A 144,179-nucleotide genomic window follows, 5' to 3' on the forward strand; every position below is an offset into this window, starting at 1 on the left:
ATAGTAACTTAGCTGTTACGCATGTGTCTTCATCCATCCATGTCCTATTGGCCTCTTGGATAATGTTAATTTTAATTATTAATTTGGTCGTGGCCATAGGTAGCCCAATGGTACTTCTATCACTGACTACCTCATGGGCTTTACAATTTCCTTTAATATATCTGTGCCCTGGAGCCCAAATAAGGCTGACCTTGAATATGGCACTAATATCATTTAGGGATGCCCGGCATTCCTGTGAAACCTTCGATCTTAGTATAGCCGCATTCATTGATTAATTGGCCACCTGGCTATTCGCCAGGTATCCGGAGCATTCCGTTCGCGATTGGGATATTTTTAATCTGGGACCCCACCCAGATTGAATCTCGGCACGAATCGTATTACACCTTGTTCCAACCCAAAGTAGAGAGAGCTTGGTCATCGTTCAAAGAACATCCCTAACCAAACGAATGGAATGCGCTCGCTTAATACTGGAATGAGCCACACATCACCATCCACTGATAAGGTCTGATTAATGATTCGACTAAGCCTCCGCACCACGAAATGGTGTCTGCCTCTGCGGTATCCTCCGCATTAATTAACTTATTGATATAATTTTTGTGTTTGTTTTAAACAAAAGTCTTCTGTAAAAACGCTACGAACTTATTGTCCAACCCAATATTTAGTGCTTACATCCTTTTTTCGGTGTTTGGCCGAGCTCCTGCTCCTATTTGCGGCGAGTGTATTGATATTGCCCCTCAAATGGAGGGACCTACAATTTTAAGCCGACTCTGTATGGCAAAGGGTTTTTTATTGGGAGTTTTTTCATGGAGGAAATACAATCAGAGGCTTACCATTGTCTGGTGAGGCACGACCGCTATTAGAAACAACTTTTTCTATCATTTGGTGTTTCATGTACGGAGATCCATACTTCTGTTATTATTTCATATTTAATATCTGGTTGGCCATTTAGGGAATACAATTTTATTGGTTTTTGTAACTTTGTTTTTGTTTTCGCTACTTATTAGAGTGTCTGTTGAACCGCACCAACCAAACACTTTATTTATTTCTACCTGCTAACAATTCTACCATCATTAAATTTCCTTGGAGGTGGTTAATTGAAAATGTATCTCTTCTAGCAATTCTTCTTGTTCTTGGATGTGTTCAATTTCCATTGGTGCGCTGGTATTTTGTCTTGCTTGCCCTGAGGTATATTGTCTGAATTGTGTTGTGTTATTCTGTCGATATTGTACCGATTTTTTTGTCCGCCTTCTATGCGTTGGCTGCTTTTGCTTTGTGAGCTTACTACCTGAGTTTCTCTTTTCTTTCATATGTTTTTTTGGTCAAAGCTATTTTTTGTTTTCAAAATTCTCGTTTTACTAACCCGGTTTACTTTAACATAATGATAAGTTTCTCTAATACTAGCAAGATGAGCGGGTATACTACTCAAAAATATTTTTAAAATCATGGCCGAGATTATTTTTGCAGAAAATTCCAATGGTTTAGTCTTATCCTGTTCATATTTTGTATTTTCTTAAGGCTATCTAATATGTACTTTAAATTATCATAGTATTCACTTATATTTTTTATTTTTTGTGTTAAAAATCTTAAAATAAAGTTGGTGATGCGTTTCTCGGAGTATAGATTCGTGAGTAGAAGCCCACGCAAGTCCGGAAAGTCCCTGATTGTCATTCACTTGGGTGTGGCCAAGACGAATATTCTGCATATGGTCCAAACAGCTCACAACTTCAAGTATCCTCTGAGTTGCTTCCGAACATCCGTTGGACCCAACGTGAGAAGGTGAAGCAACCCACGACATCTGGTTATGTATTGGGTTTGGGACCCGACACGTAAAAAGCAAACCCAACGAAAAACAAAACAAAGTCTCGAAAGAAATGCATGCAAGGTCCCAACATCAACTCGGCTCATTATCTCATTGCAGCCAAAATACACACACAATTCTGTGCAGCAAAAAGCGTACATCTAACAAGGAAAAGCTGCAATCATAACAAGCAGCCAGAAGATTCGCCACTCGATTCTCACTCTTGCTCCCAGAGAGTACTGCCTAACAATTCGGTATGCACAATTAGTACGACGAGGAGTGTCATGCTGCTGAGCAGAAAAGGATGCTGCCTATAGGGTCACGATGCGGCCGAGAGCAACGCGAGCCATGTGGGATCACTACCGGGAGCTAAGAAAAAAAAACACGTATTATCAAAATGAAAAAATGAGAGGCCAAAATGCGTGAGAGCGGGGGGTTTTAGATGTTGGCCAAAAGGGAAAACGACCGAAAATTGTACCCGAAAGTTCGGCGGTTTACAGAATTTAAGACCGAGGCGTTTTTCTCTGGTGACTGACATCTAGAGCGTGCTTAGAGAACTCTTCTCGAACTTGTTAAATAGTGATAGCTGTATATGTCAGAGAATACGAAGATCCCGATACCTCAATCGTTGATGACGGGACTATCGTTCCGCTACCCAACTATGATGAGTTGAGATAAGCAATGGCACGGCTAAAGAACAACAAAGCCGCGGGAGCAGACGGACTGCCTGCTGCCTTATTCATACACGACGGCGAGGAGTTGCTAAGGGGGATGCACCTGCTCCTATGCAAAATATGGTTGGATGAAAGCTCCTCCCGATTGGGATTCAATCGTGCTCTGATCTATCCACAAAAAGAGTGATACTGCAATCTGTGCTTACTGCAGGATTAGTCATCCTAATATCGCGTATAAGGTTCTAGCGAACGTATTGTTTGAAAAGCTGAAGCCCACCATCAACCAACAGATTGAACTACAATAAACTTTAGACCCGGAAAATATACAATTCATCAGATACTGATTGACTTAATCGACTTATTGCAGAACTTAATCGCTCAGGCACAATTTCTTATAAGAGCGTACATTTAGTTCTGCCCTCTTTAAACTGGATAAAGGAGCAAACCGAATGGGTTTGGTAGTGAACGAGGACATAACGAAGTACCCACTGTCTTCAAACAAACAGTCGGCGCACTCGCATATCGGCACCCACGTCACTGTTGACAGTTATGATTTCGAGGTTGTAAAAGACTTCGTTTATTTAGGATTAACACCGATAACAATGTGAGCTTTGAAATCGTAAAATCTCTCTTGCCAACAAGTGATACTTTCTACTAAGTAGAAAAGTCATCTCTTGACGAACAAATCTAACACTCTACAAGGCTCTCATCATGCTCGTCGTAGCGAATGGCGCAGCAGTTGGGCGATGTTAATATCCGATGAGGCCTCCCTTGGAGGCGCCGCCGGCCATGAAAGAATGAGTTCTATGAGCTTTACGACAGCGAATAAGCATCTATATTGGTTGGATCATGTCGTCCGAATGGATACAAGCGCTCCGGCTCTCAAAGTGTACAATGGTGGTAGCAGAGGAAGAGGAAGCCGCCTGTGCGTTGAAATAATCAGTTGGAGAAGGACTTGGCTTCACTTGGTGTGTCCAAGATACGTTTCCCTGATCCCAATTTTTTTTATAAGCTAGTCCTTGATATCGCTCCATGATGGATTGCCAGCGTTACTGCTTGTATTTTACTTAAAATATATGTATATTTTATAAAAATATGTGGTTCTTTACTATGGTTGATTAGTTGAAGTCGTGTGTATCCAGAATCCATAGCGCGTCCGCACCATTTTGTTGCCCCATTCTCGACACCTACTTGTTTAACGGTTTATTATTGCATGATAATATTCCGTCTGTGCGGTTTAAGAGCCTTATTAATTAATTTACATATGAGCCAGACTCTCGAACAATGGTTTACCCAGGGTTGACATTCTCTCTTTCATAGGGCAAGGCATTCACAGAGGAAATGGAAAATTGTTTAATTTTTCCCTGATGGTTTACAATTGTGGCAGTGTGTGTTGTGAGGGGTGACCCTTGTGGCTGCTTGTTCCCCCACAGACCAAAAGTCGTGAGTCTCCAGGCGTCCGGTCTTTTCATGTTTATCATTGTTGACGTTTGTTTGAGGTTGCAGGTGTTCCATAACGTTCAGCTTATTTTCCATTGGTGTGAATACCGATTCTGCAAGAAGGTTATTCATGGCAGACCCCCTCTTGCCAGTTCGTCTGATTTTGCGTTTCCTTCAATGTTCCGATGTCCCGGGACTCAGATTAAGATAACGTTATGGTTCTCACTCTTCCACCAGTTTAGAGGTTGTTGTAGCCGAATCCAGTGGCTGAATCGCAGCTTAGCTATCTGAAAGAATAACAATATTGCCCTTACAAGCTTCCCTAACGACTAGTACTTCTACCTGGAAGACACTCCAGGCATTAGAAAGATGTAAAGGATTTCCAATTCTAAGTGTATGAGCTCGAGCACCACAATGCATTTTAGAGCCATGTGTACAGACTGTAGTGTAGAAGTTGTTTAGTGAGAATACCTTATTTCATTCCTCCAGAGATGGGAAGAGGGTGGCGAAATTCCTCTTGAATGTTAAGGTCGGGATGATGTAGTCAGTCCTCTCTGAGGTGTACTGAGTTTGTCGCAATAATAGACTGGCACGACCATACGTTTTTTCGTTCCAGCGAGCCGCTTAATTTAACCAAAATTCACTCATGATTTCCATCTTCTTGATATCTAGATCTATCGGAATAATTTTCATTGAAAGTCTCCCCATGACATGATTTGATTTCACCGACCGTTATTGCTTAGGCTGGTCTTTGTATTCTGCCAAGTAATTTGATATTGTAATCTCTCCATAGAGCTTTCCACCGATTCATACGATAAAATTGGTCGTATAGCCACCTTGTACAATCATAATATATACTAAGGTTGAAGACCCCATCTTATTCCTAGCATACGTTTACAGTTATATATTCGATATTTCTTTTTTTTATCTGAGTAAAATAAAAATAAAAAGTCAATACTTCTACTAGATCCAGTGATACGAGTCGCGTTAAAACCGCTTAAAATCCAGTTAAATACATTAATACCTTATTTTAATCCTGCGAAGGCCTGATCTATCTGAGCGCTACTGCAGAGAGGAAGGTCCGTGCAGATACCGCGGATGAAAGAAATATTCCTGTACTGTCTGAGGCTAAATTAGAATAGAAGCTGGAGATTAGCAAAGGTTGTTTTTATACCTAAGCCAGCAAAAAGCGGTAACTTGTATCCCAAGAACTATAAGCCATTAGTCTCACATCATTCGTATTGAAAACGTTCGAAAGACTGCTTGATTTGTACATAAAGGAGAGAACTGAACTTAGCCTACTGTGACCAAATCAGCATGCGTACACGAAGAGGAAGTCCACTGAAAAAGCTCTTCTCAGAGTGGTGCTAGGTAAAGAGAAAGCGCTGCACTATGGAGAATATGCGATGGGAGTCTTCCTTGGCATATCATTATAGAGCAAAATATAAGTAGATGGCAAAAAGGTATAGAATCTACTTACCATTTCTACATTTTTTTTACAAATGGGTCCAAAATGGCTGAAGGAATACGAGCGATTGTCTTTTGTCAGCTATTTGATCTCTAAAATTATGTAATTGGCACTTACACCCTTTTTGGGTGTTTGGCCGAACTCCTCCTCCTAATTGTCGCCTACGTCTTGATGTTGACTCCGAACGGCAGATATTTTATGAGGAGCTTTTTCATGGCATAAATACATTCGGAGGCTTGTTATTATTTAGTGAGGCACGACCGCTATTAGACCAAACTCTTCCTTAATTCTGGTGTACCCCTAGTACTGGGTTTTTCATCCTTGAAGGATATTGCTCACAAAAGGCGGAATGACTAGCTAAAACTCGCGAAAACGTGAATCACGAATTACATAAAATAATAATTCGATTCCAGTATATAGCACTGTTAACACAATGCACCCTAAAGGGCCTTAAAGATAACGGAAATTATAATATGTTCACTTGTTCCTATTCATAAATCAGGCGATCGTAATAATATATGCAATTACAGATCCCTCGAGAAACAAAGTACTTTTTTGAAGCTGTTTGATTTCGTGCGTAAAACACAACTTTTTGATCAGGTATATTCCTTAATTTCGAAATGCCATCATGGTTTTATACCACTAGAATCTTATGTTAATTTCCAATAAAATTATCAATGCATTTGAAGATGAAGGCCAGGCTGATGTTTTTTATAAAGATTTTTCAAAAGCCTTCGCGAAATTAGATCATACTATTTTTATGAATAAACTCTCTACCCTCGGAATGAAAGGAATGATTTCAGAATTTTTTAATAGTTTTTTTTAACTGGGAAGAAGCTTTTTGTAGAAATGGGTACCGTGAAATCGTCTGTAATAGTAAACGCATAGTCTGGCATACATCAGGGGACACTCGGCGGTCCACTGTTGTTTCACATTTTTTTAATGATTTACCAATTCATTTCCTTAGAGAAAAATTTTTAATGCTCGGGGATGATGTGAAGTGGTTTTTGAGAATCCGAAACGTGACTGACTGCCGTTATCTTCAAATTGAATTTACATCTAAATGTTCAAAAATTTTGCGGGTGTACATAAGAATATGTATATATTTTAGTAAGACTAGTCCTTATATTTTCATTTATAATCTGGATGGCAAGCATATGGACCATATTGTGTCTAAAGCATAATCATTTGTAGGAACTCAAAAGATTTTTCTGATCCAATGACTTTAAAAGCATTGTATGTTTCATTGATGCGCAGTCTCCTAGATTATTATTGTATAATTTGGAAATATATCACGAAACTCATTTAAATAAAATAAAAAAGTGGAATGAATTTTTACATCCAAATGGTTGTCCCGATTATTTGGGTAGCCGTAAACTCTTATTTATTTTATTTTTATTTATTTATTAATCAAATACAATAAGTTATTTTACAGTGTTCGAGCTTAATGTAAAATATTAAAAATAACATTAAAAATAGAGGTGTTTTAGGGGAAACGATTAGAGAAGCGGAAATAGTAGGGTGTAAAAAGTGGATGTAAAAAGAGAAGAACAAGGAAACATTAGAAGAATCTATATACTATATGTACGTGCATATTAGCAATTTAGTGAGCAAAATAATGTGTAAGTTAATTTTTAAAGTACAACGTACTTCGAATGTGTTGGTTTTTGTGGTAGAGCGTTCCAAAGACGAACAACAAAAACGAAGAACTGACGTTCAGATACCAGACAAGTGTATTTCTTACTAAATAGGTTAAATGATCGGAACGATCTAGTGAATTGAATTCGTTCGGCGAGGTATTTGGGCTCACTAGAGTTAATGACCTCGTGAAGCAGCATTAATAAATCATCAAATTTTATACTAAATATTTTTAAAGCAAAAACTGATATGTGATCACGATATCTGGCGATGTTGTTATAGAGATCATTAAGCTTACTACGAAACAGACTATCACAGCAGGCTTACAATTCACATCCATATAATAAGGTTGGTAACAGATATGTTTTAGCTAAAAGCAGTCGTATTTTCATTGGAGAAAAGTGCTGAATAGCCTACAATGAACGGACCTTGCCTGTTGCACTGTAAATGTGGTTATTCCATGATAGAGTTCTATAGAAAATTATTCCTAGATGTTTAGCAGTGTCAACAAATTTTATAACAGAATTGTTCAGCTTCACTTCATTGCAGTCGTCAAGTTTAAATGTATTTTTGTAAATAACGATCCACTGTGATTTGTTTGGATTTAAGAGCAACCCATTGTCACAGGCCCACTTGCTGAAGTGATCTAAGTCAGTATTGAGATTATTTATACAATTATTGACGGATGCAAAAGGGCAGCTGACATATAATTAGACGTCATCTACGTATATATGTATGAATGTCATAATATTTTAACACACTTTGTAGATCATTTATATATAATACAAACAATAGAGGGCCGAGAATCGAGCCTTGGGGAACACCTTTAATTAAGGGTAAATAGTTAGATATATTATGACCGGCACAAACAGCTTGTGAGCGATAACTGAGGTATGATTTTATTAAATGTAATGCTGTCGATGAGAAGTTAAACAAGCTGCTAAGTTTCAAAGCTAGAAGCTCGTGATTGACAGTGTCGAAAGCTTTAGAATGATCCAGAAGCGTTAATAAAGTTACGCGACCATTGTCAATGTTGTGTCTGATGTCATCCGATACCCTAATTAGCGCCGTTATACTGCTTCCTTTGGATCTAAAACCAGATTGGTACCGATTAACCAACAGATTTCGACCCATAAACAAATTCATCTGATACTTTATGCGCTCAAGTACATTGAACAAAAAAGGTAGTATTGCGATGGGTCTAAATTCCCCATTAGATTTCCTAATTGGAATGATTTTAGCCGACATCCAACAGTGAGGAAAAACAAACGTGGTTAAAATGATGTTTAAGAATGGTAAAATTTAGGCAATAAGCATTTAAATAATTTGGGATGAATGCCATCTAGACTAATCGCTTTAGATTTCACACTGAGGACGGACTCGACACGTACACAATCATCAATATTAGAGAAGGTAAAACCATGCATTGTTCTATTCATACGTTCACTATACGAGGTCTGTTAAAAAAATAAGGTGAATTTCCAAATTTCGCGGGCTACGTACATCAAGTTTCAATTATTATTCAGGTCTTTTTCAGAAAATATGACATCCTCTGAAAATAAGCCCTATCGTCATTTTCGGAACTTTTTGTAAAATAAGACATCCTCCAAAAACTAAGCCCTATCGTGATTTTTAGAACTTTTTGTAAAATAAGACATCCCCCGAAAATGATCCCTAGTTAAAATGATTGACAAAAAGAATTCGTTGAAAACTAAACAAAATATTCGGAGAAATTAATTGTTTACCTCTATAGTTGGTTTCAAATTCTTCGAATTAACACAAAAATACAACATACGGCAGCAGTCTACGTTGAGGGGCAGTGCAGGTATAGAACGTTCATTCATTTCAGTCTTGTAAGTCTGATTATCTCCTCATCCGTAATTTTATTTATTATTATTATTATTATTATTAGAAGGCCATTACGCACTGCGACCAGAGCTGATTTATTGTGAAAGGCCTATTTTTGTAGCCCTAGAGTTTTAGGCTTTTTAAAAATTTTAGCACAATTTTGGGTTTGTTGTTTCAAAGATTGCATGGAAATACTACGATACCTGCCCAACGCAGGACATTCACAAAGCACATGTTCTGAGCTTTCTATGTCCATTTCGTAAAAGCGGCAGACATTGGTCTCAGATAGACCTATATTATTTAGATGATACCTCAGGCTGCAGTGGCCTGTAAGATATCCTATTAAAAGACGCAGATCTACTCTGCTTAATGAGAGAAGTTTGTCAGATATTCTTTTGTTGGGACTTAGGAATAATTTGGCTTGACGCTGACCGGCACAGTTTAGCCAGTGTGCAGCAAATTTTCTTTCTTCCCATTTCCTAAGGATTTCATTAATGTGGCCTTTTGTGAGTCCACAGAAAGGCTCAGGACCAGTAAGTTGCATATTTGCTCCTTGTTTTGCAAGGTCATCAGCCATTTCATTTCCCTCATGTCCTTCATGTCCCGGAATCCAGCCTAGTGTTATTATGTTGAGGTTCCCTAACGTGTTAAGAAGGTTTAGGCAATCATTTACCAATTTAGAGGTGATAGTTGTTGATAGAAGGGCTTTTAGAGCCGCTTGGCTATCTGACGTGAGTACCTCTCATTTTGCTGCTAAGGAATTCCCTCACACATATTTCAATGGCATGTATTTCTGCCTGGATTATCGTTGGGTAGAATCCCATTGGAATCGATTTTTTGAATTTAGGCCCATTGATTCCTGCCCCTGTTCTACCATTTTCCTATTTGAACCCATCAGTAAACCATAGCTGGAAGCCAGGTTTGAAAGTGATAGAGTTAGTTCTTCAGTCAGTGCGTTCATTAATTATAACTTGGAAGTTCCTGAAGAGTATTGGTTTGGGTGATAGTATATCATCCCTATGAAGAATGGGAATATGTAGGAAGTCTTCTAAGATCCTTAAATGTCCTTTCATATCCCCACTTTTCAGTTCAGATATACCTTTTAATCTTAAAGCACTCGAGCGAGCTTCCCTTTCAATCAAGATTGGAAGCGGTGGTAGGTTCAGGAGCACACCCAATGCATCCGTGGGACATGTTTTCATAGCCCCTGTAATACCAACACATATCAGGCGATGCAGTTTGTTTAATTCGCTTACTGCTTTTCTTTGCTTGACCTTAGGCCACCATGCTAAGGATGCATAAGTGACTATGGGTTTCACAACTGTGGTGAATGTCCAGAAGGTCTCTCTAGGGTTTAGTCCCCATGTCTTACCAAAAAGCCTTGTGCAGGCAAAGAATGCCCTTGTGGCTTTTGAAGTAACTCTCTCAATATGGGAATTCCACGTAAGCGTTTTGTCAAGACTGACGCCAAGATAGTTCGCTTCTGTCGAGAGTTGAAGTGTTGTTCCATTAAGGGTCGGACATTTGAGATTTATGTTTCTTCTCCTAGTAAACGGTACAAGTGCTGTTTTGGATGGGTTAATGGAGAACCCTTTTTCCGTGCACCATTTATTTATTATTGTAAGGGCTTGCTGCATGCGATCCGAAATGGTTTCCTCATGTCAGCCTAAAACATAAACTACTAGGTCATCAGCGTAGCCCTGAGTATGAAATCGTAGGTTATTCAGTTTGTGGAGAAGTTCATCTATGACTAGAGTCCACAAAAGAGGAGAGAGTACGCCTCCTTGAGGGCAACCTCTTGTGGCTTTAATAGATTTGATTGTTCCTCCTAGTTCGGTGCTGATCGTCCTAGATTTCAGCATGAATATTATCCATCTAGTGATGGGTTCAGGTACCTCCTTTAGATAAAGGGTATTATAGATTGCCTCATAGGAAGTGTTATCAAAATGTGATATGTCAACAAATGCACATAGAGCTATCTGTTTGGACTCAATAGCCTTTTCAATAACTGTTACCAGGCTGTGTATTGCAGTCTCAGTGGATTTTCCCTGTTGATAGGCAAATTGAAGTTAATGCAGTGGAATGTTAGCTGGATTGTTTTCCCTAATATACTGATCAACTATCTTTTCCATTGTTTTAAGGAAACAGCTCGTTTTTCCTCATTGGTCTGTATGATTTAGGCAATTGTTCGGGTTTTTCCCCTACCTTTGGAATAAATACCACCTTAACCTCAGCCCATTTTATAGGTAAATATCCTAGCAGTAAGCTTGCTTTGTATAGTCTGGTCAAATTAGGGATAATATGGTGTGCACCCTGCTGTAAAAGACAGGGGAATATCCCATCAGGACCAGGAGATTTGCATGGGCTGAATGTTGATATCGTCATTGTACCCGCTTTTCATGGAATACTTGTTAGCTAGTTTTAAGTTCTCAGCACTCGCAGATGTAGTAGTTTCTGCCGGCACAGAGATCTCGTCTAGCACAAGCGATCCAGGGAAGTGAGTGTCCAGCAGAAGTTGACTGGTGTCCTCTGGATTCCTTGTGTAGCTTCCATCTGGCTTTTTCAGGGTACTAATGCCGTTTGAGTGATCTTTTAGTAAGACTTTTTGGATACGAATCGTATTCGGAAGACTACAAATCTTTTCACAATGATTCCGCCAAGTAGCCCTTTTAGATTTCCTCAATTCTTTATTATAGTTGGTTAGGGCTGTTGAGTAGGAGGACCAGTCCCCCGTTGCTTTAGCTCTATTCCATGAGGTTCTTGTTTCTTTACGCAGGTCGGAAAGTGTACTATTCCACCAGGGAACATTTCTTTGTGGCTTTTTCACTTTTACTGGACAACTTGCGTGAAACGCAGATGTTATGTTTGAATATAGTTCGTTAGATTCGAACTCAACCTCAGATATAAGCTGAATATGACGCCTAGAGCAGTTAAAACTTTGTTCTAATCAAAAGTGAAAGTAGTCCCAATTAGTTTTTCTTGGGTTTCTGTAAATTGTCATTTGTGGTTTGGTCGCAGCTATATCAAATCTAATATGTCTGTGATCCGACATATGGCAATTTGAGACTTCGGACAAAGCATTATGACTAGAGAGAGTGATGTCAAGGACTTCTCCCCTGATTGCATTAATAAATGCCGGTTCGTTGCCTCGATTTAGGATAAATATATTATACCTAAGTAGAAATTCAAGAAGGTACTCACCTCTTGGATTTATGTTTGTGCTCAATAGCAGAGGATCCACCGGAGACGTTTTTGCTGACAGTATTCCACCAGGGCTATAACCTCCCTTGTTGGAGCAGTAACCTCATCTCCTGGAAGGTAAGCGGAGGCAAGTACTACCTCATGCTCACCTTTGCTCGTTGGCACTTTTACCCAAATCGCCACCAGGTCTTCTGTAATAAACTGTGAAATTGGGATAAAGGTTAGTTGATTATTTATTATCAACGCCGCTCTGGGACGGTCTTTGTTAGCAGCATATATCAACTTACCGTTTACGCTGTGGAGTCCCAGAATGACTCCTTTACGTACCCATGGTTCTTGAATGAAAGCTACATCCAAGAGTTCTTGGTTAAATCTCCTCGTAAGCACGTCGGAGGCTGCTTTTGCATGATGGAGATTTATTTGAATGCATCCGAGTTGCCTTCCGCTGTTATGAGGATTTTGCTTTGGCCAGGTCATCTGGTGATCCTTCGTTTGGCAATGGCTACCTTTTTCTTACCTCGGTTGCTTTTCAGCAGGACTGCTTCCTCAGCGGACATCTGATCCCCTCTTCGAGCCTTGTTGTGGCTGTGCGCTTTTTTATCAGCCTGCAGCGGGGGTCGCATGCGAATTCCCTCGGCCACGTTATGGCGCCATGTGCCGGTTGTTGTTGGCTTTTCTGCCTCGTGTCTGGAACAACTGGCTTTATCGTCCTGGGCTATTGAAGCCGTTGGAGTCAAAATTCCCGCTTTCTCCGAGCTTTGTTTCACCGAAGGCTCAGAGCCCTTTTCGGTAACCTTGGGCGGATCAATCGGGCCTTTAGATTTTGGCCGAAGTTGGGTTTTACCGAACCCGTAGTTGAGCCAATTATTAAATGTTTTTATGACCTCTGCGGAGATTGGGTCGATACCAACAGTTATTTCTACCACAGTACCCTTGCGCACTCTGTTGAGCACCCGCCAGTCATTCGTGCTGAGGCCCTCGTTTTGGCCGTCAAGGAGGCTAACAATATCCTCAGTTGAGGTGCTGTCCCATTCTGGAAAGTGACCAACAAAGATTTGTGGGCGCGGTGTAAAAATAAGGTGAATCATTTTTAACCCTCGTTAAAATGAGTTCAAAACGAAAGCTATTCCGTCGAGTACAAAAAGGGAATCTTGGAAGACTCCAGGGGTGTAAATCTTGTAGCATTCTGTAAAGAGAAGATGTTAGTTCTTCGTATGGTTCGTAAATGGCGTGCAGACTACGATTACCTGTGCCAACTAATGGAATAAGGAAATGAAAAAAAACGCAGAAATGGATCAGGTCGGCAGCCGTTATTTTATGGATTGCACGTAAGAGCAATGGCTTTGGCTGTGCGCAGGGCTGATATTCAAAAATTTTCCCTTGAAAGAGCAACACTGGTTGGACAACTTCCTTAACCGATATGAACTGTCTCTAAGGAGATCAACAACATTGCTTAAGCTCGAAGACAATGAAGTTGTTAAGCGTGCACTTGCGTTTAAGCTTATTGTTGATGGAATCGATTTTTCAAACTATCAACTCTCCAACATGATTGCCATGGATGAGACCACGGTATTCCAAGGAGCTCAAACCACAGTTCACATCAAGGCTTGTTCGTCAATTTACGTTCCTTCTACCGGTTTTGATAGTGCACGTATTTTGGCAATTCATCTAGATGGCAAGAAAGTATCGCCAATTTTAAACACTAGAGTAGAATGGGGTAAGATAGGTATGGGGGCACAATAGGTAGGTGGGGTTTTCGTCGCACTGTTTTTGCAGAGGTCACTCGTCTTATGTGAATTGAATACGTGGTGGGGAACAACGTTCGCGACTGTCATTTCGGCCGTCACCATTGATTAGTTATCCTAGTTCTGGCGTCGTTTAGTTTTTTGTGAGCTTTTCTCCGACAAAGCATTTTTTTTATTCTACGGAGCAGTGCATTTAATGTATGTAAATATTTGTCAGGTGAGTTTTATTTTACGTAGAAAATAATGCTGAACACGAATAATGTGTTAGTTTTTTGATATTTTTGTTTTTAAAAAAAATATCGACACTAACATAAAACATGTGCTTGGGGGCACTATAGGTCAGCCGTCTGGGGGCATTATAGGTCACTACTTTTAACTGAATAAAATAAATTTTAAATGTTTTTGCAGCAAAATGGTGCGTAATTATGTGCGAAAAACGCCGAAACGAAGTGAAGAGGACGTAAAAAACGCAATCGCGGAAGTCCGAGATGGCGCTAGTATTCGATCAGCCTCTAAACAATTTAAAATTCCGTTCGAAACATTACGTGCTCGCGTGATGAATTAAAGAAAAATTCCTAACTTTTATAACATCTGCAGTGTTCATACTCTATAAATAAAAGTTAAAACGTTACTTTCCAAGCCATGTACATTGTTATTTTCCCCTCACATATAGTGACCTATCGTGCCCCCCGATCTTAAAAATATCGAAAAAAAAGTACCTTTGTCTTATTGAATGCAGCTTCCAAAATATTTAGCCAAACATAGGTCAGTATAACCAAAATGTTAGCAGATAAATAACCTTTCAAAATCTGGCTTATTTTTCAAAATCAATGCAAAAACACCGTAGCAAGAGCTCTCCAAAAAAAATGACCTATCTTACCCCATTCTACTCTACAGGTAAAAAAGACCAGATTCAACATGTTTCAGGAATTTATGTCATTGAAAGTGAAAATGTCTGGTGCCCCAAAGCAGTTATAAGAAAGTGTTGCCACCCCTGTTGAGGGGTCAGAATAGAGGTTTACTAGTTTGGGATTCAGCCAGTACTCACCGCGCTAAAGACATGACAAACTTTCTTGCTGAGAGGAAGATTGATCAAATAATGATTCTGGCAGGAATGACTGGTTACCTCCAGATACTTGACATTGCAATAAACACGTCATTCGAGGATAATTTGCGGATGGAAATCATGAATATATTGAAAACAGAATGGTGAGAAATCATCCAGGTAATTTTGTAAAACCAAGCTTACCAGAAGTTGTGAATTGGGTAAAAAATTCATGCGACAAAATAACTGTTAGTGATGTTTCCAATGCAGTATGAACAGGCTACTTAGTCAAGAAGTATTCATTTAACAATAGCTATATCCCAAGACATGAGACAATGATTCAACAGAAAATGAATTTGGAAGAAAATCAGAATATGATTCAGAATTTTATTTATGACGATGTTCCAGAAGAAGATGGCATGACTGTAATTGAATAAATTTAAACTTCTGTATTCTGTGTAAAATGAATATTAAATACAAATATATAAGTATACTTTTATTTTTACCCACCCCCGAAAATAAACCCTAGCGCGGATTCTGGACCAAAAAAGAAAGTAAGGCAGTGTCTTATTTTCGGAAAACCATGGAATTTTTTATCTTGGTACACTCTTTTCGAAGATATGTTCCAGGTTTTGGCAATATAGTATGTTTAGTTTATTTGTGAGAGGCATATGTAAATAAGACAAGTGTTTTGCGTGTTTGGCGATTTTCTGCTATCGACTCTTGGCTCTCCGGGACACTACCATTGGGGCGATTGGGCTTTGCTTTCGATGTCATAACCATTTATCCATGATTCGCCATCAGTTAGAAGAAAAAGATATAATTTCTAAGACAAATATTGACGGAAGACGGGATAAAACCGAAGCCTAATAATACAAACATTAACGTTTCCAAAACCTGAGAAACAAATTAAATGTTTTTCGGAATTACAGAGCAACAGATATCACTTTGCCATGTTAAAGAAAGTATACACTTGGTACACCCAGAAGAAGAAACTTAAAAATTAAAGTTTATATCCCAAAACTTGTAGTTTAATTCAGATACTAGTTAACCAATGTGAAATTTGCCAGGAAATAAAATATGATAGGAAACTAATTGTAAGGTCATAAATCCAATGACCTATTCAAGTAGTTATCATCCATAATAAAGCGTTTTTCAGTAAGAGCGCTTCAACTTTTTTTTCGAATAAAACACAAACGGTGTGACTTTTTTAACTAATTTTTTTTTATTATCGAGTTTGAACATATACATTTAAGTATGAAATTCGATTTCTTTTGCATGACCACCGCGTGCACGTTTTACGAAGTCCAATCGTTGAACCCAATTTTCGACCACTCTTTTGCATAAATCGGCCGAAATTCCAGCAATTTCGCGTTCAATATTGGCTCTGAGCTCACAAATCGTCGCCGGCTTGTTACTGTAGACCAATGACTTGACATAACCCCAAAGAAAATAGTCTAGAGGCGTCAAATCACACGAGCGCGGCGGCCATTCGACCGGTCCATTTCTGGAAATAATGCGCTCATCGAACTTACTCTTCAACAAATCAATTGTAGCGTGTGCTGTGCGGCTTGTGGCCCCGTCCTGTTGAAACCACATGTCGTCTAAGTCCATACCATTCAATTGCGGCCAAAAATAATCGTTTATCATGTCGCGGTATCGATTTCCATTCACAGTAACGTGGCGATCGTTCTCGTCAACGAAAAAATATGGGCCAATTACGCCGCCGGCATGTAAACCGCACCAAACAGTGATTTTTTCGGGATGCAACGGTGCCTCATGAATCACGTGTGGATTGCTTTCTGCCCAGTAACGCATATTTTGCTTGTTGACAAAGCCATTGAGCCAAAAGTGAGCTTCATCACTGAAGATGATTTTTTGGAATTATTTGGATTTAAAGTAGCAGCAACAGAACGATTATTTTCATAAAACATTTGCACGATTTGCAATCGTTGCTCAAGTATGCAGCGTTCCATGATTAAATGTATACTAATGAAGTTTACAAATGACAAGCGAAAAATAAAAAATATTGCGTCGTTCGCCCTCCCTATCGGAAAAAAGTTGAAGCGCACCTATTGAAAAACGCCTTACATCCCTGCGATGTAGCTAAATTATTATCTTAGTTTATTAGTTACTCTCATTTATCTAAACATGTAAATATCTTTTGAAATGAATTCCTAACTGAAATGTAAATTTGGACAATGATGAATAAAACAGTCACGATTTTGAAAGCCATCCTTACATAATAAAACCCAAATTTAAAATAACAGAAACGCCAACAAAAAATAACAAATTATTCATATTGATACGTTTGTCATTAAAAATTCGTTCTGCCTTGATGGCAGATTCTTTCGTATCAGGCTCGTCAACACCTATCCTTCATTGCATAAAACAAGCATCTCTCAAAGAAGCATTCCAGGTCCTCTCCGATATCTCTCGTATACGCATGATTTACCGATCCACCAGCAACACGTTCGAGAATCAATCGAGGCTACAACGACGAAATTGCAATCAGAGCTAACTTCGGATGCAACATGGGCTAACAAATGACGTATCAAACTAAAGAATTCAAAATCGGTAAACATTGTGTTCAGCCTGAAAAAAACAACTAACAATCTACTCATCGTCGACGGCTCAAGAGTAAAACAGTTTTAAACTGGATGGACATCCGGTATCAGCTGCACCTTATATACTTATACATTCATTTTGACCTTATAAATATTGAGGCATTTTAGCTTTCCTTTCTTCTATTTGTCCAATGAAAATTGCTCGTTAGTATCTTTATGTTGTATTAGTTGTAATATCTAAACGTTTTTCTTTAATCATTAAAGAACAGTTAGAAGATCATTTTGCCAAATTCGCAAAACTGCAAAAGATAGATAACGAATTCATGGTTGAAGGATAAAAGAATACTTATATATAATATTGTATATATTATATAATTTGCTCTTACACCCTTTTTGGGGGATTGCTCGAGCTCCCCCTCCTATTTGTGGCATGCGTCATGTTGTTGTTCCACAAATGGAGGTACATACAATACAATTTTAAGCCGACTCCCAACGACAAATATTTTTTATGAAGAAATGCATTCGGACGTTTGCCATTGCCTGAAGAAGGGCGAAAATATGAAAATGAAATTATCACATCAGTGATCCTAACACTCGTCACTGAAAAATGCATACTTAATATTGTAGTTTCGTTGTGTGACTTATGCGGACGAATGCGGAACGTACTCGTTTGCGCGAACTGTCATTCGAACACCGACAGCCGTCCGTTAACGATCGAATTTTGACCAAAAATGTAAGTAAAGTGTAAAAATATAGTTTCTATAATACATTTATTATACGAAGAATTTTAACAAACTCAACTCTACCCAAAAATATGTCTTGGCGAAGTATACAAGTATATCCAACAATCCTTGCTGGCAGAAAATAAGCTGCCGAATACCACGCAAGGTAGAAAGAGGTACGGCAAATAGAGTTTGGGAAAAGATAGCAACAAAACTGAATACTATTGGGCCCCCAGTTAAAGATGCAAAAATATGGAGGTGTGCATATAAATGATATACAACGTTTTCAAAAATTATTATTATTCTTGTTTTTTTATAGGATTTTGCTGATTTTATTTTATTATTCAACAAAAAAATTCATTATTTCGAAAACAGTGTTGTTAAAACGTTTTGGTATTTTATGCACGGAAATTCGGGCCTATGTACTTCCGAATGATAGTAACGCAACAATCCATTTGACTGCTGTGTTCGCCTAACAATATTGTGGACAAGAAAAATGAAAAGTTCTTGAAGGTGCTGGCAATTGATGTCAGCGCTCTGAAAAGAGCTGTTGTTATTGCTCCTGGCATGCCTGCTGATGCTGCTGCTTTTGTCTCCCCTTCGGCAATTCTACTCGGTTAATCTTGAGTGCTGTTGAATAATAATAACGGTGGATCCGTACACAAAACCAAAAAGAAGAAAACATCACTCTCTAATGTGAAACTGACACCATGATCAATGGGTGTCGCTCCAAATGCTACTGTTACAAAATGTTAATGTCACTGAGCTGTTTTCGTCAAGCTCCTTGATGCTAAATCAGTATGCATTTTTAATAATTATGCGGGTAAAACAGCACAGGGAAAACTAAATGAGCAACGTCGTACCCGAACTTGTATCGTTCGGACTAATGTTTGTGGTGAGATTGTATGATTATGTTATGATTGATGAGTATGTTAACTTTAAGCTTGGTGTTTGTGGTGATGATTATGGGAAACTGTGTTATGGTCAGCTAAGGTTTCCATTTGACCATACCGGTATTTTTCATATAGACATGAACCAACTACAGCAAACTTAATTGGCCCGTCTTGACAGCCCCCATCTAAGAGTATAAAGATATACTATAGTGTCATAGAACGTTTAGACCTAGAGGCAAATCTGACGCTGTTCGTATGCTTAGCTCTCTTTTGGAATACGATGTTTTCGTCACAATTGGGTCTTGGCTCAATACTATTTTTTTCCATCCTGAATTCTTTGATATGAAGCTATTCAATGTAAAGACAGAGATGCTGTGTGGGTTTGCGTGGGGTACAACGGTTCCCTTTTTCACTGCGCCTCTTACATAAGTAAATAAATCTCACATCGAAAATGTGATTACCGTTCGAAGTATCATTGGAAATTACCAATTATTTATTCTTAGAGACTTTAATCTAAACTGGCTTTATTATCCTTCGAATATTAATACTTCTCTTCAATCTTACTTTATCGGTGTAGATTTGGTTCAGGTCAATGGTTTGCATAATTTGTTTGCATTGTTTTTCCTTTTAATATTTGTGAGTAATGGCCGCCGTAGCCGTATGATTTCGTGCGTGACTATCATTCGGAATTCAGAGAGAACGTAGGTTCGAATGTCGGTGAAACACTAAGGTCAGGTTAGGTTAGGTTGAAGCGGTTGTCCTGTGGGGCACACTCAGGCTCATAGCCCACTATTTCTCCTAAAACCAGTGTGTGCTTTTCAAAAAATTTAGAGTATCTCTGATTTCTGCAGAACCAATTTTTTTTTAAATTATCTGCCTAGATTAGTAAATCTCCGTCTGCATAGAGGACAATGGCATAGAAGGTGCAAGATTGTCTCTTGCTCTTCCTCATCAAGACAACTTCTACAGAAGTAATGTGCTTGCACACCCATCCTTTGGACTCGCATCGTGCCAACCTATTAGGCAATGGCCCTTTATGACTGAAATCAGTGTGCTAAGACTATGTTTTTTTTGCTTAGCAGAGATTCTGTGCGTTTAGCATTAAGAGTCAGCCGCAGTTGACGGTGATTTTGCCGGTGGCTTCATTACGGTATCTTTCGTTTGCTTTCCGTGCGATTTCTTCAAAGTTGAGTAGCTTTCAAGCTTGTAAGGGTATGCCTATGTCGTTGTCTATGTACTCATCGGTCAATTTGGTTCCGAGTCTCACTAGTTCATCGTCTCTGCAGTTACCCTCAATGTCGCAATGGCCAGGAACCAATATTATCCTTAAGCAACATGACTCAGCCATTTCGATAAGAGATGTGTGACATTTTATGGCTACCTTGGAGGTTGCCGACTGCTTTGTGAGGGATCTTATCGCCGCCTGGCTGTCAGTGAAAATGTAGATGTCATTTTTAGATATCGCATCACACTCTATCAGTGTCGCGGCTTTCATTATTGCCATCAGTTCAGTCTGAAATACACTACAGTAGTCGGGGAGCCGAAATCTGTAAGAGATCTCCAAATGCTCGGAGTATACACCTCCACCCACCCTGCCCTCGAGCTTTGAGCCATAGGGAGTACATAGTCCACCAATCCGGGAAGCTTCGAAGTGCCAGCCAGGATTTTCCCGTGACCGTAGCTCTTATTTGACTACTTACTTAGAGTGTTCAGCCTTATTACCGCACTACGCGCGATATACTTGTTGCATATAATGCTTTCGATGGTGTGGTTGACATCGCGCCAGTTATAAAAACAGATGCTAGTCCTTGAGTCAAGTTTTTGAAGTTCACACCCTTCACAAGGGCATTCCACCATATTACAATACCATAGTAGAGAATAGCGCTAACCACTGCCACTACCAATCCCCATTTCTTTCCAATTAGCCTTCCGCAGGAGTACAACGCTATTATAGATGTGCGTACTCTATCTGCGACTGTGAGTTCCAAATTTAGCTTCCTATCCAGTACAAGTTCTAGATATTTCACCTTTCCTGTTACTTTAAGTGGTTTCCCCCCTAGGAATACCTATGTATTTAAGAGCAGGTGTTTTATGTTTCCTGCTAAATAGTATCATATCATAATGTTAGAAGGCGTTTTCCCGAGATTGCTATTACAATATCTTCGGCATATGAGATATAAGTACGCTCATATCTCTTGTATGCTGCAGATCAGCGGTGATGATTCCATATGACCCCGGCGATTTTTAAGGTTTGAAACTGCAAAATTTTATGTTATTAAATCTGTTCGGGGGACTCCCGTTGAGAACTATAGGTTGAGTTCTGCTGTCTTCGTTACAGAGAAACACCAAAATTAAGAAACAGTTTTTTCTAATAGCGGTAGCACCTCGGCAGGAAATGGCAAACCTCCGAGTGTATTTCTGCCATGAAAAAGCGCCTAATAAAAAATATCTGCCGTTCCGAGTAGGCTTGAAACTGTAGGTCCCTCCATTTGTGAAACAACGTCAAGACACACGATACAAATAGGAGGAGGAGCTCTGCCAAACACCCAAAAAGGGTGTATGCGCCAATTATAAAAAAATTGCTTATATTTTCTTTTATGCCAACCTATTTCTTCGATCTCGCCACCAAACTTGCACCACTCGCCAGTATTGTTGGTAGTTGAATTCTATGAATTCTTTGATTATTCTACCCCTAAAATTACAATAGATATTTTATTTACGCTCGTTGAGATTTTGATTTTATAGATAAAGCTTTATGCGATTTCGCAGGGAATGTTTTGTTCGGTGATAACTTCTTTCGAATTTTGAAAGCACGGTAGTTGGTGTCTATTCTAAATATATACCAGTCTTAATGCAAAAAAGATATCAGCTGACGTGGCGCTCAAATAAACTCATTCGTCTAAAAAAATTTGAGGATCAAGTTCTTAAAAAAACACTTTTATGACTTGTTTATAACCTATAACAATAAGTTCTCCACTCTAAACAATGGTATATGAAACAAATATGTTCGTAACTTTGAACTAAATATCAACTTTTTGTATTACATTCACTTTGTAAAAAATACGGATAGTATAGAGAATAATGTTTTTTTTATAACGGCGTTACTGCCTCGCCTGTAAATGAAACTTCCAATATATCACTCCTATATTTAAAAGTGGTAATAATAGTGACATTGCGAATTACACTACAATTTCGTAACTATCCTCTGTCTCTTAACTCTTTGAGCTCATCATTAAAAATAAGCTTTATTTTATGGTAAAATATCTCATCACTACGGGTTTGTAGCGGCTCGATTACATTAATTTCTCTAACGCTTTTTATACGATTTCCCACAATATTTTAGTTGCTAAATTGGCAAATTTTGGAATGGATTAAATAGTATTTGGACAACAGTGGTTCTAGTGTTGTTATTTATAGCATCCATTATTTTTATTGTCTTCATAAACGACATTTCCTCGTGTTTCTCTTCAACGAGATTTATTCTTTATGCCGATGACTTCAAAATTTACTCTGAGGTTAATTGTCTTAATGACTCAGTTGTCTTATAGTCAAAACTCAATAAACTTTATAACTGGTGTGTAATGAATCGCCTTTTCAACAACATTAAAAGGTGTCATAAAGTAACCTTTTCTAGGTTGCCAACTAATACCACTCTTCAATCGGTCGACGATATTAAGGACTGGGGACTGTTTTTTGATTCAAAGCTCAATTTTACTTTGCATATAAATTATACTATTACAAAGTCACTTGCTATGTCTGTACCATGATTCAATTTTAGAAGGTTAGGTAAGTAATGACAAGGGCGCCTTGACACTCCCTTATTTTAGGGCTGCATTTACGAAGGATGGAGAAAGAGGGAAAAATGTTTTCCCCTTCTTGCCTAAAGGTAGTAAAAAAGTACGTAAAATAGCTAATTAGTCCTATAATAAGATAAAAAATAAGTATACTTGTTATTTCTTATACATTAAAACAAAACAACAGAAAAATTATTGCTTTTTTTAAAGCAAATACAATATAATATTTATTTAGAATATTTTCGATGTTTATCTAACACAAGAGCACGCAGAAATATGTGATGTTACTTATGTATGTGTTTTAAGTTAGTTCGCAGCTGTAAAACAAATATTAGTTAGACATTGAAATGGAAATGCTGCTAGGAAACAAAAATATTTCGGAAAATTATTTCACTCTTATGCATATAAAGCCATGTTTAGTAACCTTTGCATTACGAGGTGTTGCAAATTTGCTCATTTCAGTATCGTCCTGAAATAAATACTGACTTTTAGCATCCTTCATATGCATTGAGAGAGTAACTTGTTAAACCATTGAATTTGATACAGATTTGGCTCCCATGATATGTTAACGACAGGAATCAGATAAAACAGAAAATTTAATTTCGTATTTCGAGCATAACAATATATGTAAAGGGTTTTTCAGTAAGAGCGCTTCAACTTTTTTTTCGAATAAAACACAAACGGTGTGACTTTTTTAACTAATTTTTTTTTATTATCGAGTTTGAACATATACATTTAAGTATGAAATTCGATTTCTTTTGCATGACCACCGCGTGCACGTTTTACGAAGTCCAATCGTTGAACCCAATTTTCGACCACTCTTTTGCATAAATCGGCCGAAATTCCAGCAATTTCGCGTTCAATATTGGCTCTGAACTCACAAATCGTCGCCGGCTTGTTACTGTAGACCAATGACTTGACATAACCCCAAAGAAAATAGTCTAGAGGCGTCAAATCACACGAGCGCGGCGGCCATTCGACCGGTCCATTTCTGGAAATAATGCGCTCATCGAACTTACTCTTCAACAAATCAATTGTAGCGTGTGCTGTGTGGCTTGTGGCCCCGTCCTGTTGAAACCACATGTCGTCTAAGTCCATACCATTCAATTGCGGCCAAAAATAATCGTTTATCATGTCGCGGTATCGATTTCCATTCACAGTAACGTGGCGATCGTTCTCGTCAACGAAAAAATATGGGCCAATTACGCCGCCGGCATGTAAACCGCACCAAACAGTGATTTTTTCGGGATGCAACGGTGCCTCATGAATCACGTGTGGATTGCTTTCTGCCCAGTAACGCATATTTTGCTTGTTGACAAAGCCATTGAGCCAAAAGTGAGCTTCATCACTGAAGATGATTTTTTGGAAAATTTATAAATTTTCATAAAAAATTTGCACGATTATTTTCATAAAAAATTTGCACGATTTGCAATCGTTGCTCAAGTGTGTAGCGTTCCATGATGAAATGTATACCAATGAAGTTTACAAATGACAAGCGAAAAATAAAAAATATTGCGTCGTTCGCCCTCCCTATCGGAAAAAAGTTGAAGCGCACCTACTGAAAAACGCCTTATATCCATTTGTTACCGTAAAGACATTGCGAAAACAGAAGTTCAGTCGATCATTTCTAAACATAAGAAAAACATTGGAGTTGGAAGAGTTAAAATTGAAAAAATTACAAATTTTTTAGTTTATTGTTTAAAAATTGTCTACCTTAATATACTTGGCGTCCCTAATATTAGTAAGAGTTAGGAAAATGTATTCATATGGTCTAAAGCTAATACATCGAAAAATTTCATATATTGATCGAGCGGAGCGTCTGCCAAGCGATGAACCGAATCGGCTGGTGGGGGAAAATGATCGTTGGACCTTCCCCTTCAACTAGAAACCGGTCCTAGTTCGCTGGCAACAGCGGTGCAGTCAATATCGCTCTGCGCGTGTAAGCTGTTTTAAAAGTGTGTTAGGATTTTGCAGTGGCGAAAATGCAGCGATCGTTGGAGCAACATTACTCGATCAAATTTTGCGTAAAGCTAAACAAAACGAGTACCGAAGCCGTTGGGCTACTCAAGGAGGCTTACGGGGACCAATCTCTGTCTAGTGCCCAGGTAAAACGGTGGCACAAGTCGTTCAAGGAAGGCCGGGAGGACGTCGAAGACGAACAGCGATCTGGATCCTTCATCACGACAATGCGCCGGCGCACACCGCCTTCCTCTGCACCTCTGCATTGGCCAAGATGAGAATTCCGTTGCTTCCCCACCCTCACTACAGCCCAGACCTGTCCCCTCCGGACTTCTTCTTGTTCCCGCGCCTGAAAAGAAAGCTGAAGGGGAGGCGTTTCGACTCCATCGTGCCGATCCAAAAAACTGTAACAGTCGAATTGAACGCGATTCCGGCGGATGAGTTTAAAAAATGTTTCCTGCAGTGGAAGGGCCGCTACCAGCGGTATTGACGCTCAAGGATCCTATTTTGAAGAATATTAGTTGTATAAGCCAAAAGGTTTAATAAAACTGCTTAAAAAATAAGGCTCATTACTTTTTTTAAAAAATGTTAATTTATAAATATATCACTGCAGCTTACGTGTAATTGTAGACGTAAAGCGCGAGGACTTGCTCATGTAGGTGTTGCGCATGCATCTACGTACAGCATATTGTTCTGCACCGGGTAAGGTATCGACGTGTAGAACCAGTTCGGAAGCCAAATTGATTTCAGTGGTAGCAGAACTAGGCACATAATGACCGTCATATGACAAACACTTAACTAGGTATTTCCACCATCATACACAGCACGCTCAATGTCATCTATGGAATTGTCCGTAGCACCACATTGGACGGTGGTAGAAATACGCGCATACTTGCCTTTGTTTCTAAAAACCACAATAGTTGTGCCACCTAGTTCTTCAACACACACCTTCCGCTGCACTTGCTCAGAGAACGTTAAATATAGAGAATTCTCACGAGCTACGAATAGTGTGAATTGTCAAAAATGAAGTCTAACCGCCGCCGCGGTGTGGTGAAACTTTTAACAGAGATGTTTACAGCGATTTCTCCTTTAGCATATTGGCCCTGCACAGTTTTTGGCTTCTGTGGGAAATCAAATTGACGCCTAGCCGACGGCATTTTGCAAGGCATTTGCTTGTGCATTTTTATGTTCCCTTGATAAACGAAAATTTATTCAATTTGTATTTTCAGACAAAGGTGATGAAGAAAAAATGATTTGAATATTTAGTACATGCGCCAACATTTCAAATCAAAGTAACTTTAACATTTTGATTTAATTTAAAAAAATACATTATAAAATGACCTCTCACATTTTGGTATGTGCGTTTTAGTAAATTTAAAACTAAACAAATTTGATGAAAATTTTTACTAATTTTTTGATCCGAAATTAATTCATAGCATACAAGTGTTTTGGTATATCGACATATGTATTTACATTTGAATATGCATTTATTTGTTCCTTTGGCAAACCAAATTTTTTTCAATTTACATTTTATTACAGGGAATAATAAAATACATACATTTGTATGTATGCATTTTCTAGATAGTATAAAACTTTAAAATAAATAAAGGAAAACTTCAAAGAAACGTTTTTGCATATATGGGACAACTAAGTTCAGTTGCATCTTTATTAAATATAGTGTTTACGCATATGTGTGCACTGAAGCAACATGACCTACCTCACGAGCATCGCCTTATATTTCATGTAAATAACCTAATGATCAAATTCCAGCCTCACAACTGCTAAAACAAATTTCTTTTGAATATTCATGTACATATTTGTATTTGTATTATTTGTACACTTGGTGCCCTTCAAACAAATCAAAAAATTCTGTATACAAAACGCTTCATTACCAGGCACACAGGAAGATGACATATGCAAATATAAATATGCGAATTGAATTCAAGCAAAACAATGCTTATTAATATACACATATGCATGTGCATACAACCGCACACACAGGGCACTCACTTTATTCCTCAAAATGCGTATGTCGTTCAAAGCTAAAATTCTATGCTAGCGACTACAAGAACAAAATGCAGTCATATGGCCTCTGGTGACGGTCCAGCATTGCTTGCCAAGCACTTTATATGTGTGCGTGTCGGGTGCTTGTCGTTTGCCCGGTGACGTTCAAAGCAAAAAGCGATCAATCCACAGTTGTATTTAGAAGTAAATATGTCGTCATCGGATGATGAATTTTTATTTATGTAAATTTGTATATACGTAATTATTCTATGGCTGAAAAGCGTAAGTAAGGGAATTAAATTTGAGTTTGGGATATTTTACAAAAATTAAAAGTAATCTGCTTTAACTTATTCTGTTCGTTGTTTGAGAATTTTTTTGTTACCCACTTTCTGTGTTATATTAAAAAATCGCAATAAGTCATGTTTTTAATTATAACTTATGTTTTTCGGGTTCATAACTTTATTATTATTAAATTTCTTATGTATATCAGTTTTAAATAATTTCATTTACATATAAATTTTTAAATTTTTTGCTTATTTATGTACTTATTTCATACGGATTGTGCTTATTTTTAGTATATGTAGGTGTTTACGAGTAATATACTATTGGGCAACCGCACACTAAATACTAACCTCAATGCTAAATACAACCCTGCTGTTTTGTCCATCAGACTCCGACACGATCAAAAAAGTAAGCGTCAAACGAAAATATCAAAAATTTTTGATTTTCATCAAGCATCGTACGTGTAGCCGACAACAAATACGTGTGTGTGTGTGTGTCACGACGCCACCCGACTGCACTAACACATACAAAGCGCAGTCAAGCATGCTGGATCGTCACCAGAGGTCAATAGACGCAGGCGTAGCGGCCATCATTCTAGTTGCCATAGCGCTGAATAGGCGCGTCGGCAGACAGACAGACATAACATACATATGTATATAATTTTGGATGATTTGGAAAAATTCAAATATATAGGTCATATCAAAAAGCTACCTAACATTCTATGCTTCTAATCACCAACAAATTCTTATCGACTGCTGCTAAATTTACATAATTCAGCCCCTTACTGTTAACTTTTGGTGAAAAATGTGGCTGTGGTGTACCACGCGCGCAAAACGAGTACCCCTCGAAATTCCATACGTTCCTATCATTGAGACTTCTCTATACATTAACGTTCTCTGCTTGCTCGTTTGTGAAGTCCGGCAAATAAAATCTTTTAAAAACAATTTATTTGAAAATATTCTAACAGAACGTACTAGCTGCAGTATATTGAAATTGAAATTTGAAAAGGTCGAGCCAAGGAGCACCAGGAGATTTGGTGGCTCCTAAAACACTCAAGCTAAAAAGCCCATTGTATTTAAAGCTCTGGAAAGGGGGTAGATAGTCAAGGAGGGAGGGAGAAAAGTATCAGAGACAGAGAAAGGAAATAATAGAGACAGAGATAGAGATAGTTAGTCCTATGAGAATTTTCCAGATTCTTTGGCGAATCTGTAAATATCCAGAACGAATATTACTCATTCTCATGACATCGGAACCCAATACTCGTAGCCTTGCTCTAGCAAAAGCAGGACACTCACAGAGAAAGTGCTCAGTGCTATCCGCCTCCTCCAAGCATGACAGGCATACCGGGTTCTCGATGATTCCAATGGTGGTCATATGCTGACCCCATAGGTTGTGTCCTGTAATGATGCCGACCATCAACCGAATATCTTTCCTTCTAAGTTTTAGTAGAAAGTTTGACAATTTTCTGTTCGGACAAAACTCAAAACACTTTGCAGTTCTGCAGCGTTCCAGACCGGACCATCGCTCTTTATGTAGATTGCCTATATAATCGCTGATCCAATTCTTGATTCTTGCGGGTATATAGTATTTATGTACGGTGGTCGCTATTAAATTTGCAAAAACGCTGTTGTAAAAACCTATGAATGAAAAAGTTTAATAAGAATTTTTACAAATGTCTGATCTGGACTTACATGTATGAAAATTCACAAGCCGGTGGTTTTCTGCAGCAGAAAGCCGACTCCAAATAATCGACTATTACCATATGTAAGACACAATCGACCTAAATAGTGAAAAACGACATTAATTTACGAAATAATTAGGCTTTATTATTATACTTACTTGAACGATTACAAACAGATAAATAATTTTGAACGAATAATAACAAAGCAAAGCGTCAAAGTGGAAACGGTGTTGCCGACCTTATAGTTTGCACCAAAAGTTTACTTTTTACTACAATTTAAAAGTTTTTTCATAAAACATGTACGTATGTTTGTAAAGAAGCAACACGAGAAAGCTGCTTACTTACCTAACCTTCAATAACACTAGTCTACAAGGAAAAGTATCCGAAATAATTTAAACTAATATCTGCTTCTCTGTCCATGCAAAATTCGGATTGATAACTAAAATTAATTTATTAGTTTGAGTTTTCGAGATATCCTAACCTAAAAGTGCAAAAAACCCCATTTTTGCCCATATTTGAGGTTATGTAGCCTTGCAGATGTATTCTTTCACCAAAATTAAAGGATGGCATCTTTAAATACAATCCTTCTTTTTTCAAATGGCGTTTTGTTTGCTCAAATATCATTTTTTTTCGCAGAGATATCGCATTTTGAAATTTTCATGTTTCGAAATTTTCCTACACCTGAAAATCGATTAAGATAACATAGACATGATATAGTCGCTTACTAATTTTCTTGAATTGAGTCTTATTTTTCTATTTATTTTATAAATAAGTTTATTGATGAACACAAACAAATTGTTTATTTAGAACAATACACAAATATTCAATTTTTTGAAAAGCAAAATTTCACATTTACAAGAAAACATTGTATCAACCAAATATGGAATAATATATCCCAATATATTAACAAGTGATGAAGTAATAAGGTTTAGGAATCAGAAATGCAAAGCAAATTGCGGGATTACATTTAACATGGCAAATGTCACAATCGAAATTGTCACTTTCTCGTTTCTAGTTGACACACTGCCTCCACGCGGCGTCTCCTGGATAAGCTACGGATAATCGACTAATGTGTGCAGCGAGGCTCTAAGCTTTAAGGGTTTTGCGTTGGGATTGGGAGCCACTACTTAAAAAATCACTCCAATGAACACTCGGTCAAGGAATTCCTCTTTTAATGACAACCCCCGCTCACGCTATAAGGACAACGATTTGAGGATGTGCACCTGATATGCCAGAACCCTCAACAAATACAAGGTTGACATCTACGCACTCCAGGAAATGCTATGGACTGGGTAGAGATGCTCTAAAAGCATTCCTGTGATATCTACTACAGCTGCCATAAAACGAAGCACGAATTCGAAGTAGGCTTCACAGTAGGCCGGAGAATTCGCCACTTTGCTTCCCAGTACAAGCCAGTGAACGAGATACTTGCCATACTGCGGGTAAAAGTTAGACTACACATCCTGAGCCTAATTTGCGTGCACGCCCCGACGGACGAGAAGGACGACGAGATCAAAAAACGCTTCTACGAAGGTCTGGAAGAAGCCTACGACCACTTCCCCTGCCACAATGTCAAAATCGTACTTGGCGTTTTTAATGCCAGAGTGGACAAAGAAGATGTCTTTGGCTCAACCGTCGACTCAACAATCGACGCGATCGCAGATTGACCACATTGTGATAGACGGACGGCAGTGCTCCAGTGTGTTAAACGTGCGCCCAATTCACAATTTTTTTTTTTTTTTTTTTTATCCGAAGGGTAAATCTTTCATAGATAACGTCGGCATAGCGGGCATGCACGATTCATACTGATCGCTACAGGTGCACCTCATTCCACGCACAGTCAATATTACTACATACTAAACTGGACTTGCGAAACAGTACACCTACGTACAAAACCCTAATTCCGACCTCTGTAGCTGTAGTTTGCCCTGCGGTACCGCCGTTTAAGCATTGCATCGCGGGCCAAGCTAGCCAGTATGCCTCTTCATATATGTTTCCTTCTCTGTCTATCCTTCATTACTCACTTTTCTTCTTTGTTTACTGCGTTCCCATTCCTTTTTCCGCTGTCCCTATAGCGCCTTTGCGGACCATTCTCTCATCTTGGCCCACACCAACTTCGATTGCAGCATGTGTTTTACAATGTTGCCTGGGGTTACTCTTCCCTCTATCATTTCTTCAATGGACATTCGTTCAGTTGCGTATCTCGGGCAGGAGAAGAAGACATGTTCCGCGTTCTCATTACCGTTGTCGCAGAACGAGCAGTCTGCTACGTCCTCGTGGGCGAGTCTTTGTAGATACTCTCTATAGCATCCATGTCCCGTCAAGAACTGTAACAGGTAGTAATTTGTATGACCATGTCCTCCCTCAACCAAAACCTGTACGCCTCCGATAAGCCCAATTGACTCAGCCGTAATATTATTATAGGTGCACTCTATGTCTATAAAGGCCGCCAAAGTGAATTGTTTTCCATCCAGAGATTTCTCAACAGTCCCTATTCCCTCATGTACGGCTCTCTCGGTAGATTTCCCTCTCAGGTAAGCGTGTTGGGATGGAGAAAGTCTGGTTTCCAGTGCTCTCGAATGTGGTAGTCGATCACTCTTTCGAACACCTTGAGAATAAAGGAGGTAAGACTTATTGGTCAAGACGTGGCCCCTCCTTCCTACTTTAGGAATGAAGGCCACCTTGGTTTTCTTCCAGCTTGCAGGGACGTGGTTTAGTGAGATACACGCCAGAAAGATCTTATGAAGAGCGGGAACCACCAAGGTTTTAGTCTTCTGCAGCATTACTGGCATGATACCTTCGATACCTGGAGATTTGAAAGGGGAAAAGCTATCGATTGCCCAGTTTATTCTGTTGACGGACAGGACAGATGTCAGGGACATCGCAGGTGACCCCTCCTGCCGATTTGCCATTTTTAGAGATTCGCCTCCAGACTCAGCCCACTCCCCATTCTCTCTTTTGACATGAGTTTTACAGGAGTGATCCTTGGAGAAAACCCTGCTGAGTCTGACCGAGTCTTTTACGAATTCAATGGATTCGCAGTACTCTTTCCAAGAGTTGCGCTTCGCATCTCTGATGGCTTTCTTATACTCTTTCAGAATTACTCGGTAATCTTGGAAGTTCCTTATTTGATAACATTTATTGAAGACTTTCGTTACCTTCTCTTTCAAGTCGGTCAGCGTCTGACTCCACCAGGGAGGAAAGTCTTTCTTGCTAAATGAAACTGAACAGGCCAGTTTAAAGGCAGTCTGATAGGATCCCTCTAAGTGTATAACTTGCAAGTCCAGTTGTTCCCTAGTGGTAGTCAAAAACTTACTCTTGTTCAGCTTCTTGCAGAAAACCCTGTGGAAAAGAGACCAATCTATTCCCGAACGAAATCGATTTCGAAGAGGACCAGCCTATGGTCCGAAAAAAAGTTCTTCCCGGAGACCGTCCAATTTTCAACCCTAACAGCAGAAGAGTTTGTCGAAAGAGAAATATCAAGAACTTCTTCCCATCCTTCCAACCTGATGGTGTGTCTGTTCTCTCTCTTGGGCTGGAGAGTATCCACCAAATGCTGCATCTCTTCTGAAGGCGCCGGTCTGTCACTGGCCATGTAGGCAGACACCAAATAGAAGCAACTGCCACTGGATGGTTCCACCCTGACCACCGTCACATCCGGGGAACTGAAATTTGATAACAAAAATGCATTAATTATGTTCCTAACCAGGATACAGGCCCTAAGCTTACCATCAGTTTGCACGTAAAATATGTCATAGGATCTGTCCCTCAGTCCCATGATCTTTTGCAGCCAGATCCAAGGCTCCTGTATCAGGCAGACAGCGATGTCTGTCGGAGGGTGACCCGTAGGTTGTCGGTGGCTAGTTTAGAGTGACGAAGGTTAATTTTTTTAATTTTTTAATACTTTTAACAAACTGATCAAAAGAGTTGCTTACCTTTTACGACTGCTCCTTCTCATCAGAATCTGCGTCCGTCCCACACAACCGCAGATCGTCGAGCAGTTTCTTTGTGTCGTCCCCCAATTTCTCCAATTCGTCATCCAGGGCAACAGAGGCGGGGAAGACGTTCACTTTGGCTGACCTGAGGGCAAAGCGAAGTTTAAACTGCTGTTTTCCGAGTGCCTCCAGGAACTCGTTGCTTATCAGCAGTAATACGGCGGATCTGTGTTGCTGAGGCTCTTCCACCTTGATGACAGACCAGTCATCCTTCGGTACCTCTGGATTTTGCATCTTGAGACACTGGACAATTTTCCAACTGTCCAGCTTCATTTTTGGCAACCAAATTTGGGTTCGTGGTCGCCTTGGAATTTCTGAGGCAGGGATGAGCTTTAGCGAAAGCCCTTCCCAGGTGTTGCTAACGGTAGCAAGGCTCCTCTCCAGAAAATCCTTTGAAAACTTGTTGGCACATTTTACTACCCGACAACCTCGACAGATTTCTCCCGAGTCGAAGAGAGGTGCTGGTCCTTTGTTATCTATGAGTGGTCTGACGACCATACTCGATAACCGTCCCTCAATAGCATCAGAAAGGGACAACACCACCCTTCCACTTTTGGTTTTTGCGTCCACAAGGGCAACTTGAAGATGATCTCTGGCCACCTCACCGTAAGCTGCCCTCGCAACCGCTGCAGCCGCACTGGTTGAAGGGCCCTCAACCCCCTGGGCTGAGGAGTATTTGCTCTTTTTGGCTTCGCGTCCACTCACATCCTGTGAGCTCCGTGCCGATTTAGGCTGTTGATGTGGTTGTTGTTGTGGCTGATTAAGCCTCGCTGCGGTCGCGGATTTATACTCTTTGATCGCGGCTTCACACTTAGCAAGGTTCTCGATGTCTCGCTCGTGCGCTTTACCGGCTTGTGCATTCTTGGCAATCTTTGCTAGAATGAATCTCGCCCTCATTAACGCGCCTTGAGCAAGGCACCGGATGATTTTTTGTTTTTCCTTTTGGTGACCTTCACAGTGGTCACGGGGGCATCATTGCCAGGGGTCACCTTGGCAGCCTTACCAGAGGCCTCCATGGAAACCTTTCCAGAGGCCGCCTTGACTACCCCACCAGGGGTCATCTTGGAGACGGACTGAAGTAGGCTTAGCTTGAGAAGCGGGATGCTGCGACCTGCACCCGTCGCCGTACTTTGCTCGACAATATTGTCCTGGCTGGAGGCCAGTAGATCGTCCTCGGAGAGCGTGCCCAGCACACTCTCAGTTGTATTTACTCTTTCTTTTCCTTTATGTCAGTTAGAATCCATTTGCTTTTTGGTCCCCCGAGTAGGCACGGAAGGGGTGGTCCGCCACGGCAAAACGGGCATGCCGCGATAAGGCACTTGATACAACCGACCTTGCCTAGGCATCGGAGGGGACCGTGTTGTGACGTTAAACCCATCAATGTTTAGTGTGGCCGTTTCTACCTATTTTTCTACTCGTAATGAGAACTGCTTCTGTTTTGGTTCCTGCTAGCTGAAGTTTAACCGCCGTTAGCCATTGTTTGACTTCTGTTGTTGCCTCGCTGCAGATGCTCTGAATCTGAGGGATTGTTTAAGCGACTATGGTCAACGCAATTTCGTCAATGCTACATTCCATAGGATTGGGCCTAGTGCAGATCCCTGCGGTACTCCGCCCGTCACTGCATATCTCTTAGAACCTTCACAGCGTGCGCCCCGCTACTTAAACGGCGGTTTGATTACACCAACAGCAGAGTAACACCTGGTACGACGCCGAGTGCCGCCACACCACTGCAGTAAAAGACGCAGCATACAAAGCCACACTGCGGTCCGGCGCAACGCGTGCCACGATGGAGCGATATCGCGAGCTGAGGAGAGAAGAGGGGCGTATTTCAGGCGCAAGAAACGGAATGTGGAAAGACGTGAGTTAGAAGAGCTTGAGATGCTAGGCGACAGGAACATGGCCCGAAAATGTTTGCAAAATGCCAAGCGCCAGACCAAAGATGTTAAGACCGGGGCCAGCTTCTGCAAAGACGGAACCAACGACCTGGTTGCGGATGACCCAGGCACTCTTAGGTTATGGAGAAATCACTTCTCCCAGTTGCTTAATAGTAGATGTATCAGCGTAGATGGCGATGTAAATACCGATACCCCAGTCGCTGATGATGAAATCATCGTGCCTTCACCCGACCTAGATTAAGTGCGAACATTCATTATATATATATATATAATTTGTGCATACACTCTTTTTGGGTGTTTGGCCGAGCTCCTCCTCCTATTTGTGGTGTGCGTCTTGATGTTGTTCGACAAAAGGAGGGACCTACAGATTCAAGCCCACTCCGAGCGGCAGATATTTTTATGAGGAGCTTTTTCATGGCAGAAATACACTCGGAGGCTTGCCATTGCCTACCGAGGGGCGACCGCTATTAAAAAAAAATGTCTGAATTTTGGTCTTTCTCCGAAATTGGAACCTACGTTCTCTCTGTGAATTCCGAATGGTAGTCACGCACCAACCCATTCGGCTACGGCGGCCGCCATTCATTAGGCGACTCAAAAACAACAAAGCCGCTAGAGCAGACGGGCTTCCCGCCGACTTGCAGGATATGGTCGGGTGAGAGGATGCCAAGCGAACGGAACCTGAGTGTGCTGTGTCCACTACATAAGAAGGGTGATCCTGCAATCTGTGCTAATTACCGCGGGATAAGCCTGCTTAACATCGCATACAAGGTCCTGTCGAGCGTATTGTGTGAGAGAATGAAGCCCATGGCCAACAAACGGATTGGACCCCATCAGTGCGGCTTTACACCTGGAAAGTTCATCATAGACCAAATCTTCACAATACGCCAAATTTTGGAGGAAACCCATGAAAAACCTCTTCGTCGATTTCAAGGCTTTTGATTGCACGGATAGGAATCACCTCTGTGTCTGAGTTATGTATCCCCGCAAAACTAATACTGGTGTGCAAGATGACGTTGCGCGCTACCACAAGCGCCGTCAGAACTTGAAGTAACCTCTCCGAGCCGTTCGATACCAAGCGAGGTTTCAGACAAGGCGATTCTCTATCTTGTGACTTTTTCAACCTCTTACTGGAAAACTCTTTCGCGCTGCCGAGCTGATCCGCACTGGTATTACCTTTCATGAGAGTACCATGCTACTAGCACATGCTGACGACATCGACATTATCGGCGAAACCAACCGCGCTTTATGCTCGGCATACTCTAGTTTAAAGAGAGAGCCGAGAAATGTGGGTCTTGCGGTGAATGAGGGTAAAACAAAGTACCTGCTGTCAACACTCAGGAAGTCTTCGCGTTTTGGACAATATGTCAGTGTTGATAACCAACAATTCGTAATTGAGAAGGACTTGTCTACCTTGGGACCAGTATTAATAACAGAAATACCGTCAGCCTGGAGAACAAACGGAGAATAACTCTTGCCAACAGGTATTTTTTTGGACTCAGCAGGCAACTTAGAAGTAGAGCTCTCTGGAAGGAATAAGCTGGTACTCTACAAAACGCTCATCATTCCCGTCCTAATACATGGCGCAGAAGCATGGACGATGTCAACAGCGGACGAAAAAGTTGTGGGAGCCTTCGAGAGAAAAATTTTACGTAAGATCTTTAGCCCCCTCCCCGTTAGTGAGGAGTACCGCGACCGGTGAAACAGCGATTTGTATGAGCTATATAGAGACATGTCCATAATTAATCGTGTAAAAATACAGCGGCTACCCTAGCTTGGTCATTGACGAAAAAGGTCTAAAATATGAAGACATGCAAAAGTTAATAAAAAAAATTACGCTCGATCCAATAATAGAAGAGAATAAATCAAATGTAAGAAATTTCATAGTAAATTATCAGATGGAGACAATGTCATAAATACTTATATATTTGTAGTAACAACAATTGCTATTATTGATGTGTTCATGTGATGGCGACGCAGTATGAAGGAATCCTGTAATGAAGAATCCTCCACGGTCGCTCCGATGATATTTTGATTTCATTTTGACAAAGGGAAAGAAAAAAGTGTATCAGTATGTTGTTATCAACACTTTATTTTGCATTGCGATACACATAAGATACATACAATAATACACATACTACTGTGGGCAAAAAGTATGGTGAATTTGGTTGTAAAATGAAAAATCTTTATTTATTCTTGTAAATTAATTTCATCCCCTTCAAAATAACCCCTCTCGATGAAATACACTTATGCAAACGATTTTTCCAATCCCCGAAACATGCCAAATAGTCCATTTCCGATATAACCATCAGCACCTTCTCCGATTCAGCATTTATCTTCTCAATCGACTCGAACGTCGTTCTCCGGAGTGGTCTCTTGAGTTTTGGGAATAGCCAAATCAGGCGAATACGGTGGTTGCGGAACGATATGCGTAGAATTTTTGGCGAAATGGTCACGAAGAACGAGTGCAGTGTGAGACGGTGCATTATCATGATGCAAAAACCAAGAGTTGTTGGCCCATAATTCTGGTCTTTTTAGACGAATTGCTTCATGTAAACGACGCATAACGCTCAAATAATATTCCTTATTAACAGTTTGGCCAGGTGGCAGGAGCTCATAGTGCACCTCACCATGAAAATCGAAAAAAACTGTCATCATGACCTTCATTTTTGAACGACTTTGACGTGCTCTTTTCGGTCTGGCCTCGCCTTTAGCACGATATTCGCTTGATTGGTCGGTTGTTTCAGGGTCGTAAGCATAAATCCAAGTCTCATATCCCGTAATGATGCATTTGAGCTTGTCCTGATAGTCTGAAAGCATTGTTTCACACACATCAACGCGACTACTTTTTTCCAAGAAATTGAGAGTTTTCGGTAACAAACGAGATATGACTTTTCTAAGGTCCAAATGGTCTTTCAAAATGGTTTTCACAGATCCTTCTCTTTGAAGTCTTTGCACCACTTATAAACATTTTTCTGCGACATGGTCGAATCACTAAATGCCTTCTGCAACATTCTAAACGTTTCCGCAGCCGAAATTTCATTCCGCATAATATATACTGATATTACTGATAATGACATTCACATGAAAGTTGGCCCAGATGTTATTAACAGTGCTGCCAACTCATGAAAAATATAATATAACTAGAGCGAAATTTTAATCCCGCGAAGTTTGATAAATAAATTCACCTTACTTTTTGCCCACAGAGTTATATGTTAAAATATACTCACCTTTCGATGGCTGAAACGTCCTTATCTTCTAGTCTTCTATTTGGAAGTGATACTAATTTTAAATTTTACAACGAAAGTAATCACGCCGAGGAGTGTTTAACACAGTTAACGTTTTAACTGTTCAGCGACTGGAAACGGTTGTTTGCAACAGTTGGTAGGTGTTAAGCCAGATTCTGGCAAAATATTCTAATAGAATAATGTAATGTAAATTAGAATAGAATAAATTAATTAATATTGAATTTAAATAATGAAATTGTATTAAAGCTTAATATTAAGCTATTTTATATTTTTTATTTATAAGTATATAGTACACTTTACTGTTTTTCGCTGTCGCTATTTCTTTACCTGTTTCTATTTACTTCCGAGCATTGACTCTATTCCTACAGCTATACTTTCCGTTCTTCCTATTTCTATTTACTTAACTGCATACTCTCTCTAACTCTCCACATACTGTTCTTCCATTTCCGCTATTTCTTGTATCTTAGTTTTAGGCCTAATATAAACAATTTAAATATCTTCACAAAACAGTGAAGAATTTTCATGGCGCCCGAGCAGGGACAGTAGTGCGAAAGTGGTAAAAAACAAAGTGATAGTGTCAAAAGACCACATGTTGGCAATTTGTGCATAACTAATAATTAAATAATTTGTAATAACTAATAATTAAATTAAATAACCAACCAAATAACTAAAAGAATATTGCCTGCGCGGTCCGTTTACAAGAAAAACCAAAAGTCGTCTCGCAAAAAAAAAAATAAAAAATAACAAAACAGACAAACAGACAACCAAACTAATATACACATATATATATGCATATATAAAAACTAGTACAGTGACTTGGAAAGTGCAGTAACGGAAAAAGTGCAGTGACAGTGAGCCCCCAAAAACCAAAACAAAAAAAAAAAAAAAGTAAAAATTGTTTGAAAGTGCAATAAAATAATTATACACATTTAATATAAATAAAATAAAATATTTATATTCGACAGTTCACCAACTGTTCACTACCAATATCCACCGTTACATAGGACATGACCTGCAACTGTTGGGCCTGCCAAAGGGAAGTTGAAGCTGGAAACAAACCAGTCCACGATAAACAGGTATTGAGTGCGAAAAATTGAAGCTAGAAATTGGCTTTGTGATTGACCGAGATTATTACAGTTGCAAATAATCGTCTCACAGTACAAGGGCTTCAATTGGCATCTCGTGTATCCATTTCTTATATGCAAATAAACTTATATACTTATATATATACATATCTATATACATATACATATACTGCCTATGAAGTGAAGGATACAGTGGGACCCGAGGTAGAGGAACTTATTTGTCGCCAAATAATTTGCGAGTACTCTTTTTCGGTTTATTTTCGGGATTTTTTCAAAAAATCAAACGAAATTGCGGTTTCTTAATCAGCCGCAATATTTTCAAAAAAAAATTTTTTTTTTTTTTCGATAATACAAATTTTGTTTGAGCAAATTTTGAGTTCGCTGCTTATTTTCGTTGGGTCTGGTCAAGTTTCAGCTATTATATACCTATTTCAGTATTTATCGCTTTCGTTTTCGTTTTCGTGCTGACAAACTTCCAGAACCGTTTTCATTTTACAAAAGCCACATGCTAAAGCAGCGAACTTTAATCTCAAAACATGAGTAAACCAAAGTCGGCTATTTCAAGTCTCTCTCCAAGTAAGGAGATGATGGACTTAAAGTCTTTAAAGCGCCAGAGAACTGTTGCAAAAACCAGCATAGTGCGCATAAAAACGGGTCTCCTTGAAAAGACCATGTCGCTAGATCCAATCGAATTGGAGTGCCGACTCGACATATTGAACTCCCATAGCGAAAAACTCATGAAATGTCTGTCGAAAATTGAGGAAATCGACGAAGAAGACATTGCCTGTGGAGAGTTAGAGGACTAAATTGTAGAAACAAAGTCCATTCTAGCGAGAAATAAATCGTCAATTGCCGAAACATCTTTTCCTGCACCTCACAGCTCGCGACTACCAAAAATGTCGTTACCTACGTTCAAAGGAGAATATTCCGAGTTTCAAAACTTTATGAGTCGGTTTGAGAGTTTCGTGCACAATGATCCCACAATCCCGGATATTGAAAAATTTAATCATTTAGTATCATGTCTATCCGGTGAAGCCTTAGGCACAGTGAAGTCCTTCCAAATGTCGGAAGAAAATTATCCAAAGGCGTTGGCAAGTTTGAGAAAGGTGTATGACAATAAGTGCCTGATATTCTTTAATACAGTGTCTAAACTTTTTGAATTGTCAAAAATCCAAAGGCCTTCTGCGTCGTCTTTGCGATCAATGATTGATACAGTGTCTGCAGTATATGACTCCCTCTTATCGCTGAGTGGCGATAAACTTATTTCAAATGCGAAGTTGGTTCACATAGTCATGTCGAAGGTTGATCCCACTACTCGGTCAAAGTGGGAGGACAACTTGACTAAAGCTGCCGCTTTGGGCTGAGTGTGAAGCTATGCTAAACAAGAGATACCAGCATTTATCAGCTGAAGAAGCTTCCTCATCCCAACAAAGGCCAAATAATGAAGATACGCGGCAGAAAACAAAAAATCAACAACTGCGACACTCAAAGACAACATTTATCGCGACGAATTCCAAACTGCCGACTTGCCTTCACTGTGGTTCTAAGGATCATTATTTGACAGCTTGTCCAAAATTCCAAGCGCTTACTGCACTTAAAAGATTTGAATTAGCAAAATCTATTTCCCTGTGCATAAATTGCTTGCGCAAGGAACATACGGTCTCAAAGTGCAAAGCAGATCGCTGTGGTGTATGCAACCGTTCGCATCACACCATGTTGCACCAATATCCGATCTCCTTTGAGACCGAGCCGCAACCTTCGACGTTACAGGCCATGCATATTAGCAGCCTGTCTGACCGAGTCATGTTAGCTACAGCCGTTGTTAATGTAAAGGCCAGCTCCGGTGTTTACGTGTAAGCGCGAGCTCTACTTGACTCCGGTTCTAAAGTCAACTTTATAACCGAAGAGCTTATGCAGAAATTGCGAATCCGAAAAGAAAAATTCGCTCTAAATATAGTTGGAATTGGCAATCCAAATAAAAGGGTCCAAGGTAAACTAAAAACCTATATAAAATCGAGGATCAACAATTTTGAGTTTTCGGCGGACTTTTGGGTAATGCGTTCGATATCAGTCAATCATCCAGATCGGACTGTAAACACAAATGGCTGGAAAATCCCACATAATATTGAACCAGCTGACACAAGTTTCTACAAGTGTCATAAAATAGACATACTTTTAGGAGCTGAAATATTCTTTGATCTGTTATCGGTGGGTCAGATCAGAACCAGCCCAAGGCAGCCAACGCTGCAAAAAACTGTGTTAGGCTGGATAATTTCAGGCAAGTATGCCACAAATAATAGCTCCAGTGCCCAAGTAAGTAGCACATTATGTCAATTTGAAGAAAGCGTTGCTAGCATTGATACTACAATCCGAAAATTCTGGGAATTGGAAGAAATACCTGCACAAGTAAATTTCACACGACTGACTCCAGAGCAGGCAAAATGTGAGGAATTTTTTTCGAAAACCCCACAGGTTTTACCATGTGGAAGGCTTCAAGTCAGACTGCCTTTCAAAACCGACCGTAAATTACTCGGACATTCGTATGAAACCGCAGCTCGGCGGATTCCTAGGATTCGATTCGATATTCGAGTCGAATATCGAATAGTTCGAAATATTCGAATAATTCGAAATATTCGAATAGTTCAAAATACTCGAATAATTCGAAATATTCGAATAGTTCGGAATTTCCGAATAGTTTGAAATATTCGAATAATTCGAGCGATTTGAATTATCCGAAGAAATAAAATCCTAAACAGGTTATTCTATTATAGTAATTCTACATAATAAAAATAAAATAAATTTTCTATCATTTAATTATCGTTGAATATAACATTTATCAATAACATTTTGAACAATATAAATAATTATAAGCTAATAAACTTTTCTAATTAAAAATTTCTTTCTAAGAATACGTTTGCTCGCGTGTCTAAATAGAATAGCGTTATTTTATTTAAAATTTCGATATAATATTCAATCAAACATAACGAGTTATATTTTTATTTAAAAATAACAACCGAGCAACATTATCAGGTGATAATGAATTGCGCTTTTCAGTCACAATGTCTCCAGCAGTAGAAAACAGCCTCTCACTCTCAACAGACGTAGATGGAATTGGCAAATAACGTCGAGCCAGCATTGATAAGAGAGGATATTTAACTGATTCTTTTTTCCACCAATGAATAGGATCATCCGAAGGATCAATATCTGCTGAATACAAATATTGAATAAGTTCTTGATCAATGTCTTTCTCAAGGCGCAAGGTTACTGTTTCTTCTCTATTAGCTCGTCGCTGTTTCATGAAGTCCCAAAACTTGGTGGGTTTGATTACAGGAGGTTCAGCAACAGTTTCATGTTCGTTTTCAAAAACATTGTTCGAATATTTATAGGCAATAATCTCTTCTTTTATATCTTTCTTTATGTCATCTTTCACCTTATCATCGGTTAAAAAGTAATCCTGATAACGAGGATCGAGAAATGTACATTTACGATACAACTTATCTTCCTTAATCTCACAAAACCTAATTTTTAAATTCCGGATTATATTTTTTGAAAAGTTATAACCCATATGCATCTGAGACTCGTTATCAATCGTTGGAAGTCCCATCTGAACATCATCACTATTATCATCGTCATCACTATCTTCGCTATCAATATTATTCAGACCAACGCTTGTCTCGTCATCGAAATCAAGATTTTCGAAAGCTTCCTCCACCCCTCGAAGTATTGGCTCAATCATGGAGATCGTAGGGTATTTTGACCCACAAGCAATTTTAGTGGCCTCGTTCAATGGTTCTAAGACCTTGATAATATCACTAAGTTTCTTCCAGTCGGTGCCAGACAATCCAGTTACACTAATAGTTCGCAAAAGCACATCTGACAATGGTTGCTGTAATCTCTTCATGCGCTCGAGCATGTCATACTCCGAGTTCCAGCGAGTTGGTACTGATTGAATTAATTTTAAGGAAGATCGATGACTAGACGCTTTTTGAGCATTTTCAAAGTCTCGCCGAGCCGGGTCAGTGTGGTGGAAGTGTGTGGCTATAGGTCGTGCCTAAAAATAAATAGAATTGTGTTAAAAAATTTATTATTTTGAATAATTTGATTGAAATAGATTAAAAAATACAAAAAATTGAGCTTCATAATTATTTCTAAGTTTAAAACCATTCTAATTGAAAATTAAATGTACAAATTCCAATAAAAACAACTATAGAGCTTTAAAAAAGCAATAGTACGAGAATCTTTACTTTTTTTCAATAAATTAATGATTCCTTTGGTGTATTTTTGGCAATCTTTTATAACCAACTGGAGTGTGTGTGCAAAGCAATAGATGTGATTCCAACCACCTTGACGGATAGCATTGCAGATATTAGCACCATTGTCAGTGGTAAAATAAATGGGAACATTAGGAACATCTAATAAATTCCATTCCAATAACATTTTTTCAAGTTTCATTTTGATATAACTCCCAGTGTGACGATCTTCAAGTTGGGTTAGGCCAATCATAATATTTTTCAGTTCAAAATTACTTGTCATATAATGTACAGTTAATGATAAGTAATGATGTCCAGTTCTCGACTTCCAGCCATCAGTAGTGAAAGATAAACTCATTAAGCATGATGCTATATCGTTTTGCAATTCGTCCATTACTTTTTGTTTTATTTCTTCATATAATTTGGGACAGAGACTGCGCGAGCAAGTAGTACGTGATGGCGGATCATACGTAGTATCGAGTCTTTTTAATAATCTTCGAAAACCTTTATCTTCAACACTTGAGAAAGGTTTCATATCGATTGCGATCATCTCGATACACAGTTGATCTATCTCGGCTTTAGTTGGTGGCCCGAGTTTCTGGCGTTTTAGCGACTCTTCATTATTTTTATTTTCATCCGCGGCCATACGCTTTTTTCCGATTTCAACACAATGCTGGTATGAAATAGGATGTTTCGACATTAAATACTTTAACATAGGTGATGTAGTAGCTATAAAAAACATAATAATTAACATATATTTTAATATATATCCCTGATTTAAAAACCGAATTAAAAACAATGGAAACAGAATTAAAAAATGAATTCTGTTTCCATTGTTTTTAATTTGGTTCTTAAATCCGGGATATATATATATATATATATATCAGTGGCGGATCCAGGATGTCATAAAGGGGGGGGTCCGGGGTATGTTAGAAGGGTGTTTTTATTAAAAATCAATTTCGTGAATAAAATATGGCATTATTCGCGCTGCATGTCGTGACTAGCCGATGAAAAAACTAATAGCTCTAGATATCTTGTAAAAAAAATTCTAAAAATAGTAAAGGACTTTGATTCAAAATTACAAGAATAATTGGCGGTTTTTACACATCGTGGGACACCTTCATAAATAATTACGCCTATTTAAGATACAATATATTATAACATGTGTTGGAGCCAACTTGCAATTCAACCATGTATAGTTTAAGTACGAAAAAAATATCAACCCTGTTTGTAACTTCTTTACTTCTTCTTCTTGTATTAATGCTTACTGTGACTCAATTCACTCCAATAAAGTTCTTCAAACGAAACGGTCGTGTTTATATATAATATTATATATTTAATTGCGCTTTTCTCTAACAACATGTGTTGCTATATAACGGCAAGAAAGTTACCATGAAAGAGCCGTTGCAGCTTTTCCTTATCGTAACGGCGACACCCTGTGTACTGTTAACTCGAAATTTTAAATAGCGCGCCAACGAAATCGCGATGACGGCGCCGAGTGATTTTTCCCTAAGTTTTTTTGGTGAATAACTAGGCTATCTTTAAACATGCATGAACATGCTTCTATTCTTTTGTTTCTTTCAACGAGCAGAATACATTGTGTCGAGCATTTGTTGACAAGTAGTTAATGTGATTGTTAATACGCCTCCTAACATGAAGAGAACATTATTTTCTTATTTCGAGCGCCTTGATCCAGAATCAGAACCAAAAATAAAAAAGAAGGAAAAACAGGTAAAGTTAAAAATTTGTATCCAAGAACAGTCAGTGTACAGTTGGTGCTCAAATTAATAGAATCACTATGAAAAATTCAAGTTTCAGCCATTTAACTGATAATAATCAAAGAATAGTCTATTTTGAATATGTTGTTTATTAAATTTCTACAATATAATACGACAAAAACAATATTCAAACCAGTCTTTTATTAAAAAAATATCAAAAAAAAAATCAAAAAATCAATATTTTGCGTGAGCACCTCATGCAGCAATTAAAACAGGAATCCTTTTGGGTATGCTTTCAACGCATTTTAAGCAGTTTGTTTTTATTTGGTCGTCATTTTTCCAAATATTTTGCAGTCTTTCGCTCAGTTGTTCTTTATTTGTAATATTATCTTTCGATATTTCTGTCTTTGTTGACTCTTAAAGGTTCTCAATTGGATTGAGGTCTGGTGAGTTTCCTGGCCAATTAAGAACCTGAATTTTTTGCTCTTCCAAAAAGCTGCTCACAAAAAGCCAAATATATCGAACGGTAATTTCGACAAAGCAATAACAAGTTTCAAGCGAATTACATTAAATTTTCGAAAGATCGTCCGCCATATTGGATCAGCCATTTTGAATTTTAAAAAACTAACATCATATTTGTAATCATCGACACCAATGTCGAACATACATAGTTTTCTAAGAATCTGTTGCGCCATTAAAGAGGGCGTTAAGAAAATGAATTTGCATGTCTAAAAGTCTTAAATTCAAAATAGTATAACTTTTTTTTAATTCATCCTAGAAGTCTTTTAAAAAATTGATTTTAAAGCTACAGAGTATTACTTTGCGATTCCGTTGTGGAAAATAAAAAAAAAATTTACCTTACTCAAAAAAAATTCATAAAGATGTCCAAAATCGGCATTTCTTGACTATTTAACCACAAATTGCCAAAAGTCCTGACGTGCTGGAGCATTTTCAAGATCAAATTCGTTTTCAGCACAAAAAAAACTTCAAGAGACACTCGTAGCCGTTTTAGAAATTGGACAAACATGAAATTACGCAGGCCTGTGTAATTATTCAAAATTTTGAATTGCGTCCGTCGTATTATAATTGTTTTTATAATAAAATAAATTAAAACTGGAAGAAAAATCTAATAAACTGCTAATGCATATAAAAAAATATTGTTTTTTTTAACTTGACTCATACAGAATTGAAACATAAAATTTTAGAGCATGATTCCAATGGGGGGGGGGTCCGGACCCGAAAACCCCCCCAGTGGATCCGCCACTGATATATATATATCGGAAAATAATTGAAAATAATAAATAATTAACATCATACATGTCGGTAATTTTAATACTTTCGAACAAGTATTACATATTGCTTTCCGGTATCCTTCAGTACACAGTCTAAAAAAATTCCAAGCAGGACTTCGATGTGTTGAAGTCATAACCTCATTTGCATCTTCGACATCAGTTTCTAATTCTTCTTCTACAGTCATATTTTCATCTCCAGAATTTTGAGAAGACATTTTATTTAATTAAAGAAAAATTTTCAACGCTTGACGTTCGAATATTTAAAACGAGAATGACAGATGTGCGATAGATAAGTGTGATTTAGTAACTATTGGCGCTAGTGTCTCGATCTCAGTTACAAAATCAAAATTAAAATTGAGTTGAAGAAAATGGAAAGTGGTTAAGAATGCTGTAAAATTTGTTTTTTAATATGATGTATAACATCTTAAAAATTTCATCATAAATATCGAAAGTAATAATCTATTTAATATTTTTATTGAGTTTTGTGTCAATTATAATAATTAGTTATATACAATATTATTTGTAAGTTTTATTGATGAGAAGTATTCAAATATTAACTTAAACCTATCACATTATTTATTTCATAAATATTTTTCCAACTTCAATACATAACCTTCAATTTTCTTATTTGTTCTAGACGTACATCTTAATCTGTAAATTAATAATAGATTTTATTAATGTTTAAGATAAATTCATAGCAAATTATTTACGGTTGAATTTACATTTATACATTGCTTTAATTGATAATTAAAAAGATTTAAATATACTTAACTTGTTTATTTGGGACAGGAAGTAGATATGGAATAGATATGTATGATATTAATAAATATTTTTCATTTTTACTTTTTTGAAAATAGTTTGTTTCATTTTGAATTTTTTATACACCGAGAAGATTTGAAAGAACAACGATATGTTTGCTCTTTATCAACAAATATATTTTCACACATATTCACTAAAGTAATACATGATCAGTAGCTGTGGATACTATTCACAGACTTGATAATTCTAGTCCTTGGAGTCCGGGACAAAGTTAGGACTCCAAGTATAGTTGCCATCAACCACCAAATAGTTCCTTGATAGTGGCTGTAGATACACTTGTCGTGTAAAATAATACTATATGTTTGGAAAAGCCAATTGCATTCGGCATTTTTTTGATATGAAATTAATGGTATTTTATTCATGAACTTTAGTATTATTTTTTCCTTTCCTAAGCAGATATATGTAGCTTCCAAGTATAAACTTGAATGTACACTCATTAAAATTAGAAAACAGGTTTAAGAACAATACTGTAGTGGAGAATTGTAATATGCATAAGAGATTAGTGATTAACCATTCATCTAAGATAGAAATCATTTCATGTGTCGATCGATACGTACGATTAGAAGAATCGATATCATTTAAAAACCTATATCAAGTTATTTAAAACTACTAATTCTATAAAAATAATGATATCCTAACGGAAGATTAAACAATGAACTTTAAGCCATGTTAATTTTGCTTTTATTAGACCTGAAATCTTCAGAAAAATCGTTTAAAAAAATAAAAAAAAAGCATGCACTCAGTTAAATATTCGAATTATCTGAATTATTTAAACTATTCGAAAAAAAAAAAGTAAAAATTGTTTGAAAGTGCAATAAAATAATTATACACATTTAATATAAATAAAATAAAATATTTATATTCACCAGTTCACCAACTGTTCACTACCAATATCCACCGTTACATAGGACATGACCTGCAACTGTGTGGCCTGCCAAAGGGAAGTTGAAGCTGGAAACAAACCAGTCCACGATAAACAGGTATTGAGTGCGAAAAATTGAAGCTAGAAATTGGCTTTGTGATTGACCGAGATTATTACAGTTGCTAATAATCGTCTCACAGTACAAGGGCTTCAATTGGCATCTCGTGTATCCATTTCTTATATGCAAATAAACTTATATACTTATATATATACATATCTATATACATATACATATACTGCCTATGAAGTGAAGGATACAGTGGGACCCGAGGTAGAGGAACTTATTTGTCGCCAAATAATTTGCGAGTACTATTTTTCGGTTTATTTTCGGGATTTTTTCAAGAAATCAAACGAAATTGCGGTTTCTTAATCAGCCGCAATATTTTCAAAAAAAAATTTTTTTTTTTTTTTCGACAATACAAATTTTGTTTGAGCAAATTTTGAGTTCGCTGCTTATTTTCGTTGGTTCTGGTCAAGTTTCAGCTATTATATACCTATTTCAGTATTTATCGCTTTCGTTTTCGTTTTCGTGCTGACAAACTTCCAGAACCGTTTTCATTTTACAAAAGCCACATGCTAAAGCAGCGAACTTTAATCTCAAAACATGAGTAAACCAAAGTCGGCTATTTCAAGTCTCTCTCCAAGTAAGGAGATGATTGAGTTAAAGTCTTTAAAGCGCCAGAGAACCAGCATAGTGCGCATAAAAACGGGTCTCCTTGAAAAGACCATGTCGCTAGATCCAATCGAATTAGAGTGCCGACTCGACATATTGAACTCCCACAGCGAAAAACTCATGAAATGTCAGTCGAAAATTGAAACATCTTTTACTGCACCTCAAAGCTCGCGACTACCAAAAATGTCGTTACCTACGTTCAAAGGAGAATATTCCGAGTTTCAAAACTTTATGAGTCTGTTTGAGAGTTTCGTGCACAATGATCCCACAATCCCGGATATTGAAAAATTTAATCATTGAGTATCATGTCTATCCGGTGAAGCCTTAGGCACAGTGAAGTCCTTCCAAATGTCGGAAGAAAATTATCCAAAGGCGTTGGCAAGTTTGAGAAAGGTGTATGACAATAAATGCCTGATATTCTTTAATACAGTGTCTAAACTTTTTGAATTGTCAAAAATCCAAAGGCCTTCTGCGTCGTCTTTGCGATCAATGATTGATACAGTGTCTGCAGTATATGACTCCCTCTTATCGCTGAGTGGCGATAAACTTATTTCAAATGCGAAGTTGGTTCACATAGTCATGTCGAAGGTTGATCCCACTACTCGGTCAAAGTGGGAGGACAACTTGACTAAAGCTGCCGCTTTGGGCTGAGTGTGAAGCTATGCTAAACAAGAGATACCAGCATTTATCAGCTGAAGAAGCTTCCTCATCCCAACAAAGGCCAAATAATGAAGATACGCGGCAGAAAACAAAAAATCAACAACTGCGACACTCAAAGACAACATTTATCGCGACGAATTCCAAACTGCCGACTTGCCTTCACTGTGGTTCTAAGGATCATTATTTGACAGCTTGTCCAAAATTCCAAGCGCTTACTGCACTTAAAAGATTTAAATTAGCAAAATCTATTTCCCTGTGCATAAATTGCTTGCGCAAGGAACATACGGTCTCAAAGTGCAAAGCAGATCGCTGTGGTGTATGCAACCGTTCGCATCACACCATGTTGCACCAATATCCGATCTCCTTTGAGACCGAGCCGCAACCTTCGACGTTACAGGCCATGCATATTAGCAGCCTGTCTGACCGAGTCATGTTAGCTACAGCCGTTGTTAATGTAAAGGCCAGCTCCGGTGTTTACGTGTAAGCGCGAGCTCTACTTGACTCCGGTTCTAAAGTCAACTTTATAACCGAAGAGCTTATGCAGAAATTGCGAATCCGAAAAGAAAAATTCGCTCTAAATATAGTTGGAATTGGCAATCCAAATAAAAGGGTCCAAGGTAAACTAAAAACCTATATAAAATCGAGGATCAACAATTTTGAGTTTTCGGCGGACTTTTGGGTAATGCGTTCGATATCAGTAAATCATCCAGATCGGACTGTAAACACAAATGGCTGGAAAATCCCACATAATATTGAACTAGCTGACCCAAGTTTCTACAAGTGTCAGAAAATAGACATACTTTTAGGAGCTGAAATATTCTTTGATCTGTTATCGGTGGGTCAGATCAGAACCAGCCCAAGGCAGCCAACGCTGCAAAAAACTGTGTTAGGCTGGATAATTTCAGGCAAGTATGCCACAAATAATAGCTCCAGTGCCCAAGTAAGTAGCACATTATGTCAATTTGAAGAAAGCGTTGCTAGCATTGATACTACAATCCGAAAATTCTGGGAATTGGAAGAAATACCTGCACAAGTAAATTTCACACGACTGACTCCAGAGCAGGCAAAATGTGAGGAATTTTTTTCGAAAACCCCACAGGTTTTACCATGTGGAAGGCTTCAAGTCAGACTGCCTTTCAAAACCGACCGTAAATTACTCGGACATTCGTATGAAACCGCAGCTCGGCGGTTTCAGGCGCTGGAGAGAAGGACGCTGAAAGATCCAGTACTTCGTAAAATGTACCTGGACTTCATGCAAGAGTATCTCGAATTGGGGCATATGAGTCCACCAAATAATCGACCCTCGAGTGAGCCGCACTATTTCATTCCGCACCAGTGTGTGTTAAGACCGCAGAGCACAACTACCAAGTTGCGCGTAGTTTTTGATGCTTCGAGTCGCACATCAACACAAGTCGCGTTGAATGAAACCTTGATGGTCGGACCGATCGTTCAAGAGGAGCTTTTTTCGACCCTCCTTCGCTTCCGATTGCACAAATATGCCATGACTGCCGACATCACGAAGATGTATCGTCAAATATTGGTGCACGAAGACGACAGGAACTTCCAGCTCATAGTGTGGAGACAGGATCCATCGGAGCATTTGCAAATTTTTCGATTAAACACCGTAACATACGGCACAGCGCCTGCACCATTTCTCGCCACACGGTGTCTGCAAACGCTAAGCGACAAAAATAAAGCCAAATATCCACTCGGTTCCAAAGTCATTCGGAATGACTTTTACGTCGACGACCTATTAACAGGATCCCACAGTATAGAAAGCCTCACCCAGATACAACAGGAAGTAAATACAATTTTAGAATCGGCAGGCCTGAAATTAGCAAAGTGGTTTTCCAATCATACAAGCTCATCGAATAGTGAGAGTCTCCAAAAATTATTGCAGCTCAGCGATACCGACTCCACCAAAACGCTGGGAATCCACTGGCAGCCGAAAGATGACATTTTTCGCTTCATTCTGGAAGATAATTTTAGCGAGCTGCGAGCAACTAAACGTAATATTTTATCAGTTTCCGCTCGCCTCTTTGACCCTCTTGGTTTATTAGCCCCGCTAGTTACCAAAGCTAAAATCTTATTACAAGAGCTTTGGATTCAAAAGCTAGACTGGGATGAGTCGATTCCATTGCGGCTTGACACTAGCTGGCAAAACTTTAAAGCCAATTTGTTGCAGCTTCCATCAATTAGCATTCCTCGGTATGTAAATACAGTAGGGGTGTGCGAATCCCATTCGATTCGATATTCGAGTCGAATATCGAATAGTTCGAAATATTCGGAATTTCCGAATAGTTTGAAATATTCGAATAATTCGAGCGATTTGAATTATCCGAAGAAATAAAATCCTAAACAGGTTATTCTATTATAGTAATTCTACATAATAAAAATAAAATAAATTTTCTATCATTTAATTATCGTTGAATATAACATTTATCAATAACATTTTGAACAATATAAATAATTATAAGCTAATAAACTTTTCTAATTAAAAATTTCTTTCTAAGAATACGTTTGCTCGCGTGTCTAAATAGAATAGCGTTATTTTATTTAAAATTTCGATATAATATTCAATCAAACATAACAAGTTATATTTTTATTTAAAAATAACAACCGAGCAACATTATCAGGTGATAATGAATTGCGCTTTTCAGTCACAATGTCTCCAGCAGTAGAAAACAGCCTCTCACTCTCAACAGACGTAGATGGAATTGGCAAATAACGTCGAGCCAGCATTGATAAGAGAGGATATTTAACTGATTCTTTTTTCCACCAATGAATAGGATCATCCGAAGGATCAATATCTGCTGAATACAAATATTGAATAAGTTCTTGATCAATGTCTTTCTCAAGGCGCAAGGTTACTGTTTCTTCTCTATTAGCTCGTCGCTGTTTCATGAAGTCCCAAAACTTGGTGGGTTTGATTACAGGAGGTTCAGCAACAGTTTCATGTTCGTTTTCAAAAACATTGTTCGAATATTTATAGGCAATAATCTCTTCTTTTATATCTTTCTTTATGTCATCTTTCACCTTATCATCGGTTAAAAAGTAATCCTGATAACGAGGATCGAGAAATGTACATTTACGATACAACTTATCTTCCTTAATCTCACAAAACCTAATTTTTAAATTCCGGATTATATTTTTTGAAAAGTTATAACCCATATGCATCTGAGACTCGTTATCAATCGTTGGAAGTCCCATCTGAACATCATCACTATTATCATCGTCATCACTATCTTCGCTATCAATATTATTCAGACCAACGCTTGTCTCGTCATCGAAAGCAAGATTTTCGAAAGCTTCCTCCACCCCTCGAAGTATTGGCTCAATCATGGAGATCGTAGGGTATTTTGACCCACAAGCAATTTTAGTGGCCTCGTTCAATGGTTCTAAGACCTTGATAATATCACTAAGTTTCTTCCAGTCGGTGCCAGACAATCCAGTTACACTAGTAGTTCGCGAAAGCACATCTGACAATGGTTGCTGTAATCTCTTCATGCGCTCGAGCATGTCATACTCCGAGTTCCAGCGAGTTGGTACTGATTGAATTAATTTTAAGGAAGATCGATGACTAGACGCTTTTTGAGCATTTTCAAAGTCTCGCCGAGCCGGGTCAGTGTGGTGGAAGTGTGTGGCTATAGGTCGTGCCTAAAAATAAATAGAATTGTGTTAAAAAATTTATTATTTTGAATAATTTGATTGAAATAGATTAAAAAATACAAAAAATTGAGCTTCATAATTATTTCTAAGTTTAAAACCATTCTAATTGAAAATTAAATGTACAAATTCCAATAAAAACAACTATAGAGCTTTAAAAAGCAATAGTACGAGAATCTTTACTTTTTTCAATAAATTAATGATTCCTTTGGTGTATTTTTGGCAATCTTTTATAACCAACTGGAGTGTGTGTGCAAAGCAATAGATGTGATTCCAACCACCTTGACGGATAGCATTGCAGATATTAGCACCATTGTCAGTGGTAAAATAAATGGGAACATTAGGAACATCTAATAAATTCCATTCCAATAACATTTTTTCAAGTTTCATTTTGATATAACTCCCAGTGTGACGATCTTCAAGTTGGGTTAGGCCAATCATAATATTTTTCAGTTCAAAATTACTTGTCATATAATGTACAGTTAATGATAAGTAATGATGTCCAGTTCTCGACTTCCAGCCATCAGTAGTGAAAGATAAACTCATTAAGCATGATGCTATATCGTTTTGCAATTCGTCCATTACTTTTTGTTTTATTTCTTCATATAATTTGGGACAGAGACTGCGCGAGCAAGTAGTACGTGATGGCGGATCATACGTAGTATCGAGTCTTTTTAATAATCTTCGAAAACCTTTATCTTCAACACTTGAGAAAGGTTTCATATCGATTGCGATCATCTCGATACACAGTTGATCTATCTCGGCTTTAGTTGGTGGCCCGAGTTTCTGGCGTTTTAGCGACTCTTCATTATTTTTATTTTCATCCGCGGCCATACGCTTTTTTCCGATTTCAACACAATGCTGATATGAAATAGGATGTTTCGACATTAAATGCTTTAACATAGGTGATGTAGTAGCTATAAAAAACATAATAATTAACATATATTTTAATATATATCCCTGATTTAAAAACCGAATTAAAAACAATGGAACAGAATTAAAAAATGAATTCTGTTTCCATTGTTTTTAATTTGGTTCTTAAATCCGGGATATATATATATAATAGGACTATGAATAAGTTCGTTTCGGTTTTACAACAGATGGCGTAACTTGATTATTATTCCATCGATCCACATTTCCAAACATTCATTGGAGAGCTACTGTCGTAAGGCACAAACGTCAGTATAAGTTTTTTATTTGAAGTGTAAACAACAATATTTTTACCACACTTGAAAATGTCGAATTTCGTGCCAAATAATGTGTTTTTGCGGGGAATTCTTCTTCATTATTTTAATATGAAGAAAAAAGCAGCCGAAAGTCATCGTATCTTGGTGGAAGTTTATGGTGAGCATGCTCTATCTGAGCGAACGTGCCAGAAGTGGTTTGCACGCTTTAAAAGTGGTGATTTTGGCTTGGAAGACGAAGAACGCGAGGGTGCGCCGCCAAAGTTCATGGATACCGAATTGGAGGAATTGCTCGATCAAGATCCGGCTCAAACGCAAGAAGAGGTTGCAAAAACTTTGGGAGTTGATCAATCAACCATTTCCAAACGTTTAAAAGCCATGGGAATGATCCGAAAGGTAGGCCATTGGGTGCCGTATGAATTGAAGCCAAGAGACGTTGAACGCCGTTTTATGGCATGCGAACAACTGCTTCAACGGCACAAAAGAAAGGGTTTTTTGCATCGAATTGTGACTGGCGATGAAAAGTGGGTCCATTACGACAATCCAAAACGTCGGGCAACGTATGGATACCCTGGCCATGCTTCAACATCGACGTCGGCGCAGAATATTCATGGCCTGAAGGTTATGCTGTGTATCTGGTGGGACCAGCTGGGTGTTGTGTATTATGAGCTACTGAAACCGAATGAAACGATTACGGGGGATGTCTACCGATGACAATTGATGCGTTTGAGCCGAGCACTGCGAGAAAAACGGCCGCAATACGCCGATAGACACGACAAAGTTATTTTGCAACATGACAATGCTCGGCCACATGTTGCACAAGTGGTCAAAACATACTTAGAAACGCTCAAATGGGATGTCCTACCCCACCCGCCGTATAGTCCAGACCTTGCGCCATCCGATTACTATCTCTTCCGATCGATGCAACATGGCCTGGCTGACCAGCACTTCCGTAATTACGATGAAGTCAAAAAATGGATCGATTCGTGGATTGCGGCAAAACCGACCGAATTTTTCACAAAGGGAATCCGTGAATTGCCAGAAAGATGGGAAAAAGTAGTAGTAAGCGATGGACAATATTTTGAATATTAAATTTGTAACCATTTTACGTCAATAAAGTTTCAAATTTCGGAAAAAACCGCACGAACTTATTCATAGTCCTATTATATATATATATATATCGGAAAATAATTGAAAATAATAAATAATTAACATCATACATGTCGGTAATTTTAATACTTTCGAACAAGTATTACATATTGCTTTCCGGTATCCTTCAGTACACAGTCTAAAAAAATTCCAAGCAGGACTTCGATGTGTTGAAGTCACAACCTCATTTGCATCTTCGACATCAGTTTCTAATTCTTCTTCTACAGTCATATTTTCATCTCCAGAATTTTGAGAAGACATTTTATTTAATTAAAGAAAAATTTTCAACGCTTGACGTTCGAATATTTAAAACGAGAATGACAGATGTGCGATAGATAAGTGTGATTTAGTAACTATTGGCGCTAGTGTCTCGATCTCAGTTACAAAATCAAAATTAAAATTGAGTTGAAGAAAATGGAAAGTGGTTAAGAATGCTGTAAAATTTGTTTTTTAATATGATGTATAACATCTTAAAAATTTCATCATAAATATCGAAAGTAATAATCTATTTAATATTTTTATTGAGTTTTGTGTCAATTATAATAATTAGTTATATACAATATTATTTGTAAGTTTTATTGATGAGAAGTATTCAAATATTAACTTAAACCTATCACATTATTTATTTCATAAATATTTTTCCAACTTCAATACATAACCTTCAATTTTCTTATTTGTTCTAGACGTACATCTTAATCTGTAAATTAATAATAGATTTTATTAATGTTTAAGATAAATTCATAGCAAATTATTTACGGTTGAATTTACATTTATACATTGCTTTAATTGATAATTAAAAAGATTTAAATATACTTAACTTGTTTATTTGGGACAGGAAGTAGATATGGAATAGATATGTATGATATTAATAAATATTTTTCATTTTTACTTTTTTGAAAATAGTTTGTTTCATTTTGAATTTTTTATACACCGAGAAGATTTGAAAGAACAACGATATGTTTGCTCTTTATCAACAAATATATTTTCACACATATTCACTAAAGTAATACATGATCAGTAGCTGTGGATACTATTCACAGACTTGATAATTCTAGTCCTTGGAGTCCGGGACAAAGTTAGGACTCCAAGTATAGTTGCCATCAACCACCAAATAGTTCCTTGATAGTGGCTGTAGATACACTTGTCATGTAAAATAATACTATATGTTTGGAAAAGCCAATTGCATTCGGCATTTTTTTGATATGAAATTAATGGTATTTTATTCATGAACTTTAGTATTATTTTTTCCTTTCCTAAGCAGATATATGTAGCTTCCAAGTATAAACTTGAATGTACACTCATTAAAATTAGAAAACAGGTTTAAGAACAATACTGTAGTGGAGAATTGTAATATGCATAAGAGATTAGTGATTAACCATTCATCTAAGATAGAAATCATTTCATGTGTCGATCGATACGTACGATTAGAAGAATCGATATCATTTAAAAACCTATATCAAGTTATTTAAAACTACTAATTCTATAAAAATAATGATATCCTAACGGAAGATTAAACAATGAACTTTAAGCCATGTTAATTTTGCTTTTATTAGACCTGAAATCTTCAGAAAAATCGTTTAAAAAAATAAAAAAAAAGCATGCACTCAGTTAAATATTCGAATTATCTGAATTATTTAAACTATTCGAAAAAAAAAAAGTAAAAATTGTTTGAAAGTGCAATAAAATAATTATACACATTTAATATAAATAAAATAAAATATTTATATTCACCAGTTCACCAACTGTTCACTACCAATATCCACCGTTACATAGGACATGACCTGCAACTGTGTGGCCTGCCAAAGGGAAGTTGAAGCTGGAAACAAACCAGTCCACGATAAACAGGTATTGAGTGCGAAAAATTGAAGCTAGAAATTGGCTTTGTGATTGACCGAGATTATTACAGTTGCTAATAATCGTCTCACAGTACAAGGGCTTCAATTGGCATCTCGTGTATCCATTTCTTATATGCAAATAAACTTATATACTTATATATATACATATCTATATACATATACATATACTGCCTATGAAGTGAAGGATACAGTGGGACCCGAGGTAGAGGAACTTATTTGTCGCCAAATAATTTGCGAGTACTATTTTTCGGTTTATTTTCGGGATTTTTTCAAGAAATCAAACGAAATTGCGGTTTCTTAATCAGCCGCAATATTTTCAAAAAAAAATTTTTTTTTTTTTTCGACAATACAAATTTTGTTTGAGCAAATTTTGAGTTCGCTGCTTATTTTCGTTGGTTCTGGTCAAGTTTCAGCTATTATATACCTATTTCAGTATTTATCGCTTTCGTTTTCGTTTTCGTGCTGACAAACTTCCAGAACCGTTTTCATTTTACAAAAGCCACATGCTAAAGCAGCGAACTTTAATCTCAAAACATGAGTAAACCAAAGTCGGCTATTTCAAGTCTCTCTCCAAGTAAGGAGATGATTGAGTTAAAGTCTTTAAAGCGCCAGAGAACCAGCATAGTGCGCATAAAAACGGGTCTCCTTGAAAAGACCATGTCGCTAGATCCAATCGAATTAGAGTGCCGACTCGACATATTGAACTCCCACAGCGAAAAACTCATGAAATGTCAGTCGAAAATTGAAACATCTTTTACTGCACCTCAAAGCTCGCGACTACCAAAAATGTCGTTACCTACGTTCAAAGGAGAATATTCCGAGTTTCAAAACTTTATGAGTCTGTTTGAGAGTTTCGTGCACAATGATCCCACAATCCCGGATATTGAAAAATTTAATCATTGAGTATCATGTCTATCCGGTGAAGCCTTAGGCACAGTGAAGTCCTTCCAAATGTCGGAAGAAAATTATCCAAAGGCGTTGGCAAGTTTGAGAAAGGTGTATGACAATAAATGCCTGATATTCTTTAATACAGTGTCTAAACTTTTTGAATTGTCAAAAATCCAAAGGCCTTCTGCGTCGTCTTTGCGATCAATGATTGATACAGTGTCTGCAGTATATGACTCCCTCTTATCGCTGAGTGGCGATAAACTTATTTCAAATGCGAAGTTGGTTCACATAGTCATGTCGAAGGTTGATCCCACTACTCGGTCAAAGTGGGAGGACAACTTGACTAAAGCTGCCGCTTTGGGCTGAGTGTGAAGCTATGCTAAACAAGAGATACCAGCATTTATCAGCTGAAGAAGCTTCCTCATCCCAACAAAGGCCAAATAATGAAGATACGCGGCAGAAAACAAAAAATCAACAACTGCGACACTCAAAGACAACATTTATCGCGACGAATTCCAAACTGCCGACTTGCCTTCACTGTGGTTCTAAGGATCATTATTTGACAGCTTGTCCAAAATTCCAAGCGCTTACTGCACTTAAAAGATTTAAATTAGCAAAATCTATTTCCCTGTGCATAAATTGCTTGCGCAAGGAACATACGGTCTCAAAGTGCAAAGCAGATCGCTGTGGTGTATGCAACCGTTCGCATCACACCATGTTGCACCAATATCCGATCTCCTTTGAGACCGAGCCGCAACCTTCGACGTTACAGGCCATGCATATTAGCAGCCTGTCTGACCGAGTCATGTTAGCTACAGCCGTTGTTAATGTAAAGGCCAGCTCCGGTGTTTACGTGTAAGCGCGAGCTCTACTTGACTCCGGTTCTAAAGTCAACTTTATAACCGAAGAGCTTATGCAGAAATTGCGAATCCGAAAAGAAAAATTCGCTCTAAATATAGTTGGAATTGGCAATCCAAATAAAAGGGTCCAAGGTAAACTAAAAACCTATATAAAATCGAGGATCAACAATTTTGAGTTTTCGGCGGACTTTTGGGTAATGCGTTCGATATCAGTCAATCATCCAGATCGGACTGTAAACACAAATGGCTGGAAAATCCCACATAATATTGAACCAGCTGACCCAAGTTTCTACAAGTGTCATAAAATAGACATACTTTTAGGAGCTGAAATATTCTTTGATCTGTTATCGGTGGGTCAGATCAGAACCAGCCCAAGGCAGCCAACGCTGCAAAAAACTGTGTTAGGCTGGATAATTTCAGGCAAGTATGCCACAAATAATAGCTCCAGTGCCCAAGTAAGTAGCACATTATGTCAATTTGAAGAAAGCGTTGCTAGCATTGATACTACAATCCGAAAATTCTGGGAATTGGAAGAAATACCTGCACAAGTAAATTTCACACGACTGACTCCAGAGCAGGCAAAATGTGAGGAATTTTTTTCGAAAACCCCACAGGTTTTACCATGTGGAAGGCTTCAAGTCAGACTGCCTTTCAAAACCGACCGTAAATTACTCGGACATTCGTATGAAACCGCAGCTCGGCGGATTCCTAGGATTCGATTCGATATTCGAGTCGAATATCGAATAGTTCGAAATATTCGAATAATTCGAAATATTCGAATAGTTCAAAATACTCGAATAATTCGAAATATTCGAATAGTTCGGAATTTCCGAATAGTTTGAAATATTCGAATAATTCGAGCGATTTGAATTATCCGAAGAAATAAAATCCTAAACAGGTTATTCTATTATAGTAATTCTACATAATAAAAATAAAATAAATTTTCTATCATTTAATTATCGTTGAATATAACATTTATCAATAACATTTTGAACAATATAAATAATTATAAGCTAATAAACTTTTCTAATTAAAAATTTCTTTCTAAGAATACGTTTGCTCGCGTGTCTAAATAGAATAGCGTTATTTTATTTAAAATTTCGATATAATATTCAATCAAACATAACGAGTTATATTTTTATTTAAAAATAACAACCGAGCAACATTATCAGGTGATAATGAATTGCGCTTTTCAGTCACAATGTCTCCAGCAGTAGAAAACAGCCTCTCACTCTCAACAGACGTAGATGGAATTGGCAAATAACGTCGAGCCAGCATTGATAAGAGAGGATATTTAACTGATTCTTTTTTCCACCAATGAATAGGATCATCCGAAGGATCAATATCTGCTGAATACAAATATTGAATAAGTTCTTGATCAATGTCTTTCTCAAGGCACAAGGTTACTGTTTCTTCTCTATTAGCTCGTCGCTGTTTCATGAAGTCCCAAAACTTGGTGGGTTTGATTACAGGAGGTTCAGCAACAGTTTCATGTTCGTTTTCAAAAACATTGTTCGAATATTTATAGGCAATAATCTCTTCTTTTATATCTTTCTTTATGTCATCTTTCACCTTATCATCGGTTAAAAAGTAATCCTGATAACGAGGATCGAGAAATGTACATTTACGATACAACTTATCTTCCTTAATCTCACAAAACCTAATTTTTAAATTCCGGATTATATTTTTTGAAAAGTTATAACCCATATGCATCTGAGACTCGTTATCAATCGTTGGAAGTCCCATCTGAACATCATCACTATTATCATCGTCATCACTATCTTCGCTATCAATATTATTCAGACCAACGCTTGTCTCGTCATCGAAAGCAAGATTTTCGAAAGCTTCCTCCACCCCTCGAAGTATTGGCTCAATCATGGAGATCGTAGGGTATTTTGACCCACAAGCAATTTTAGTGGCCTCGTTCAATGGTTCTAAGACCTTGATAATATCACTAAGTTTCTTCCAGTCGGTGCCAGACAATCCAGTTACACTAATAGTTCGCAAAAGCACATCTGACAATGGTTGCTGTAATCTCTTCATGCGCTCGAGCATGTCATACTCCGAGTTCCAGCGAGTTGGTACTGATTGAATTAATTTTAAGGAAGATCGATGACTAGACGCTTTTTGAGCATTTTCAAAGTCTCGCCGAGCCGGGTCAGTGTGGTGGAAGTGTGTGGCTATAGGTCGTGCCTAAAAATAAATAGAATTGTGTTAAAAAATTTATTATTTTGAATAATTTGATTGAAATAGATTAAAAAATACAAAAAATTGAGCTTCATAATTATTTCTATGTTTAAAACCATTCTAATTGAAAATTAAATGTACAAATTCCAATAAAAACAACTATAGAGCTTTAAAAAAGCAATAGTACGAGAATCTTTACTTTTTTCAATAAATTAATGATTCCTTTGGTGTATTTTTGGCAATCTTTTATAACCAACTGGAGTGTGTGTGCAAAGCAATAGATGTGATTCCAACCACCTTGACGGATAGCATTGCAGATATTAGCACCATTGTCAGTGGTAAAATAAATGGGAACATTAGGAACATCTAATAAATTCCATTCCAATAACATTTTTTCAAGTTTCATTTTGATATAACTCCCAGTGTGACGATCTTCAAGTTGGGTTAGGCCAATCATAATATTTTTCAGTTCAAAATTACTTGTCATATAATGTACAGTTAATGATAAGTAATGATGTCCAGTTCTCGACTTCCAGCCATCAGTAGTGAAAGATAAACTCATTAAGCATGATGCTATATCGTTTTGCAATTCGTCCATTACTTTTTGTTTTATTTCTTCATATAATTTGGGACAGAGACTGCGCGAGCAAGTAGTACGTGATGGCGGATCATACGTAGTATCGAGTCTTTTTAATAATCTTCGAAAACCTTTATCTTCAACACTTGAGAAAGGTTTCATATCGATTGCGATCATCTCGATACACAGTTGATCTATCTCGGCTTTAGTTGGTGGCCCGAGTTTCTGGCGTTTTAGCGACTCTTCATTATTTTTATTTTCATCCGCGGCCATACGCTTTTTTCCGATTTCAACACAATGCTGGTATGAAATAGGATGTTTCGACATTAAATGCTTTAACATAGGTGATGTAGTAGCTATAAAAAACATAATAATTAACATATATTTTAATATATATCCCTGATTTAAAAACCGAATTAAAAACAATGGAAACAGAATTAAAAAATGAATTCTGTTTCCATTGTTTTTAATTTGGTTCTTAAATCCGGGATATATATATATATATATATATCAGTGGCGGATCCAGGATGTCATAAAGGGGGGGGTCCGGGGTATGTTAGAAGGGTGTTTTTATTAAAAATCAATTTCGTGAATAAAATATGGCATTATTCGCGCTGCATGTCGTGACTAGCCGATGAAAAAACTAATAGCTCTAGATATCTTGTAAAAAAAATTCTAAAAATAGTAAAGGACTTTGATTCAAAATTACAAGAATAATTGGCGGTTTTTACACATCGTGGGACACCTTCATAAATAATTACGCCTATTTAAGATACAATATATTATAACATGTGTTGGAGCCAACTTGCAATTCAACCATGTATAGTTTAAGTACGAAAAAAATATCAACCCTGTTTGTAACTTCTTTACTTCTTCTTCTTGTATTAATGCTTACTGTGACTCAATTCACTCCAATAAAGTTCTTCAAACGAAACGGTCGTGTTTATATATAATATTATATATTTAATTGCGCTTTTCTCTAACAACATGTGTTGCTATATAACGGCAAGAAAGTTACCATGAAAGAGCCGTTGCAGCTTTTCCTTATCGTAACGGCGACACCCTGTGTACTGTTAACTCGAAATTTTAAATAGCGCGCCAACGAAATCGCGATGACGGCGCCGAGTGATTTTTCCCTAAGTTTTTTTGGTGAATAACTAGGCTATCTTTAAACATGCATGAACATGCTTCTATTCTTTTGTTTCTTTCAACGAGCAGAATACATTGTGTCGAGCATTTGTTGACAAGTAGTTAATGTGATTGTTAATACGCCTCCTAACATGAAGAGAACATTATTTTCTTATTTCGAGCGCCTTGATCCAGAATCAGAACCAAAAATAAAAAAGAAGGAAAAACAGGTAAAGTTAAAAATTTGTATCCAAGAACAGTCAGTGTACAGTTGGTGCTCAAATTAATAGAATCACTATGAAAAATTCAAGTTTCAGCCATTTAACTGATAATAATCAAAGAATAGTCTATTTTGAATATGTTGTTTATTAAATTTCTACAATATAATACGATAAAAACAATATTCAAACCAGTCTTTTATTAAAAAAATATCAAAAAAAAAATCAAAAAATCAATATTTTGCGTGAGCACCTCATGCAGCAATTAAAACAGGAATCCTTTTGGGTATGCTTTCAACGCATTTTAAGCAGTTTGTTTTTATTTGGTCGTCATTTTTCCAAATATTTTGCAGTCTTTCGCTCAGTTGTTCTTTATTTGTAATATTATCTTTCGATATTTCTGTCTTTGTTGACTCTTAAAGGTTCTCAATTGGATTGAGGTCTGGTGAGTTTCCTGGCCAATTAAGAACCTGAATTTTTTGCTCTTCCAAAAAGCTGCTCACAAAAAGCCAAATATATCGAACGGTAATTTCGACAAAGCAATAACAAGTTTCAAGCGAATTACATTAAATTTTCGAAAGATCGTCCGCCATATTGGATCAGCCATTTTGAATTTTAAAAAACTAACATCATATTTGTAATCATCGACACCAATGTCGAACATACATAGTTTTCTAAGAATCTGTTGCGCCATTAAAGAGGGCGTTAAGAAAATGAATTTGCATGTCTAAAAGTCTTAAATTCAAAATAGTATAACTTTTTTTTAATTCATCCTAGAAGTCTTTTAAAAAATTGATTTTAAAGCTACAGAGTATTACTTTGCGATTCCGTTGTGGAAAATAAAAAAAAAATTTACCTTACTCAAAAAAAATTCATAAAGATGTCCAAAATCGGCATTTCTTGACTATTTAACCACAAATTGCCAAAAGTCCTGACGTGCTGGAGCATTTTCAAGATCAAATTCGTTTTCAGCACAAAAAAAACTTCAAGAGACACTCGTAGCCGTTTTAGAAATTGGACAAACATGAAATTACGCAGGCCTGTGTAATTATTCAAAATTTTGAATTGCGTCCGTCGTATTATAATTGTTTTTATAATAAAATAAATTAAAACTGGAAGAAAAATCTAATAAACTGCTAATGCATATAAAAAAATATTGTTTTTTTTAACTTGACTCATACAGAATTGAAACATAAAATTTTAGAGCATGATTCCAATGGGGGGGGGTCCGGACCCGAAAACCCCCCCCGTGGATCCGCCACTGATATATATATATCGGAAAATAATTGAAAATAATAAATAATTAACATCATACATGTCGGTAATTTTAATACTTTCGAACAAGTATTACATATTGCTTTCCGGTATCCTTCAGTACACAGTCTAAAAAAATTCCAAGCAGGACTTCGATGTGTTGAAGTCACAACCTCATTTGCATCTTCGACATCAGTTTCTAATTCTTCTTCTACAGTCATATTTTCATCTCCAGAATTTTGAGAAGACATTTTATTTAATTAAAGAAAAATTTTCAACGCTTGACGTTCGAATATTTAAAACGAGAATGACAGATGTGCGATAGATAAGTGTGATTTAGTAACTATTGGCGCTAGTGTCTCGATCTCAGTTACAAAATCAAAATTAAAATTGAGTTGAAGAAAATGGAAAGTGGTTAAGAATGCTGTAAAATTTGTTTTTTAATATGATGTATAACATCTTAAAAATTTCATCATAAATATCGAAAGTAATAATCTATTTAATATTTTTATTGAGTTTTGTGTCAATTATAATAATTAGTTATATACAATATTATTTGTAAGTTTTATTGATGAGAAGTATTCAAATATTAACTTAAACCTATCACATTATTTATTTCATAAATATTTTTCCAACTTCAATACATAACCTTCAATTTTCTTATTTGTTCTAGACGTACATCTTAATCTGTAAATTAATAATAGATTTTATTAATGTTTAAGATAAATTCATAGCAAATTATTTACGGTTGAATTTACATTTATACATTGCTTTAATTGATAATTAAAAAGATTTAAATATACTTAACTTGTTTATTTGGGACAGGAAGTAGATATGGAATAGATATGTATGATATTAATAAATATTTTTCATTTTTACTTTTTTGAAAATAGTTTGTTTCATTTTGAATTTTTTATACACCGAGAAGATTTGAAAGAACAACGATATGTTTGCTCTTTATCAACAAATATATTTTCACACATATTCACTAAAGTAATACATGATCAGTAGCTGTGGATACTATTCACAGACTTGATAATTCTAGTCCTTGGAGTTCGGGACAAAGTTAGGACTCCAAGTATAGTTGCCATCAACCACCAAATAGTTCCTTGATAGTGGCTGTAGATACACTTGTCATGTAAAATAATACTATATGTTTGGAAAAGCCAATTGCATTCGGCATTTTTTTGATATGAAATTAATGGTATTTTATTCATGAACTTTAGTATTATTTTTTCCTTTCCTAAGCAGATATATGTAGCTTCCAAGTATAAACTTGAATGTACACTCATTAAAATTAGAAAACAGGTTTAAGAACAATACTGTAGTGGAGAATTGTAATATGCATAAGAGATTAGTGATTAACCATTCATCTAAGATAGAAATCATTTCATGTGTCGATCGATACGTACGATTAGAAGAATCGATATCATTTAAAAACCTATATCAAGTTATTTAAAACTACTAATTCTATAAAAATAATGATATCCTAACGGAAGATTAAACAATGAACTTTAAGCCATGTTAATTTTGCTTTTATTAGACCTGAAATCTTCAGAAAAATCGTTTAAAAAAATAAAAAAAAAGCATGCACTCAGTTAAATATTCGAATTATCTGAATTATTTAAACTATTCGAAAAAAAAAAAGTAAAAATTGTTTGAAAGTGCAATAAAATAATTATACACATTTAATATAAATAAAATAAAATATTTATATTCACCAGTTCACCAACTGTTCACTACCAATATCCACCGTTACATAGGACATGACCTGCAACTGTGTGGCCTGCCAAAGGGAAGTTGAAGCTGGAAACAAACCAGTCCACGATAAACAGGTATTGAGTGCGAAAAATTGAAGCTAGAAATTGGCTTTGTGATTGACCGAGATTATTACAGTTGCTAATAATCGTCTCACAGTACAAGGGCTTCAATTGGCATCTCGTGTATCCATTTCTTATATGCAAATAAACTTATATACTTATATATATACATATCTATATACATATACATATACTGCCTATGAAGTGAAGGATACAGTGGGACCCGAGGTAGAGGAACTTATTTGTCGCCAAATAATTTGCGAGTACTATTTTTCGGTTTATTTTCGGGATTTTTTCAAAAAATCAAACGAAATTGCGGTTTCTTAATCAGCCGCAATATTTTCAAAAAAAAATTTTTTTTTTTTTTTCGACAATACAAATTTTGTTTGAGCAAATTTTGAGTTCGCTGCTTATTTTCGTTGGTTCTGGTCAAGTTTCAGCTATTATATACCTATTTCAGTATTTATCGCTTTCGTTTTCGTTTTCGTGCTGACAAACTTCCAGAACCGTTTTCATTTTACAAAAGCCACATGCTAAAGCAGCGAACTTTAATCTCAAAACATGAGTAAACCAAAGTCGGCTATTTCAAGTCTCTCTCCAAGTAAGGAGATGATTGAGTTAAAGTCTTTAAAGCGCCAGAGAACCAGCATAGTGCGCATAAAAACGGGTCTCCTTGAAAAGACCATGTCGCTAGATCCAATCGAATTAGAGTGCCGACTCGACATATTGAACTCCCACAGCGAAAAACTCATGAAATGTCAGTCGAAAATTGAAACATCTTTTACTGCACCTCAAAGCTCGCGACTACCAAAAATGTCGTTACCTACGTTCAAAGGAGAATATTCCGAGTTTCAAAACTTTATGAGTCTGTTTGAGAGTTTCGTGCACAATGATCCCACAATCCCGGATATTGAAAAATTTAATCATTGAGTATCATGTCTATCCGGTGAAGCCTTAGGCACAGTGAAGTCCTTCCAAATGTCGGAAGAAAATTATCCAAAGGCGTTGGCAAGTTTGAGAAAGGTGTATGACAATAAATGCCTGATATTCTTTAATACAGTGTCTAAACTTTTTGAATTGTCAAAAATCCAAAGGCCTTCTGCGTCGTCTTTGCGATCAATGATTGATACAGTGTCTGCAGTATATGACTCCCTCTTATCGCTGAGTGGCGATAAACTTATTTCAAATGCGAAGTTGGTTCACATAGTCATGTCGAAGGTTGATCCCACTACTCGGTCAAAGTGGGAGGACAACTTGACTAAAGCTGCCGCTTTGGGCTGAGTGTGAAGCTATGCTAAACAAGAGATACCAGCATTTATCAGCTGAAGAAGCTTCCTCATCCCAACAAAGGCCAAATAATGAAGATACGCGGCAGAAAACAAAAAATCAACAACTGCGACACTCAAAGACAACATTTATCGCGACGAATTCCAAACTGCCGACTTGCCTTCACTGTGGTTCTAAGGATCATTATTTGACAGCTTGTCCAAAATTCCAAGCGCTTACTGCACTTAAAAGATTTGAATTAGCAAAATCTATTTCCCTGTGCATAAATTGCTTGCGCAAGGAACATACGGTCTCAAAGTGCAAAGCAGATCGCTGTGGTGTATGCAACCGTTCGCATCACACCATGTTGCACCAATATCCGATCTCCTTTGAGACCGAGCCGCAACCTTCGACGTTACAGGCCATGCATATTAGCAGCCTGTCTGACCGAGTCATGTTAGCTACAGCCGTTGTTAATGTAAAGGCCAGCTCCGGTGTTTACGTGTAAGCGCGAGCTCTACTTGACTCCGGTTCTAAAGTCAACTTTATAACCGAAGAGCTTATGCAGAAATTGCGAATCCGAAAAGAAAAATTCGCTCTAAATATAGTTGGAATTGGCAATCCAAATAAAAGGGTCCAAGGTAAACTAAAAACCTATATAAAATCGAGGATCAACAATTTTGAGTTTTCGGCGGACTTTTGGGTAATGCTTTCGATATCAGTAAATCATCCAGATCGGACTGTAAACACAAATGGCTGGAAAATCCCACATAATATTGAACTAGCTGACCCAAGTTTCTACAAGTGTCAGAAAATAGACATACTTTTAGGAGCTGAAATATTCTTTGATCTGTTATCGGTGGGTCAGATCAGAACCAGCCCAAGGCAGCCAACGCTGCAAAAAACTGTGTTAGGCTGGATAATTTCAGGCAAGTATGCCACAAATAATAGCTCCAGTGCCCAAGTAAGTAGCACATTATGTCAATTTGAAGAAAGCGTTGCTAGCATTGATACTACAATCCGAAAATTCTGGGAATTGGAAGAAATACCTGCACAAGTAAATTTCACACGACTGACTCCAGAGCAGGCAAAATGTGAGGAATTTTTTTCGAAAACCCAACAGGTTTTACCATGTGGAAGGCTTCAAGTCAGACTGCCTTTCAAAACCGACCGTAAATTACTCGGACATTCGTATGAAACCGCAGCTCGGCGGTTTCAGGCGCTGGAGAGAAGGACGCTGAAAGATCCAGTACTTCGTAAAATGTACCTGGACTTCATGCAAGAGTATCTCGAATTGGGGCATATGAGTCCACCAAATAATCGACCCTCGAGTGAGCCGCACTATTTCATTCCGCACCAGTGTGTGTTAAGACCGCAGAGCACAACTACCAAGTTGCGCGTAGTTTTTGATGCTTCGAGTCGCACATCAACACAAGTCGCGTTGAATGAAACCTTGATGGTCGGACCGATCGTTCAAGAGGAGCTTTTTTCGACCCTCCTTCGCTTCCGATTGCACAAATATGCCATGACTGCCGACATCACGAAGATGTATCGTCAAATATTGGTGCACGAAGACGACAGGAACTTCCAGCTCATAGTGTGGAGACAGGATCCATCGGAGCATTTGCAAATTTTTCGATTAAACACCGTAACATACGGCACAGCGCCTGCACCATTTCTCGCCACACGGTGTCTGCAAACGCTAAGCGACAAAAATAAAGCCAAATATCCACTCGGTTCCAAAGTCATTCGGAATGACTTTTACGTCGACGACCTATTAAAAGGATCCCACAGTATAGAAAGCCTCACCCAGATACAACAGGAAGTAAATACAATTTTAGAATCGGCAGGCCTGAAATTAGCAAAGTGGTTTTCCAATCATACAAGCTCATCGAATAGTGAGAGTCTCCAAAAATTATTGCAGCTCAGCGATACCGACTCCACCAAAACGCTGGGAATCCACTGGCAGCCGAAAGATGACATTTTTCGCTTCATTCTGGAAGATAATTTTAGCGAGCTGCGAGCAACTAAACGTAATATTTTATCAGTTTCCGCTCGCCTCTTTGACCCTCTTGGTTTATTAGCCCCGCTAGTTACCAAAGCTAAAATCTTATTACAAGAGCTTTGGATTCAAAAGCTAGACTGGGATGAGTCGATTCCATTGCGGCTTGACACTAGCTGGCAAAACTTTAAAGCCAATTTGTTGCAGCTTCCATCAATTAGCATTCCTCGGTATGTAAATACAGTAGGGGTGTGCGAATCCCATTCGATTCGATATTCGAGTCGAATATCGAATAGTTCGAAATATTCGGAATTTCCGAATAGTTTGAAATATTCGAATAATTCGAGCGATTTGAATTATCCGAAGAAATAAAATCCTAAACAGGTTATTCTATTATAGTAATTCTACATAATAAAAATAAAATAAATTTTCTATCATTTAATTATCGTTGAATATAACATTTATCAATAACATTTTGAACAATATAAATAATTATAAGCTAATAAACTTTTCTAATTAAAAATTTCTTTCTAAGAATACGTTTGCTCGCGTGTCTAAATAGAATAGCGTTATTTTATTTAAAATTTCGATATAATATTCAATCAAACATAACGAGTTATATTTTTATTTAAAAATAACAACCGAGCAACATTATCAGGTGATAATGAATTGCGCTTTTCAGTCACAATGTCTCCAGCAGTAGAAAACAGCCTCTCACTCTCAACAGACGTAGATGGAATTGGCAAATAACGTCGAGCCAGCATTGATAAGAGAGGATATTTAACTGATTCTTTTTTCCACCAATGAATAGGATCATCCGAAGGATCAATATCTGCTGAATACAAATATTGAATAAGTTCTTGATCAATGTCTTTCTCAAGGCGCAAGGTTACTGTTTCTTCTCTATTAGCTCGTCGCTGTTTCATGAAGTCCCAAAACTTGGTGGGTTTGATTACAGGAGGTTCAGCAACAGTTTCATGTTCGTTTTCAAAAACATTGTTCGAATATTTATAGGCAATAATCTCTTCTTTTATATCTTTCTTTATGTCATCTTTCACCTTATCATCGGTTAAAAAGTAATCCTGATAACGAGGATCGAGAAATGTACATTTACGATACAACTTATCTTCCTTAATCTCACAAAACCTAATTTTTAAATTCCGGATTATATTTTTTGAAAAGTTATAACCCATAGGCATCTGAGACTCGTTATCAATCGTTGGAAGTCCCATCTGAACATCATCACTATTATCATCGTCATCACTATCTTCGCTATCAATATTATTCAGACCAACGCTTGTCTCGTCATCGAAAGCAAGATTTTCGAAAGCTTCCTCCACCCCTCGAAGTATTGGCTCAATCATGGAGATCGTAGGGTATTTTGACCCACAAGCAATTTTAGTGGCCTCGTTCAATGGTTCTAAGACCTTGATAATATCACTAAGTTTCTTCCAGTCGGTGCCAGACAATCCAGTTACACTAGTAGTTCGCGAAAGCACATCTGACAATGGTTGCTGTAATCTCTTCATGCGCTCGAGCATGTCATACTCCGAGTTCCAGCGAGTTGGTACTGATTGAATTAATTTTAAGGAAGATCGATGACTAGACGCTTTTTGAGCATTTTCAAAGTCTCGCCGAGCCGGGTCAGTGTGGTGGAAGTGTGTGGCTATAGGTCGTGCCTAAAAATAAATAGAATTGTGTTAAAAAATTTATTATTTTGAATAATTTGATTGAAATAGATTAAAAAATACAAAAAATTGAGCTTCATAATTATTTCTAAGTTTAAAACCATTCTAATTGAAAATTAAATGTACAAATTCCAATAAAAACAACTATAGAGCTTTAAAAAAGCAATAGTACGAGAATCTTTACTTTTTTCAATAAATTAATGATTCCTTTGGTGTATTTTTGGCAATCTTTTATAACCAACTGGAGTGTGTGTGCAAAGCAATAGATGTGATTCCAACCACCTTGACGGATAGCATTGCAGATATTAGCACCATTGTCAGTGGTAAAATAAATGGGAACATTAGGAACATCTAATAAATTCCATTCCAATAACATTTTTTCAAGTTTCATTTTGATATAACTCCCAGTGTGACGATCTTCAAGTTGGGTTAGGCCAATCATAATATTTTTCAGTTCAAAATTACTTGTCATATAATGTACAGTTAATGATAAGTAATGATGTCCAGTTCTCGACTTCCAGCCATCAGTAGTGAAAGATAAACTCATTAAGCATGATGCTATATCGTTTTACAATTCGTCCATTACTTTTTGTTTTATTTCTTCATATAATTTGGGACAGAGACTGCGCGAGCAAGTAGTACGTGATGGCGGATCATACGTAGTATCGAGTCTTTTTAATAATCTTCGAAAACCTTTATCTTCAACACTTGAGAAAGGTTTCATATCGATTGCGATCATCTCGATACACAGTTGATCTATCTCGGCTTTAGTTGGTGGCCCGAGTTTCTGGCGTTTTAGCGACTCTTCATTATTTTTATTTTCATCCGCGGCCATACGCTTTTTTCCGATTTCAACACAATGCTGATATGAAATAGGATGTTTCGACATTAAATGCTTTAACATAGGTGATGTAGTAGCTATAAAAAACATAATAATTAACATATATTTTAATATATATCCCTGATTTAAAAACCGAATTAAAAACAATGGAAACAGAATTAAAAAATGAATTCTGTTTCCATTGTTTTTAATTTGGTTCTTAAATCCGGGATATATATATATATATATATATATATATATCGGAAAATAATTGAAAATAATAAATAATTAACATCATACATGTCGGTAATTTTAATACTTTCGAACAAGTATTACATATTGCTTTCCGGTATCCTTCAGTACACAGTCTAAAAAAATTCCAAGCAGGACTTCGATGTGTTGAAGTCACAACCTCATTTGCATCTTCGACATCAGTTTCTAATTCTTCTTCTACAGTCATATTTTCATCTCCAGAATTTTGAGAAGACATTTTATTTAATTAAAGAAAAATTTTCAACGCTTGACGTTCGAATATTTAAAACGAGAATGACAGATGTGCGATAGATAAGTGTGATTTAGTAACTATTGGCGCTAGTGTCTCGATCTCAGTTACAAAATCAAAATTAAAATTGAGTTGAAGAAAATGGAAAGTGGTTAAGAATGCTGTAAAATTTGTTTTTTAATATGATGTATAACATCTTAAAAATTTCATCATAAATATCGAAAGTAATAATCTATTTAATATTTTTATTGAGTTTTGTGTCAATTATAATAATTAGTTATATACAATATTATTTGTAAGTTTTATTGATGAGAAGTATTCAAATATTAACTTAAACCTATCACATTATTTATTTCATAAATATTTTTCCAACTTCAATACATAACCTTCAATTTTCTTATTTGTTCTAGACGTACATCTTAATCTGTAAATTAATAATAGATTTTATTAATGTTTAAGATAAATTCATAGCAAATTATTTACGGTTGAATTTACATTTATACATTGCTTTAATTGATAATTAAAAAGATTTAAATATACTTAACTTGTTTATTTGGGACAGGAAGTAGATATGGAATAGATATGTATGATATTAATAAATATTTTTCATTTTTACTTTTTTGAAAATAGTTTGTTTCATTTTGAATTTTTTATACACCGAGAAGATTTGAAAGAACAACGATATGTTTGCTCTTTATCAACAAATATATTTTCACACATATTCACTAAAGTAATACATGATCAGTAGCTGTGGATACTATTCACAGACTTGATAATTCTAGTCCTTGGAGTCCGGGACAAAGTTAGGACTCCAAGTATAGTTGCCATCAACCACCAAATAGTTCCTTGATAGTGGCTGTAGATACACTTGTCATGTAAAATAATATATTACTATATGTTTGGAAAAGCCAATTGCATTCGGCATTTTTTTGATATGAAATTAATGGTATTTTATTCATGAACTTTAGTATTATTTTTTCCTTTCCTAAGCAGATATATGTAGCTTCCAAGTATAAACTTGAATGTACACTCATTAAAATTAGAAAACAGGTTTAAGAACAATACTGTAGTGGAGAATTGTAATATGCATAAGAGATTAGTGATTAACCATTCATCTAAGATAGAAATCATTTCATGTGTCGATCGATACGTACGATTAGAAGAATCGATATCATTTAAAAACCTATATCAAGTTATTTAAAACTACTAATTCTATAAAAATAATGATATCCTAACGGAAGATTAAACAATGAACTTTAAGCCATGTTAATTTTGCTTTTATTAGACCTGAAATCTTCAGAAAAATCGTTTAAAAAAATAAAAAAAAGCATGCACTCAGTTAAATATTCGAATTATCTGAATTATTTAAACTATTCGAAAAAAAAAAGTAAAAATTGTTTGAAAGTGCAATAAAATAATTATACACATTTAATATAAATAAAATAAAATATTTATATTCACCAGTTCACCAACTGTTCACTACCACAATATCCACCGTTACATAGGACATGACCTGCAACTGTGTGGCCTGCCAAAGGGAAGTTGAAGCTGGAAACAAACCAGTCCACGATAAACAGGTATTGAGTGCGAAAAATTGAAGCTAGAAATTGGCTTTGTGATTGACCGAGATTATTACAGTTGCTAATAATCGTCTCACAGTACAAGGGCTTCAATTGGCATCTCGTGTATCCATTTCTTATATGCAAATAAACTTATATACTTATATATATACATATCTATATACATATACATATACTGCCTATGAAGTGAAGGATACAGTGGGACCCGAGGTAGAGGAACTTATTTGTCGCCAAATAATTTGCGAGTACTATTTTTCGGTTTATTTTCGGGATTTTTTCAAAAAATCAAACGAAATTGCGGTTTCTTAATCAGCCGCAATATTTTCAAAAAAAAATTTTTTTTTTTTTTTCGACAATACAAATTTTGTTTGAGCAAATTTTGAGTTCGCTGCTTATTTTCGTTGGTTCTGGTCAAGTTTCAGCTATTATATACCTATTTCAGTATTTATCGCTTTCGTTTTCGTTTTCGTGCTGACAAACTTCCAGAACCGTTTTCATTTTACAAAAGCCACATGCTAAAGCAGCGAACTTTAATCTCAAAACATGAGTAAACCAAAGTCGGCTATTTCAAGTCTCTCTCCAAGTAAGGAGATGATTGAGTTAAAGTCTTTAAAGCGCCAGAGAACCAGCATAGTGCGCATAAAAACGGGTATCCTTGAAAAGACCATGTCGCTAGATCCAATCGAATTAGAGTGCCGACTCGACATATTGAACTCCCACAGCGAAAAACTCATGAAATGTCAGTCGAAAATTGAAACATCTTTTACTGCACCTCAAAGCTCGCGACTACCAAAAATGTCGTTACCTACGTTCAAAGGAGAATATTCCGAGTTTCAAAACTTTATGAGTCTGTTTGAGAGTTTCGTGCACAATGATCCCACAATCCCGGATATTGAAAAATTTAATCATTGAGTATCATGTCTATCCGGTGAAGCCTTAGGCACAGTGAAGTCCTTCCAAATGTCGGAAGAAAATTATCCAAAGGCGTTGGCAAGTTTGAGAAAGGTGTATGACAATAAATGCCTGATATTCTTTAATACAGTGTCTAAACTTTTTGAATTGTCAAAAATCCAAAGGCCTTCTGCGTCGTCTTTGCGATCAATGATTGATACAGTGTCTGCAGTATATGACTCCCTCTTATCGCTGAGTGGCGATAAACTTATTTCAAATGCGAAGTTGGTTCACATAGTCATGTCGAAGGTTGATCCCACTACTCGGTCAAAGTGGGAGGACAACTTGACTAAAGCTGCCGCTTTGGGCTGAGTGTGAAGCTATGCTAAACAAGAGATACCAGCATTTATCAGCTGAAGAAGCTTCCTCATCCCAACAAAGGCCAAATAATGAAGATACGCGGCAGAAAACAAAAAATCAACAACTGCGACACTCAAAGACAACATTTATCGCGACGAATTCCAAACTGCCGACTTGCCTTCACTGTGGTTCTAAGGATCATTATTTGACAGCTTGTCCAAAATTCCAAGCGCTTACTGCACTTAAAAGATTTGAATTAGCAAAATCTATTTCCCTGTGCATAAATTGCTTGCGCAAGGAACATACGGTCTCAAAGTGCAAAGCAGATCGCTGTGGTGTATGCAACCGTTCGCATCACACCATGTTGCACCAATATCCGATCTCCTTTGAGACCGAGCCGCAACCTTCGACGTTACAGGCCATGCATATTAGCAGCCTGTCTGACCGAGTCATGTTAGCTACAGCCGTTGTTAATGTAAAGGCCAGCTCCGGTGTTTACGTGTAAGCGCGAGCTCTACTTGACTCCGGTTCTAAAGTCAACTTTATAACCGAAGAGCTTATGCAGAAATTGCGAATCCGAAAAGAAAAATTCGCTCTAAATATAGTTGGAATTGGCAATCCAAATAAAAGGGTCCAAGGTAAACTAAAAACCTATATAAAATCGAGGATCAACAATTTTGAGTTTTCGGCGGACTTTTGGGTAATGCGTTCGATATCAGTCAATCATCCAGATCGGACTGTAAACACAAATGGCTGGAAAATCCCACATAATATTGAACTAGCTGACCCAAGTTTCTACAAGTGTCAGAAAATAGACATACTTTTAGGAGCTGAAATATTCTTTGATCTGTTATCGGTGGGTCAGATCAGAACCAGCCCAAGGCAGCCAACGCTGCAAAAAACTGTGTTAGGCTGGATAATTTCAGGCAAGTATGCCGCAAATAATAGCTCCAGTGCCCAAGTAAGTAGCACGTTATGTCAATTTGAAGAAAGCGTTGCTAGCATTGATACTACAATCCGAAAATTCTGGGAATTGGAAGAAATACCTGCACAAGTAAATTTCACACGACTGACTCCAGAGCAGGCAAAATGTGAGGAATTTTTTTCGAAAACCCCACAGGTTTTACCATGTGGAAGGCTTCAAGTCAGACTGCCTTTCAAAACCGACCGTAAATTACTCGGACATTCGTATGAAACCGCAGCTCGGCGGTTTCAGGCGCTGGAGAGAAGGACGCTGAAAGATCCAGTACTTCGTAAAATGTACCTGGACTTCATGCAAGAGTATCTCGAATTGGGGCATATGAGTCCACCAAATAATCGACCCTCGAGTGAGCCGCACTATTTCATTCCGCACCAGTGTGTGTTAAGACCGCAGAGCACAACTACCAAGTTGCGCGTAGTTTTTGATGCTTCGAGTCGCACATCAACACAAGTCGCGTTGAATGAAACCTTGATGGTCGGACCGATCGTTCAAGAGGAGCTTTTTTCGACCCTCCTTCGCTTCCGATTGCACAAATATGCCATGACTGCCGACATCACGAAGATGTATCGTCAAATATTGGTGCACGAAGACGACAGGAACTTCCAGCTCATAGTGTGGAGACAGGATCCATCGGAGCATTTGCAAATTTTTCGATTAAACACCGTAACATACGGCACAGCGCCTGCACCATTTCTCGCCACACGGTGTCTGCAAACGCTAAGCGACAAAAATAAAGCCAAATATCCACTCGGTTCCAAAGTCATTCGGAATGACTTTTACGTCGACGACCTATTAACAGGATCCCACAGTATAGAAAGCCTCACCCAGATACAACAGGAAGTAAATACAATTTTAGAATCGGCAGGCCTGAAATTAGCAAAGTGGTTTTCCAATCATACAAGCTCATCGAATAGTGAGAGTCTCCAAAAATTATTGCAGCTCAGCGATACCGACTCCACCAAAACGCTGGGAATCCACTGGCAGCCGAAAGATGACATTTTTCGCTTCATTCTGGAAGATAATTTTAGCGAGCTGCGAGCAACTAAACGTAATATTTTATCAGTTTCCGCTCGCCTCTTTGACCCTCTTGGTTTATTAGCCCCGCTAGTTACCAAAGCTAAAATCTTATTACAAGAGCTTTGGATTCAAAAGCTAGACTGGGATGAGTCGATTCCATTGCGGCTTGACACTAGCTGGCAAAACTTTAAAGCCAATTTGTTGCAGCTTCCATCAATTAGCATTCCTCGGTATGTAAATACAGTAGGGGTGTGCGAATCCCATTCGATTCGATATTCGAGTCGAATATCGAATAGTTCGAAATATTCGGAATTTCCGAATAGTTTGAAATATTCGAATAATTCGAGCGATTTGAATTATCCGAAGAAATAAAATCCTAAACAGGTTATTCTATTATAGTAATTCTACATAATAAAAATAAAATAAATTTTCTATCATTTAATTATCGTTGAATATAACATTTATCAATAACATTTTGAACAATATAAATAATTATAAGCTAATAAACTTTTCTAATTAAAAATTTCTTTCTAAGAATACGTTTGCTCGCGTGTCTAAATAGAATAGCGTTATTTTATTTAAAATTTCGATATAATATTCAATCAAACATAACGAGTTATATTTTTATTTAAAAATAACAACCGAGCAACATTATCAGGTGATAATGAATTGCGCTTTTCAGTCACAATGTCTCCAGCAGTAGAAAACAGCCTCTCACTCTCAACAGACGTAGATGGAATTGGCAAATAACGTCGAGCCAGCATTGATAAGAGAGGATATTTAACTGATTCTTTTTTCCACCAATGAATAGGATCATCCGAAGGATCAATATCTGCTGAATACAAATATTGAATAAGTTCTTGATCAATGTCTTTCTCAAGGCGCAAGGTTACTGTTTCTTCTCTATTAGCTCGTCGCTGTTTCATGAAGTCCCAAAACTTGGTGGGTTTGATTACAGGAGGTTCAGCAACAGTTTCATGTTCGTTTTCAAAAACATTGTTCGAATATTTATAGGCAATAATCTCTTCTTTTATATCTTTCTTTATGTCATCTTTCACCTTATCATCGGTTAAAAAGTAATCCTGATAACGAGGATCGAGAAATGTACATTTACGATACAACTTATCTTCCTTAATCTCACAAAACCTAATTTTTAAATTCCGGATTATATTTTTTGAAAAGTTATAACCCATAGGCATCTGAGACTCGTTATCAATCGTTGGAAGTCCCATCTGAACATCATCACTATTATCATCGTCATCACTATCTTCGCTATCAATATTATTCAGACCAACGCTTGTCTCGTCATCGAAAGCAAGATTTTCGAAAGCTTCCTCCACCCCTCGAAGTATTGGCTCAATCATGGAGATCGTAGGGTATTTTGACCCACAAGCAATTTTAGTGGCCTCGTTCAATGGTTCTAAGACCTTGATAATATCACTAAGTTTCTTCCAGTCGGTGCCAGACAATCCAGTTACACTAGTAGTTCGCGAAAGCACATCTGACAATGGTTGCTGTAATCTCTTCATGCGCTCGAGCATGTCATACTCCGAGTTCCAGCGAGTTGGTACTGATTGAATTAATTTTAAGGAAGATCGATGACTAGACGCTTTTTGAGCATTTTCAAAGTCTCGCCGAGCCGGGTCAGTGTGGTGGAAGTGTGTGGCTATAGGTCGTGCCTAAAAATAAATAGAATTGTGTTAAAAAATTTATTATTTTGAATAATTTGATTGAAATAGATTAAAAAATACAAAAAATTGAGCTTCATAATTATTTCTAAGTTTAAAACCATTCTAATTGAAAATTAAATGTACAAATTCCAATAAAAACAACTATAGAGCTTTAAAAAAGCAATAGTACGAGAATCTTTACTTTTTTCAATAAATTAATGATTCCTTTGGTGTATTTTTGGCAATCTTTTATAACCAACTGGAGTGTGTGTGCAAAGCAATAGATGTGATTCCAACCACCTTGACGGATAGCATTGCAGATATTAGCACCATTGTCAGTGGTAAAATAAATGGGAACATTAGGAACATCTAATAAATTCCATTCCAATAACATTTTTTCAAGTTTCATTTTGATATAACTCCCAGTGTGACGATCTTCAAGTTGGGTTAGGCCAATCATAATATTTTTCAGTTCAAAATTACTTGTCATATAATGTACAGTTAATGATAAGTAATGATGTCCAGTTCTCGACTTCCAGCCATCAGTAGTGAAAGATAAACTCATTAAGCATGATGCTATATCGTTTTACAATTCGTCCATTACTTTTTGTTTTATTTCTTCATATAATTTGGGACAGAGACTGCGCGAGCAAGTAGTACGTGATGGCGGATCATACGTAGTATCGAGTCTTTTTAATAATCTTCGAAAACCTTTATCTTCAACACTTGAGAAAGGTTTCATATCGATTGCGATCATCTCGATACACAGTTGATCTATCTCGGCTTTAGTTGGTGGCCCGAGTTTCTGGCGTTTTAGCGACTCTTCATTATTTTTATTTTCATCCGCGGCCATACGCTTTTTTCCGATTTCAACACAATGCTGATATGAAATAGGATGTTTCGACATTAAATGCTTTAACATAGGTGATGTAGTAGCTATAAAAAACATAATAATTAACATATATTTTAATATATATCCCTGATTTAAAAACCGAATTAAAAACAATGGAAACAGAATTAAAAAATGAATTCTGTTTCCATTGTTTTTAATTTGGTTCTTAAATCCGGGATATATATATATATATATATATATATATATCGGAAAATAATTGAAAATAATAAATAATTAACATCATACATGTCGGTAATTTTAATACTTTCGAACAAGTATTACATATTGCTTTCCGGTATCCTTCAGTACACAGTCTAAAAAAATTCCAAGCAGGACTTCGATGTGTTGAAGTCACAACCTCATTTGCATCTTCGACATCAGTTTCTAATTCTTCTTCTACAGTCATATTTTCATCTCCAGAATTTTGAGAAGACATTTTATTTAATTAAAGAAAAATTTTCAACGCTTGACGTTCGAATATTTAAAACGAGAATGACAGATGTGCGATAGATAAGTGTGATTTAGTAACTATTGGCGCTAGTGTCTCGATCTCAGTTACAAAATCAAAATTAAAATTGAGTTGAAGAAAATGGAAAGTGGTTAAGAATGCTGTAAAATTTGTTTTTTAATATGATGTATAACATCTTAAAAATTTCATCATAAATATCGAAAGTAATAATCTATTTAATATTTTTATTGAGTTTTGTGTCAATTATAATAATTAGTTATATACAATATTATTTGTAAGTTTTATTGATGAAAAGTATTCAAATATTAACTTAAACCTATCACATTATTTATTTCATAAATATTTTTCCAACTTCAATACATAACCTTCAATTTTCTTATTTGTTCTAGACGTACATCTTAATCTGTAAATTAATAATAGATTTTATTAATGTTTAAGATAAATTCATAGCAAATTATTTACGGTTGAATTTACATTTATACATTGCTTTAATTGATAATTAAAAAGATTTAAATATACTTAACTTGTTTATTTGGGACAGGAAGTAGATATGGAATAGATATGTATGATATTAATAAATATTTTTTATTTTTACTTTTTTGAAAATAGTTTGTTTCATTTTGAATTTTTTATACACCGAGAAGATTTGAAAGAACAACGATATGTTTGCTCTTTATCAACAAATATATTTTCACACATATTCACTAAAGTAATACATGATCAGTAGCTGTGGATACTATTCACAGACTTGATAATTCTAGTCCTTGGAGTCCGGGACAAAGTTAGGACTCCAAGTATAGTTGCCATCAACCACCAAATAGTTCCTTGATAGTGGCTGTAGATACACTTGTCATGTAAAATAATATATTACTATATGTTTGGAAAAGCCAATTGCATTCGGCATTTTTTTGATATGAAATTAATGGTATTTTATTCATGAACTTTAGTATTATTTTTTCCTTTCCTAAGCAGATATATGTAGCTTCCAAGTATAAACTTGAATGTACACTCATTAAAATTAGAAAACAGGTTTAAGAACAATACTGTTGTGGAGAATTGTAATATGCATAAGAGATTAGTGATTAACCATTCATCTAAGATAGAAATCATTTCATGTGTCGATCGATACGTACGATTAGAAGAATCGATATCATTTAAAAACCTATATCAAGTTATTTAAAACTACTAATTCTATAAAAATAATGATATCCTAACGGAAGATTAAACAATGAACTTTAAGCCATGTTAATTTTGCTTTTATTAGACCTGAAATCTTCAGAAAAATCGTTTAAAAAAATAAAAAAAAAGCATGCACTCAGTTAAATATTCGAATTATCTGAATTATTTAAACTATTCGAAAAAAAAAAGTAAAAATTGTTTGAAAGTGCAATAAAATAATTATACACATTTAATATAAATAAAATAAAATATTTATATTCACCAGTTCACCAACTGTTCACTACCAATATCCACCGTTACATAGGACATGACCTGCAACTGTGTGGCCTGCCAAAGGGAAGTTGAAGCTGGAAACAAACCAGTCCACGATAAACAGGTATTGAGTGCGAAAAATTGAAGCTAGAAATTGGCTTTGTGATTGACCGAGATTATTACAGTTGCTAATAATCGTCTCACAGTACAAGGGCTTCAATTGGCATCTCGTGTATCCATTTCTTATATGCAAATAAACTTATATACTTATATATATACATATCTATATACATATACATATACTGCCTATGAAGTGAAGGATACAGTGGGACCCGAGGTAGAGGAACTTATTTGTCGCCAAATAATTTGCGAGTACTATTTTTCGGTTTATTTTCGGGATTTTTTCAAGAAATCAAACGAAATTGCGGTTTCTTAATCAGCCGCAATATTTTCAAAAAAAAATTTTTTTTTTTTTTTCGACAATACAAATTTTGTTTGAGCAAATTTTGAGTTCGCTGCTTATTTTCGTTGGTTCTGGTCAAGTTTCAGCTATTATATACCTATTTCAGTATTTATCGCTTTCGTTTTCGTTTTCGTGCTGACAAACTTCCAGAACCGTTTTCATTTTACAAAAGCCACATGCTAAAGCAGCGAACTTTAATCTCAAAACATGAGTAAACCAAAGTCGGCTATTTCAAGTCTCTCTCCAAGTAAGGAGATGATTGAGTTAAAGTCTTTAAAGCGCCAGAGAACCAGCATAGTGCGCATAAAAACGGGTATCCTTGAAAAGACCATGTCGCTAGATCCAATCGAATTAGAGTGCCGACTCGACATATTGAACTCCCACAGCGAAAAACTCATGAAATGTCAGTCGAAAATTGAAACATCTTTTACTGCACCTCAAAGCTCGCGACTACCAAAAATGTCGTTACCTACGTTCAAAGGAGAATATTCCGAGTTTCAAAACTTTATGAGTCTGTTTGAGAGTTTCGTGCACAATGATCCCACAATCCCGGATATTGAAAAATTTAATCATTGAGTATCATGTCTATCCGGTGAAGCCTTAGGCACAGTGAAGTCCTTCCAAATGTCGGAAGAAAATTATCCAAAGGCGTTGGCAAGTTTGAGAAAGGTGTATGACAATAAATGCCTGATATTCTTTAATACAGTGTCTAAACTTTTTGAATTGTCAAAAATCCAAAGGCCTTCTGCGTCGTCTTTGCGATCAATGATTGATACAGTGTCTGCAGTATATGACTCCCTCTTATCGCTGAGTGGCGATAAACTTATTTCAAATGCGAAGTTGGTTCACATAGTCATGTCGAAGGTTGATCCCACTACTCGGTCAAAGTGGGAGGACAACTTGACTAAAGCTGCCGCTTTGGGCTGAGTGTGAAGCTATGCTAAACAAGAGATACCAGCATTTATCAGCTGAAGAAGCTTCCTCATCCCAACAAAGGCCAAATAATGAAGATACGCGTCAGAAAACAAAAAATCAACAACTGCGACACTCAAAGACAACATATATCGCGACGAATTCCAAACTGCCGACTTGCCTTCACTGTGGTTCTAAGGATCATTATTTGACAGCTTGTCCAAAATTCCAAGCGCTTACTGCACTTAAAAGATTTGAATTAGCAAAATCTATTTCCCTGTGCATAAATTGCTTGCGCAAGGAACATACGGTCTCAAAGTGCAAAGCAGATCGCTGTGGTGTATGCAACCGTTCGCATCACACCATGTTGCACCAATATCCGATCTCCTTTGAGACCGAGCCGCAACCTTCGACGTTACAGGCCATGCATATTAGCAGCCTGTCTGACCGAGTCATGTTAGCTACAGCCGTTGTTAATGTAAAGGCCAGCTCCGGTGTTTACGTGTAAGCGCGAGCTCTACTTGACTCCGGTTCTAAAGTCAACTTTATAACCGAAGAGCTTATGCAGAAATTGCGAATCCGAAAAGAAAAATTCGCTCTAAATATAGTTGGAATTGGCAATCCAAATAAAAGGGTCCAAGGTAAACTAAAAACCTATATAAAATCGAGGATCAACAATTTTGAGTTTTCGGCGGACTTTTGGGTAATGCGTTCGATATCAGTCAATCATCCAGATCGGACTGTAAACACAAATGGCTGGAAAATCCCACATAATATTGAACTAGCTGACCCAAGTTTCTACAAGTGTCAGAAAATAGACATACTTTTAGGAGCTGAAATATTCTTTGATCTGTTATCGGTGGGTCAGATCAGAACCAGCCCAAGGCAGCCAACGCTGCAAAAAACTGTGTTAGGCTGGATAATTTCAGGCAAGTATGCCGCAAATAATAGCTCCAGTGCCCAAGTAAGTAGCACGTTATGTCAATTTGAAGAAAGCGTTGCTAGCATTGATACTACAATCCGAAAATTCTGGGAATTGGAAGAAATACCTGCACAAGTAAATTTCACACGACTGACTCCAGAGCAGGCAAAATGTGAGGAATTTTTTTCGAAAACCCCACAGGTTTTACCATGTGGAAGGCTTCAAGTCAGACTGCCTTTCAAAACCGACCGTAAATTACTCGGACATTCGTATGAAACCGCAGCTCGGCGGTTTCAGGCGCTGGAGAGAAGGACGCTGAAAGATCCAGTACTTCGTAAAATGTACCTGGACTTCATGCAAGAGTATCTCGAATTGGGGCATATGAGTCCACCAAATAATCGACCCTCGAGTGAGCCGCACTATTTCATTCCGCACCAGTGTGTGTTAAGACCGCAGAGCACAACTACCAAGTTGCGCGTAGTTTTTGATGCTTCGAGTCGCACATCAACACAAGTCGCGTTGAATGAAACCTTGATGGTCGGACCGATCGTTCAAGAGGAGCTTTTTTCGACCCTCCTTCGCTTCCGATTGCACAAATATGCCATGACTGCCGACATCACGAAGATGTATCGTCAAATATTGGTGCACGAAGACGACAGGAACTTCCAGCTCATAGTGTGGAGACAGGATCCATCGGAGCATTTGCAAATTTTTCGATTAAACACCGTAACATACGGCACAGCGCCTGCACCATTTCTCGCCACACGGTGTCTGCAAACGCTAAGCGACAAAAATAAAGCCAAATATCCACTCGGTTCCAAAGTCATTCGGAATGACTTTTACGTCGACGACCTATTAACAGGATCCCACAGTATAGAAAGCCTCACCCAGATACAACAGGAAGTAAATACAATTTTAGAATCGGCAGGCCTGAAATTAGCAAAGTGGTTTTCCAATCATACAAGCTCATCGAATAGTGAGAGTCTCCAAAAATTATTGCAGTTCAGCGATACCGACTCCACCAAAACGCTGGGAATCCACTGGCAGCCGAAAGATGACATTTTTCGCTTCATTCTGGAAGATAATTTTAGCGAGCTGCGAGCAACTAAACGTAATATTTTATCAGTTTCCGCTCGCCTCTTTGACCCTCTTGGTTTATTAGCCCCGCTAGTTACCAAAGCTAAAATCTTATTACAAGAGCTTTGGATTCAAAAGCTAGACTGGGATGAGTCGATTCCATTGCGGCTTGACACTAGCTGGCAAAACTTTAAAGCCAATTTGTTGCAGCTTCCATCAATTAGCATTCCTCGGTATGTAAATACAGTAGGGGTGTGCGAATCCCATTCGATTCGATATTCGAGTCGAATATCGAATAGTTCGAAATATTCGGAATTTCCGAATAGTTTGAAATATTCGAATAATTCGAGCGATTTGAATTATCCGAAGAAATAAAATCCTAAACAGGTTATTCTATTATAGTAATTCTACATAATAAAAATAAAATAAATTTTCTATCATTTAATTATCGTTGAATATAACATTTATCAATAACATTTTGAACAATATAAATAATTATAAGCTAATAAACTTTTCTAATTAAAAATTTCTTTCTAAGAATACGTTTGCTCGCGTGTCTAAATAGAATAGCGTTATTTTATTTAAAATTTCGATATAATATTCAATCAAACATAACGAGTTATATTTTTATTTAAAAATAACAACCGAGCAACATTATCAGGTGATAATGAATTGCGCTTTTCAGTCACAATGTCTCCAGCAGTAGAAAACAGCCTCTCACTCTCAACAGACGTAGATGGAATTGGCAAATAACGTCGAGCCAGCATTGATAAGAGAGGATATTTAACTGATTCTTTTTTCCACCAATGAATAGGATCATCCGAAGGATCAATATCTGCTGAATACAAATATTGAATAAGTTCTTGATCAATGTCTTTCTCAAGGCGCAAGGTTACTGTTTCTTCTCTATTAGCTCGTCGCTGTTTCATGAAGTCCCAAAACTTGGTGGGTTTGATTACAGGAGGTTCAGCAACAGTTTCATGTTCGTTTTCAAAAACATTCTTCGAATATTTATAGGCAATAATCTCTTCTTTTATATCTTTCTTTATGTCATCTTTCACCTTATCATCGGTTAAAAAGTAATCCTGATAACGAGGATCGAGAAATGTACATTTACGATACAACTTATCTTCCTTAATCTCACAAAACCTAATTTTTAAATTCCGGATTATATTTTTTGAAAAGTTATAACCCATAGGCATCTGAGACTCGTTATCAATCGTTGGAAGTCCCATCTGAACATCATCACTATTATCATCGTCATCACTATCTTCGCTATCAATATTATTCAGACCAACGCTTGTCTCGTCATCGAAAGCAAGATTTTCGAAAGCTTCCTCCACCCCTCGAAGTATTGGCTCAATCATGGAGATCGTAGGGTATTTTGACCCACAAGCAATTTTAGTGGCCTCGTTCAATGGTTCTAAGACCTTGATAATATCACTAAGTTTCTTCCAGTCGGTGCCAGACAATCCAGTTACACTAGTAGTTCGCGAAAGCACATCTGACAATGGTTGCTGTAATCTCTTCATGCGCTCGAGCATGTCATACTCCGAGTTCCAGCGAGTTGGTACTGATTGAATTAATTTTAAGGAAGATCGATGACTAGACGCTTTTTGAGCATTTTCAAAGTCTCGCCGAGCCGGGTCAGTGTGGTGGAAGTGTGTGGCTATAGGTCGTGCCTAAAAATAAATAGAATTGTGTTAAAAAATTTATTATTTTGAATAATTTGATTGAAATAGATTAAAAAATACAAAAAATTGAGCTTCATAATTATTTCTAAGTTTAAAACCATTCTAATTGAAAATTAAATGTACAAATTCCAATAAAAACAACTATAGAGCTTTAAAAAAGCAATAGTACGAGAATCTTTACTTTTTTCAATAAATTAATGATTCCTTTGGTGTATTTTTGGCAATCTTTTATAACCAACTGGAGTGTGTGTGCAAAGCAATAGATGTGATTCCAACCACCTTGACGGATAGCATTGCAGATATTAGCACCATTGTCAGTGGTAAAATAAATGGGAACATTAGGAACATCTAATAAATTCCATTCCAATAACATTTTTTCAAGTTTCATTTTGATATAACTCCCAGTGTGACGATCTTCAAGTTGGGTTAGGCCAATCATAATATTTTTCAGTTCAAAATTACTTGTCATATAATGTACAGTTAATGATAAGTAATGATGTCCAGTTCTCGACTTCCAGCCATCAGTAGTGAAAGATAAACTCATTAAGCATGATGCTATATCGTTTTGCAATTCGTCCATTACTTTTTGTTTTATTTCTTCATATAATTTGGGACAGAGACTGCGCGAGCAAGTAGTACGTGATGGCGGATCATACGTAGTATCGAGTCTTTTTAATAATCTTCGAAAACCTTTATCTTCAACACTTGAGAAAGGTTTCATATCGATTGCGATCATCTCGATACACAGTTGATCTATCTCGGCTTTAGTTGGTGGCCCGAGTTTCTGGCGTTTTAGCGACTCTTCATTATTTTTATTTTCATCCGCGGCCATACGCTTTTTTCCGATTTCAACACAATGCTGATATGAAATAGGATGTTTCGACATTAAATGCTTTAACATAGGTGATGTAGTAGCTATAAAAAACATAATAATTAACATATATTTTAATATATATCCCTGATTTAAAAACCGAATTAAAAACAATGGAAACAGAATTAAAAAATGAATTCTGTTTCCATTGTTTTTAATTTGGTTCTTAAATCCGGGATATATATATATATATATATATATATATCGGAAAATAATTGAAAATAATAAATAATTAACATCATACATGTCGGTAATTTTAATACTTTCGAACAAGTATTACATATTGCTTTCCGGTATCCTTCAGTACACAGTCTAAAAAAATTCCAAGCAGGACTTCGATGTGTTGAAGTCACAACCTCATTTGCATCTTCGACATCAGTTTCTAATTCTTCTTCTACAGTCATATTTTCATCTCCAGAATTTTGAGAAGACATTTTATTTAATTAAAGAAAAATTTTCAACGCTTGACGTTCGAATATTTAAAACGAGAATGACAGATGTGCGATAGATAAGTGTGATTTAGTAACTATTGGCGCTAGTGTCTCGATCTCAGTTACAAAATCAAAATTAAAATTGAGTTGAAGAAAATGGAAAGTGGTTAAGAATGCTGTAAAATTTGTTTTTTAATATGATGTATAACATCTTAAAAATTTCATCATAAATATCGAAAGTAATAATCTATTTAATATTTTTATTGAGTTTTGTGTCAATTATAATAATTAGTTATATACAATATTATTTGTAAGTTTTATTGATGAGAAGTATTCAAATATTAACTTAAACCTATCACATTATTTATTTCATAAATATTTTTCCAACTTCAATACATAACCTTCAATTTTCTTATTTGTTCTAGACGTACATCTTAATCTGTAAATTAATAATAGATTTTATTAATGTTTAAGATAAATTCATAGCAAATTATTTACGGTTGAATTTACATTTATACATTGCTTTAATTGATAATTAAAAAGATTTAAATATACTTAACTTGTTTATTTGGGACAGGAAGTAGATATGGAATAGATATGTATGATATTAATAAATATTTTTCATTTTTACTTTTTTGAAAATAGTTTGTTTCATTTTGAATTTTTTATACACCGAGAAGATTTGAAAGAACAACGATATGTTTGCTCTTTATCAACAAATATATTTTCACACATATTCACTAAAGTAATACATGATCAGTAGCTGTGGATACTATTCACAGACTTGATAATTCTAGTCCTTGGAGTCCGGGACAAAGTTAGGACTCCAAGTATAGTTGCCATCAACCACCAAATAGTTCCTTGATAGTGGCTGTAGATACACTTGTCATGTAAAATAATACTATATGTTTGGAAAAGCCAATTGCATTCGGCATTTTTTTGATATGAAATTAATGGTATTTTATTCATGAACTTTAGTATTATTTTTTCCTTTCCTAAGCAGATATATGTAGCTTCCAAGTATAAACTTGAATGTACACTCATTAAAATTAGAAAACAGGTTTAAGAACAATACTGTAGTGGAGAATTGTAATATGCATAAGAGATTAGTGATTAACCATTCATCTAAGATAGAAATCATTTCATGTGTCGATCGATACGTACGATTAGAAGAATCGATATCATTTAAAAACCTATATCAAGTTATTTAAAACTACTAATTCTATAAAAATAATGATATCCTAACCGAAGATTAAACAATGAACTTTAAGCCATGTTAATTTTGCTTTTATTAGACCTGAAATCTTCAGAAAAATCGTTTAAAAAAATAAAAAAAAAGCATGCACTCAGTTAAATATTCGAATTATCTGAATTATTGAATTATTCGAATAGTTCGAACTATTTTAACCATTCGAATAATTCGAATAGTTCGAACTATTTTAACCATTCGAATAATTCGAATAGTTCGAACTATTCGAATAGTTCAAACCATTCGAATAGTTCGAACCATTCTAATATTTGAGTCGAATCTCGGATCGAATAATTCGGTTCGATTCGCTTCGAATAGTTCGAAATTTCGAATATTCGCACACCCCCAAAAAAACAGAGTCGAGTGCCAGCTGCCAAATTCATGGCTTTTCCGACGCTTCAATAAGAGCGTATGGCTGCTGCGTATATATACGCAGCCAATCCGCTAGTGGTACGAAATGCACGCTGCTTACTTCAAAGTCTAGAGTAGCTCCGCTGAAGACTAAATCTCTTCCGCGTTTAGAGCTCTCGGCAGCCCATCTTCTTGCCAAATTATGGTCAAGAATTTCACCAATGTTGAGTCGACCAATAGAACAAACAATTTTCTGGACAGACTCCGAAATAGTTCTGCACTGGATTAAAACGCATCCATCGTCGTTGCAAACTTTCGTCGCAAATAGAGTGTCCGAGATCAAAGAGTGGACCCAGAATGTGTCGTGGCGTCATGTGCCCACAAAACAAAATCCAGCGGATCAAGTGTCTCGGGGTTGTAACGTGGACGAATTGGGTAATTCCATATGGTTTAGTGGTCCACAGTTCCTCCTAGAAGACCCTGCTACATGGCCAAAAAATGTCAACTTCAGTCTCTCTCCAGAACAAGAAGCACTCGAGAAGAAGAAGAACGGAATTACGTTAACCGCAATCAATGCCACAACAAATCCACTTCTCGAAATAATTGACAGGTTCTCATCTCACAGAAAAGTGCTTCGGATTTTCGCTTATATACTCAGATGGCTTCGAAAAATACGAGAGCGAAAAGCAGAATCTGAAATAATACCCACGGCAAAGGAATTACAATTGAGTTTCCTTAAAATTGTCGAAATAATTCAACATTTTGAATTTAGCGATGAAATAAATAAATTATCGAAAAGTAACGTACTTCCCTCAAGTTTGTAGAGATTAACTCCATTTCTGCATGAACACTCGGAATCATCATTATCGTAGGTGGCCGTTTATTAAACGCGCCAATCCCCTATGATGCTAAGTTCCCTTTGCTATTACGCAAAGACTCGCACTTTGTGAAAGCTTACATCCGGTTCCTACATTTTCGTAATCACCATGCCGGCCAAAGGCATTGGTAGCGCTTCTGCGAGAAAAAATATGGCTGATAAATGCTCGAGAAGCCTGTAGTCGAACTGTAAGAGAATGCATTCACTGTTTTCGTTATAAGCCAAAATTACAAGGTCAGATCATGGGCAATCTACCCGCCGATTACGCGCCCAACGGCCCTTCACAATATGTGGGATAGATTACTGCGGGCCTATTCACATAACCTTAAAAATTCGCGGTCGCCTTCCCGTGAAAATGTATATTGCCATTTTCGTGTGTTTCGCTTCAAAGGCAGTTCATCTAGAACTTGTTACTGATTTAACTGCTGATAAATTTATTTTCGCTCTCAAAAGGTTCATTGGGCGCCGAGGGATGCAGCCAAAAATATACTGCGACAACGCGACGAACTTTGTGGGAGCAGAGAGGGAGCTGAGGGAGCTCCGGGAAGCCTTTCTGGCACAGAAAGAGGAGATTCTCCAATACGCCGCCGACGAAGGATTCATCTTCGCCTTTATACCTCCGAGGGTACCCCACTTCGGCGGCCTGTGGGAAGCAGCAGTGAAGTCGGCCAAACATCTGCTGGTGCGCGCCGTAGGCAACGCGCTGTTAACCGCCGAAGAAACCGCAACGCTTCTCGTCAAAGTAGAAGTGGTACTGAACTCCCGACCGCTCGCACCACTCAGCAACGACCCCAACGACGGCGAGGCGCTAACGCCGGCGCATCTAATAATCGGTTGCCCCTTGCGAGCTTTGCCACCGGAGAAGGTACCCGTCAACCTCAGCCGCTGCTTAGAGATATGGCAGCTTGTTTGCTCTCTCAAGCAACAATTTTGGCGCGCGTGGTCGAAGAGCAACCTTCTGGAGCTTCAGCAGCGCAACAAATGGGTGCACCCGCAGCCCAACGTCCAACTAGGCCAACTCGTCGTCGTCCACGAAGACAACGTACCACCGCAGCATTGGGTGCTCGGTCGAGTAACCGCAACCATTCCCGGAGCGGACGGCAAAATTCGGGTCGCAGACATTGCTACTAAGTCGGGTGAAGTACGACGCCCTATCCACAAACTCGCCGTGCTGCCGGTGGAAAACAAGAATTGAAGGCTATTGGATTCCTTCAAGGTGGCCGGTGTTAAGCCAGATTCTGGCAAAATATTCTAATAGAATAATGTAACGTAAATTAGAATAGAATAAATTAATTAATATTGAATTTAAATAATGAAAATGTATTAAAGCTTAATATTAAGTTATTTTATATTTTTTATTTATAAGTATATAGTACACTTTACTGTTTTTCGCTGTCGCTATTTCTTTACCTGTTTCTATTTACTTCCGAGCATTGACTCTATTCCTACAGCTATACTTTCCGTTCTTCCTATTTCTATTTACTTAACTGCATACTCTCTCTAACTCTCCACATACTGTTCTTCCATTTCCGCTATTTCTTGTATCTTAGTTTTAGGCCTAATATAAGGACAGTACATGGAAAATAAAGTCACTTTTTGAATTGTAATCGGACGAGTGCGGTGTTCCTTTTTAATTACGCGGAGCTACAGGCAATATTCATTTTAGTTCGCGCTTCCACCCTTATAAAGTTTTTTTTAAACAATTTAAATATCTTCACAAAACAGTGATGAATTTTCAGTAGGCGCTATTAGCACTAGGGTGGCTAAAACTTTATAGGAATTTAGGGTGTGGCCTAAATATGCCGACCCGCTTGCGACAAGCAATGAGTATGTTAGGACGGTGGTTTCAGCCATTTGTTGTTGTTGTGGCAGTAAATTAGCACCGGTCATCTTCGTCTAGCTCATCTAACGGTAGGCCCAGGAAACTAGCTGTTTCGACGGGTTGGGTCCAGAGGGAGAGGGGTGTTAGATGAGTGGGTTTAATGGGGCATATGAAAAGGTGGTTAGTGTCGTGTGGGGTGCCTTTACATGCTGGACATATGTTTAGTATGTCAGGGTCGATTCTGGATAAGTAAGAGTTTAACTTGCTACAATATCCAGAACGTAATTGTGCCAAGGTTAAGCGGGACTCTCGGGGAAGTTGGAGCTCTTCGTCTGCGATTGGTGGTGGTTGGACTCCGATAACGGCATTCGGGGGTCGGGAGCTTAATAAGGTGGTGAGAGTCTCACGTTGAATGTCGTTTATGGCCTATCTGTACACTGTCCGATCCAGTAGCTGTCTGTTTGTTGAGGAAATGCCTCTTGATGTGCCTGGGAGGTGGCTCAGGCTCGAGCAGCTGTCTACATGGGCGAGGCCTGCGGTAACACCGTAGCAGAAACTGTTTACTGATCAATTTGTTATGCTCCTTAACAGGCCTGCGGTCCTTAAGCAGTTTTTGGCAGGTCTGAAGCTTCGTCCACTGCGAATCACTTATTCAAGGCGACCAAACAGGCGCAGCCTAGTTTAGAACCGGTCGGCCTATTGCTTTAAAAGTCGCCAGCAACATTTCCTTGTCTTTGCCCCAAGTGCTGCCGGCAAGCGACTTGAGAGCCTTGTTGCGATTCTGTACTTTAGTTGCAATAGCGGTTGCATGCGCTGAGAAGGGGGGCGAACTTTCAAAGGTAACTCCCAATATTTTGGGGTGGTTAACCGTCGGAATTTGTGTATCATCGACTTTCACCTTGAGTTGTAGCTTGACCTTCTTTTCCAGGTGGTTAAAACGGTCGCCTTGGATTTAGTGGGGGACAATTGTAAGTTCCTCACAGTGAAGAAGCGAGAAGGGTTGGCCAGGTAGTCGCTTACCTTGGAGCATAGGCCATCAGTGTCATTGCCCGACGCCATTATCGTACAGTCGTCGGCGTATGAGAACAGGGAGACTCCCTCTGGTGGCTGGGGGAGGTTCGAAATATAGAAATTGAAAAGCAAGGGTGAAAAGACACCACCCTGCAGTACTCCTTGTTTTATTTTGTTCTATTTTGATACTTGGTCTCTAAATATCACCGACGAATGACGACCACTCAGGTAGCTCGCGGTCCACCTCTTCAGCCCTGACGGGAGTGTCGACTATAAAATGTCATCTAGGTGTTAATGGCGGTGAGTGCTGTGGTGGTGCTATGCACTCTTCGGAAACCATGCTGGTGTGAGACTGGGGTCAGGTGTTTTGTAGAGAGTTTAAGTAGAAGGTCCTCCAGAGTCTTCACTACTAGAGAAAGGAGAGTTATCGGGCCATAAGACTCCCCTTGGTGGGCGGGTTTTCCAGGCTTCGGTTGTGCTACCACTCTCCCTAATTCCCACTTATCAGGAATGATGAGAGTGGATGATTTGGATCTGTCGGCCGGAGGATGCAGAATAAATTGCCGGCTAAAATAGGTAGCGCATCTCTTCGGGTCCGACGAAGCACGACCGTTGAAGGGGATATCCATCTTGTCATTGTGCTTCGTCGGGTTCGACAGGGACCGTACGGTGAACCAAAGCTTGCTCACACCAGACGTGAAGATACAGGACTTCAAATGCTCTTCCCATATGTTCCGCTTATGTTGGGTTACCAGTTGCCGTATCTCGGAATTGAGATCCTTTACCTCAGGATCCCCTGGATCGGCCTGTCGTAGGCGATCACGCTTGTTCGCCAGAACAGCTTTTTCAGCTGGGAAATTAGGACGTATGCCCCGGATCCTTCCAGCGGATATGAAGCGAGCAGCGGCAGCTGTGATCACTTTGCGGAATGCGCGTTCGTCTGCCCGCACATCGGTGGGAATGGGGAAAGCGGCGAAGATGTCTTCAGTAAATTCCGCGAATCTGGTCCAATCAGCTTTGTTGAAGTTGATGTATGACCGGTGATCCGCGGAAACAAAGTCGGCAGGTTTCTCGATCGATGCTATTTATCAGACCTGCGCTAGCTATTGTTAGGTCAGGCGAGCTGCTGCAGTGGCCCAGTACCCTGGTGGGAGCGTCGTCGTTTACAGTGCTGAATGTCGAGTAGTCTATCTGCTCTGACAATTGCTGTCACCTACGATCATTTGGCAGGCTTGAATGCCAGAGATCGTGATGCGCATTAAAGTCACCTACTACCAATCGGTTTTCACATCTGATGAGCGCACTTATATCAGGGTGATATCCTGCGGGCAGCAGGTTACAGGGGGTATATAGATATTATAAATTTCGAGCTCGGCATCGCCTGACCGGACAGCTATACCTTGACATTCTAAGGTGCTGTCCCTACGGTCGATGCCTTCACCGATGAGACGATACTGGACTATGAACGCTAGGCCACCACCGTTGTCTCGCTCGCGGTCCTTTCTATGCACGTTGTCCCTGGTAATCGGGGGGAGCTAGCGTGCAGTTTGGTATCTTGGACCGCAGCTATCTTGATACCATGTCGGCTCATGAAGTCGACTATCTCGTCTATATTACTCGTAAGTCCGTTGCAGTTCAGTTGTAAAAGTTTAAGACTCCTCGGTAGTGTGATCGTAACTCGGGGGGTAAGGGACGTGTGGTGTTGTCTGCGTTGGTCCTGCTGTGCGTTCCGCAAGAGTTATTGTGACCTGACGTTGACGGACGGCCGCGCCGCAGAGGCGGTTGCGGGTGCAGAGCTCTGCAGCAGGGGGCAACGAAGTCGCATGTCCACTCACGGATGGTGCGCAGGCCAGATCACCTCCGAAAGTGGCACCAGCCATTGCAAGAATTGCACTGGACTGTTGTTTAGTTCCGAGGGACCCTGGTCTGACACACGGAGCAGACTGTGCGGGGGACCAAGAGCTGCTGGTTTGCCCCCGCACTGGGAAGGAGCAGGAGGGTGGCGGGTCACTGGGGCAGTTGTGTTGCGCCTGAGGGCTTCTTACCGTTGAGGTATTGTTTGTGGCGGCAGTTTGAAGTGCCGGCACTGAGGATGGTAGCGCCGCTGAGGCAGGGGCCGCCTAATGGCGGAAGCAACTCGTGGCCACATACCTTGTGGACCACTCCCTATGAGTCTTAAGGCCTGAATAGGTCTTAAGATGGCACCACCCGTTGCACATATTGCACCTAACCGAGGTAGAGTTCGGGTGGAGTCGTTTGTTGCAGATGCAGCAATAAAATACCTCTGGTCCAGGGTTGGGTTCGACGCCAGCCCTAAAGAGAAGTACTCGGAGCAAACGTGCTGCAAGGGATTTCTCCTGTGACGAGAGATTGGGGGTGGGATACGGTACATTAAACAGGTCTAGTTTACTGGGGCGGCAGCCCTTGGTCGGGAAAAACCCGAGTCATTCCGGTAACGTGGAACCGGATGCCATGGGAATGTTTCAGTCATCGTTCGGTTTTGTTTGTTGTGGGACACTTGCGGCGTCGTCTTAATAGTTATATATATATAATTGGCACGTACACCCTCTCTGAGTGTGTGGCCAACACACCAAAGGCGTATTGACGATTATCTATAAAGAAGGCATGAAAATTATTGTGGGGTGGCGAAATATTTTAATTCGCTTTTTTTTTGCTTTTTACAAAAAGAAGATTTTGAATTTAATTTGCTAGTTTACCAAAACCAAATATGTGTAGTGTGTACACGGCTTTATGACTGTTTAATTGGCTTTGTGTGTCACTGGAATTTGTGGAATGTATTAGTAGTGGTGCATTGGCTGCATAGATAATAAGATGTGAAACTTCTTCATTTTGAGAGAGAGCGCGCCCATGAGGACGTTTAAAAACTTGGCAGCACTCACACTTTATGGGATTTTGAACAGCTGATAAGCGAAATGGCAGACTGCCAAAAGAAACGCGCCAAAAATAACAGACGAAAACAGTTCGTTTTTGCTTAATTGAGAAATGACGTGTTGAAATGTTTGTAATTATTTGTCTTAAAATTAATTCAATTGAAATGTAATAATTTGAATTGAAGTGAGTTTGTAGAATACAAAGCTCGTTATATTTTTTTCGACTTCTACTTTTAATTAGTCTTATGTAGATAATGTAATTTTATTAAAAACTGTGTGTTGGTTTAAGTAAATTTGTATATACGTAAATATTCTATGGTTGAAAAGCGTAGGTTAGGGAGCTGAATTTGTGTTTGAGATATTTTACAAAAATTAAAGGTAATCTGCTTTAACTTATTCTGTTCGTTGTTTGAGAATTTTTTTTTTTTGTACAAAAATTGTATATGACTATTCGTATCTTAATTTGTTTAATACATTCACCGCGAGGAGTGGATACATACTAATGTTTTTCTAATATTCGCCACAATAGGAGGATCGTGTCTTGGCTATATGTGGATCTTAACCAAGTACAAGGTGCCCTGCCGTGTTATACGTGATATTTTATTTTTCTTTGTTCTTTTTATATTTTGTCCATAATAACAAAATGATAAAAGGAAACAATTTATATGTATATATAAATATATTTCGTGTAGCATATGCATACAAGAGTGCATGATGTTTAAAATAGTCATAGTTTGCGTGACTTGCACAGACTATTTCTGGAAATTTTGAATTCTTTTATATCATTCCTGTAGGTATTTTTTTAGAACCTAATTCCCCTAATGGCTGATCCCGGCCAATATCTTTGCAAACGAACTACCATACGAATAAATTTTAGCACGGGTGGTGCGAACACACTTGTTGATACTTCAAAAGCAACCCTGCATTTATTGTCATTGTATTTTACTTTCATTTTATCAAACGTCAAATTTGAATTGTTAACTATCATTTGTAAGAGAATCTTGCCGGTATAAAAATACAAAGTGTAAGATAATTTATAAATTTACTTTGTAAACTTCATATGAGTATTTGAATTTATTTGAGTGAAATAAACGTTAAATAACCACAGAAGGAAGGGTTGTTTATTTCTTTTGTATTTATTAGCAAAAGCTTACCGCGTACGAAACACCCACATTGCTTTCAACTCCTATTGTTGGATCCGTAGTGAAAATTTGGAATGGCCACTTGACGGTGTGCCATTAAAATCGGATTCGAATTCCATCACGGTGTCGACTATACGAATATATGTATCCATATTGTACGTATAGGATACGATTGGAAAATTTTCGCGGTATTACAAAAGAAATTGCTCTTTCACGGAATGGAGAAATATTTAAAATAAACCCAAGCCCAAATGCACCACCGATATTAAAAGTACCAATATTTATATGTATTCTATTTAAATATATTATATATGGTCGATTTTTTTTAAATAATGCAGGGTGGGCCATATAGCGTTTGCCTTTTGAACCACCTGCTTTTTTGAGAATGGTAACACAAATGACATGTCAAATGTGTTCATAATTTACTTAAAGGTTTGACATTTACGAAATGGGACGCTATACGGTTGAACAAAATTGGGAAATATTGAAAACCTATTTCCAAAGTGGTGAGTCTTCTTCTTCTTTTCTGATTTTCACATCGGTGGCTACGTCAATAAGCAAAATTGTCGGATTTGGGGCTCAGAAAATCCACACGCTACTGTAGAGAAGCAAAGGCATCCACAACGAGTCACTGTTTGGTGCGGTTTTTGGTCTGGCGGCATCATCGGGGCATTTTTTTTCGAAAATGAGCAAGGAGCCGCGGTTACAGTAAATGGCGAGCGTTACCGTGACATGCTCAACGAGTTGTTTCCAAAAATTGAAGAGGATGACATTGACGACATTTGGTTTCAACAGGACGGTGCAACTTGTGACACTGCCAAAGTTACACTCGAGCTTTTGGCTACCGTTTTTGAAAACCGAATAATCAGCCGAAATTCCGATATCAATTGGCTGCCTCGGAGTTGTGATTTAAGCCCGTTGGACTATTTTTTGAGAGGAGCCGTTAAGGACAAATGCTATGCAAACCATCCAGAGACGATTGATGCTTTAAAACATGAAATCGAAGTTGCCACTCATGAAATTGGAGCCCAAACAATCGAAAATGTGCTTAAAAATTGGGTTGATCGAATGGCCTACTGTAAAGCCAGTCTTGGCAGTCATTCGAACCATATTATTTTTTATTCATAAATGACAAAGTTCAATCTTCAAAATGGAAAAAAAAGTTTGAAAAAATATTGATTAATTATTTTTTTTATAGCCGATTCAAAAAGCAAATTTTACATGCAAATATATGTATGTATGTAAAAGAGGTTCTTCACCCAAGGCGTGCGCACTTATCTTTGTCTCTTTTCGGACACACGATTACTTTTTTTTAATTCAACAGAAGTGTGTGCAATAAAATGCCACATACCTGGTGCTACTGCAAAACAGAAAATGCTTTCGTGCTTAAAGTCAACTGCTCTTTTGGTTTAGTTGGTGACACCTGTAGTGCAAAACCTTTACTTAATAATTGCTTCCACTCTTCGTTGAATATTCGGTGAATCCGTGTCACTTCTGTTTCTGTTGCCTGTTTGCTGATTCCGCTGCTCTTATGTTCGGTGTGCAGTGCTGGTTGGCACTTGAGTGCTTGCGATCGCTCGAAGGTCCTTGTATTCATCGGATGGCGACGCAGTATGAAGTAATGGTATGTGGATCCTCCGACGATATTTTTAATTCATTTTGATAAAGGGAAACAAAAAAAAAGTGTATTAGTATGTTGTATCAACAATTTATTTTGTATTGCGATATACTTAAGATACATCCAATAATACACATATATGTTAAAATATACTCACCTTGCGATGGCTGACACGTCCTTGTTATCAAGTCCTTTATTTGGAAGTGATACTAAATTTAAATTTTACAACGAAAGTAACCTCGCTGAATAGCGTTTAACAAAGTTAACGTTTTAATTGTTCGGCGGGGAAATGCCTACGTTAACGGCCTTGACGTTGCAGCGACTGGAAACGCTTGTTTGCAATAGTCGGAACGGTGGCGTTATTAACACCACGGTGGCTAAAACTTTATAGAAATTTGGGGCGTGGCCTAAACAGTTTTTATATAAACCTAAATGCATAATTATTACTTTAAATGATCGAATTCAAGAGAATTCGAATTAAAAGGAACTTATATGAGGAATTGATTAAAAGAATCCAATCAGCAAAGTTAGGTGAACTGAATAAACAAGAAGTTTTGCAATAGTAATTGGAGACAGTTTAAAGCAATAATTAATAGTACCTAAGTAAAACCTACTGAGCAATAAATATTGGCAACACAAAAGTTATTCTGTATTCTGAAAAAACAAAGTAAGCAACAATAAATTTAAATATAAATAAGGGTTAATATGATAAAATACAGCAGTTCGAAAGCCTAACCCGATATCTCCAAGAAGTGTGAAAGAGGTTGTTTAAAAATACTCGATCGCGACGAGAAAACAAAATTCGAGTAGAAACATATATTCATATTTCTAATTGTTTTTCTTTTTTATGCTGAGATGTTGGTTCGAATATTTCAAATGGAACATAATATTTGTCTTTGAATCTTTCTTTCACTGATAGATGGCTTCAGTTAAGTTTTTAGGTTTACAGACGTAGTACAAATACATATAAAACACATTTTGTTGCCAACTCAATACTTTCATTCATGAAGCAAAAGCAGTCCCTGCATGCTTCCGTGAACTTTTGTCTTCCAACAGCCGATATTCCGAATAATGAACTTACAAAACAAAATGCTTTCATAAGCACAAAAGCAGCAGCATATGCAGCGCTATTGCCGCTTTGCCACCACGCCTTCTAAAATGTTCTAGAAGACAACAAAAACTGTAACCACTCACTTATTTCATGCCTTTACATGCGTATGTCGCCCAAAGCTAAAATTCTAAGCCTAGCGACTGCAAAAACAAAATACATTCGTAGACGCAGTGCACGGTGTGCAACGGACAACCTAACCGTTCTCCTGGCGGAGGAGGACGTGGACATCGCACTAATTCAGGAACCCTGGGTGCGGAGCACCGAGGTGAAAGGGCTCACTGGGAAAACCTACAATATCTACTATAAACGGATAGAAGGTAATCCAAGAACATGTATTGTAGCTAAAAAACATTTAAACACATTTTTAATTCCATTATATAGTTCACAGGATGTGACGGCTGTTGAGGTGGAAGCCACTGACGGAGTCAGAATAACGCTTGCCTCTATATACATGGCACACGAAAGACCAGCACCGCCTGAGGAGGCTCGTAAGCTTGTGCAGGAAAACCCGAACAAAACCCTGCTTCTCGGATGCGATGCCAATGCAAGGCATGCTCTATGGGGAAGCTCCGAAACAAACGACCGAGGTGAGTCTCTTTATGATTTCATAATTAACACTAACTTGTCGGTATGTAACAGGGGTAACACTCCCACTTTCACCTTTCCAAGTACGGAATACTTCAGGGGATAGGAGGAAGTGATCGATGTTACCCTAATGTCTGAAAACAGCTCAGTAAGGTTAGACAATTGGAGGGTATCTGATAAAAGGTCTTTTTCGGATCACAGCTGGATCCTGTACGATCTGGATCTTAATGTTGATCCGCCCCTACCGTATAGGAATCCACTAAGAACCAACTGGAAAAGGTCCAGAAACATAGTCAATAAAAGGATAGGAGAGATTCCCATCCACAAAATCACTCTCACCGAAAACCTTGAGAGTAGGGTCACAACACTGGAGAAGGCATTTAGTAGGGCCTACAAAACGTCCTGCCCCATAAAATTTAGCAAAAAATCCCATCCCCCTTGGTGGAGTAGTGAGCTCTCAAAACTAAGGGAAAAATCTAGATCAACGTTTAACCTCAGCTACTCGACAGGAAATTGGCAATTGTACAAAGAGAGTCGTAGACAGTACAAGAAGGCAATTAGGGCCGCCAAGAAAGAGAGCTGGAGCGAATTTTGTTCGTCAATCGAATCCAACAGGGATTCTGCCAGGCTTAGCCGTGTTTTGTCCAAAGATCATTCAATGGCTTCTTGGGTCAGCCTGATGGTACTTGGACAGCTACGACAGAAGAATCGCTAGAACTTCTGTTAAACACGCATTTCCCGGGATGCAGCGTCCACGAAAGTGGGAGGGAAAGTATCAGGCGGAGCCAATATAATCCACAGCACCTTGCAAAAGAAATAATTACAAAGGAGAAAGTGGCATGGGCAATTAAATCTTTTTCACCTTTTAAATCTCCGGGGCCTGATGGGATCATCCCAAAGATGTTACAGGAAACCTTGGACTGTATCCTTCCATGGCTAGGCAGGAGGGGACATGAATCAGCGAAGGACTATAGGTCAATCAGTCTTTTGTCTTTCCTGTTAAAAACCTTTGAAAGACTTTTGGATATATATCTTAAAAGCTCTTTGGAGAGCTCTGGTATATCTACTGCACAACATGCGTACCTTAACGGAAAATCTACGGAGACAGCGAGGTAATCCGCACAATAGGAGGGCTCTCTAGAGAACAAACGTTATACCATGGCGGCATTGTTGGATATAGAAGGCGCCTTTAACAATGTTAGTACAGATGCGATCCAACGGGCGTTGATAGACTTAGAGATGGACAATTGCATCAGTAATTGGGTCATCTCTATGCTAGAAACCAGGATCATCAAAGCTAATATGGGTAATATCAGTATGACCAAGAAGGTCCACAGGGGGGGAGTATTGTCTTCACTTCTCTGGTTAAGCGTTATTAGCAAAGTCTTAACAAAACTTAATAGAGGTGGGGTAAAAGCGGTGGCGTACGCTGATGATGTGGTGTTAATGGCGTCAGGACTGTGTCCTAATACGATCAGTGGGATCATCCAAAGGGCGTTAGGCGAGCTTAACTCTTGGGCCACAGGCTGTGGCCTAGGTTTAAATCCACGTAAAACAGAGCTTATGCTTTTCACCACCAGACATAAGGTACCAACTTTTACCCTACCAAATATTAACGGACAAACTCTCTCACTATCACCCAGCGCAAAGTACTTAGGGGTAATTCTGGACTCCAAACTAAGCTGGAAATTAAATGTTGAAGAACGGGTAAGGAAGGCAGAAATTGCTTTATATGCCTGTAAACGTATGCTTGGAAGAAGATGGGGTCTTCAGCCTAAGCATATATTATGTCTGTATAAGACGGTTATACGACCTATTCTATCGTATGGTTCGGAAGTTTTGTGGAAGGCTCTAGGGAGAGAGTACAATACCAAACTACTCGGCAGAATACAAAGATTAGCATGTGCAATAACGGTCGGTGCAATCAGATCATGTCCTAGAGAGGCTCTCAATGCACTGACACACGTTATTCCAATAGACCTACATATTAAGAAGACGGCAACCATGAGTGCATTTAGGTTCAATGAAGCGGGTCGCTGGAGAGAAAAAACGTATGGTCATGTTAGTCTATTATTGCGACAAACTCAGTTAATTTCGGTGAGAACTGACTACATCGTCCCGACGGTAACTTTCAATAGGAATTTTGCCACTCTCTTTCCAACTAAGGAAGAATGGAATAAGGGATTCTCTCTAAACAACTTCGACACTATAGTCTATACGGATGGAAGTAAAATGGGCTGCGGTGTTGGAGCTGGTATATATTCTCACAGACTTAAAATTTAGAAATTTGTAGTAGTGTCTTCCAGGCGGAAGTACTGGCAATTGGGGAAGCCTGTAGGCTACTAATCGCAGATTTCTCTTTTAAGGGTAATATCGCTATTCTCTCGGATAGCCAAGCTGCAATCCAGGCACTGGGTTCGGCCACAACAACCTCTAAAGTGGTGGAACAAAGTAGGAATAGCCTCACCATCTTGAGTGAAAACCATAAAGTTACCTTAATCTGGGTCCCGGGGCATCGGGACATTGAAGGTAACGAAAAAGCAGATGAACTGGCAAGAGGGGGATCTGCCATGAATAACGCTCTTGCAGAATCGGTACTCACACCATTAGGTGCTGGCAAGAGCACAATTTCCCAAAAATACCTCCGAATCGCAGACTGTAGGTGGAAAGTCCAGACGAAATGCAAAATTAGCAGAACGTTATGGCCCACCTACTATCTCAAGCAATCGTCGGCATTAATAAGAATGAAACGACGGGACGCCTGGAGACTAACGGCAGTCCTAACTGGCTTTTTGTCTATCGGAGAACAAGCAGCCAAAATGGGTATCCCTCACAATACATACTGTCACTATTGCAAACAACCGGAGAAAAAGGAGACAATCTTCCATTTCCTCTGTGAACTCTGTGAATGCCCTGCCCTATGGAAGGACAGAATATTAACCCTGGGCCAACCGCTGTTCGAGAATCTCGAACAACTATCTGGCTTAGACGTTAACAACCTAATAAGGTTCCTTAACTGCACAGACTGGATATAGTTATGCTGTAAATAACCGTTAAAGAAGTTGGTAACGAGGATGTGGCAACAAAATGGCGCGGAAGGGCTAGTTGGATTCTGGAAGAATCACCACTTTAACCAACCAATCAACCAGACGCAGCCGCAGTGGCCATGATAATTTTGGTTGCGACGCGCTGAACAGTTTCAAATATTGTATATAATAACAAAAACAGATCAATTCATAACTTCGAGCTCATATTTGCAAGAGCCAAGTACTTTCAATCATAAAACAAAAGCGCTATACGCGCTTAAGCCGCCCATTTGCCACTTTTCCCCAACGATGAAAAAATCCTTTAACTAAGATTGAAGAAATCACTGGTGACCATTCGAGATATTCAATATAGGAATATTTCTTACAGAAATATTTGGCAACATTTGGTGAATCTTGAATTTTTGTTGTGTCGAGTGGCCGCGACTTCGTATATATGTAAGAAAAGGACTTTCAGTCCAATACACTCAAAAAAATTAAAGGGCCAACTTGCCCTGCAAATGAAACACTAAAGGATCAAAGTTAGAATTTACAAGGTTTATTTACTACAAAGGTAAATGTTACAAGCTACGTTAATGTCCACTACGCAACTGCCCCTTGATGTGCGCTGCAGGCCTTTATAGGTTTGGGTCGTTCTGCTGCCTTCAGGTGCGCCGTGTCTTGGTACGCTGGCTCCGCCCCTAGTTTCCCACGGTTGGCATGCACTGGTGGCATGTGCAAGTATTTCACAATCGTGTGAAACATAATTTGCTGACGCTGCGTCTGGCTCCGTTCTTAGTGCGTTAGCATTAGTACGTGGTACCTGATATGTAACTGGCCTTGACTTAGGGTGTTGGGTTGTCCTATAGAATAACAGCGACTATGCTGATGCAGCGGCACGTGTATCGGTAAGGTGTGGGAATGCAATATGTTGGGTGCCGCAGCGTGTTAACTTGTATGTAAATATGTCTTCTAACTGTTCGACAGCCGCACCTGCTGTGCGTCAAGTCAGCGCAAAAGCTACAGTAAGATGCACAAAAGCGCAACAAGTAGGTAGGTGAAATTGTGAAGTGTCGATCTGGTACTCCTCAACTAGCGCCGTTTTGACACCATTATGAGACCTCCAACTGGCAGATACTCGTATATACCTATATATATATCCTTTAAAGTCGTAAAATATGTTGAATCCATGTGATTAAGTCTTATTGTGGGACGCGATGCAAATTCACAGAACACACTCTGGGTAGCATGAAATACAACTTGAGGGTGCATAAGCTCATGTACTTCATTCTGTCATCTCGCTTAGTTATACAGAACGTTGGCACCAGACTGACTTTCGTAACCAGCAGGAAGTAGGAAGTGGTTGATATGACATTATCAAACCACAGAATATCAGATCATTTAACTTGTTGGAAAGTACTCGATACAGATTTCCTGCCGGGCCATCGTTATATAGAGTTCAGGCTTGCGGCTCCGAAAAACTTCTCAACAAAGCTTTTAAAACTCAGTTGAAAGTGGACCAGACTGCTTACGGAGAACTGAGGAAGGAATATGAGAAGAAAATTAGATAATCTAATGTGGACTCTTATAGAAACTTCTGTAGTGAACTGGAGGTTCGTAAGAGTTCAGCGAGGTTGTGCAAGGATCTCCAAAGAGACCGGGCGGCTACGCTGGACCCACTGCTCAAACCTGATGGTACTTATACTGACTCAAAGTCAGGACTGAACGATGTTCTCTTTTCAACACATTTCCCTGGTTGCAGAAATGTTGTTGGCCAAGGGTCCATCGATTAATCTGATCAAGTCAGTATAACTACCTGCAGAGGTGATTGGTTCATTGCATCTAGGATATGGAAGCTTCCTTAACGAGGAAGCGATAAGGTTCACCTTCTCGTCATTCGATAACTTTAAGCCCCCAGGACCCGATGACATTAACCCAATCATCCTCAAGCATGGCGGAGAACAACTAATAAAGGTTCTGAAAAGAATCTTTACGACTTGTCTCGCGCACGCTTATGTTCCACAATTGGGGCGATGGGTGAAAGTTATATTTGTCCCAAAGCCAGGCAAGGACAACTATGCCTTACCAAAAATATTCAGACCTATAAGTCTTACATCGTTTATGCTTAAAAGCCTGGAACGTAGGGTCAAGCGGAAAATCTCGTGAATCGGCTCTACACGACTGCGTTTGCATGATCGAAACGGAGTTCGGGAAAAGAGGGTGCACTCTTCGTGTGTTTGTGGACATTCAAGGAGCTTTTGATAATGCTACCATTTATTATATATGGTCTCCTATTAGAAGGCATGGAGTAGAAGAAATCATTGTCACAGGGATTCTTTCCGTGCTATCCAGGTTAGGTTAGGTTATGGTGGTCCGTTGTGATACCACTGTTCGACACGGGAACCTTGTTTATTTACTTTCGTGAAACCATTTTGAGGATCTAATCCCCGCGCCAGATAGTTCTGTAAGAGAATTGAAAAAGTGTTTACCTATACAACCTGCTCTGATTTTAGCTAAGGCTGGACAATTGCAAAGAAAGTGCTCTACTGTTTCTTTCTCCTCCTCATCTCTACAGCTTCTACAATATTCATGGGAGAATACTCCTAGTCTCAAGGAATGCCTTGTAAATAGCCAGTGGCCGGTGACACAAGCCAAGACCTTCGAGATATCTTCTCTTGAGAGGCTAAGCAATTCCTTTGTTCTTTTCTTGTTTATTTGCAGCCATAGTAGCCTGGCTGTTACGCATGCATCTCCTTCTTCCCATGACCTATTGGCCTCTTGGGTAATGTTGTTTTTTACTATTAATTTACTCGTGGTCAAAGGTATTCCAATTGTACTTTTATCACGGAATAGTTGAAGAGCAGTACCTTTTCTGGCTAGCTCATCAGCTTTACAGTTTCCTTCAATATCTCTGTGTCCGGGAACCCAAATAAGGCTGACCTTGAATATGACGCCAATATCATTTAGGGCTGCTCGGCATTCCTGTGCAACCTTTGATCTTAGTATAGCCGCATTCATTGATTTAATGGCCGCTTGGGTATCCGAGAATAAATTTATAGTCGTTTTTGTTACGGCATGCATACTTAGGTATGTAGCCACTTCTTTTATGGCTAGAACCTCTGCCTGATTGACACTGCAGTAGTCTGGTAGTCGAACGGATAGTTCCAGTCCTAATTCTTTCGAAAATATTCCATAGCCAACTTTATCGTCTAGCTTAGAGCCATCTGTATAAAAATTTAATTCCCCCCTTCTCCATGGCCTTGGTGTTTGCCACTCCCTTCTTGAAGAGCTTGTCGAAGGTAAGTCTAAGAGTGTGCAAAATACAGGCGTGGCCAAACTGCCATTCTTTCCATAGCGCCATACTTTTGAGTCTAAGCGCCAAGGCGGCGGCCAGGTTTTCCCCTACGACATTTAGTGCAGGCAAATTGATTAGCACTTCTAGCGCTTTATTTGGGCTAGTCCTTCAAGCACCAGAGATGCATAAAAGAGCTGTTCTTTGGACCTTACTCATGATTTTAGCGTAAATCGCCTTTAGAGTAGATGCCCACCATACAAGTATTCCATATATTAAGATTGGTCTAACTACCGAAGTATATAGCCAAAGAGTAACGCGAGGTGTTAACCCCCATTTAATACCGACCGCTCTTTTGCATGTATATAATGCAACGTTGGCCTTTTTTACTCTTTCCTCAATATTAGGTTTCCATGTGAGTTTCCTATCTAATATGAGTCCTAAGTACTTGACATTCTCTCTTTGTCTAAAATACAACCCTGTTAATCTCTTCATCATTCATTTATTATATTGTTCATTTATTGTATTCATTTGTATATTCATATTTTTATTTTCTAACTGTTGTATAGTTAGCTGATGGCAGTGCAGTTATAACAATCAGATCCAAAACTATACAAATATTTTCTTACTATACATTTAAACTTTTATATAAAGAGCGAAGTGCTTTAAATAAAGAAATTCAACATTAAATCTATTTTATTTTAATTGGAGAGCAACACGAAATCATTTGGCATCCCTTGCGGAGAATCTACGGCCTTTGGTGTATAGCGGAGGTGAAGAAGGCAATTTTCTCCGGTGAAGGCGAATTCCCATCAAACTGCAAATATTAATCCAGGGTCCACATCATTGTAAGCAAGATCATCAAACTGTTCAACCAAACATATAGAAAGGTGGTTCATAAACATTAAAGCGCACGTGATGTGTTATTAACTAACCTAACCTTTGATATACAAGTACATACATACGTGCATACGTACATTGCTAGTAGTGAACCTGGCGACTTTCTAACTGTTTAAGAAACTCACCAGATCTAATTTGCATACATCGGTACTCAAACTGCAATCTGATATATCAATTGAGAATGGAGCGAAAATACAAGCAGATAAATTGGCAATTGTGAATTTTTCAACAAATACAAAGAAAACGGCGAAGAATAAACAGACAAAAGGATTTCTGCAAGCTCGAAAATTATTATTAGAACAGTATTGGATTAAATTCATAGAGATTTATCAACAAATAATTTGCGAATGGACCCAAGAACAAGAAGCTGCTGCCGAAATTACAATAGCTGAGGACTACGAAATTGTCGAACGTACATATGCTGAGGCAATGGGGGAGCTTAATGATATTTTGGAAACTTCAGAACCACCTCACGAATCGTTGACTGAAACATCATTTCAAGTACAACACGTTGCCCAAGCTCTGCCTCGTATCAAAGTGCCTTCGTTCGATGGAAATTTCCTCCAGTGGATTCCGTTTAAGGATTTATTTAATTCTCTCGTTATAAGTAACACTGCGTTAACTAACACGCAGCGCTTACAGTACCTGAAAGATAGTCTGACGGGCGAAGCTAAGAATGCACTAGATAACATTACAACGACTGATGCTAATTTTAAGATCGCTTGGGATCTACTGAAAGCAAAATATGAAAATAAACGCGTTATAATTAATGCACATTTAACTGCTGTAACAAAGTTGCCTTCTGCTCAGAAGGAATCTGCCTCCACGCTGAGGAGTCTGCTTGGCGGCGTAACATCATCGATACGGGCGTTACAACATCTTGGACGTCCCGTTGAGCAATGGGACGATTGGCTGATTTTTACTATCATTCATAAATTGGATCCCATTACTCGAAAGGCATGGGAGCTTTACCTTAAATCAAACGACAGCGTTCCGACATTCAGGGAGCTAGAAGAGTTCCTTGCCAGCCGAACTCAGTCCCTAGAGATAGTCCAGAGCTTCACTGAAGATAAACCTCATCCCTCTAGTAAACGGGTTAACAACTTGCACGGTGTGTCTGGATATCATATTACCTCAAACCGCTGCTCTAGCTGTTCCGGTAAACACTTCATTATGTTCTGTGGGAACTTTCTCAAATTGTCGTCTAATGAACGATACCAATGTATACTGAAGCGTAAGTTATGCATTAATTGCCTCAGAATCGGACATCAACAATCCTGTTGTACTTCTGCTCGACGGTGTTATACCTGTAGTGCCAAACATCACACAAAGCTTCACGAATATTTTGCTTCAACCACGGCTAATAGCAGCACGAATCCGGTGTCATCGCATCATGTAAGTCAATCAAATCATAAATTTTCGATTCCTCAAGTGATACTTGGTACAGCATTGGTTGAAGTGCGATCTGAATGTGGTCATGTAATTGTATTGCGGGCTTTACTCGACAGTGGTGCAGAGGCAACATTCATAAGCGAATATGAAGTGAACTCACTCTGCTTGTCTAAATCAAATGTTAAAGTGTCTATTAATGGTGCTAATGGTAGTAGAGTCGCAACTACCAAAGGACTAGTTGAATTTGAATTGAATTTGAAGAGGTCGAGCCAAGGAGCACCAGGAGATTTGGTGGCTCCTAAAACACTCAGGCTAAAAAGCCCATTGTATTTAAAGCTCTGGAAAGGGGGTAGATAGTCAAGGAGGGAGGGAGAAAAGTATCAGAGAAAGAGATAGGAAAGAATAGAGACAGAGATAGAGATAGTTAGTCCTGTGAGAATTTCCCAGATACTTTGGCAAATCTGTAAATATTCTCCAGTTTTAGAGAACGAATATTACTCATTCCCATGACATCGGAACCCAATACTCGAAGTCGCGCTCTAGCAAAGGCAGGACACTCACAGAGAAAGTGCTCAGTGCTATCCGCCTCCTCCAAGCATGACAGGCATACCGGGTCCTCGATGATTCCAATGGTGGTCATATGCTGACACCATGGGTTGTGTCCTGTAATGATGCCGACCATCAACCGAATATCTTTCCTTCTAAGTTTTAGTAGAAAGTTTGGCAGTTTTCTGTTCGGACTTGTCACAAAACACTTTGCAGTTCTGCAGCGTTCTAGACCGGACCATCGCTCTTTATGTAGATTGCCTCCATAATCGTTGATCCAATTCTTGATTCCTGCGGGACTGATTCCGATTATTGGCTCTGGCCCCTGTGGGGGCACCGCTGATCCACGGTTGCCCAATTTGTCGGCAACATCGTTTCCTTGAACACCGGAGTGTCCCGGAACCCATATAAGTACAAGCCTGTTTTGTCTTGCGACAGAATTAAGCTTCTTACATTCTTGAACAATCTTTGAGGTTTGCTTCGCGTTCTCCAGGGCCTTCAATGCAGCCTGACTGTCACTAAAGACTCCAATCTGTTTCCCGCTCCATCTCCTCTCGATTATCCATTCGGCTACTTTTAGGATGGCAAAAACTTCTGTTTGGAAAACAGTTGCCATTCCCCCTATAGCATAGTGATACTTATTACTATCGTTTAAGTACCATCCGGCTCCAGACCACATTTCAGTCTTGGACCCATCGGTAAAGAAAATATCCGTCAAACCTCCCTGCATGCATTCTGGATTGCTCCATTGCTCACGCAATGGAAATCTGACATCAAATTTCCTTCCGAATGAAACTGTGGGTATCAGGTCATCTTTAGGTGCCAAAAACAGTGGATACTGCTCCGACAGCAACTTAAAGATTTCTCTGTGTCCCGAAGTTCCATCTTCGTGCCAGAAACCATATTTATGGAGTCTACACATTGCTTTTTTTGCTTCCTGTTGTATCTTAAGATCCAGGGGGAGCAAATCAAGCATAGCATTTAGGGCATCACCAGAGGTTGTACTCATGGCACCCGTGATGCATAAACATACAGTTCTTTGCAGCCTGTATAGTTCCCGGATTGTGGACTTAACCATGCTCCGTCGCCACCAAACCACAGAAGCGTAAGTGATGATTGGTCTGATAAGTGCCGTGTATATCCATAGGACCACAGCAGGTTTCAGACCCCAAGTTTTGCCAAAGGCTCTACGGCATTGCTGAAAAGTCTTCAATGCACGATTCACCTTCAGTGAAACGTGTGTCTCCCAGGTCAGCTTCTAATCCAAGATTCATCCTAGATATTTAACTTCGTTGGAAAGACCAAGTGTCACACCTTTCAGTGTTGGAAGACTGAGTCCATCCAATTTCCGTTTTCTCGTAAACAAGACGTTGGTGTTTTGTTCGGATTAGCGGAAAGACCATGTCTCATGCACCAATCATCGATTTTGTCAAGAATCCTCTGCACTTTCGTGCAAAGCCTCCTTAAGGATTTATCCGATGTTAGCGCACAGACGTCGTCCGCACATGCTTGGACGTGAAAGCCGAGTTCCTGCATCTCCACTAATAGGGAGTCTACGACGAAGCACCACAGCATCGGAGAAAGAACACCCCCTTGCGGACATCCTTGCTTGGCCCTGACTGTGATTTGCTCGTCGTCGCTCCCATCAGCGGTTAACAGCCTCTCAGAGAGCTTGGAGTATATCCATTTTATAATGGCTTGATTAACTCCGTGTCGTTCGGCAGAAGAACATATCGAGCCGAAAGTGGCATTATCAAAAGCCCCCTAAATGTCCACGAACACGCCCATTGTGTATTCGTCAGCTTCCAGCCCAGCTTCAATCTTGCTAACAAGATCGTGTAAGGCTGATTCACATGATTTTCCACTCTGGTAAGCGTGTTGATTTCTACTAAGTGGACTTCTCGCCAATACCCCCACTCGAATATGTTTTTCCACCACTCGTTCCAGACTTGTCAACATGAACGATGTCAAACTGATTGGTCTAAAACTTTTTGCTAGGGAATAGTCATCTTTTCCTGGTTTCGGAATAAATACTACTCTTACGCGTCGCCATTAGGATGGTATATAACCAAATGCAAGACAGGCTGTGAAGATCCTTTTCAGGGCCTCAATCAGCCTGTCTCCTCCTTTTTTAAGCATTGCTGGATATATTCTGTCAAGTCCAGGGGACTTAAAGTTCTCCAGGGAAGATAAGGAAAACCTTATCGATTCCCTTGTCACTATCCGACTAGCAATATACCAGCTGTACCTAGAGGTTCCACCGTTGCCACCGTCATTGTTCATGCCACTCTCAGCTTCAGAGAGAGTTCTACTACCCGGAAAATGGGTTTCGAGTAGAGCATTAAACGTTTCCGATTTGGAAATGGTGTATGAACCATCAGGTTTTCGAATGGAATCCAGCCTTACTGAGCGGTCTAAATGAAGGACCTTACAAAGTCTCGCTGTTTCCCTCATTTCTTCGACGTTACTGCAGAAATTTCTATAGGATTCAAGTTTGGCTTGCCGTACTTTTTTCTTATATTCTCTCTGTGTAAGTCGATGATTGGCCCAGTCCTCTTCTGTTTTGGTCTTCAAGGCCTTATTAAGAAGTTTCCTGGACCGTACACGAAGCTTCGACAGTTCAGGGTTCCACCAAGGAACCGCTTTCCCCTATCTGCTTTGCCTGAGTGGACACAGTTCCTCAAAGCAATTGATTAAAGTACCTTCTAATTTCTTAGTAGCATCTTCAATCATTTCTGCTGATTGGAGTTTTTTCAGGTTTGGTAATCGCTCTGTTACAAGCTCACCATACCTGTCCCAGTCCACATTTCGAGGATTCCTACCGGAAGGTATTGATATTGTGTCAATTCCCAGTCGGAATTCGATAAGACGATGATCAGAAAGAGAGTCCTCTTCCAAAACTCGCCATCGGTTGATCTGATTTCCAACTGACCTATTAGTAAGTGTTAAATCAATCACCTCTTGTCTCCTTCTGGTCACAAAAGTTGGTTTGTTACCAGTGTTTTGGATTACCAAATCGGATGACAGGATAAAATCCAGTAACTTGAGACCTCTGGGGTTGCATTTGCTGCTTCCCCACACAATGTTCTGTGAATTTGCATCACAGCCCACTATTAGCCCCAGATTATTGGATACTGCGTACTTGACTACTTCTCTTAGCTCCCTCGAAGGAGGTGGCTGTTAAGAGTCGTAGGGTAGGTAGGCTGAAACTATGACAGCTTCGATACTGTTCCCACTTTTCAAGTACTTTATTTTTGCAGCAACGATATCTCCGGAGCATAGCTCTTTTAACATCGTGTGTTCGATCAACCTCGGCATGATAATACATGCTCGCGGTCTCACATTCCCTTCACAATGAAGTATTTGTCCCCACGACATAGCACTTAGACCACAGATACGCTTGTGACATACCCATGGTTCTTGTATAAGTATTATGTGTGGGTTTGTTTGCAGTTTTGCATGCCTACGGCACAAGAGAGCCGTAGACGCTTTGCTATGCTGCAGATTTGTCTGTGTGAATATTACTTCAGTCATGAGACTGAGTATATTTACGCTTTGTCCTCCACCTTATCCTGGACACGGAACTGGATCCGCCCCAGGTGTAGGTGAGGACGGCACTTCGACTTAAGAACCTTGAGGGACCCAAGATCGATACCCAGTACCAGGTGGGAACCCGCCTCCGAAGTGGTAGCGGATTTCTGCCTGGTGCACGAGTATACTCTCCAGAGAGTCGTGTCAAGATCCTTATTCTGAACACGGATGCGTTTGAGGAGTTCTGCTGAATTACAGGAAGGACCCGGAATCCAGACACTCGCTCGTACCAGCCTTTCTTTGCTACTCTCAACAAGAATAAACTTGCTGTTTTCGCAGGCTGGAATCTTTGCTATCGCTTTTTCTAGCCATTCTCGGGAAAAAGCATTGGAACAGTGCACCTTTACGATGCCGTCCACCACGCTTTTCCCCTCGAAAGTCGGCGCGTCTTTCGACTCACCGATAGCTTTCCAAAGATAGCTGTCAAGATAGTCTTGTTGCCCTTTGGACAGTAGACCATCTTGTTTGTCGGTATGTATCTCCACCGTCATTGCCTTTGCTGCCATTCTCGCGAATGATTCGCCAGACGTTGGCGGAAGAGGGTCATTCGACATTTGAGGTCCCTTAGCCTCTGCCTTGTCAGGCAAAGGTTTGTCTGCCTTGGATTGGGTCGAGGATGCAGGCATTTCCGAATTCCGTCTCTCGACTTTCCTCTTCTTTGCCTTTCTCCTCTTCCCGGTCGTTGGCACAGACCCCGTTTCGTTTCCGGAAGAGCGCAGCGCTACAGAGGAATCCTCTGTTCTGCCACGCTTTCCCGTTTCCGTTACAGGTGCCGAAGTTGACGGAGCTTGAGTCCTTGCCTTAGCTAGTGCTTCGGCTTGCCTCGCCTTCTGTCTTCTTCGTTTGATCTGCCTTGCGGTTAGACCAACACCTGCGTTCGAATCTCCCATAACTTCGGTCTTTTTACCGGTACTTACCTGATTCACACCAGGTTTAACCGTTGTCAAAGACTTACTCGGTACCAGAGATCCGTCTGAGTCTACTGAGAGATTGTCCGCCATCTCCACATCCTCCACAACTTGTTCAGTTGCATCAGATCGTTTCGACGGCGGTATATCGCTCACACTCACTCGGCTCTCCATTAGCATAGCCAATGTGCCATATTTCACCACTAGTAGTGCGCTTCCTCCGGAACCCTGGGTGTCAGTTCCGGTCATAGGGGATTGTGGGGTTCGGGCCTGCACATCCGATGTCCGAGCCGTCGATTGCTCGACGGGAGGATTTCCCAGAAGTGGGTTACCTCGTGCAGAGAGATCCTTGGTTAGCCTCCACATTGTAGGAAAATGCATTTTATACCTCCTGCCAGGTTGTCGGTACGGTACTCTCCACATAGTACTTCCGCGGTTGAGTGGATACCCAATTCCTATATGGAGCTGCCCTCTTAGTTCGTGGTAAGTTAATCTCCATAGAATGGGGTTAACTCGCCACTTAAGCCTCATCCCCGCGGCAAGGAGACCGACATGACAAGGAAAGGACTAGTTACTTTCACACTACATTCGCTCAAGGGTGACTTCAGCATGCCATGCACAGCCCTAGTGCTACCTCGAGTAGGCAACATCACTCCAACACTGAGTATCTCAAACAATGAACTTCTGCATTTTAAGGATTTAGATCTAGCAGATCCTAAGCTTTTTTTTTTTTTTTAGTTGGCGCAATAACCGCTTACGCGATTTTGGCCGAGTTTAACAAAGCGCGCCAGTCGTTTCTTTCTCGTGCTAACCGGCGCCAATTGGGCACACCAAGTGAAGTGAAGTCCTTCTCTACCTGATCTTTCCAACGCAGAGGAGGCCTTCCTCTTCCTCTGCTACCACCAGCTGGTACCGCATCGACTACTTTTAAAGCCGGAGCGTTTGTATCCATTCGGACGACATGACCCAGCCAACGTAGCCGCTGGATCTTTATTCGCTGCGCTATGTCTATGTCGTCGTAAAGCTCATACAGCTCATCGTTCCATCGTCTGCGATATTCGCCGTTGCCAACGTGCAAAGGTCCACAAATCTTACGCAGAATCTTTCTCTCGAACACTCCAAGCGTCGCTTCATCGGATGTTGTCATCGTCCAAGCTTCTGCGCTATACGTTAGGACGGGCATGATGAGAGTCTTGTAGAGAGTTAGGAGGATGGTTCCATGTGTAGAAGTCCACGCAAGTGGGGAAAGTTACTGATCGCCATTCACTTGGGAGTGGCCAGGACGATTCTCCTACATATGGTTCAAGCAGCTCACAACGTCCGGGATTAGCCCAAGTATCCTCTGGTTAGCTTCCGAACACCCGTTCGGGAGTGAGCTAACGTGAGAAGGCGAAGCATCCCAGCATAGCTGGTTGTACGCTGGGTTTGGGACCCGCCACTTAAAAAGCCCCCCCCCCCCCATGAAAACAGCAACAAAGCCTCGGATGAGATCCTAAGCTTACTATTCCTATTGCCCTGCATGGAAACTTGCAACGGCGCTGTTAAGCCAGATTCTGGCAAACTATTATAATAGAATAATGTAACGTAAATTAGAATAGAATAAATTAAATAATATTGAATTTAAAAATTCAAATTGTATTAAAGCTTAATATTAAGTTATTTTATATTGTTTATTTATAAGTAGGTATATAGTATACTTTACTGTTTCTCGCTGTCGCTATTTCTTTACCTGTTTCTATTTACTTCCGAGCATTGACTTTATTTCTACAGCTATACCTACTTTCCGTTCTTCCTATTTCTATTTACTTAACTGCAAACTCTCTCTAACTCTCCACTTACTGTTCTTCCATTTCCGCTATTTCTCGTATCTTAGTTTTAGGCCTAATATAAGGACAGTACATGTGTAATAAATTCCACTTTTGGAATTGTAATCGGACGAGTGCGGTGTTCTTTCTTGAATTCGAATATCACAGGCAATAAGTTTCGCGCTTCCCTTCGTAAAGTGTTTTAAAAATTAATATCGTGATTATTATATTAATATACAATATCTTCACAAAAGAGTGAAGAATTTTCATGGCGCCCGAGCAGGGACATTAGTGCGAAAGTGAAAAAATAATTACAGAATTAAATAAAATACATTAATAGTGACAAAATATTACAAGTTGGTGATTTGTGTAAGCTGAACCGAAAATATTCAATAATTAAATTAAATAACCAGCCGAATAAACCAAAAGAATATTGCCTGCGCGGTCCGTTGATAACAAAAACAAAAGTCGTCTTGCAAATTAACAAAACGAACAACGAAACTAATATACACATGTATGTATGCCTATATATAAAAACTAGTGCAGTGACTTGGAAGTGCAGTAACGGAAAAAGTGCAGTGACAGTGAGCCCCCAAAAAACAAAACAAAAAAAAAAGTAAAAATTGTTTGAAAGTGCAATAAAATAACTATACACATTAAATATAAATAAAATAAAATATTTATATTCCAAAAAGTTAAAAAACAAAAAAAAACATATATTGTAGAACATCGTTACGAACTGTGGAGCTATACGTCATATTCACCAGCCACCAACTGTTCACCACCAATATCAACCGTTATACCGTTACATAGGACATCGAGGGAGGAATGACCTGCAACTGCGTGGCCTGCCAAAGGGAAGTTGAAGCTGGAAAGAAACCAGTCCACAGTAAACAGGTATTGAGTGCGAAGAATTGAAGCTAGAAATTGGCTTTGTGATTGACCGAAATTATTACAGTTGCTAATAATCGTCTCACAGTACAAGGGCTTCAATTATTGGCATCTCGTGTATCCACTTCTTATATGCAAATAAACTTATATACTTATACACATCTATATACATATACATATACTGCCTATGAAGTGAAGGATACAGTGGGACCCGAGGTAGAGGAACTTATTTGTCGCCAAATAATTTGCGAGTACTATTTTTCGGTTTATTTTCTGGATTTTTTCAAAAAATCAAACGAAATTGCGGTTTCTTAATCAGCCGCAATATTTTCAAAAAAAAATTTTTTTTTTTTTTTCGACAATACAAATTTTGTTTGAGCAAATTTTGAGTTCGCTGCTTATTTTCGTTGGTTCTGGTCAAGTTTCAGCTATTATATACCTATTTCAGTATTTATCGCTTTCGTTTTCGTTTTCGTGCTGACAAACTTCCAGAACCGTTTTCATTTTACAAGAGCCACAGGCTAAAGCAGCGAACTTTAATCTCAAAACATGAGTAAACCAAAGTCGGCTATTTCAAGTCTCTCTCCAAGTAAGGAGATGATGGACTTAAAGTCTTTAAAGCGCCAGAGAACTGTTGCAAAAACCAGCATAGTGCGCATAAAAACGGGTCTCCTTGAAAAGACCATGTCGCTAGATCCAATCGAATTGGAGTGCCGACTCGACATATTGAACTCCCACAGCGAAAAACTCATGAAATGTCAGTCGAAAATTGAGGAAATCGACGAAGAAGACATTGCCCGTGGAGAGTTAGAGGGCTTAATTGTAGAAACAAAGTCCATTATAAAGTCCATTCTGGCGAGAAATAAATCGTCAATTGCCGAAACATCTTTTACTGCACCTCACAGCTCGCGACTACCAAAAATGTCGTTACCTACGTTCAAAGGAGAATATTCCGAGTTTAAAAACTTTATGAGTCTGTTTGAGAGTTTCGTGCACAATGATCCCACAATCCCGGATATTGATAAATTTAATCATTTAGTATCATGTCTATCCGGTGAAGCCTTAGGCACAGTGAAGTCCTTCCAAATGTCGGAAGAAAATTATCCAAAGGCGTTGGCAAGTTTGAGAAAGGTGTATGACAATAAATGCCTGATATTCTTTAATACAGTGTCTAAACTTTTTGAATTGTCAAAAATCCAAAGGCCTTCTGCGTCGTCTTTGCGATCAATGATCGATACAGTGTCTGCAGTATATGACTCCCTCTTATCGCTGGGTGACGATAAACTTATTTCAAATGCGATGTTGATTCACATAGTCATGTCGAAGGTTGATCCCACTACTCGGTCAAAGTGGGAGGAGCAACTTGACTATGATAAACTGCCGCTTTGGGCTGAGTGTGAAGCTATGCTAAACAAGAGATACCAGCATTTATCAGCTGAAGAAGCTTCCTCATCCCAACAAAGGCCAAACAATGAAGATACGCGTCAGAAAACAAAAAATCAACAACTGCGACACTCAAAGATAACATTTATCGCGACGAATTCCAAACTGTCGACTTGTCTTCACTGTGGTTCTAAGGATCATTATTTGACAGCTTGTCCAAAATTCCAAGCACTTACTGCACTTAAAAGATTTGAATTAGCAAAATCTATTTCCCTGTGCATAAATTGCTTGCGCAAGGAACATACGGTCTCAAAGTGCAAAGCAGATCGCTGTGGTGTATGCAACCGTTCGCATCACACCATGTTGCATCAATATCCGATCTCCTTTGAGACCGAGCCTCAACCTTCGACGTTACAGGCCATGCATATTAGCAGCCTGTCTGACCGAGTCATGTTAGCTACAGCCGTTGTTAATGTAAAGGCCAGCTCCGGTGTTTACGTGTAAGCGCGAGCTCTACTTGACTCCGGTTCTAAAGTCAACTTTATAACCGAATAGCTTATGCAGAAATTGCCAATCCGAAAAGAAAAATTCGCTCTAAATATAGTTGGAATTGGCAATCCAAATAAAAGGGTCCAAGGTAAACTAAAAACCTATAAAAAATCGAGGATCAACAATTTTGAGTTTTCGGCGGACTTTTGGGTAATGCGTTCGATATCAGTCAATCATCCAGATCGGACTGTAAACACAAATGGCTGGAAAATCCCACATAATATTGAACTAGCTGACCCAAGTTTCTACAAGTGTCAGCAAATAGACATACTTTTAGGAGCTGAAATATTCTTTGATCTGTTATCGGTGGGTCAGATCAGAACCAGCCCAAGGCAGCCAACGCTGCAAAAAACTGTGTTAGGCTGGATAATTTCAGGCAAGTATGCCACAAATAATAGCTCCAGTGCCCAAGTAAGTAGCACATTATGTCAATTTGAAGAAAGCGTTGCTAGCGTTGATACTACAATCCGAAAATTCTGGGAATTGGAAGAAATACCTGCACAAGTAAATTTCACACGACTGACTCCAGAGCAGGCAAAATGTGAGGAATTTTTTTCGAAAACCCCACAGGTTTTACCATGTGGAAGGCTTCAAGTCAGACTGCCTTTCAAAACCGACCGTAAATTACTCGGACATTCGTATGAAACCGCAGCTCGGCGGTTTCAGGCGCTGGAGAGAAGGACGCTGAAAGATCCAGTACTTCATAAAATGTACCTGGACTTCATGCAAGAGTATCTCGAATTGGGGCATATGAGTCCACCAAATAATCGACCCCCGAGTGAGCCGCACTATTTCATTCCGCACCAGTGTGTGTTAAGACCGCAGAGCACAACTACCAAGTTGCGCGTAGTTTTTGATGCTTCGAGTCGCACATCAACACAAGTCGCGTTGAATGAAACCTTGATGGTCGGACCGATCGTTCAAGAGGAGCTTTTTTCGACCCTCCTTCGCTTCCGATTGCACAAATATGCCATGACTGCCGACATCACGAAGATGTATCGTCAAATATTGGTGCACGAAGACGACAGGAACTTCCAGCTCATAGTGTGGAGACAGGATCCATCGGAGCATTTGCAAATTTTTCGATTAAACACCGTAACATACGGCACAGCGCCTGCACCATTTCTCGCCACACGGTGTCTGCAAACGCTAAGCGACAAAAATAAAGCCAAATATCCACTCGGTTCCAAAGTCATTCGGAATGACTTTTACGTCGACGACCTATTAACAGGATCCCACAGTATAGAAAGCCTCACCCAGATACAACAGGAAGTAAAAACATTTTTAGAATCGGCAGGCCTGAAATTAGCAAAGTGGTTTTCCAATCATACAAGCTCATCGAATAGTGAGAGTCTCCAAAAATTATTGCAGCTCAGCGATACCGACTCCACCAAAACGCTGGGAATCCACTGGCAGCCGAAAGATGACATTTTTCGCTTCATTCTGGAAGATAATTTTAGCGAGCTGCGAGCAACTAAACGTAATATTTTATCAGTTTCCGCTCGCCTCTTTGACCCTCTTGGTTTATTAGCCCCGCTAGTTACCAAAGCTAAAATCTTATTACAAGAGCTTTGGATTCAAAAGCTAGACTGGGATGAGTCGATTCCATTGCGGCTTGACACTAGCTGGCAAAACTTTAAAGCCAATTTGTTGCAGCTTCCATCAATTAGCATTCCTCGGTATGTAAATACAGAGTCGAGTGCCAGCTGCCTAATTCATGGCTTTTCCGACGCTTCAATAAGAGCGTATGGCTGCTGCGTATATATACGCAGCCAATCCGCTAGTGGTACGAAATGCACGCTGCTTACTTCAAAGTCTAGAGTAGCTCCGCTGAAGACTAAATCTCTTCCGCGTTTAGAGCTCTCGGCAGCCCATCTTCTTGCCAAATTATGGTCAAGAATTTCACCAATGTTGAGTCGACCAATAGAACAAACAATTTTCTGGACAGACTCCGAAATAGTTCTGCACTGGATTAAAACGCATCCATCGTCGTTGCAAACTTTCGTCGCAAATAGAGTGCCCGAGATCAAAGAGTGGACCCAGAATGTGTCGTGGCGTCATGTGCCCACAAAACAAAATCCAGCGGATCAAGTGTCTCGGGGTTGTAACGTGGACGAATTGGGTAATTCCATATGGTTTAGTGGTCCACAGTTCTTCCTAGAAGACCCTGCCACATGGCCAAAAAATGTCAACTTCAGTCTCTCTCCAGAACAAGAAGCACTCGAGAAGAAGAAGAACGCAATTACGTTGACCGAAACAATGCCACAACAAATCCACTTCTCGAAATAATTGACAGGTTCTCATCTCACAGAAAAGCAGAATCTGAAATAATACCCACGGCAAAGGAATTACAATTGAGTTTCCTTAAAATTGTCGAAATAATTCAACATTTTGAATTTAGCGATGAAATAAATAAATTATAGAAAAATAACGTACTTGCCTCAAGTTTGCAGAAATTAACTCCATTTCTGCATGAACACTCGGAATCATCATTATCGTTTAAATTGATTCGAGTAGGTGGCCGTTTATTAAACGCGCCAATCCCCTATGATGTTAAGTTCCCTTTGCTATTACGCAAAGACTCGCACTTTGTGAAAGCATACATCCGGTTCCTACATTTTCGTAATCACCATGCCGGTCCAAAGGCATTGGTAGCGCTTCTGCGAGAAAAAATATGGCTGATAAATGCTCGAGAAGCCTGTAGTCGAACTGTAAGAGAATGCATTCACTGTTTTCGTTATAAGCCAAAATTACAAGGTCAGATCATAGGCAATCTACCCGCCGATCGATTACGCGCCCAACGGCCCTTCACAATATGTGGGGTAGATTACTGCGGGCCCATTCAAATAACCTTAAAAATTCGCGGTCACCCTCCAGTGAAAATGTATATTGCCATTTTCGTGTGTTTCGCTTCAAAGGCAGTTCATCTAGAACTTGTTACTGATTTAACTGCTGATAAATTTATTTTCGCTCTCAAAAGGTTCATTGGGCGCCGAGGGATGCCAGCCAAAATATATTGCGACAACGCGACGAACTTTGTGGGAGCAGAGAGGAAGCTGAGGGAGCTCCGGGAAGCCTTTCTGGCACAGAAAGAGGAGATTCTCCAATACGCCGCCGACGAAGGATTCATCTTCGCCTTCATACCTCCGAGGGCACCCCACTTCGGCGGCCTGTGGGAAGCAGCAGTGAAGTCGGCCAAACATCTGCTGGTGCGCGCCGTAGGCAACGCGCTGTTAACCGCCGAAGAAACCGCAACGCTTCTCGCCGAAGTAGAAGCGGTACTGAACTCCCGACCGCTCGCACCACTCAGCAACGACCCCAACGACGGCGAGGCGCTAACGCCGGCGCATCTACTAATCGGTTGCCCCTTGCGAGCTTTGCCACCGGAGAAGGTACCCGTCAACCTCAGCCGCTGCTTAGAGATATGGCAGCTTGTTTGCTCTCTCAAGCAACAATTTTGGCGCGCGTGGTCGAAGAGCTACCTTCTGGAGCTTCAGCAGCGCAACAAATGGGTGCACCCGCAGCCCAACGTCCAACCAGGCCAACTCGTCGTCGTCCACGAAGACAACGTACCACCGCAGCATTGGGTGCTCGGTCGAGTAACCGCAACCATTCCCGGAGCGGACGGCAAAATTCGAGTCGCAGACATCACCACTAGGTCGGGTGAAGTACGACGCCCTATTCACAAACTCGCCGTGCTGCCGGTGGAAAACAAGAATTCAAGGCTGTTGGATTCCTTCAAGGTGGCCGGTGTTAAGCCAGATTCTGGCAAACTATTATAATAGAATAATGTAACGTAAATTAGAATAAAATAAATTAAATAATATTGAATTTAAAAATGGAAATTGTATTAAAGCTTAATATTAAGTTATTTTATATTGTTTATTTATAAGTAGGTATATAGTATACTTTACTGTTTCTCGCTGTCGCTATTTCTTTACCTGTTTCTATTTACTTCCGAGCATTGACTTTATTTCTACAGCTATACCTACTTTCCGTTCTTCCTATTTCTATTTACTTAACTGCAAACTCTCTCTAACTCTCCACTTACTGTTCTTCCATTTCCGCTATTTCTCGTATCTTTGTTTTAGGCCTAATATAAGGACAGTACATGTGTAATAAACTCCACTTTTGGAATTGTAATCGGACGAGTGCGGTGTTCCTTTTTTAATTACGCGGCGTTACAGGCATTATTCATTTTAGTTCGCGCTTCTACCCGTATACAGTTTTTTTAAAACAATTTAAATATCTTCACAAAATAGTGAAGAATTTTCAGGCGCCTATCTCGAGATGCATCTATGCGAACTATGTATACAGATTTTATGTATGAGTATTTGTCGCTGAAGCATATGCAACTCATCACTGGTAACATAAACTGCTTATCACCTGTTTGTTATCTGCCACACCATGGGGTTTTGAAGGCTTCGAGTACAACAACGAAACTACGGCATCGTATTCAATGCTTCGAAGAAATGCAGCTCGGGTAAATCGCTAAACGATTATTTATATCCTGGTCCTAAGTTGCAGAACGACCTAACAGCGGTTGTGATGAACTGGCGCCGATATCAAGTCGCTCTCACGGGCGATATCACTAAGATGTATCGGCAAATCTTGGTTGATGAACGAGATGCAGATCTGCAGCGTATCGTATGGAGTCCAACGAAGCATGAACATCCATCGCATTATCGATTAAATACCGTTACGTATGGCACCAGCTGTGCGCCTTACCTCGCGATCAAAGTGCTGCACACTTTGACATCAGACGAAAAATGCAATTTCCCAGAAGCCACTCATATACTACTCCATGAATTCTACGTTGATGATGTTTTGACAGGTGCTGACAACGTTGCCGATGCGCGCAGACGGCGAAGCGAGCTGCAGACTTTACTTCAAGCAGGAGAGTTCACGTTATGTAAGTGGAACTCTAATTCAACCGAAATTTTGCAAACAATTAATCCAACTCATCTCGAATTTAAAACTTCAGATGAATTTGAAATGGACGAGCAGTCCAATACATTGGGTCTAGTATGGACCCCCAAATCAGATTGTCTGACTTTTACGTTAAAGCTCGATTATACTATTACTACCTTCACGAAACGTCAATTATTATCTGATATTGCTAAGCTATTTGATCCACTAGGGTTTTTAGCTCCTATTATTATCCGAGGCAAGATCTTTATGCAGAAGCTTTGGCTTACCGGATTAGACTGGAATGACACTCTACCTGACGACCTTAACGCGGAGTGGGTCACTTTTCGCAATGAACTTAAGTTGGTGCCTCTGATACAAGTCGCTCGTTGGATAAATATATCAAATACAGCATATTCATATGAGCTACACGCATTCGCAGATGCATCCATACATGCTTATGCGGCGGTGGTTTACTTAAAGGTCGTTTCCCATACATCGGTGAATATACACCTAATTATATCCAAAACAAGAGTTCCGCCCTTGAAGAAGGTTACAATACCACGACTCGAACTATGTGCAGCTGTCTTAGCTGCACAATTGTGTGATAAGGTACGGGCTACGTTAAACTTACATCCTATATCTACCTATTGTTGGTCCCATTCCACCACAACCATATGGTGGATACGATCTGACCCTGGGACGCTAAAAGAGTTTGTCTCTAATCGTGTAAGTCAGATTTACGCTGTGACTACTATTAGCAATTGGAGATATGTTCGAACGTCAGACAACCCTGCTGACTGCGCTTCACGAGGAGTGAGCATGCAACAACTCATGAGCCATCAACTATGGTGGCGTGGACCTGAATGGCTGCTACGTTCCGAAGCAAGCTGGCCTCAATCAGCTCTTCAGAATCCAGATACAATTATAGAGCGCAAGTCGGTACAAAGTGCGATAGCGCAAACTACTCAAATCGACTGGTTTATCTTAGAACAATACTCATCGTTAGACAAGCTACTGTCTGTTACGGCCTGGTGTCTACGATTTTCGTTGGCTGTTCGTGGCAAGCAGCATGAATCATCACCAATGTGCTTATGGCCGGAGCGAGTATCTGCGTTAACTTTCTGGGTAAAATATGTTCAAAACATTGTCCTTAAAAAAGATTTATTGGCTAATATGAAGGATAGCGCTGTCAACAAAAGTAGCATTCTCTATAAGCTACACCCTATACTCGATTCCGAGGGTATTTTAAGGATCGGTGGACGCCTGGCAAACGCAAACATTCCATTTTCCGAACGATATCCTGCTATTCTTCCTAAGGAGAACCATCTTACCACTTTGATCATCAGACCGGCACATCAACGAACATTGCACGGTGGTACGCAAGCTACACTTCACCATATTCGTCGACAATTTTGGGTAATTGATGGCCGAATATCAGTCAAGAGAACTATTAAACATTGCATGCAATGTTTTCGATACGTATGTGTCCCTCAGACTCAAATCATGGGCGACTTACCTGCAGAACGCTGCAATGTCTCACTTCCATTCATGCACACTGGCGTAGACTTTGCGGGCCCTTTTAACGTAAAAAGAACAAAAGGTCGAGGCCACACCAGTTACAAAGGATATGTGGCACTTTTTGTTTGTTTTGCTACACGAGCAATCCATCTAGAACTCGTCAGTGATTTGACTACTGAAACTTTTTTAGCAGCGCTGACTATGTTCCGATATCTACAGCGACCAAGGAACCACGTTTGTTGGAGCGAATGCTTTGATGCAGCAGGAGGTGCGTGCGTTCAAAATGCAGTTGCAAGCCGCCGTCACTTATAGTTCAAAAGTTGGCATAACTTGGCCTTTTATACCTCCTGGAGCACCAAACTTTGGTGGTTTATGGGAGGCCGGGGTTAAGAGCATGAAGCATCACTTGAAACGTGTAATTAATCTCACTCCGTTAACCTTCGAAGAATTTTATACCATTCTAAAGCAAGTGGAGGCGTGTTTGAACTCACGACCAATGACAGCGATAAGTGATGACCCTCAAGATCTAACGGCATTGACTCCTGGTCATTTTCTGGTTGGACGAGCATTAACGGCGATCCCTGAACAGAACATTCTCGATGAAAAACTCGGATTTCTAAAACGGTGGACATTACTGAAGCAGGTCCAACAAGATTTCTGGCGAAGATGGTCCAATGAATATTTGCATTACTTTGCAATATTACAGGCTCGACGCAAATGGCGTACTTCTCAGTCAAATTTTAAAATTGGACAGCTCATATTGATTCCTGATGAGCGATTGCCTCCGAAGCATTGGGCATTAGGTCGTGTAGTTGATACACATGCTGGTGCAGACGGAGCTGTTCGAGTAGTTACAACTGAAACACAAAGCACAACCCTTAAGAGGCCTATTACCAAAATCTCTGTATTACCCATTGATGAACAGGCAAGTATCGACATGAGCATGAAGGACAATTCTCCCCAAGTATCTACGCTTCAGACGGTGGGCGGTAAAGAAACATAATTTCGTCGTATGGTCGACGAGGGGGGCGGAATGTCTAAAATACAACCCTGTTAATCTCTTCATCATTCATTTATTGTATTCATTCCTATATTCATATTTTTATTTTCTAACTGTTGTATAGTTAGCTGATGGCAGTGCAGTTATAACAATCAGATCCATAACTATACAAATATTTTCTTACTATATATTTAAACTTTTATATAAAGAGCGAAGTGCTTTAAATAAAGAAATTCAACATTAAATCTATTTTATTTTAATTGGAGAGCAACACAAAAACACTCTTTGAGGAATCTCCACACCCTTGAAAACCAGCGAGGAGATTAAAGGAAGCCTATGTTTCCTTGTGAAGAGAATTATTTCAGTTTTTGCGGGATTTATAGCGAGTCCCCTACTCTCAGTCCAGCTCCTAAGAGTGCCCATGTTAAAACGCCCATGAGGGTGTTAGGATATCTGCCTTTAACAGCAATTGCTAGGTCATCTGCGTATGCAGTGACGTGGCAACCTCCTCTCTCCAGGGTCAGGAATAGCGAGTTTACCGCCAAAATCTAGAGGAGAGGGGAGAGGACACCACCTTGAGGTGTGCCTCTGCAGACCTGTCTGCTTAGGGTAGTGCTGCCTAAGTTTGCCGTTACCTTCCTTCTGACGAGTATTGCTTCTCTCAGGGCAACAACGTGTGGTTCAACTCCAAAGTCTTCCAAAGCATCTACTACTATAGCGTTCGCCTTTATATTGTTGAAGGCGCCTTCTATATCTACGAAGGTAACCATGGCAAACTCTTTATCTGATAAACATTTTTCCACCAACCCGACAAGCGAGTCTAAGGCGGTTTCTGTAGATTTCCCCTTACTGTAGGCATGCTGTGCCGGGGAGAATTTATTTATTGGTATAGCACCCCGTATGTACTCGTCCACTATCCTCTCTAGAATTTTGAGGAGGAAAGACTAATTGGTCTGAAGTCTTTGGGGTTAGTGTGTGAGGACCTGCCTGCCTTGGGTATGAAAGAGACTTTTGTCTCTCTCCATCCTAGCGGAATGTAGCCCATGTTAAGACAACTCCTAATGATGATTTTAATGAACGGTGCGGCAATATCCCGTGATTTCTGCAATTCCACAGGATATATACCGTCTAGTCCAGGTGATTTATAGGACCAAAAGTGTTGATAGCCCATTTCATCTTTGCGTTTGTGACTAATGGACTTCCTAAGTGGGATTGCCTTTCATGATTAGCAGAATCATTTTGTTCCACCGGCTTGTTTCCTGGGAAGTGTGTATCTAGTAGACGACCTAATGACTCCTCACTTGACGTAGTCCTTGCATTCCCTTGACCTTGTGGATTGCCTTGGTTATATGGCGTCTTTGAAAGAATTTTTCTTAATCTGGCCGCTTCTGAAGTTTCCTCAATTCCTTTGCAATAATTTTGCCAAGATTCACGTTGCGCAGTTCTGACTGCTTTCTTATACTTTTCCAGTTCAGCCTTATAGGCTTCCCAGCCCTCTGACCTTCTCGCGGCCTTGGCGAGGTTGAATAACGTTCTATGGTGTTTTTGTAGCGAGGTTAGTTGCTTGGTCCACCAAGGTGGTTTGGACTTTCCTCTGGGTCTGACAGCCGGGCAACTAGCTGCTAAAGAGATATTCATTGCTTTAGTTACCTGATTAACCAATTTATCCAGCTCCCCACTTGTAGTGGGGTCTTTGGGGGCTATCTTTGGCAATAAAGTTTTTAGTTTGTTATTGTAAACTCCCCAGTCGGTTTTTCGTATATTTCTAAACTTACCGACTTGAGGGGATCTAATGTCGATTCCAAATTCGATGTATCGATGGTCTGAGAACGAGTTTTCGTTTGAAGCGCGCCATCTCTTAACGTAGTTGGAAAACATATCGGAAGCCAGGGTGTTATCCAGAACTTCCTCTCTATTCATTGTGACAAAGGTCGGCTCTTAGCCTAAATTCAACACACTAATTTTGCTTTCTAAGATAAAGTCAAGTAAAGACTCACCTCTAGCGTTAGGGTCGCTACTCCCCCACAGGGTGTTATGTGCATTAGCGTCGCAGGAGACAACCAGGTGTTTCTTCTTCAGAGCTGCCTTCTTCACAAGCACCCGAATCTCTTCCGGCGGGGCGCCTTTTTCGTGGACCATATAGGCGGAGGCAAGCCAAAAGCCGGTTTTCCCAAGCTCGATGCTTATCGCCACCAAGTCGCCGCTACTGAGCTGAGAAAGCAAGAAAATATTGATTTTATTTCAACTGCGGATCTTACCTGTGTTTTGTAGGGCAATTACTTTGAAGCCGGTCAGCCTTTCGGAATCGGTTGAGCTCTGGCTGCAGACCAACCCTTCTTCCGTATCGCTACGCAATCCGGCTTTGTCACCCTCCTCAACTGTGTCCAAAGCCGGTTCGTCGCTGCGATAGATCCGAATGGTTGATTCAACAAACCCGAACCTTACAACAGTATTTTTTTTGAGCCAGTGGGCCGAGCGATTCTCCATCCTATTGGCTCTTCTACTTTCCCTGCCTTCCAGTTGTGAGTTGGCAGGTCGTTGTTACATGTTTTGAACATTTGCTCGATTTTGTCTGGCTCTGCCGGCTTGGCCGGAATCCAAAGCTCGAGGTCTGCTTGGAATTTCTTCCTTACTGACCGCTTCGAGTTTGGCTCCCGGCCAAACCTCTCCTATCCTGGCTATGGCCAACCTGTAGAGATTGACTGACCTAACGTCTTCGCACGTCTGAGCTTGATACCAGCCTGCGTCATGCCAAAGGGAAGGGGGTCCGGGGTGTTCCTCTAGGATGTGGAGGTAAACTTCGGCGATAGCCTCTTCAGCCCACCTCCATTTTTCCTTAGGAATGTTCCCTTCCTCCTCTCCCCCAATGACGGCCAGTATCTCACCGCCGCCTTTTACAACCTCACTGAACGTTGGGCATTTATGGCCACCTGTTTTTTGCTTTTTGGCGACCTTTTCTTCTGCGTTCTCTGCAGAACGTTGTCTTTTAGGAGTAGCAACCGCCGGATTCCCCCAGTCGGGTATTACTCCCTTTGCCCATTCCACCGATTTGGCCTGTTCTTCTGTTAGCTGTTCTGTTGCTACTTCTCCTAGTTTAAATAAGACCCTACTGGCCGCCTTTTTCACGTAGTAGCTTTGCTTAGAGGGATGGGCATGCTTAGCCTGTCCCCCCTGCCCTACAATAGTACTTCGCCAGAGGTACTAGGCCCTTCTCTGGCAGCCTGTCGGTTAAACCTAGAAGCAGGTGCCGACCCCCATCCCCTGAAAGAGGTTGTTGCGGAGTTGATCCCGTAACTCCTGGTGTTGGTCACTTGGAGACCGGTTTTCCCAAGCCTCATCGTCCCTCGCTGTCTTCTGCAGTACTCGTACTGGGACCAGCCCTATCGCTCAAGCCCCCTCTGTCTCTATTAAAGACGGTCTGACCACTACCTTGCTCGCAGCTGTGGCAGCGGTCGGGTTCACCTTCGTCGGTTTTTTGCGAGGACCGTCCTCCTTGTTAGAGCTATGTTTATTTAAATTTTTCTCCATTCTTGATCCTACGGGTGTCAGACAAGGAAGGTCCGCCTGCACAGAGGTCCGTGTGCACAGGTGGGGCTAGATAGAACCGGAGGTCGCCAGGTATCCGGAGCACTCCGTTCACGGCTGGGCTATTTTTGATCTTGGTCCCCAGCCAGGCTGAACCTCGGCACAGGTCGTATTACACCTTGTTCCAACTCAGAGTTTTTTTTTTCAAGAGGTTTGCTCCTCCGGTTGGCAGAACTTGGTCATCGTTCAAAAAGACAGTCCGAACCATAGAAGTGGAGTGAACTCGTTTATTACTGGAATGTACGTAAACGAACCCACTGCCATCCAGTGATAAGGCCTGATTAATGATTCAACTAAGCCCCCGCACCACGGCACAATAAAGTTTCTAGATCTTTAAATTTGGAAGGAAGCAATGAAGGCGGCGCACAGACTCAAGTCAAACGGAGTCTGGGGAAACGAAAAAAACACTGGCCACTGTCAGATTTGCCACGAGTTGTCGGAGCGGTGCATACTGTTCTCGATGCCGGTGCTCAATCGGGTGCCTGTCGTTAGCTTCGGTGGGAAGTATGACATTTTGATCCCAGATAGAGATCAATGGTTACATTAAGAGAACCTATTAACGCGATATCAGCACACTTTCTACCCCGACGAATCCAAAACCAGCGATGGTAGCGGATCTATATGGTACTTAGACGAAGACACTAAGTACTCCTTCGCTACAGGACAGATGGCTACGGTATTCTTAACTGAAGTCTACGCCATCTTTTTGTGTAGCCTACTGGCTAATTGAGAAAAATTAGGGAGGTAGTAGTATTGCAATTTGTAGTGACAGTCAAGCTGCACTAAGAGCTCTCGATAATCCACGCTGCTCTTCGAAATTAATCAGTGAATGTAAGACAAAACTGAACAGTGTTGTAAAACACATCAAAGTTTGCCTTATTTGGGTGCCTGGACACTGCGGTATTACAGGGAACGAGTTGGCTGCTAAAGTGGCTAATGAAGGCTCTGCAATTACACCACTGGGCCCTGAACCCTTCGTAGGGGTCAATTCTGCATCGGTTCAATTATGCATTGACGACTTCATGACTTCTACCCATAGAAGGCGTTGGTTTGAGTTGGACTCCTGCAAAGTAGCTAAGTGCTTTGTGAAAGAACAAAACAGGAAATTATCGACCTTGTCCGGCGTTCTCTTAGAAGCTATACTATACTAAAATAAACATTTTTCTTGGGTTTTTGGTTTCAGATGAAAATTGCGACCTGCACCTTTCCCGCCGCACGACACATGCACAGTCGAGGCGCCTCGGCAAAATGCTTGGACAAGGCATAATATGACATATATTTTAATGAAAAAATTTGAGAAGACTGTTGAAATATATAACAATAAAACCTAAAGGTTTCGATTCAATCGAATATTTCTTTCCTCCCACGAGCAAATCGTTTTTTTTAAGCCTCTAAAGCAGGCTCCCCCCTTAAGATTAATCAATGAATCCAAACGATTCGTGGAAGAGTGACCTACAATCAATTTGCCCGTCTTATCATCCATATGGTATCAATCCTGTCTCTCTATTCCTTCCACTGTAATCTATCCGGGTGAAGTACAATGTTCTTCCTGACTGACTGCTTGAACTTGTCCAACCTTCCACAAATCTAATCTAATCTACACTTCTCACAAAAATTAAGGGAACAGTTAAATTTCCTAAATTTCTTAGTGATTTTTGAAAAGCTGTATCTCGGTGAAAAATGGGCGCACGGAGTTTCGACAAAAATCATTTAGAAGCTTTAAACTTTTAGCTTTACATTATTACATTACATTATTACATATAATATACAATACTAATGCAAAAATGCGAAAAAATTTTAAAAAAATATGTTTTTCCAATTATATGTAATTATGTTTAGCTAATGTTTAAAAACAATGCACTTGTTCCTATAATTCGTTTGTAAAATTTTGATCAATTGTAGGTTAGGTTAGGTTATGGTGGTAGTCGGTCTGCACGACCAACTCCCTTAGACCTTACAGGTCCGTTGTAATACCACTGTGCTACACGGGAACCTCATTTATCTTCCTTCGTGGAACCATTTCGTGGCTCTTATGAAGCGTAGTATTGATGCCAACCCCACGCCAGACAGTTCTGTAAGAGAATTAAAAAAGTATTTACCTAGACAACCTGCTCTGATTTTAGCTAGGGCTCGACAATTGCAAAGGAAGTGCTCAACTGTTTCTTCCTCTTCCTCATCTCTACAACTTCTGCAATATTCATGGGAGAAAACTCCTAGTCTCGAGGAATGCCTGCCAAATAGCCAGTGACCGGTTAAACAAGCCACGACCTTCGAGATATTGTCTCTTGAGAGACTAAGCAATTCCTTTGTTCTTTTCTTGTTTATTTGCGGCCATAGTAGCCTAGCTGTTAGACACGTATCTTCATTTCTCCATGACCTATTGGCCTCTTGGATAAAGTGGTTTTTTATTATTAGTTTACTCGTGGCCATGGGTATTCCAATGGTACTTTTATCACTCAGCAGTTGGAGAGCGGTACCCTTTCTGGCTAGCTCATCTGCTTTACAATTTCCCTCAATATCTCTATGTCCCGGAACCCAAATAAGGCTGACCTTGAATACGTCACTAATATCATTTAGGGCTGCCCGGCATTCCTGTGCAACCTTCGATCTTAGTAAAGCCGCATTCATTGATTTGATGGCCGCCTGGCTATCCGAGAATATATTTATAATCGTTTTTGTTACGGCGTGCGTATTTAGGTATGTAGCCACTTCTTTTATAGCTAGTACCTCTGCCTGATAGACGCTGCAGGGGTCTGGTAGTCGAACGGATAGTTCCAGTCCTAATTCCTTCGAGAAAACTCCGTAGCCAACCTTATCGTCTAGCTTAGAGCCATCTGTATAAAGGTTTAATTCCCCCCTTCTCCATGGCCTTGTTGTATGCCACTCCCTTCTTGACGGTATACTCGTCTAGAAGAGCCTTTCAAAGGTGAGTCTAGGGATAGAGTAGTCTATTTCTTGTTTATGACTATTCAGAGAGTGCAAAATGGAAGCGTGGCCAAAGCACCGGTCTTTCCATAGCGCCATACTTTTTAGCCTGAGCGCCAAGGCGGCGGCCACGTGTTTACCTACCAGATTTAGGGCAGGTAAGTTGATTAGCACTTCCAGCGCTTTGTTTGGAGTAGTCCTTAAAGCGCCAGAGATGCATAAAAAGGCTGTTCTTTGGACCTTACTCATGATTTTAGCGTAAGTCGCCTTTTGAGCAGATGGCCACCATACAAGTATTCCGTACATTAAGATTGGCCTAACTACCGAAGTATAGAGCCAGTGCGTAATACGGGGTGTTAGTCCCCATTTGATACCGACCGCTTTTATGCAAGTGTAAAATGCAACGTTGGCCTTCTTTACTCTTTCCTCAATATTAGATTTCTACGTGAGTTTCCTGTCTAGTATGAGTCCTAGGTACTTGACATTCTCTTTCAAAGGAATCTCCACACGCTTAAAAGTTAGCGGGGAGATTATAGGGAGCCTATGTTTTTTGTAAAGAGAATTATTTGAGTTTTTGAGGGGTTTACATCGAGTCCCCTGCTCTCAGTCCAGCTTCTAAGCGTGGCCATGTTAGAGCGCAGAATATACATAAGGGTGTTAGGATATTTGCCTTTAACGGCGATTGCTACGTCATCTGCGTAAACTGTGACGTGGCAACCCCCTCTTTCCAGGGTCAGCAGCAGGGAGTTTACTGCCAAAATCCAAAGAAGAGGGGAGAGGACTCCACCTTGCGGTGGAGACCTGTCTGCTTAGAGTAGCGCTTCCTAATTTAGCCGTTACCTTTCTTTTGATGAGTATATCTTCTATCAGGGCTACGACATGTGGTTCAACTCCAAAATCTTCTGATGAATCTACTATGGTGTTTGCATTTATATTGTTGAAGGCGCCTTCTATGTCTACGAAAGCAACCAATGCAAACTCTTTGTCTGATAAGCTTTTTTCCACCAACCCGACGAGTGAGTGTAAGGCGGTTTCTGTGGACTTCCCTTTAGTATAGGCATGTTGCGCCGAAGAGAGCCTATTTAAAGGCACGACACCCCGTATGTATTCATCTATTATTCTCTCCAGGATCTTGAGAAGAAAAGACGTTAGACTAATGGGTCTGAAGTGTTTAGGGTTAGTGTGTGAGGACCTACCTGCCTTGGGTATGAAGGATACTTTTGCCTCCCTCCATCCTAGCGGAATGTAGCCCATGTTAAGACAACTTCTAATGACAATTTTGATATATGGTAGTACAATGCCCCGTGATTGCTGCAGTTCAGCGGGGTAGATACCGTCCATTCCTGGCGATTTATAAGGACCAAAAGTATTAATAGCCCATTCGATTTTTGAGTGTGTAACTAAGAGATTTCCTAGGTCGGATTGCCTTTCATTATTGGCGGAATGGTTTTGTTCCACCGGCTTGTTTCCTGGAAAGTGTGTGTCTAGGAGAAGACCTAACGATTCCTCACTTGACGTAGTCCATGTATTCCCTTGACCTTGTAGGTAGCCTAGGTTGTATGGCGTCTTTGAGAGAATTTTTCTTAATCTGGCCGCTTTTGAAGTCTCTTCAATTTCTTTGCAATAATTTTGCCATGATTGACGCTGCGCAGTTCTAACTGCTTTTTTGTAGTTTTTCAATTCAGCCTTATAGGCTTGCCAGTCCTCTGACCTTCTCGTGGCCTTGGCCAGATTATATAGTGTTCTATGGGATTCTCGTAGCGAGGTTAGCTGCTTGGACCACCAAGGTGGTTTAGACTTCCCTCTGGGTCGGACAACCGCACAGCTGGCTTCTAACGAGCTATTCATTGCTTTAGTTACCTGATTAACCAGTTTATCCAACTCCCCACAAGTAGTGGGGTTTTTGGGGGCTTTCTTTGGCAGTAGAGCTCTTAATTTTTTATTGTAAACTCCCCAGTCAGTTTTCCGTATATTCCTGAACTGACTAACTTGGGGAGACCTAGTGTCGATTTCGAATTCAATATACCGATGGTCTGAGAACGAATTTTCGTTTGAAACTCGCCATCTTTTAATGTGATTAGAGAACATGTCGGAAGCCAGGGTGATGTCCAAAACTTCCTCTCTGTTCATAGTAACAAAAGTCGGCTCTGAGCCTAAATTCAAAACACTAATTCTATTTTCTAAGATAAAGTCCAGTAGTGACTCACCTCTAGAGTTAGTGTCGCTGCTCCCCCACAGGATGTTGTGAGCATTTGCGTCGCAGGAGACAACCAAATGTTTGTTCTTCCGGGCTGCCTCTTGCAACAGGGTACGGACTTCGTCCGGCGGAGCATCCCTGTCATAGGCCATATAGGCGGAGACAAGCCAAAAACCGGTTTTCCCGAGCTCGATGCTTGCCGCCACCATGTCGCCGCTACTAAGCTGTGGGAGCAAAAAGATATTTATATTATTTTTAGCGAGGATGCAGCTACGGATCTTACCTCTGTGTTGTACGGCAATCAGTTTAAAGCCCTTCACTCCGATGCCGCAGATTTTATTGCCGTATATCCACGGCTCTTGAATGAGGGCTATGTCAAGTCCACCGGCAGCCAAGCGGACGGAAAGATGCGCGGACGCAAGTTTGGAGTGGTGGAGATTAATTTGGATCAGCTTCATGAGAGTCTGTCCGTTTCATCTCCACCATCGTGACCTCGACGTCCTCTTCCGAGATCTCCCCACCCTCAATGTCAGCGAGGAGATCATCTTCGTTAAACAGCGGCCCCACACCGGTCAGCCTCTCCGAGTCGGTTGAACATTGGCTGTTGGCCAACCCTTCTGCAGTATCGCTCCGCAAGCTGGCTTTGTCACTCTCCTCATCTGAGTTCAAAGCTGGCTCGTCGCTGCGATAGATTCGAATGGTTGCGTCAACGAACCCGAACCTCACGACATTGTTTTTCTGCGCCAGTGGGCCGAGCGATTCTCCATTGAGGATGAGCATCACCTGTCGCCTACCTTCTACTGGCTCCTCTATTCTACCTACCATCCAATTATGCGTTGGCAGGTCTCTGTTGCAGGACTTGAAAATTTCCTCAATTTTGTTTGGCTCTGCCGGCTTGGCCGGAATCCCAACTCGAGCTCGAGGCCTGCTTGGAATTTCATCCTTGCTGACCGCATCGAGTTTGGCACCCGGCCAAACCTCTCCTATCTTGTTTACGGCCAACCTGTAGAGCGTGGCTGACCTAGTGCCTTCGCAGGCGATGAGTTTAGCTCTACCTTGATACCAGCCTGCGTCATGACAAAGGGGAGGAGGTCCGGGGTGTTCCTCTAGGATCTGGAGGTACACTTCGGCGATAGCCTCTTCAATCCACCTCCATTTTTCCTTAGGAATCACGCCTTCTTCCTCTCCTTTGTCGATGACGGCCAGTATCTCACCGCCGCCTTTTACCACCTCACTAAAGGTTGGATGTTTTTGGCCACCTACCTTCTGTCTTTTGGCGGCCCTTTCCATTGTCTGCTCTGCAGACCGTTGTCTTTTGGGAGTAGCATCCGACGGTTTTCCCAAGTCGGATATTACTCCCTTTGCCCACTCTAGCGATTTAGCCTGGTCTTCGGTTAGCTGGTCTGTTGCTACCTCTCCTAGTCTAAATAAGACCCTGCTGGCCGCCTTCTTTTCGTAATAATTTTGTTTGGAGGGACGGACATGTTTAGCCGGCCCCCCCCCCCCCGTTCTGCGCTTATGAACTGCCTAGAGGTACTAGGTCCCTCTATGGCAACCTGCCGGTGAATCCTAGAAGCAGGTGCCGACCCTCGTCCTCTATAAGAGGTTGAGGTGGGATGGGGGTTATTTGTCCTACGCAGCGTTGCCCTCGCAGCTTCTGCCATTGACTGATTTGAGGCCGGTTTACCCAAGCCTCCTCGCCCCCCGCTGCCTCCTGCAGTACTCGTGCTGGGACCAGCCCTTTCGCTTAGGCCCTCTCTAGCTCCTAATAGCGGCGGTCTGACCACTGCCTTACTCTCGGCTGTAGCAGTAGTCGAAGCCACCTTTGTTGGTTTTTTGGGAGGACCGACCTACTTGTAAAAAATGTTTTTCTTGTTTGACATGTTCATTTTGGTCCCACGAGTGTCGGACAAGGGAGGTCCACCTGTGCAGAGGTCCGTGTGCACAGGAAAGGCAAGATAGAACCGGAGGTTGCCAGGTATCCGGAACACTCCCTTCAGGACTGGGCTATTTTTGGTCTGGGTCCCCAGCCAGGCTGAACCTCGGCACGGGTCGTATAACACCTTGTTCCGACCCAGGGCAGAGCTTGGTCATCGTTCAAAAAGCAGCCCGAACCAAGGGAATGAAGTGCATTCTCTCAATACTGGAAAGTATTCAAGTGACAACACTATCATCCATTGGTAAGGTCTGGTTAGTGATTCGACTAAGCCTCCGCACCACGGCAAGGTGTCTGCCATCGCGAAGGAGGATCAATTGTAAGTGAGCGATAGATTTTCTGAAAAACTGTAAAAAGGCGTTTTTTTGCGTTCACTTCAAACCAACGTTAAGGGTAAAACAATAAATTTCTCAAAAAATTAAATTAAAACCTTATAGGAAATTCATTCCACTTTCCAAAACCACTCTTTGATTTATTGTGGGGTTATTAGCTGTTGAGATATCAATGATCAAAGATAAAATGGTATTTTTTCGTAAAATGCGGATATCTCAGAGAGAAATGATCGCAGCGAGAATTCAAATAAAAGCAAATTGAGGCTAAATAATCAAGCTAGGTGACTGTATGGCTAGTTTTAGTCGGACAAATTTTTCCAAGCCCGTGCAATCAAAACAAAAAAAGAAAAATTTTCGAAAATTTTTGTGTCGCCCTTTAACTGGCGATTACAAAATAACCGTTAAATAAAAAAAAAATCTTGCTTAAAGATTTTAAAACTAAAAGTTTAAAGCTTCTAAATAATTTTTGTCGGAACTCCGTGCGCCCAATTTTCACCGAGATACGGCTTTTCAAAAATCAATAAGAAATTTAGGAATTTTAACTGCTGCCTTAATTTTTGTGAGAAGTGTATGTATGCATGTTTATATATAATATATGTATAAGAAAATATAAATCCTCGTTATTTAAATTCCTTCAAGCAAATCAAATTCCTTCATACAGAAATGATTCACTACCAGGCACTCAGGAAGATGACATATGCAAGTTCAAATATGTGAATTCATATACAGTGGCTCAGTAAAGAACTCGGACATACATAGCATGCAGCTTCAAAATCAAAATTTGTCTAAGAAATGCAAGTCATATTGTATATTAATGTTGCGGGGAGAATCCTGTATCCAATCCTTGTCCACTAAGAAACTCGTTGCTTCAATTCTTTGCTTCAAAATTACAATTTTTCTCACATTTATTTTCCAATATGTTCCCTTTATATACATATTTCTTATCAATCAAAGCCTATTTATTTTCACAGAAAATTATAAAAAATAACAAGAGTTGAAAAGCTTTAAAGTGTTCATAATAAAAACATATCTCACAGAAGTGGTAAGTTCTATGCATGTATATAGGAGAACAAAGGACTTATTTTAATCGAATATTTCGTTGGGCTCAACAAATGTTTTTATTTTTATATTTTTCTATTGGGTATTCAAATATGATTTTAGAAATTTAATAATAACTTACAAATCTTTTACCTCCTTATAAAAAATGTATCATGCTGCATTCTCAAAATTGGTGTCAAAAAAGAAGTCGGACATCTGACATTATTGCGATTGTTTGACACTTTAAAAGGGGAATCCCAAATTTCAGTCGCGTTTTGCTGAATAAAAGACCAAATTATAAACTTGGGTAGACAGCGTGGACAAAGCTCAATTCAAGTCAAAAAATTAAAATTAAATGATTGTATACTACGTGATAAAACGTTTGAAAGTAACGAAATCCGTGAAAAATAAGAAGAAATCGGGACGACTAAAACTGTTGTCGGATGCAGATCAACGGTGAATAGTGCAACAAATTAAGAAAAATCCAAGTTTGAGAGCTTCTAAGCTCGCAATATAAGTCGCCCAACACCTTAATATTAACTGCAACCCCGAAAGTATACATATAGTGTTGCGAAAGAATAATTATGATAGAAGAGTTGTACGAAAAAACCTTTCATCAACGAGATTACCAGACACAAGAGAATAAAATTCGCAAAGCGTCGTGGGGATAAGGATTTCGAGTTTTAGAAGCTCGTTTTATTTACAGATGAAAGCAAGAATAACATATTTAGGTCCGACGGACAATCATATGGATCGTTAATGGTATCGGGTTGTATGTCCGCTGCTGGTACTGAAAATTTGTGCTTCATCAACGGCAATATGGACCACAAACAATACTTAACAATTATGAAAGAAAATTTGGTCCAAAGTGATGAAAAGTGGAGAATTAAGTACAAATTCCAGTAATATCATGACAACGATCCCAAGCATGTCCATCTGTGGCTTATGTGCAACTGCCCTACAGTGCTTGAAACACCTACATAATCTCCAGACATCAATGTAATTGAATATCTGTGGGCTCATTTGCAAAACAAACTATAAAAGCATGTTATTAGAAACAAGAAAGACCTAGAATATGCTATTAAAGAAGAATGGGGGAAAATATGTACATATATATCCCTAACATACAAGAAGCTGGTCGAATCCATGCCAAGAAGACTGAATGCTGTAAGAAAAAGTAAAGGCTTGTCGACTAAATTAATTATATTGTTTTTTCTCAATTATTATTTGCCTAACTCTATTTTATAATATATAAATGTACTTTTTTGTAATGTATTTTGATTAGCTTTTATGTTTGTATTTTCTATGTATGAATTAGTTGAATTTTTTTATGTAGTTTTGAAAAGTGAAGAACCAAAACAAATGTGACACATAAACGCATTAGATTTGATTTTTAATATACCTATGTATAACAATTTCACATTACTTGAAAGTCCGAGTTTTTTATTGAGGCACTATACACATGTATGTACATACATAAGCGGGTGCAGGACTTGGCACAGCAACAATATTACGATTCGCAGAAACTGCCCAATGAATCCAGCGCACATTCATAGGCACAGCATTGTGTCAAAAATTATGAATTATGAAGCGTTAACAAAATTGTTTCATAATTTACCTAAACAACTTTTTCTGTCTTTATCATGATGTAGTACATTATTATTCGATATGTAAACTTTAACGTTCAAGAGGAAAGTGCATATTGATTCAAGAATTTTAGTTTAACAAATTGTGGCTTTGGTCCCTGTTGTTATGAACAATACTGTAGGTGAACACAGTTCAAAGAAGATTCCGTGATTTCTTCAATATTAAATGTTCGGTACTTTCGGCTTCATCCAAAGGTTGGATGTACAGTGCTCACACAATTTATTCGTACACTCACAGTTTATAAACGGATACACCTGATACTAAGCATGATTTATACAAAAGAACAAAATTTGGATATATTACTAAAAAATAACATATTTATTCAATATTTAGGCAATTAAAACTTCCAAATTCATTTCTGGAATTAGAGAGACAATAACGAAATAAGGCACAATTTTATGCAAAAATATTATTCGTACATAGCTATATAAGGAATATTTTATTAAAAAAAATAATAGAAAACACTAGTATTCAGGACTTTTCTGGGCCGTCTTTAGCCTTAATAACGGTGCATACCTTTTTACCAATACCTAAGTTTCATTAGATGCAATTTCCTCTCACGCAACACATAAAGCTGTCATGGCTATAATGGCACCTTTGATGTTATTTTGTGCTTTCTCATTCTCCTTTCTAAGAGCTCCCAGACATGCTCAATTGGGTTCAGATCCGGTGATTGAGGTGGAGTTCTAAGCTGCTCATAGTGGTAAATAAGACATTCTTGCACAAGATAAGATTAGTGTTTTGGGTCATTGTCTTGTTGAAACAAGAATCCTCTAGCACTCAGTCAAAATTTAACGACACTATCATGCAAATTGTTCTTCAAAATGTTTAAATACAGATGTTTGTCCATTTTATCATCAATAAAAACCATTTTTCCTACTCCAGATGCAACTATGCACTCCCAAACCACTGCATTTCCTCCTCCATGCTTAACGGTAGGAATATAATTTTTATCATTCTATTCTGTATCTTCCTTTCGCCAAGCTTTTAGAGGATGATCTGATCCGAAAACATTAAATTTCGGCTCGGCACTGAATATGACGTTTTCCCAAAAAGAATCTGACTCATTTATATAGCGTTTGGCGAACTTCCATCTCTTCTTTCTGTTAATATCTGAAATGTAGGGCTTGCGACGTGCCACTCTGATATGATAACTAGCGTTATGCAGACAATTACGAACTGTTTGTGGGCTTACTTTTTTATGCAAAGACTCTTGAATATTTTGCCATAGTAACGGGGAGGTTATTTTTGGATTTTGCGCGACTAATGCTACTTTGTTGCGTTGTTCACGTGGAGTCAATATTTTTCGCCTTCCGACTTGGTGGGGATTAGCTTCCAAATTAAGGTAATTAGCAGTAACACTTTGCACCGTAGAATGTGATTTGCTAATTGTTTTCCCGATTTCGCGGAGATACTTGTTTTCCAAGTACAATTTAATAACAATTTTACGCATTTCTAATGGTAAAACCGCACTTCGTCCCATTTCGTCACATTCAATCGAGATATTACGCGCAACTGAACCTGAATCGGCGAGAAAAAGTAAAAATACCTATCTTATTTCGTTTCCAGCAATATTAGTAAAAACACAAACGATTTTTATTGTTACTTTTGCAGCAACAATATCATGAGCTGAAAGTGTACGAATAAATGATTTGCAGTATTTTCTTTGGAACCCCTCAGTGTGACTTGAAATAACGGGAGTTTTGTCTACGGCAATTCATTAGGAATGTAACATTCTTACAGTGACCCAAAAGAAATATATTGTCACAGCAAATATTTTGCGGAAAGCTAAAGTTTTTAACTTTGCAGCTCTATACGTACATATGTTACGTAAAGTAATATAGTAATTACCTATTTACTTTTTATTAGAGAATAAAAAATAATTGTTTCGAAATTTTCCATAGTATCGAAATATCCGGGACAGACTTTACTATAAGCTACTCGATGCTATTTTCTGCACAGCAGCTGCGTCTGTCGAGCATTTAGAAGACATATTTATATATATATGGGAGCAAACATATATACGGAGCCGCGACCATTCGATATGATAAAAATTAACGGTTCCCCAAATATTGGCAAATATTTCTTTAAGAAATATTTCTGTATTGACTATTTTCGAATGTTCGTCGGTGATTTCTTCAACCTTAGTGAAAGGATTTTACATCGTTGAAAAAAATTGGCATATGTACGGCTCGTTTTGTGAATGAAAGTGCTTTGCTCCTAAAAATACGAGCTCAAACTTAGCAATGAATATGTTTTTATTGTGTTTTACAATATTTGAAACTATACAGCGCCGTCGTGAATAAATAATCATGGCCGTTACGGCTGCGTCTATGAATGTATTTTGTTCTCGTAGTCGCTAGGCTTAGAATTTTAGTTTTGGAAACATGCGCATGGAGAGGAACAAAGTCAGTGTGTTCGGTTATATGTACATACATACGTATATGCGAATATACACTGGTTTGCTCAGAATAGAAACATCTATGTACATACACAAGAATGATAGAAAGAAGATTGCGCCCATCAGAGCGTACGTGACGTCACGTTTGCTGAGTTGTGCAGTATTGCGAACCATTTGCTTTTCGCAATAAATTTAGTGCTTTTTTATACCCAAAATGCAAAAATGTTTAAGTTTCGTGTTTGTTTCTTTTTTTTAATGTAAAGCTACCGAAACTTTAGGTTAAAAAACAAACTATATTATTAAACAAAAAAAGGTTAAAAAAGGTCACTCTGAGAAGATTTTAGTGCTAATGAAAATTTTCTTACTTTTATAAAATTTGATAACTTGAAAGTGCAAATTTAATTTTTGGCTCCATTTAAGGTTATGCAAAAATATTAAATGCCCCTCTCCTCAACTCTTCTTAAGATTGAAAACATTTTTACACATTTCAAAAGGCCTTTGAATTTATTGAATGCGAATTAAAACCATAGAGGTGTAATCGTTTCTTCCGGTCATCAATCCTTAGTGAGACATAGGACATTAAGAGTTATATTCATTGTAAAAATAAACAAGAAAATACCAGAAAATACTAAAGAAACCATACTGACATTTTTACAAAAAGAGTACCTTATCTAGTTACATAACTTCAAATATAACGAAAAAGTCGTTCCCTTAACAAAAGAGTCTCGCTTAACAAAAAACTTGATAAATTAAATTGTACATAAGCATAACACATTTATTTAAAAAAAACTGTCACGCAAAAAAATTTGTCACGCATACAAAGCTCTTTAAGTGATTCAATAAAAATTTGTTGGGTTATTTTCTTTGAATGGGCATTTTAGTGCGTTTTTATATCCCAAGCTAGGCAACACTGCAGTAGCGAGAGAGAGATTTGACTGTCGAAAGTAGAAGAACACCAACAACACCTGCAATCGCGGGCAATGCCACCAGATGTTAAAAAAAAGTAAAGCTAAATAAATAAAACTGAGTGAATTATTTAAATAATTATTAAAAAATGTATATTTTACAAAATTATAAACATGACATTTTATTAAGAACAGCTAGAAAAATGTCATGAAGAAAGAACTAAAACTCCGAGACTAAATAACAAAAAAAAAAAGCTAAATCAAGTTACGAAAATGGTAATCTGGCCATACTGGAGCTAAAATCACGTAACTAGTTGTCAAATTCGCTGAGCGCAAAGACCCCATTTACACGAGGAGACATCTGGAAGGGAGACACTGGAAATTCTCTTTTGATGTTTCATTCGCGTACACACGGGCAAAATTGTTTTCGGCAACATTTTGACATTTAATGCTTTAGCATCGTCTGGTTCGGATGTATTCTCGCATGCGCTTACATGTAAAGCGGAAAACGTTCGTCAACAATTTCTTAAATATATGAATGAAAAATGCAAACTGGTTAAATAATAAATAATTTGTTGTTTTTTTTATTTAAATATATTTATAAATAGTTGTACTTAAATAAAAAAATTAAATTAAAAATACTTCATACATAAATAATTAACTTAAAATTAACTTGAGTATCTAGAAATTAGAAATCATCATAAACATGTCCCATAACTATTTTAAATTATACCTAATTTACTAGCAAAAATAATCCTGCATTTCCCAAGCAGCGTTCGGATGTTTGTCATCGTTGTTATATTCCGT

General features: G+C 39.0%; 14 protein-coding genes across 18 annotated transcripts; 7 read left to right on the top strand and 7 right to left on the bottom strand.

Moving 5' to 3' along the window:
- Positions 1-32,697: 32,697 nt before the first annotated feature.
- Positions 32,698-33,651, bottom strand: LOC128869840 (uncharacterized). The gene has a single exon (XM_054112440.1). The coding sequence runs from the start codon at positions 33,649-33,651 to the stop codon at positions 32,698-32,700; it is 954 nt and encodes a 317-aa protein (XP_053968415.1).
- Positions 33,652-41,904: 8,253 nt separating this feature from the next.
- On the bottom strand, positions 41,905-48,311 carry LOC128869653 (E3 SUMO-protein ligase ZBED1-like). 2 transcript variants are annotated; one of them, XM_054112224.1, is made up of 3 exons: positions 47,925-48,311; positions 42,245-43,030; positions 41,905-42,183 (listed from the first exon to the last, which is right to left on the bottom strand). In XM_054112224.1, exons 2-3 carry the CDS (start codon positions 42,890-42,892, stop codon positions 42,034-42,036), a joined length of 798 nt encoding a protein of 265 aa, XP_053968199.1. In that variant the 5' UTR covers positions 42,893-43,030; positions 47,925-48,311; the 3' UTR covers positions 41,905-42,033. The 2 variants fall into 2 exon arrangements, with proteins under 2 accessions (XP_053968199.1, XP_053968198.1); XM_054112223.1 differs by having other exon boundaries at positions 41,905-43,030.
- Positions 47,954-69,824, top strand: LOC128869650 (uncharacterized). The gene is made up of 3 exons (XM_054112219.1): positions 47,954-48,038; positions 57,047-57,157; positions 66,005-69,824. The coding sequence occupies exon 3, from the start codon at positions 67,929-67,931 to the stop codon at positions 69,738-69,740; it is 1,812 nt and encodes a 603-aa protein (XP_053968194.1). The 5' UTR covers positions 47,954-48,038; positions 57,047-57,157; positions 66,005-67,928; the 3' UTR covers positions 69,741-69,824.
- Positions 49,996-51,663, top strand: LOC128869841 (uncharacterized). Its single transcript, XM_054112441.1, has one exon. It carries the CDS (start codon positions 49,996-49,998, stop codon positions 51,661-51,663), a length of 1,668 nt encoding a protein of 555 aa, XP_053968416.1.
- Positions 51,805-57,126, bottom strand: LOC128869651 (E3 SUMO-protein ligase ZBED1-like). 2 transcript variants are annotated; one of them, XM_054112222.1, is made up of 3 exons: positions 57,044-57,126; positions 52,185-52,970; positions 51,883-52,123 (listed from the first exon to the last, which is right to left on the bottom strand). In XM_054112222.1, the coding sequence occupies exons 2-3, from the start codon at positions 52,830-52,832 to the stop codon at positions 51,974-51,976; spliced, it is 798 nt and encodes a 265-aa protein (XP_053968197.1). In that variant the 5' UTR covers positions 52,833-52,970; positions 57,044-57,126; the 3' UTR covers positions 51,883-51,973. The 2 variants fall into 2 exon arrangements, with proteins under 2 accessions (XP_053968196.1, XP_053968197.1); XM_054112221.1 differs by having other exon boundaries at positions 51,805-52,970.
- Positions 59,984-66,084, bottom strand: LOC128869654 (uncharacterized). 2 transcript variants are annotated; one of them, XM_054112226.1, is made up of 3 exons: positions 66,002-66,084; positions 60,324-61,109; positions 59,984-60,262 (listed from the first exon to the last, which is right to left on the bottom strand). In XM_054112226.1, the coding sequence occupies exons 2-3, from the start codon at positions 60,969-60,971 to the stop codon at positions 60,113-60,115; spliced, it is 798 nt and encodes a 265-aa protein (XP_053968201.1). In that variant the 5' UTR covers positions 60,972-61,109; positions 66,002-66,084; the 3' UTR covers positions 59,984-60,112. The 2 variants fall into 2 exon arrangements, with proteins under 2 accessions (XP_053968201.1, XP_053968200.1); XM_054112225.1 differs by having other exon boundaries at positions 59,984-60,265.
- Positions 69,825-69,921: 97 nt separating the features above from the next.
- Positions 69,922-70,909, bottom strand: LOC128869656 (uncharacterized). The gene is made up of 2 exons (XM_054112228.1): positions 70,262-70,909; positions 69,922-70,200 (listed from the first exon to the last, which is right to left on the bottom strand). Exons 1-2 carry the CDS (start codon positions 70,907-70,909, stop codon positions 70,051-70,053), a joined length of 798 nt encoding a protein of 265 aa, XP_053968203.1. The 3' UTR covers positions 69,922-70,050.
- Positions 70,910-73,870: 2,961 nt separating this feature from the next.
- LOC128869658 (uncharacterized) lies at positions 73,871-92,101 on the top strand. 2 transcript variants are annotated; one of them, XM_054112231.1, is made up of 3 exons: positions 73,871-73,955; positions 81,684-81,794; positions 90,971-92,101. In XM_054112231.1, exons 2-3 carry the CDS (start codon positions 81,726-81,728, stop codon positions 91,646-91,648), a joined length of 747 nt encoding a protein of 248 aa, XP_053968206.1. In that variant the 5' UTR covers positions 73,871-73,955; positions 81,684-81,725; the 3' UTR covers positions 91,649-92,101. The 2 variants fall into 2 exon arrangements, with proteins under 2 accessions (XP_053968206.1, XP_053968207.1); XM_054112232.1 differs by lacking the exon at positions 73,871-73,955 and having other exon boundaries at positions 81,709-81,794.
- Positions 75,913-77,580, top strand: LOC128869842 (uncharacterized). The gene has a single exon (XM_054112443.1). It carries the CDS (start codon positions 75,913-75,915, stop codon positions 77,578-77,580), a length of 1,668 nt encoding a protein of 555 aa, XP_053968418.1.
- On the bottom strand, positions 77,762-78,749 carry LOC128869655 (uncharacterized). Its single transcript, XM_054112227.1, has 2 exons — positions 78,102-78,749; positions 77,762-78,040 (listed from the first exon to the last, which is right to left on the bottom strand). Exons 1-2 carry the CDS (start codon positions 78,747-78,749, stop codon positions 77,891-77,893), a joined length of 798 nt encoding a protein of 265 aa, XP_053968202.1. The 3' UTR covers positions 77,762-77,890.
- On the bottom strand, positions 85,601-86,588 carry LOC128869657 (uncharacterized). Its single transcript, XM_054112230.1, has 2 exons — positions 85,941-86,588; positions 85,601-85,879 (listed from the first exon to the last, which is right to left on the bottom strand). The coding sequence occupies exons 1-2, from the start codon at positions 86,586-86,588 to the stop codon at positions 85,730-85,732; spliced, it is 798 nt and encodes a 265-aa protein (XP_053968205.1). The 3' UTR covers positions 85,601-85,729.
- Positions 92,102-117,594: 25,493 nt separating the features above from the next.
- Positions 117,595-118,932, top strand: LOC128869843 (uncharacterized). The gene has a single exon (XM_054112444.1). The coding sequence runs from the start codon at positions 117,595-117,597 to the stop codon at positions 118,930-118,932; it is 1,338 nt and encodes a 445-aa protein (XP_053968419.1).
- A 4,641-nt stretch (positions 118,933-123,573) lies between these two features.
- On the top strand, positions 123,574-125,312 carry LOC128869844 (uncharacterized). The gene is made up of 3 exons (XM_054112445.1): positions 123,574-123,889; positions 123,962-125,128; positions 125,206-125,312. Exons 1-3 carry the CDS (start codon positions 123,574-123,576, stop codon positions 125,310-125,312), a joined length of 1,590 nt encoding a protein of 529 aa, XP_053968420.1.
- Positions 125,313-125,689: 377 nt separating this feature from the next.
- On the top strand, positions 125,690-126,409 carry LOC128869845 (uncharacterized). The gene has a single exon (XM_054112446.1). The coding sequence runs from the start codon at positions 125,690-125,692 to the stop codon at positions 126,407-126,409; it is 720 nt and encodes a 239-aa protein (XP_053968421.1).
- The last annotated feature ends 17,770 nt before the right edge of the window (positions 126,410-144,179 follow it).

This window comes from Anastrepha ludens, chromosome X (assembly GCF_028408465.1).
Source record: "Anastrepha ludens isolate Willacy chromosome X, idAnaLude1.1, whole genome shotgun sequence".
NCBI classification, from domain to species: Eukaryota; Metazoa; Arthropoda; class Insecta; order Diptera; family Tephritidae; genus Anastrepha; species Anastrepha ludens.

What these genes read in the sequence shown, in the direction of transcription:
- LOC128869844 (XM_054112445.1), top strand. Translation starts at nt 123,574, where the DNA reads ATGTATCGGCAAATCTTGGTTGATGAACGAGATGCAGATCTGCAGCGT. An exon ending in AGCAGGAGAGTTCACGTTAT is followed by an intron (nt 123,890 to 123,961) that starts GTAAGTGGAACT and finishes TTAAAACTTCAG; the next exon opens with ATGAATTTGAAATGGACGAG. An exon ending in CCCTATACTCGATTCCGAGG is followed by an intron (nt 125,129 to 125,205) that starts GTATTTTAAGGA and finishes ATTCTTCCTAAG; the next exon opens with GAGAACCATCTTACCACTTT.
- LOC128869658 (XM_054112231.1), top strand. Translation starts at nt 81,726, where the DNA reads ATGACCTGCAACTGTGTGGCCTGCCAAAGGGAAGTTGAAGCTGGAAAC. An exon ending in AACCAGTCCACGATAAACAG is followed by an intron (nt 81,795 to 90,970) that starts GTATTGAGTGCG and finishes CGCTCTCAAAAG; the next exon opens with GTTCATTGGGCGCCGAGGGA.
- LOC128869840 (XM_054112440.1), bottom strand. Translation starts at nt 33,651, where the DNA reads ATGAGGGCGAGATTCATTCTAGCAAAGATTGCCAAGAATGCACAAGCC.
- LOC128869657 (XM_054112230.1), bottom strand. Translation starts at nt 86,588, where the DNA reads ATGCTCGAGCGCATGAAGAGATTACAGCAACCATTGTCAGATGTGCTT. An exon ending in GAGCTAATAGAGAAGAAACA is followed by an intron (nt 85,880 to 85,940) that starts GTAACCTTGCGC and finishes TGTATTCAGCAG; the next exon opens with ATATTGATCCTTCGGATGAT.
- LOC128869843 (XM_054112444.1), top strand. Translation starts at nt 117,595, where the DNA reads ATGAGTAAACCAAAGTCGGCTATTTCAAGTCTCTCTCCAAGTAAGGAG.
- LOC128869650 (XM_054112219.1), top strand. Translation starts at nt 67,929, where the DNA reads ATGCAGAAATTGCGAATCCGAAAAGAAAAATTCGCTCTAAATATAGTT.
- LOC128869841 (XM_054112441.1), top strand. Translation starts at nt 49,996, where the DNA reads ATGCGTTCGATATCAGTAAATCATCCAGATCGGACTGTAAACACAAAT.
- LOC128869842 (XM_054112443.1), top strand. Translation starts at nt 75,913, where the DNA reads ATGCGTTCGATATCAGTCAATCATCCAGATCGGACTGTAAACACAAAT.
- LOC128869654 (XM_054112225.1), bottom strand. Translation starts at nt 60,971, where the DNA reads ATGCTCGAGCGCATGAAGAGATTACAGCAACCATTGTCAGATGTGCTT. An exon ending in GAGCTAATAGAGAAGAAACA is followed by an intron (nt 60,266 to 60,323) that starts GTAACCTTGTGC and finishes ATTTGTATTCAG; the next exon opens with CAGATATTGATCCTTCGGAT.
- LOC128869845 (XM_054112446.1), top strand. Translation starts at nt 125,690, where the DNA reads ATGCAGTTGCAAGCCGCCGTCACTTATAGTTCAAAAGTTGGCATAACT.
- LOC128869653 (XM_054112223.1), bottom strand. Translation starts at nt 42,892, where the DNA reads ATGCTCGAGCGCATGAAGAGATTACAGCAACCATTGTCAGATGTGCTT.
- LOC128869656 (XM_054112228.1), bottom strand. Translation starts at nt 70,909, where the DNA reads ATGCTCGAGCGCATGAAGAGATTACAGCAACCATTGTCAGATGTGCTT. An exon ending in GAGCTAATAGAGAAGAAACA is followed by an intron (nt 70,201 to 70,261) that starts GTAACCTTGCGC and finishes TGTATTCAGCAG; the next exon opens with ATATTGATCCTTCGGATGAT.
- LOC128869651 (XM_054112221.1), bottom strand. Translation starts at nt 52,832, where the DNA reads ATGCTCGAGCGCATGAAGAGATTACAGCAACCATTGTCAGATGTGCTT.
- LOC128869655 (XM_054112227.1), bottom strand. Translation starts at nt 78,749, where the DNA reads ATGCTCGAGCGCATGAAGAGATTACAGCAACCATTGTCAGATGTGCTT. An exon ending in GAGCTAATAGAGAAGAAACA is followed by an intron (nt 78,041 to 78,101) that starts GTAACCTTGCGC and finishes TGTATTCAGCAG; the next exon opens with ATATTGATCCTTCGGATGAT.